Source organism: Camelus dromedarius, chromosome 7, assembly GCF_036321535.1.
Source record: "Camelus dromedarius isolate mCamDro1 chromosome 7, mCamDro1.pat, whole genome shotgun sequence".
NCBI classification, from domain to species: Eukaryota; Metazoa; Chordata; class Mammalia; order Artiodactyla; family Camelidae; genus Camelus; species Camelus dromedarius.
The window spans coordinates 83,156,329-83,271,547 of NC_087442.1; the positions used below are offsets into that span (position 1 = coordinate 83,156,329).

At 39.1% G+C, this 115,219-nt stretch overlaps 1 protein-coding gene across 5 annotated transcripts; it reads right to left on the reverse strand.

The window, feature by feature from the left end:
• Positions 1-1,224: 1,224 nt before the first annotated feature.
• LOC105092326 (cytochrome c oxidase assembly factor 1 homolog) lies at positions 1,225-91,629 on the reverse strand. Of its 5 annotated transcripts, none has more exons than XM_010983994.3 (5): positions 91,565-91,629; positions 13,690-13,789; positions 11,461-11,609; positions 2,439-2,515; positions 1,225-1,570 (listed from the first exon to the last, which is right to left on the reverse strand). In XM_010983994.3, exons 2-5 carry the CDS (start codon positions 13,772-13,774, stop codon positions 1,468-1,470), a joined length of 414 nt encoding a protein of 137 aa, XP_010982296.1. In that variant the 5' UTR covers positions 13,775-13,789; positions 91,565-91,629; the 3' UTR covers positions 1,225-1,467. The 5 variants fall into 5 exon arrangements, with proteins under 5 accessions (XP_010982296.1, XP_064343797.1, XP_031310485.1 ...); XM_064487727.1 differs by having other exon boundaries at positions 91,584-91,628; XM_031454625.2 differs by lacking the exon at positions 91,565-91,629 and adding an exon at positions 91,476-91,499.
• Between the last annotated feature and the right edge of the window lie 23,590 nt (positions 91,630-115,219).

The following is a 115,219-nucleotide window of genomic DNA, read 5'->3' on the forward strand; positions in this document are numbered from 1 at the left end:
TGTTCACAGTCAACCATGAGGGCATTAATAAGTACATACATGGAAGTATGCTTAACTGGAAGAAGCACCCGAGATGCTGACTTTTCAAATAGAAATCAAGGGCCTTCTCACTCCATAATATTATTTCCCATCAGTTGGGTTAGAAGAGCCTCTTAATCCAAATTCTCCACAAACAGAAACGGTCACTTACTTTTACTTCAGAACAGAGGGCCCACTCTGGCCCTGGTTTTCTACAGTTTGGCCATAGCAAGAAAAAAAAATCTAGCAAACAAAACACCAAAAGGAAATGAAAGCTGTAAAAAGAACAGTCAGATATGAAGCAATATATAAACTGATAACGTACACAACAGAACGGTACATAGTCGTTACATAAAGCACAAAACTGTGTACAGTGTTCTACCATTCACTGTTTTAAAAGAGTGAATAGATCGTAATATTTAACAAACACAAGAGAAAAAGTGCTCTCAGGGAAAGATATTTTCACTTTATCATCTATTCAAAGAACATACTTTTTAAAGAAACAAACTACAGAACAGAAAAAATTTCCAATGATAAAAGGCCTTGTACTCGACCAGCACGTTTAAACTTAATCTTTTTTGAGAGGCTTCTCTCCAATGAATATTCAGAATACAGGAAGAGAGCTCATAAATGTCCTTTATTACAACCATATTAAGCCTAATAATATTAAGGGGGTTAAATTGGCGTTTTCCAAGCAAAGGTACCAGATTTCTGGACTCTGTAGGCTCTGGTGCTCAGAAGGAAGATCTTTTGGCTCTGAAATACTGTCCCCTTATAAGACTAATAAAACCTACAGGTAAGATTCTCTACTACGTGGTTAAGTTGTGTGGAGAGGAGACAAAGGAGGGCCTGTCAGCTTTAAATGGACATCCTGTGTTAGTCCCACGAGTGCTTTTGTATATATAAATATTTTAAGCTTTCAAATTATTTGGATTATGGCAGTTGTTTTGTAAATCTTCGGTGACTAAAACAGAAATAAAGTAACAGTGGAGAAGAAAAAAGGCCCAGGTCTTCGAGACTGTCCACAAGCTACTTAACATGACGTCAGGGCAGAGCAATGAAACAGAAGTGGGTGCCTGTTCTGCCTTGGCTTTCTGATGTTAACAATTAAAAGCCTTCTCAGTACTAGAAAACCTTCTCACTGATGGGAGGGGTGTGAGGGGAGGAAAAGAAAGAGACGAGAAATAGCAAAAATCAGCGAACATGTTGTTATGAATAGGATTCCTTTAATTCTGTGCTTTGCTTTTGTACAGAGAACTTTCAAGTACATTCATTCTAATAAATTATAGTAAGTTTCTTTCTGATTAAATTAAAAACCACAGAAGCATTTGTTGTGGCCCAAGGAGAGTGACACAGAAACCAGCATCCCAGCAGAACGGCCACTCGCCCGGGGGCTGAATGCAGGGCACGTGGGGGTGGGGGGAGCGGCTGGGAGGGAGCTGGTCACCTTCACTCCCTTTTCACCGCATCATCACCGTTCTCCCCACCAGGCTTGAACACGGGAATCTGCTGACCATCCTTGAGCTCTAAGAAGACCTCTTGGAGGTTCCACCTGAGAGAAACCAAAAATACAGTCTCTAATCAAGGAAACACTGAGGCCAAAAAAAAAAAAAAAAAAAAGGGTCAAAAAAGAGAAAAGCAGTGGTTTGGAATAATGTCATCTTAAATTTTGAAACACTATTTTATGTTAGTGCTGTGAATAGAACATCAGCGCCTTTTATTCCAGGCGCTCACTATTTAACTGGCATCATGAACAGGGCAAGTTTAACAGGGAAGGGCTGACATCGGGGAGGAGAAGGAGCAGCTTATTCGCTTTTCCTAATTCCCCTCGACCTTCAGTTCCCGCTGGAGGCCGGCCAGCTCCTCTGCTAATCCCCGGGCTCAGGGGTCAGCGAGTTAGGGGGAGGTGGGCGGGGCTGCCGCTCCTTTTGTCCTCGGGAATTAAAACACATCCTGGCTAAATAGCAAACATCTCTGAGAGAGAGGCTTCCCGTAGGGGAAGTGAGTGAACGTAGCTACTGGCAACCAGGCAAGGAAAGCCAATTAATGGGGTGGGGAGCTTACATAAAGAATGTGATGAATAATTCTGGAACAGGAACCCCTGCCTTATTCATCTTAAGAGGGAGGACAGAGACACAGCATCGAGTTACGGCAGACCTCGACCCCTGTGACTGTGAAGTCCTGCAAATTCAGTAGCATAAGGAGAGGCCAACTCAGTAGGCTGCATGGGATAAAATGTCTGGGCGGAGCTAGAAGCCAAGGCACTGGCTTGCTGTCCAGCCCGTGAAACTTCTCAAGCTTTGAAAAGCGTATTCTTACTACCTCAATCCTATAACTACAATTGAAAATGGGAATCAAGATTGTTTCCAGCGGAAGGTTCTCCTCCCGTTCCCCGATTCCCACCCCCTTTCCCATAATACCTCTTAAAGGGGGCATCCCTGGATGAGTTGACATAGAGATGGCCCTCTGCCCTGGGTCCGGAGACAGGAATCTTCAACTGGGGGTGTAAAATGAGAGATCTAAGTGGGTATGATGTCCTCTCAAGAGATGACCCTACAAAATCCAGTGATTAGCCACAGAATCTGGTTGTTTGCTAACTTGAGCACAGTGAAGAATTCACCTGATTTTCCTTCTGGCTCCCTCCAAATGCCCTGCCCCACCTTGGATGGCTTGGTGAGGTCAATGGCAGTCCTTCTACTTGGCAAGGAGACCATCTGGGCCAAACTCAATGCCCTGAGTATTTGCAATGAGTATTTTTAAAGCCATAGTTAAAAAAGAACTACTGATATGCACAACATCATGGTTAAAGGTCCAAAACACGTGGCGTGAAAAAGCCTTACCCAAGAGTACGTAATGCATGGTTCCACGTTTTAGAACAGGCCAAACCAGGTTGGAAAAAAACATCAGAAAAGTGATTGCTGGGGCTGGAGGATGGGAGGGGACCAGCTGGGAAGAGCATGCTGGAACTCGCAGGTGATGAGAACAGAAAACACGCAGGTGGGGGCTTGAGTCACAGATGGATGCATTTATTAAAATTCATCAAATTGGACACTTAGATTTGTACCTTTCACAGAATGTGACTTTCACCGCAAAAAAAAAAAAAACCATAAAAAATACTAAATTCTAGTAAATGACATACTGCTTATGTATTTAAAGGTGAAGTGTATGGATGTGAAGAAGACAAGCTCATGGACAAAGACAGAGCTAAGTAAATAGGCACAGGATGAAGCAAACTGAGCCAAGTATTCGAGTCCAGGTGGCAGGGCAGGTATATTGGTTCCACAGCATAAATTCTTTGATCTCTTTCTGTGTGTCTGAAACTTTTCATAATAAAGTAGGAAAAAAAAAAAAAAGTCTACTGTTTAAAAGGGGGAACTGTTACCAGCAAATTGGTCCAGACTGTGACCTGGACCACAGAGCCCAGGCTTTACGGAAAGTGTGTGAAGGCCCGTGTGGGACGGACAACAAGGAGTTCTTGGTGGTTTGTCATCACCGGTCGCCGCAGCTGGGCTCACACCGTGTGGGGATGCAGCCCGGATGCTGCGCTGCCCTGAGCCTGGGGATGAGCCTGCGAGCCTCAGAGCGAGCTGGCAGGTGTTTGCTCAGGCCCCTACTTAGACAAATATCGAATGCAATGTTTTTGGCTTTTCAGTGAAAACTAAAGACTGACTGAGCCTTGTGAAGGGGCGAGATGTGGTAACCAGATCAGGGAACCCGCCCTCAGCAAAGGTGCCCACAGGGTCCCGAGCACCGAGGCCAGGCCCTGTACCCTGTGCTTCGAGACCCAGGGGACAGCAGGACCCAATCCCTGGCCTTTCTGATTTCTCATGCTTGGGAGGATCCAGCCAGGGGAAGCTGGAGCTGGGGAAACAAGGAGCCACACCCCACGGCATGAGGGACATGGTGACATGCACACATGGCACCAGGCAGGCACTCACGTCCACCCCTGACTCACTCAGGGCCACTGCTGTCTCACCAACCACCCATGTCAGATGTTATAGCATCGCCTCTGACCCACATCTGGTATAAAACTGTCACCAAGTCCTATCACCTGGCCACCACAGCAGCCTTCGTGTCCATCTCTCTTTCTCTGGGCCACAGCTCTGGTTCACACTCTCACCACGGCACCCCTGTGTGCCCACACTGCTCTCCCAAAGGTGGCTCCCCGCATCCAGTCCCTGGTCACTGCCAGTCTGCATGACTCCACCTTCTTTTAGAACCAGATCAGAGGGGGCTCAAGATGGCCAAATAGGAGGACGTAGAGCTCACCTCCCCACCATAAACACATGAAAAATACATGTACACGTGGAACAATTCTCATGGAAAATTGACTGGAATCTGGCAGAAGAACTCCTATACAACCAGAGCTGCAGGCAAGCTCTCCATGTAACCAGGTAGGACAGAACAAAGGCATAGTGTCAGGACCTGTGCCCCTGGGAGGGACCTGAAAGGAAGGGAAGGTCCAGATGGGTGGACCCTCACTCACCCTGTAGGGTGAGCAGGTCAAGCCACACACTGGGCATCCTGTCCTGGGGTCCTACGCAGAGGGCACAGCCCCCTTGGCTGCTGGGAAAGACAGACGGGCTGGAGAAGCCTAGACTCTACTCGCGAGGGTGCGCGCCTGCTGGCTTGTGGACAAGGAGGCTGGAGAGACCCCTGCACTGGTGGCTGCCACTTCACCAAGCTTCCCAGCACATATGAGACAAACAACCCCGCCCTGCTCACTCCACACCACAGCCTGGTGTGAGATCTGGGCTAACCTGGCCTCGGGAAAAGGGTCTGCACTCAGAGACAGCCTGGAGGGCCTGGGGTGTGGTCTGGGCGGGGCGGCAGTGGCCACTGCCAGGGCACCTGGGAGCACACAGCAACGCATCTCCCAGCCACAGTGCCCTGACTCCGCCCAGGCCACCTTGCAGCTCAGCCCCAGGCCTAGGGCAGACAGGTCTTCCAAAGAGGCAGCCCAGATCTCTGGCGGCAGCACAGACACCTCAGTTCCTGCAGCCACAACACCCTGACCCCCAGCCCCAGCCCGCTCCACACCACAGCCTTGCCCTAGATCTGGGATGGACACAATACGGAAAGGGACACACCCTTGGGCTCCTTCTGAGCAGAGTCCTGAAAGCCTGCCTAGGTGGCGACCTCCCAGGGCTCACCAGCTTCTGCAGTCATCTCCTTCAGGACAGGGCACGCACTCAAGGGCAACAGAGTCTCACCGAACCCGACCCTCCGGGCTTCTACTCCAGCAACTGGGGAGCAGAGCCTGCCCCTGACAGGGCAGTGACACTGAGCAGAGAGGAAGCCCAGCCTCACAATCCACACAGGCTCTAGATTTGGCAGCACCAGCCACACTCCCTGTCAACCAAGTGACAGCCAGCACGCCGAGGAAAGATGCGGCTGGTGTCTATTCCAAAACCAGCCCTCACACCAAAGACACCAGATACACACAGGATAAACAGGGATGCTCCCACATAAAAGCAGCCCCTTCGAGACCCAGTAGATAACTGTTTCTTCTAAATTCCTAGAGGCAGAGAAAGTTAAGTAAAAGGAAAAGCCAGAGGAACTGTTCCCAATTAACAGAGCAAGAGAAATCCCCCAAAAGAACAAATAATGAAACAGCGCTCACCAGTCTACCAGATCCTGAGTTCAAAAAGGTGGTAGTAAAAAGGCTAATGGAATTAAGAAAGATTATTGATAGAAACACACAGATCACTGTAAAAAGGAGCCAGAACTTATAAAGATTAACCCCCAAAATTGGTAATTCAATTGCCAAGATCAAAAGTGACCTAGAAGCAATGACTACCTGACTAATGCAGAAGAACAAGTAAGTGATTTGAAAGACAGAAAAGTGGAAATCACCCAGTCAGAACAGCAGGCAGAATGTCAAATAAAAAATAAAAGCAACATACGAGTACTATGGGATAATATAAAATGTGCTAACCTATGCATAATAGGGGTTCCAGAAGGAAGGGGTGATCAAAAATGTATTTCAAGGAATCATGGCTGAAAATGTCCCAAACCTCAAGAGGGAAACAGATATCCAGGTACAGGAAGCACAGAGGGTCCCAAATAAGATAATTAGGATGAACCCAAATAGACTCACATATAATTAAAATGGCCTAAGTTAAAGAGAGGATTCTAAAGGCACCAAGAGAAAAATAGTCATTTACAAGGGAACCCCCAAATCAGCTGACTTCTCTGCAGAAAATTTGCAGGCCAGAAGGGAGTGGCATGATATATTCAAAGTCCTGAAAGGGAAAAACCTGCAACCTAGTACTCTCTACTCAGCAAGATTATCATTGAGAATAGAAGAAGAGACAAAGAATTTCTTGGACTAGGAAAAACTAAAAGAATTCAACAATACTAAAACTACCCTAAAAGAAATATTGAAAGGTCTTCTCTAGATAGAAAAGAAGCAAGAATCTAAAAGAAAGGAAAAATCACAATAGGAAAAGCAAATTTTTAGCAAGGATTGAATATCACTTAAATAAGCCAATACGTCAATTAAAAAACAATAGAAACAATTGTAAAAGTGACTATAATTACAATAAACAGTAAAATAGGACATCAAAATCACAAAACGCATTGGGAGGGAGTATAAAAATGTAGGTCTTTTAGAATATGTTTGAACTTGAATGACTATCAGTTTAAAGCAAGTAGAATATAGTTAAGGGTAAACAATACTTGAACTCCATGGTAACCACAAATCACAACAGGTTCACAAAAACCAAAGAGAAAAGCAGCATACTACAAAAGAAAATCATCAAAGCACAAAAGGAAAGGAATAAAAAACGAAGAAAGTAGGAGTAGTAATACTCAAATCAGACAAAACAAGACTTTAAAACAGAGGTCATAAAGACAAAGAAGAGCAGTATAGTGATAAAAGGATCAACATAACAAGGGGATATTACACTCATTAACACATACACATCCAATATAGAAGCACCTAAATACATAAAGCAAATACTAGCAGACATAAAGGCAGAAACTGACAAATACAATAATAGTTGGGAGACTTTAACACCTCCACCTGTATCAATGGACAGATCGTCCGGAGAGAAAATCAATATGGCAGCAGAGGTCCTAAATGACACAACAGGCCAGTTTGGCTTACCTGATACCTACAGGACACTACACCCCCAAAAAACCCAAAATACACATTTTTTTCAAGCACACAAGGAACAATCTCTAGGATTAACCACATACTAGTCCACAAAACAAGCCTCAACAAATTTAAGAGGATAGGAAATACTTCAAGCTTTGTTTCTGATCACAATGGTATACAACAAGAAATCAACCAGAGAAAGAAAAGTGGGAAAAGAACAAAGATGTGGCCTCTGAATAACATGCTACTAAAATAATAATAATAATAATGGGTCAATGATGAAATGAAAGAAAAAATCAGAAAATAACTCAAAACAAAAGAAAAATGAAGAAACTATTTTACAAAACCTGTGAGATGCAGCAAAAGCAGTTCTAAGAGGGAAGTTCACAGCAATACAGGCCTTCCTCAAGAAATAAGAAAAACCTCAAGTTAACAACCTAACTACCACCTGAAGAATTAGAAAAACAGGAGCAAACAAAACCCAAGTCAGCAGAAGGAAGGAAATACTAAAGATCAAAGAGGGAATAAATAATATAGACATTAAAGAAAAAACAATAGGAAAGATCAATATAACCAAGAACTGGTTTTTTGAAAAGATAAACAAAATTGACAGACCTCTAGCCAGATCCACCAAGAAGAAAAGAGAGAGGACCCAAATAAACAAAATAAAAACTGAAAGAGAAGAGGTAACAACCAATATCATAGAGATGTAAAAGCATAAGCGAGTACTATGAACAGTTATATGCCAACAAATTGGACAACTGAGAAGAAATGGACAAGTTTCTAGAAATATACAGTCTGCTCAGACTGAGTCAAGAACCAGATCATTGGAACAGGCCAATCACTAGAAGTGAAACAGAATCTGTAATTTAAAAATTCCCTGCAAACAAAACTTCAGGAGCAGATGGCTTCACTGTGGAATTCTACTAAACATACAATGAACTTATACTTATCCTCAAAGTATTCCAAAAATTGAAGAGGAGGGAACACTCTCAAATTCATTGTATGAGGCCACCATGACCCTGATACCAAAAGCAGATAAAGATACCTTTTCCAAGGTCACAAAGATGGTTCAACATATGTAAATCAATCAGTGTGATACACCACACTAACAAAAACCACATTATCATCTCAATAAACACAGAGAAAGCATCTGACAAAATTCAACATCTATTCATGATAGAAAACTCTCACCAAAGTGGATATAGAGGGAACACATCTCAAAATAATAAAGGCCATTTTACAACAAACCCACAGCCAACATAATACTCAACAGCGAAAAGCTGAAGGCCATTCCATTAAATTCAGAAACGAGATAAGGATGCCCACTCTCACCTCTTTTATTCAACATAGTATTAGAAGTCTTAACCACAGCAATTAGACCAACAAAATAAGAAGAAAAAAAGAAATAAAGTATATAAATTGGCAGGGAAAAGGTAAAACTCACTATTTGCACCCAACAGGATACTCTATGCAGAGAACCCTTATTCTTCACACAAAAATTATTAGAATTAATAAATGTTACAAGGTTAATATACACAAATCTATTGCATTTCTTTACACTAATAATGAAATATCAGAAAGAGAAAGTAAAAAAAAAAAATCCCTTTTAAAATCACTTTAAAAAATTATAAAATACCTATGAATAAACTTAACCAAGGAGGTTAAACACCTATATGCCGAAAACTATAAAACACTGATAAAGGAAACTGAAGACGATTTAAAGAAATGGAAAGATATCCTGCGCTTTTGGATTGGAAAAATTAATATTGTTAAAATGCCATACTACCCAAATCAATCTACAGATTTAATCCAATCCCTATCAAAATGACATGACATTTTTCACAGAACTAGAACAAATAATCCTAAAATTGATATGGAATCACAAAAGACCCAGAACTGCCAAAGCAATCCTGAGAAAAAAGCTGGAGGAATAACTCATTCAGACTTCAGTCTATACTACAAAGCTACAGTAATCAAAACAGTGTGGTATTGTCACAAAAAGACAAATCAACAGAACAGAGAAATAAAACCACATGCCTACGGTCAATTAATCTACAACAAAGGAGGCAAGAATGTACAATGGAGAAAAGACAGTCTCTTCAGCAAGTGGTGCTGGGAAAGCTGAACAACTACATGTAAATCAATGAAACTAGAACCTTCCCTCACACTTTATACAAAAATAAAATCAAAATGGTTTAAAGACCTAAATGTAAGACATGATACCATAAAACACCTACAAAAGAACATAGGTGAAACATTCTTTGACATAAATCATAGCAATATTTTCTTAGATCTGTCTCCCAATGCAAAAGAAATAAAAGCAAAAATAAACAAATGGTATGTAATCAAACTTACTAACTTTTGCACAGCAAAGGAAACCATAAACAAAGTGAAAAGACAACCTATAGAATGGGAGAAAGTATTTCCAAATGATACAACCAACAAGGGGTTAATATGCAAAATATACAAACAGTTCATACAACTCAATAGTGAAAAAACAAACAACCCAATCAAAAAATGGGCAGAAGACCTAAACAGACATTCTTCCAAAGGAGACATATAGATGGACAACAGACACACGAAGAGATGCTCAATATCACTAATTATTAGAGAAATACAAATCAAAACCAAAATGAGGTATCAACTCACACCAGTCAGAATGGCCATCATCAAAAAGGCTACAAATAAAAAATGCTGGAGAAGGTACAGAGAAAAGGGAACATGCCCACACTATTGGTGGGAATGTAAGTTGGTGCAGCCACTATAGAAAACAATATGGAGGTTCTTCAAAAAGCTAAAAATAGAGCTGCCAGGTGATCCAGCAATGCCACTCCTGGGTAGGTATCTGGAAAACAATGAAAATTCTGATTCAAAAGGATATATGCACCCCAATGTTCATCGCAGCACTATTTACAATAGCCAAGACATGGAAGCAACCCAAGTGCCCAACAACAGACAATCAGCTGAAGAAGATGTGCTGTAGATAGACAGATAGATAGACAGAGAGAGAGAGAGAGAGAGTAGAATACTACTCAGCCATTAAAAAGAATGAAATAATGCCATTTGCAGCATGGATGGCCCTAAAGAATATTATGCTTAGTGAAATAAGTCAGACAGAGAAAGACAGATAAGCAACAAGGATTTACTGTATAACACAGAGAATTATACTCAATATCTTGTAGTAACCTATAATGGAATATAACCTGCAAAAAAACCCAAACAACTCAATCACTCTGCTGTACATCAAAACTAACAATTTTACAATATTTTAAATCAAATATACTTCGATAAAATTTTTTTAAAAACATCAAATATTTTTATCAGAATATTTGAGCACGAATTGCTTTCATAGTTGGGGGAAAAGTCTCAAAAAAACTATTTCCATTAAAATAATAATAAAAACAACAATAATAAAAATAAACTAGGTCAGATCACCTCACTCTTGTCCTCAAAACACCTGTGGGCTCCTGCTGGTCACAGAATCGAGTGCACACGCCTCACGTGATGATGTCATAGCCCTCTGTCCCTGCCCCTCCTCCCTAACCACACCCTCTCTTGGCAGCTGGACCTCCGCTGAGCTCACGCTGGCAGGGAACATAGGGCTGGGCCTTTGTGTATACGCTGCTTCTCAGCCTGGCTTCCCTGGCTTCAAAACAACCTCCTGGTTCGCTAACCACTCCCTCCTGGGCCTCTGCCACAGCATTTGCTTCATCATGTCTTATTCTGGGATTCTAAACTATAAACTCCCTGAAAGCCCGCTGTGTCTCTCTATTCCTTCCCCACACAACTCAGATTCATTCCTCTAACTCAGCATGTACTCAACACATATCTGTTAAACAGAAGAACAAGTGTATTTTATATTCAGTTGAGTTACATCAGTTGAACTACAAAAGATGAGAAGATAAAGCTGAAAAAAATGGACTGGCATTCCATGGAAGCAATGTAAATAAATAAGCTTTAGTTGAAAAGTCGTTTATATCTGAATGAGCACTGACTGGCTGTAGATGTATTTCAAGTTCAAAGCTGAAGTGGTGGCAAACCACCACTGGTCACTTCTCTACAAGCTTCAGTTTAAGATGGCGACCTGAGCCCAAACGCAGCTTTCCCTGCCACATCAATTCCCCAGAAAGGAAGAAAACCATACAAAAAGAAATTAATCCATAATGCTTTTTTGAAAGCTGCTAAGTAATACCCAGTGGCAATTTTATATTGTGGATTTTCCCATCCCAAATCTTCCTCCAGTTTCCTCCAAGACTCCTTCCAAATGTTGGCAGCCCCACCCACCCACCGCCAACTGCAGCAGGCAATTCACCTGATCCGCAGGGGGGCCGCGTTACCTTGGCATCGGCGATGTCCACGAAATTGTCCTTGTCGGTGAGTCGGAGGTGGTGCACCTGGAGAGGAGTGCCCAGCGCTTCCAGTGCCTCAGGGTGGCTGCGCAGCTGCTCCAATGCGAGCTGGTAATAGGAAGCCCTGGAAAAAGTTTCTAAGTGGGAAACAGAGTGGTTACAGTTTTTGTTTTCTCTTTATTGACTTGGTCAGGTAGACTCTGTAGAAAATTAAATGATGCAATTCATGTATCGCATGGAAACAAAAATAAATGTGAAATTTATGGGTAGAAATGTCATTAGGGACCATCTACTCTGAACTGTCCATCTTAGAGACTCCAAAACCAAAGTAAAGAAATTCAGGATCAGTGGGGATGTGCGGGTGACCTTCGGCAAGGTATCTGACCTTTCTGTGCCTCAGTTTCTTCATCTCTTATTTCCCTACTTCACTCATGGACTTGTTTGTTTCATCAGAGGGGTTTAGCCAGATCTTCTCTAACTTTCCTTTTGGTTCTAAAGTCCTATGACTCCATGACTTGCTCAAAGTGACCTGGCTGGGCTGGGGCCAGAATCTAGGCCTCGGCTTCTGAATGTTGCTCCCTCCACTAAGAGGAAGGTCCTGATAAAGCAGCATAAAATAGAAACACAGCGTCAACTACAATAAAACCTTCGGGCCAGGAAATAGGACAGGAAAATGCTAATTCATCAGGTTTGTAGATTTATGCCAACATTTCATACAGAGAAAGCTTATAAGCTGCTCTCAGCCTCAGGAAGGTCTTAGGAACTCCAAGAAGCACCTCCCTGAAAGCATACGGACAAGCTGCTCCAGAGAGAGCAAAGGTAAGCGTCCCAAGTAGGGTTCTTGACTTGGCAACAGAACGGCCTCCTTCTGCAGGCCAGATCGTGGGAATGGAAGGGAGGAGGCTTGAGCCTGGATAGGCCAAGGAGAACGCCCCTTCTGTGCGGCTCCCCAGGAGCGCAGCTGCAGGGGATGCTGCAAGCATGAACGGAGTGCAGACAGGAGGAGGAGCAGAGCTGGGTCCAGGCAGTTCACCTTCACTGAGCCATTTCTGTGGCTAGACTCTGTGTATCTCAGTTCTCAGTATCCCACAGGTTGTGAGATATCTTTTTCACGAGAACCCACGCATAGACACTAATATTACCTCTCATCATACAGATAAAATAACTGAGACCCAGGAAGGTGACAGACTCTCCCTCAAGGCCACACAGCCAGTCAAGAGCTGGAGCTGGGATTCAACCCAGGCAGGGGGCTGCAAAGCCCGCTGGACGGTCACTACCAGCTGACTCCAGCCTCCTAAGGGGGAAGGGCTGTCTGGCCCCTGACCCGAAAATGTACTCATTCCTGCCCAATCCTGCTTCCGTCCCTTTGGCAGAGGGGAGAGCAGGGTGAGCTATTTCAGTATGATTATCCCTGGGAATACTCATCTCCGGCCACCTCCGGACTCAGGGACCTCTGGGCCGGCTGTGAAGGAAGGTGGGGAGGAATGAGTGCAGGGGCCATGGCTCTGTCTGCCTGGCAGGAAGTGAGAACGCTGTGGAGTCAGGGTGGGGAGCCAAGCTGGGCGGGCAGAAAAGAGCTTCAAAGAAAGTCAGTCTAGAAAAAAAACTGCGGCTGCTTCGCAACCAGTAGCATTGAAATGCCCTTAAATGTCTCGGCTGCTCCCAATAATTGTGGCCTGTCTTTACAAATTCAAATCTGGGTGCAATGGGGCTGGAGGCCGCATCTGTCAGGATTCTGCCAGCCTGGACCCTGCTTTTATTTTTCTGCTCTGGCCAGAGTCCCCTGCTTGAGGTCCCCTCCTCCACTCAGTCAACCGTAGAGAATGGCAGGGCACACAGGCCGAGGACACTTGAGACAGAGCCAGCTTCCAACACCTGTGAACCATCTGGTACCCACCCCTCCCTCTGTTCTTTATATAATCTCAGAAATCCTGACGGATCTGCGTGCACTGGAGTGAAGGGCCACCCTGCTTTTTGCCAGGCTACTGGCGCACACGGGTCCTGTTCCTTTCACATGTTCTGCGGCTCCTGGGAAAACTGGGATCATGGGATAAGAAGGAAGCTATAGCCAATGGAATGGTGTGCTGCCTTCTAAAAATAGCCCTCTCTCCTTCTTTCTCTAATCTGCTGAAAGCATCTGAAGCATTTCCTTTGGTGGAGGATGGGGCAAGAGAACCGGGAGGAAGCCCTGCCTTGGGAGCTTCACCGGACACTCACTCTGTATCAGGTAATACAGGAGGGCGCAGGTCCCGGTACCCGCCACACCGGTGAAAAGGACCAGCTTCCCCAGAGGCACTGGCATCCTGCTTCCTGGAGACTTAAAAACAAAAGATGTGCATTTATGGTTACATTCAGGGTCATGCCGAGGGCCTCTGCCTGGATCGGGCCGCACAGGGAAAGGCAGGCTCGGAGGGAAGCCAGCGAGGAGGCGAGGCCGCCTTCCCTCATGCGCTTCCTTTCAGAACGCCAGGGCCGGTTCTGGAGCCCAAGCAAAGGGCCCTCCCGAGGGTGGCCCGCATCCAGGACCCAGGCCGTGGGGGCGATGGCTGAGCACAGAGCGAGCATTCAGCCCTGCCGCCCTGACGGACAGAACCCAGCCCGCGTGCCAAGTCCCACACAGCCAGAAGCACAACCACTTTGTCTCATCCCGGCTGGTAAACAGGAAGCTTATCCTTTTGTGGCAGTAGCTGGTCTTGTAAAGCCGACGAGGGGGCCGGAGCGGGCACTGGCTGTTTTCTTTCATATTTTGAAAAATGCCCCACCCCCTGGATGAGGAAACTGTGATCATGACTTTCAGGCTGAATGAAGAGATGGAGGGGGGCTGGCTCAGCAAATTCAGTCCACCAGACCCACCCTGGCCTTGACTCCTGCCCCCTGCAGGCCGGGAGGGGCTAGAAGCAGCAGGTGGGCCTCGCTGGCACCAGGGATCCTCCTTCCTGGGGGCCTCTTAACCACTCCTCTCCCCGGGCCTGGGCCTTTCTGGGAAGTGTTAGAGACCCAGCCATAAAACAGAGGAGGACACCGGCCTGGATCAGAGGTCACAACTGAAATGCCCTCACGGCCAGACAAGTCACATAAATGAGCACAGACACTGCACAGAGAGACAGATACGGCTCAGGAGGGGCGGCTAACTGCACCACGTGGGCCAAGTCTGGATGGATCTTCTGATTTTTCAAGTCTTTTATGTGAAATTGCCTAAATTCTAAAAGTGGACAACCAATTTTTTTTTAACAAAATGCATTTGTGAGCCAAACTGTGGGCTTCCAGTTGGCTCTGACCACCCAGAGGCATCAGGGCATCCTCACCGCAGGTGAGATTTAGTAAATTCCTCTGCCCTCTTTGCTGACATTTCTCCAAAAACAGAGATAGAGAGCGCGCGATCTTGGGCAGAGATGGAAATTCCAGGTTTAGACAAAGGAAAAGATAACCATAAATGTTTATGTCCCCGTCTGAATACTGAACCTTGGATTGTATGTGCTTCAAAGGAAATAAAGCCCGTGACATGATCTCAAGGGCTTGGAGGCACCGCAGTACAGAACTGGGGATAACGCTGGTCCCTCCACTGGCTGATCTGAGTCCAGGTAAACACATCCTCACTGTCCGCTCCTCCGCCTTCTAGAACACGGAGCGCGGTAGCAACTGCCTGCCTGTCGTTTCTGAATCCTGAAGGTCAGAAGGCCTGTTGGGTGAACTTCCTCATGTGGACACTCCTTTGGGGAACTGATCACTAAACACACCCTCGAACGGGGCTAAAGCTGACCAGTTCTACACTGAGGTATCATTGAATCCAAGGTTTTGATAAACGTACCGAATTAGAGGGTGAAGTTTTCAGATCATCCCTGTATTATTCACTTATACACTGCTTTGTTCAGCTAAGAAAAGGCTGCTGAAACCCCAAATCAATGTCCTGCAACTGCTGCGGGCGTTTCGGCTGTGCCGCAGACTAGGGAGGAATATTTCTCAAAGCTGAAGGCGAAGTCAATTACAGTAACAGGATCTGGGAAGAGCCATTTAGTCGCATAATGAAAATGGTCAGAGCATCTCTAAAGAATGCATTAGTCAGATCTTGCTTAACTTGAAGGAGAGAGCAGCAGGGTGGGACTGCGAGCGGGACTTACGCACAGCTTCCCACGTGGCTGGAATTTCTTAAGTGAGCATGAGACACCAGGGGGAGGAAATGCCCAGAAGAGCCACCCCAGCTCTCATGCGGCGTTACAGCCACAAGTGAACACTGAAGACCAGGAGAAACCCACAACTACCCGGGGAATGATGCTCATCTACCGTCTAACTTGAGGAAGCCCCAGAGGCTTCTGAGGGGGAACGCAGCCCTGCAACAGTCATCACCTTCTGCCACTTTATAGCCCAGACTCCTTGCAAATCATCAAAGGGAAGTTGCCCAGCAATCAGAAAAACATTTCACATTAAAATCGCTTTTTCAAACCCAGTTCTCTCTGGTTTCTGGTTTCACACAGCCGTGATTGATTACCAGTCCCAGCTTTACAAGATGAACAAGAAGTTTAAATTCTAAAACAAGCCTCATCTGTAAAGGGCCGTGGTTTTTCCCCTCTTTCTCTTCTGCCATATTGAGAAGAAAAAAAACAAAGCCGGCTGGTTCCCCGTCTGTGCACTGTGCACGTTTGGTTGCAGCAACCAGAAAACTGGTACTGGTGTGGGCGGGAGAGCGTGTGTGACCGCAGCGCACGCTCTCGCGGGGCCCGTCCGCAGCCACCAGCACAAGATGCTATCCATGCAGGCTGTACACAGTGGGTTAAAACATCTTTTCAGGGTGAGGAAGAAATAACAGTATGTTAAATGTACTTGTAGCCTGTAACGACAATACTGACAACAGCTAACACTTGTATCTCTTACTACCATGTGCCTGGTGCTATTCTAAGCACTGCACATATAATAATTCATTGAATTCTCACAATAACCCCATGAAGTAGGAACGACTATCATCCCATTTTACAGATGAGTAAACTGAGGCACAGACCGGTTAAGTAATGTGCCCAGAGTCACACAAATAAGTGTGTAAGTGGTAGACCTGGGGGAGTCAGACCCAGGCAGTCCAGCTCCAGGGGCTGTGCCCTCCTCACCTACCACGATACACTGTAAGATATCTGAGTTTCAGGAATACTGGGATGTGCAGAAAAAAAAAAAATCTCTGAATTACAATATATTCATAATGTTCAGTGCTAAAGGTCTTGTCAGGTACGCCTTCCCTGCTGTTTTTCCAGACAAGAGTGTGGTGTGTATTTGCACCATTGTTCTTCCTTTAGCTGAGCAAACAAAACAGTTGTGGCCGACCTGCCCTGGTGAGACAGACGGTGCTGAGGGAGTACATACAGACAACTCATGGTGATTACAACAGACAGGGCTCTGGAGCACCACTGTGCAGTGAGGACACACACCCCCGCCACCTGCCCCCAGCAGGGCACCAATCACAGGCTGAGCAGCCTAGACCCATCCATTTATTAAGACAGCTTTCCAACAGTTGGAAGTTCTATGAAGTGCCCCGGTCTAATTCAAACAAAGGCACCTATGGGCAGGCAGCCCAGACAGCGCGACCCAACGTGTGCACCAGGAGAGGAAGCAGCACCCAGGAAGTGGTCTGCCCTGCGTGGAGGGGATCAGCAGAGGTTTCACAGAGGAAACCAGCTCCGAGCAGAGAAAGATGAAGGGGCGGGAAGAGGGCTTCGGACCTGCAGAAATGACAAGCAAAGGCAGAGCAGAGCAGAGAAGCAAGAGCTGCGGGACTAGGGGAGTGGAAGGGTGGCCACAGCAAATGGGTCTAGAAATGGAGGCGGTTACTGCTCAGCAAGGCCGTGCGCCCAGAGCTGCCGGGTCTGCTCTGCCAGTGAGGGGCTGCGGACAGGGAGGACAGGTGATGCAGGAGGCCAGCCAAGGGACTTCTGCGACAGCCAGCACAGCCAAGAGCTCAGGCCGGCGTAGTGAGAGTGGATCAAATGGACAGTTTCTGAAAATATTTAGACTAGTTCTTATTTGCTAATTTTTACACCAGCTTCTTCCAAAAAGAAATGATGGGGCTAACAAGGACACATATGTTAGAAGAGGAGAAAATAAATGGATAAGGAAATGAAGACAAATGGAAAATAATTTTAAGAAGAGAAATAGGGCTGGGGTAAAGTCAGAGCCCCAAATTACACACACACTCCCATGCACTAGACATTTCCTCACAGTGGCCACAGGTTGGACACTGGGCTTCCTATCTGCTCAGCAAGATACAAGGTCCAGAGCATCCATGGAGGAATACACCTGCTAATGACATGCCAAGCCTGAGGAAGAGCTCTCTCACACGTGCTCAGACAGGAAATCTCTGAAGTGGCTGGCGTTGCAAACAACACCTCTAGAATTTTTTTTTAAGTTCATAGTTTTCAAATGACTATTTTTTACAACAGCTCATAATGAAAACCACAACCACAGTCCGAGAAAAAACATAAAAGGATTTTACAAGGGACCCAAATAGGACTCAGGAGGGAGGTCTGCTGGGCTGCCTTGACTCCGTGGTGAGCTGAGGCAGTCATGATCGGCCTGGTCTCCGGGGAGCTGCTCCACGTGTCAAAACGGGGTGAAGGGACTGAGGTGGGGGGCAGGAAAGGGGGCTCAGCCCCCACCCCTTTTTAATTTTCAGTTTACGTGCCCCATCAGCTGTCTTTGGAAGAGTAACTCAGCAGCCCTTGCAACCTCACAAAAAATTTCAGAAAGGCACTGAAGAACTAGAGAGAGATGTTACACTACCTCCAGGAATGCAGTATTTTACAACTAAGCCTTGGATAAAAATTGAAATTTTTTAAACTTGACGTGCAAATCTGCAAGAAACTCCAATTCAATTAGTCTACCTCGCAGCCAGTTAAGAAAAGTGGGGTTCTTTTTTGTTGTTTGAGGGATTTTTTTGTTTTTTTATGTTTTTTGTTTTTAGGAGTTTTTTTCTGGCTTTTTTTTTTTTTTTTTTTTTTTGCTTTGCAGTCAACCAAGAGGAAAGAGTTGCAACCCATTTTGAAAATGAAGGGGTTGGTTAGCCACAGAAATGCGGAACAAAGTGCAGGCAAGGTCCCTCCAGAAAGCAGCTCTAGTGGCTCTGCTCTGACACCAAAGGCTGGCTTTGGCCCCCAGAGGCCAATGGCTTACAAACCTTTTTCAAAGTACTGAACCCCTTTCTACAGCCAAAGGGCAATCTTTTTAACAGACAGCTGCAGGAGCTGGCACAGCACTGGAGGCCCCGCCTTCCCGCCGCCCCTCAAGCCCCCGAGCAGATGAAGGAGGTCTGTGGAAGTCCCACGAGGTGGGTGAGCAGGAGCACCCAGAGGGCTCGAGCCACAGGCAGGAGCCAACCAGGGAAGGCTGAAACAGCCCAGGGCGCAGTCCCCACCTCTGGTGCGGGTTGGCGTTATCTGAGGAGCAGCCCGTGGACAGAGCTATCACGTGTACCTGTCTGACCCCAGAGGCCATGGTCTTTCCACTGAGTGACAAAACACACGTTACAGACCACGGACTTCACAACCATCAGCTTCTCATAAAGGTGGAACGTGCTGACCAAGGGCCACTCCAAAAGCTGACATGCCCCAGAGTTATAACTTCAGGGGTCAAGACAAAACAAAGAGATATACCATCTGCTTAGAAACTACTGGGAGGAGAAACAACCCTATTTGCTGAGTGACACTGCTCACAGCTACTACCACCCTGAGGACTACACAGCCTTCTAGCCTCAGTCAAATCAAACCATGAGGGGGAGGGAGGGCAGAGGATGGGATGGAATCGTGCTTAAGAAAACAGACACTAAAAAACTGAGGCAGGAAGAGTTAAAATTAGAATGAAAGGGTAAGAAACAAATCAAACCAAAAACCCCAAAACAGAGGAAAACAAAGAATTTAAGCAAAGAAATATGAATAGCAAAAGAAGAAAGACAACAGGGCTAAATTTCAGAAGAATGAAATGGATTCTATTCGAGCAAAAGGAAACAGAAAGGCTAACAACATAAAACAAAACTGTAACAATGCAAGTAAAAACGATAAAAGTTCTTTTTTAATTAAAAGACCATAAATGTTCACGCCAAAAAAATAAACACGTGAAATGATGGATTTGTTAACTAGACAGACGGAACCCTTTCACAGTGTGTACATCTATCAACTCACTACAACGTATACTTTAAAGATCTTACAATTTTGTCAATTACACCTCAGCAGAAATGGAAAAAAAAAAAAGGTGATTATGTTGAAATGAGGTCACTAGGGTGGCGCTCTAATCCATTATGACTAGTGTCCTTCTAAGAAGAGGAGGATGCGCCAGGGATGCAGGCGCACAGAGAAAACCACGTGAAGAGGCAGCAGGAGGGAGGCCGTCAGCAAACCCAGGAGAGGCCTCAGAAGAAACCACCCTGCCAACACCACGGTCTTGAACTTCCAGCCTCCAGAACTGGGAGAAAATCATTTCCTGTTGTTTAAGGCTCTTGCCCCAGATTAGAAGACTAAGAAGGTAAGCACTTTAAAAATTAAACATAAAAACATTAGTGCTAGCTTTGCCCCAGTTTTGGCTCTGCAGTCTTAGAATAACTGAATGCTTCAAGAGGAAAACCCTCTATTCTGAACTCAGGATAATCATCAGGCAGGCACGAGTCAACTCTGCCCCTTGGTTCAGCTGAGTTAAGAATACTAATAAAAGGCTGCCGAACATTCTTCTTATCTATCAGGGACACAGGGGCTACCCAGAAAGAGGTCCTTGGTGCCAGTAAGAAGAATTCACTTTTTTAAAAAGATTAATAAAATGTAAGATTAAACAAAAGACAATATCTAGTTTCAGTGGGCACCCAGCTACATCCCATTGATAGTACCTATAAAGACACACACAAGAAAAGACAGAAAGTAGAGCTTGCTTTGAAAAATAACCACTTACTAAAATCAGGAAGAAATTTCCACTAACTACAGTGCAAATGAAGGCAGATGGAGACACACCCCAACGGCTGACTGCGCCCCTGCCTCTGAAAGGTAATAGCACAGCTGCCAGGAAGTACGTGGGGAGAGGGTTCAGCCCTTCCCCTCCCTCCACCCCAGCCCTGAGTTTCTGCGTCTGCAGCAATCAGGAAACAGGCAGCGAGTCGCAGGCTGGGTGAGTCCTGACAGCCCCTCTCCCGTCTCCATCCAGAAGTTCTTTTTCTATATCCATCAAACACTGCAACCCTAGTAAGTACCTCATAGTAAGCAGACACAGGACTGGCAGTGGCAACTATTTACTCCAGAAATAAAATAATAGGAAGAAAAGCATTGATTTGAACGCTTAATTAGTTATTAAAAGACACTGCCTGTAAGAACCAAGCACAACAGGAATAAAGAGACACTATGTTAAGAAGGAAATGGAAGAAACTCAGATGAGATTTCAAGGAAACTTGAAAATGCAACAGCAGAACTGACATTAGCACAGGAGAAAAACAGCCGAATTAACATGGCAGAATGAGGAAGTTACATTCAAGAAGTTTTCCCATAATGTGGAATGAAAGATCAAAAACATGAAAATCCAGAGTGAGAGAATGACAAAAGCCAATTTTAGAACTAAGATCAACCAAACCAATCATTATAATTACTGTTAAATGGAAGAGATATAGCAAAATTATACTATATGTGGAATCTCAGAAACATAACAAACTAGTGAAATAACAAAAAAGAAGCAGACTCACAAATATAGAGAACAAACTAGTGGTTACTCGTGCGGGGAGGGGAGGGGGCAATACAGGCAACGCTTTTTGGGATCTGTCTCCTCGAGTAATGGAAACAAAACACAAATTAACAAATAAATGGCACCTAATCAAACTTAGAAGCTTTTGCACAGCAAAGGAAACCATCACAAAACAAAAAGACAGCCTACGGAATAGGAGAAAACATTTGCAAACAATGTGACCGACAAGGGGTTAATTTTCCAAAATATACAAACAGCCCATACAGCTCAATATCAAAAAAAAAAAAAATTCAAAAAATGGGTCAAAGACCTAAATAGACATTTCTCCAAAGAAGACATACAGATCGCGAGCAGGCACATGAAAAGATGCTCAATATCACTATTAGAGAAATGCAAATCAAAACTACAATGAGACAAAACCTCTTACCAGTCAGAATGACCATCATTTAAAAGTCTACAAATAATAAATGTTCGATAGGGTGTGGAGAAAAAGAAGCCTCCTACACAGTTGGTGGGAGGGTAAACTGGTGCAGCCACTATGGAGAACAGTATAGAGATTCCCTAAAAAACTAAAATAGAGTTACCGTATGACCCAGCAATCCAACTCCTGGGCATGTATCTGGAGAAAACTCTAATTTAAAAAGATAAATGCACCCCAATGTTCACAGCAGCACTATTTACAATAGGCAAGACATGGAAGCAACCTAAATGTCCATTGACAAATGACTGGGTAAAGAAGATGTAAAATGGAATATCACTCAGCCATAAAAAAGAGATCATGCCATTTGCAGCAACATGCATGGACCTAGAGATTATCACATTAAGTGAAGTCAGACAGAGAAAGACAAATACTATATGATATCAGTGATATGTAGATTCTTTAAAAATGATACCAATGAACTTATTTAAAAACAGAAATAGACTCACAGACCTAGAAAACAAACTTATGGTTACCAAAGGGGAAGAGGAGGAGGGATAAATCTGAAATTTAGGATTAATATATACATATAACTATATATAAAATAGATAAACAACAAGGACCTACTGTATGCCACAGGGAACTATATTCAATACCTTGTAATAATCTACAATGGAAAAAAATCTGAAAAAGAATATATGTATAACTGAATCACTTTGCTGTACACCTGAAACTAACACAACATTGTAAATTAACTATACTTCAATTTTAAAAAATTGTTATTAAAAAATAGAGTGTCAAGAGAATGAGAAGACAAGCCACAGACTAGGAGAAAATATTCACAAAGGACATATCTGATAAAGGACTTTTATCCAAAATATACAAAGAACTCATAAAACTCAACAATAAGAAAACGAATAACCTGATTAAAAAATGGGCAAAAATCTGAACAAACAGTTCACTGGAAAGACATACAGATGACATAGAAGCATATGAAAAGATACACGATGTCCAATGTTACTAGAACCGCTAAAATCCAAAACACTGAAAAGACCACATGCTGGACGTGGGGCAACCACTGCTGGTGGGAGCGCACATCTCCCCTTTGCGAGACAGCTGCGCAGCTGCTTACAAAACCAACCTACCTACCTACTACATACATACCCACGTAAATGGAACATGCTAGAATATGCAAGGGGGAAAGAGAAATGTCAGCTGGGGAGGGAGGGAAGACCTCTCTACCCAAGAATTGAGTTGAGACCGAAAGGAGTAATCTGAAAGCCAGGGGAGGGCAAGTAAATCAGGCTAAGCCCTGATGCAAATAGTTCCGTATCTAACCTAACTGCGGTGGCTGCAGGAATCCACGTGTGATGCAGTGGCACAGAACTCCACACACACACACCTCACTAATGTCAGTCTCCTGGTTTTGATGTTGCCCTGTGGCTACATGAGATGTGTCTGGAATTTTATTCCAAATATAATGAGAAACTGCTGAAGGTTGCATTCAGGGGATACATACTCTGGCTTGGTTTTTCTTTTTCTTTTCTTTTCTTTTTTTTTTTTTTTTTAGATTTTCTTTAGAAGGGGCACAAAGGAAGCAGGAAGTCCAGTTAAAAGGCTTGCAGTTAGAATTTAGAAATGATAAAAGCATCTTGGTAGAATGCTTTAAATAGCAAACTAAGATTTCTAAATCTGATTACTCATGACGTCTCATCTGTTTGAACAAAATACACTGCAAGGCCGTTCTCTTATAGATCTGAAAACACAAAAGAAGATATTCAGTATTTTCTGGCATTTCTTCATACAGTAGACTCTGACTCGTAAGTATTTTACAAGCAAGCATGAGTAAGGTAAGCCCTATCAAACATTTACTTCAGCATTTCTACTAAAAGCCTCCATTTAGAAAAAGAGAATGTAGGACAATAAAACAATTAGGTATTGGTGATTAGAATTAGAATCTGGGAGGCTTACGGTTGACTCCACCATCCCTCAAACCCTCCCTTAACTTGCACAGACTCAACTCTCTATGTATTTTCCATTCACCTCTCTGGCCAGTGCTCTTAATTAAGTTCCTTACTGGGACCTACAGCCCGCTACCTGCCCTATATTACCCCTGAATTGCCCCCCTCCCCCTTCAACCACAAAATTCATGTTGAAGCCCTAATGCCCACTATCTCAGAATGTAACTGTATTTGAAAGCAATGTCTTTAAAGGGGGTACTTAAATTAAACTTTAGGCCTTTAGGGTAAGCCCTAATCAAAATTATGACTGGTGTTCTCGTAAGAGGAAATTTGAACAGAGACATGAAAGCCAACAGAGGAAAGGCCATGCGAAGACAAAGGGAGAAGGCGGCCATCTTCAAGCAAAGGAGAGAGGCCCCAGAAGAAACCAAAAGCGATGACACCTTGATCTTGGACTTCTACCCTCCAGAATTGTGAGGAAATAAATTTCTGTTGTTCAAGCCACCCAGTCTGCTGTATCTTGTTATGACAGCCCCAGCAAACGAATACACATAATGTACCCTCTTCCTCTCCCAACTTCCAACCCCATCCCAACCTTCACTTAAGGTCTTATTCAATGGTTTGAGTTGGGTCTACTAAGAAGATCCCCAAATCTCATCTAGGCCAGGCATCCTTTCTGTGCTTCAACTAAATCTATTACACACGTCCCTAAGTGAGCATCTTCCCTCACCTCCCCATCCCCCACACCACACCCACTCTCCCCTTCCTGTGTGTCCTTCTGCGGGGGATGGAAGCAGTCCAGGTGCCTAAGTAAGGCACCTGGGAGTCACCCCCATAAAAACAAAAATAGCCACCACATATTTACTAAACATGGGAGAGCTTTACATGCATGTCCTCAAAGCAACTAGAACTCACATATACTCCTGCTGGAGTGTAAGCGACTAAAAGCACCATGGACAACTGTCTGACAGTATCTATTAAAGTGTGCACGTACATACCCCGTAACTCAGAAATCCCACTCCAAGATATGTGTATAGTAGGAAAACATACACACATGCATCAAAAAGCACATACAAGAGTGTTCACAGCCATGGTATTTATAACAGGCCCCAAATAAGAATGTCCTCCAGTGATGGAACGGACAACAGCAAAACCACCATTATATGTTCGTAGAAAGACACACAATACAGCAGTGACAATGAACAGGTGGCAATAAACCTTAGAAACACAGCATTGGGCCAAACAAGTCTAGATCCCAAAATACTGCACACTGAATACTTCTCTGTACATAAAATGTTTTGCCTTCCCAAAGGGGGGTGTGTGTGTGTGTGTGTGCGTGTGCGTGTGGCGTGGTAAAGTGCACACAACCAAGAGTGGCATCACCAATGAGGCCAAGTGAGAGAGCCCAGCCTGCATCTGCCAATGAAGAGCAACAATTAGACAGATGTGCGCAGATGGAAATAGCCCCAGGAGAGCTCAGCAATGCACTTAAGAAGCATCAGCAACACAGTGGGAAAAGCCTGAGAATAACTGCACGAAAAAAAGGAAAGAAGAAAGTTTAATACTGCCTGTAGCAGCCCATCCCCCCAGGCCAGCACCGCTCGGTGCCAAGAAGGAACTCCTCCAGGGCAGAGGGCTCTCCTTGGCAGGAAGAGGAAAGCTACTCGCTTCCCCAGCCTTGCAGGGCACCGCACACAGGACCTGCCGCATTTTCGCCCCACCAGAGACCAGCAAAGCTGACCCATACAGAGAGCCTAGGAACAGGAGGAAGGCCAGGGGCTACCCATATCAGCCGTGCGGCAGGAGTAACGTAGTTCCCAGAGGATCCCAGCAGCTTTCACCTCTGAGGACAAAAACAGGCCTTGCTGACACTGCAGACCTGGCCACCTTCATCACCGACGGCCTCACTGCAAACTCCAACCGACTGCTCCATAGAGGACCCAAGAGCTTTCACCACTGACAAGACAAACAGCCAGCACGGCCGCTGTGGGCCCCCTGCAGGTTTCACTGCTGAGATTTTCACCCACAGGTTCCCACGTTCACAGCCAACAGGGCCTAAGGCCCTCCGCATTCCCTCCCCCGACTTCCAGCCTGAGCCTGGGAGCCTCACCAGCAGCCAGCTCTGGCTGCTGCAGCTGCACGTGAGCAAGCCATCAGCCCGGGCCCCGACGGCTGACCCCCGCCGCTGTGCCTGCCCCTTGCAGCCACACACGTGCGTACTGACGGCGAAGGCCCGCGTGGCTGCTCGTGGGCCTGGATGAGGCTCTGACTCCTGTCACTGGTCTGCACAGGTGCACGTGCTGGCAGCTAGCCCCTGCAGGCCACGGGCCCCGATTCCAGTCACAGGCCTCCAAAACCATGCCCGTCGCAAGCCCCTGAAGCCACACAATTACATGGCGATAGCCCAGGTCCCCACAGCTGCTCAGGCTCCCAGAGCAGGCCCCAACCCCTGCCACTGGCCTACACCTCATGTGGGCTCAAGACAGCCCTGGCAGACACACCCCTATACTCGCCGGCCTTGATTCCAGATACTGGCTCCCAAAGCTGGGCATGTCCCTGCAGTTAGCTCCTGCGGACTCACAAGTAAACCCTAACAGCCAAGTCTTCTAGAGTTGGCCCCTGACCCTGCTACTGAACCTCTGACCTTGCCACTGTGAGCTTCTTCCCTCACCGACAATCCTGCCCACACAGGCACCTGCAGCTGGCCCTCACAACCAGGTATGTGCAAACCACCAACTCCGGCCACCACCACTGCCTGTCCTGGGACCTAGCCCCTGGACCTACAGGCACCACTGAGGACCTCAAGGGCCCTTGCAGCCACTGTGGACCCCCTCCAGCTCTAGCCAAGGATCACACAGTTGTTGATGTAGTGGACTCCTGCTACATGAACTGACAGGACACCACATATCATGGGGCCTAGAGGTGCCACATGACCCTACATGTGGCACCCTGCACCTCTAGACTCAGGTTTACAGCACACTCCAGTTTGCCCCTACCTGCAAGTGAAGACCTTTCCTTAGTGAAATCAGTCCATAAAGTTTAGAAGTGACCCCTTCTTCAAATACACAGATACCTATACAAGGTTACAACTCACAAAGAAACAAGGAAAAATGACACCACAAAACAATCACAGTAAAATTCTAGTAACTGACTTCCTCAAAATGGAGATACATGAATTGCCTGACAAAGAAATTCAAAAAATTATTATAAAGATGGTCAGAGAGCTACAAGAGAACACAGATAAACAATTTAATGAAATAAGGAAATCAAGAAAACATTTCAAGAATAAAATTGGAAGTATAACAAAGAAATAGAAAGCATAAAAAAAGAACCAAATTTTGGAGCTAAAAATACAATCACTGAAGAATTTGACAGAGAACTTCAACAACAGAATAGATCAAACAGAAGAAAGACTCAGTGAAATCAAAGACAGGTCACTTGAAATTATCCGATTAGTGAGACAAAAAGATAAAAGAATGAAAAGGAATAAAGAAAGCCTATGGAACACCATTAAAAGAAAGAAATGATTCATTATGGGAGTCCCAGAAGGAGAGACAGAGAAAGGGCAGAAAATGTGTTTAAAGATGTAATGGTGGAGTGATTTGGACATCTAAGTTCTTGAAGCTCACAGATCTCTAAACAACTCAACCCAAAGATATCTTCTCCAAGACACATTATAATATATATTTCAAAATTAAGAAACAAAGAGAGAACCTTGAGAGCAACAAAAGAAGCTTGTCACTTACAATGGCATTCCCCACCCCCACCCCATAAGCTATCTGTGGCTTTCTAAGAAGAAACATTACAGGCTGGAAGAGAGTGGGATGATATATTCAAAGTGTTGAAAGAAAAAAATGAAAACCAAGAATCTTTATCTAGCAAAGTCGTCCTCAAGAAATGAGGGAGAGGGGAAAATGTTCCCAGACAAAAAAAAAAAGAAAGAAAAAGAAAAATGTGAGGGAACTCATCATTATTAGACCTGCCTTACCAAAAAAATGTTAAAAGATCTTCAAGCTAAAAAGTAAGGACACTAAATAGTAACAAGAAAATATGAAACACACTAGTAAAGTTAAGTAGTCAAATTCAGGTAACTCCAGTACTGGAATATAGTGTATGTTAATCACTTAACTCTAGGACAAAGATTAAAGGACAGAAGTATTAAAAATAACTGTCACTACAATAATTTGCTAATGGATATACAATATGATAAAAGATGTACATTGTGACAACAAAAACAAAAAATGTAGGGGGAGTAGAAGAGTAGAGTTTTTTTGTATGTGATTGAAGTTAAAATGCAGTAAGTTTAAAATAGACTGTTATAGCCATAAGATATACTATGAAAGCTTCATGGAAATCAAAGCAAAAAAAAAAAAAAAAATACACAAAAGATTTTTTTAAAGGGTTGGGGGAGCCATGAAAAATAATCAGTTGACAAAAGAAAGGAGTAAGAAAGGAAGAAAGGAACAAGAAAGCATCTAGAAAAAATTAATAAGCTGGCAGTAGTATGTAATTATCTACAAATCATTACTTTAAATGTAAATGGATTAAATTCTTCAATCAAAGAAATAGAGTGGCTATATGCATTAAAAAAAATAAAAATAAAAGAAGTCCAACTGTATGCTACCTGTAAGAGACTCACTTAAGCTTTAAGGACACACATACACTCAATGTGAAGGGATGGAAAGATATTTCACACAAATGGAAACCAAAAGAGAACAAAGAAAACTATACTTACATCACACAAAATAGACTTTATGTCAAAATCGTAACAGGAAACAAAGATCATTATATAATGATAAAGGGGTCCATTTAACCACAGGGACTTAACTGTAAACAGATACACGCACCCAACACTGGAGCACCTAATATATATAGCAAATACTAACAGATCTGAAGGAGAAAGTAGACAACAATACAATAATAATAGGGGACTTTTTATCCCCTAAATACAATGAATAGATGATCCAGATGTAAACTAATCTGGAAACATGAAACTTGATTGTACTTTTGACCAAATAGACCTAACAGACATACACAGAACATTCTATCCAACAGCTACAGAATACACTTTCTCATGTGTGCACAGAACAATCTTAAGGATAGATTGTGTTAGGTCACAAAACAAATCTTACCATATTAAAAGACTGAAATCATACCAATCTGACCACAATTCTAGGAAACTAGAAGTCAATTAAAAGAAGAAACCTAGAAAATTTACTAATATATGGAAATTAAACAACATACTCCTGCACAACAAATGGGTCAAAGGAGAAATTATCTTGAAACAATAAACAAACAAACAAGAACATACCAAATCATGGGATTCAGCAAAAGCAGTACTAAGTAGGCGGTTTATAGCAATAAATACCTGTATTTTAAAAAAGATCTCAGATAAACAACCTAACTTTAAGCTTCAAGGAATCACAAAAGGAAGAACAAACTAAGTTCAACATTAGAAGGAAGGAAAGAACAAAGATCAGATCAGAAATGAATGAAATTGAGATCAGAAGGAAAACTAAAAAGGTTCAATAAAATTATGAGGTGGTTTCTTTAAAAGATAAAATTGACAAGACTTTAGCCAGACTAACTAAAAAAAGATAGAAGACTCAACTAAAATTAGAACTGAAAGAGGAGACTTCACACTGATACTATAGAAATACACAGGATTATAAAGACTAATATGAAAAAGTAAATGCCAAAAACTTAGGTGACCTAGAAGAAACAAAATTCCTAGACACACACACCTACCAAGAATGAATCAGAAAGAGAAAATCTGAATAGACACATAATGAGTAAAGAGATTGACTTAGCAACCAAAATCCTCCCAAAACATACCCCAGGACCAATCGGCTTCACTGGCAGATTCTATCAAACACTAAGAGAAAAATTAACACCAATCCTTCTCAAATTCTTCCAAAAAGCTTAAGAAAAGGGAACATATCCAAACCCATTCTACCAGGCCAGCATCACTCTGATTCTAAAGTCTGATATGGACACACAAAAAAGAAAACTAAAGACCAATAATCCCTGATGAATACAGATGCAAAAATTTTCAAGAAAATATTAGCAAACTGAATTTAACAACACATTATAAGGATTACACACCATGATCAAGTCGGATTTACCCCTGGGATACAAAGATGGTTCACCATTCACAAATCAATAAATGTAATAAGTCACATAAATAGATAAAAGATTAAAAAATCATAGGATCATCTGAACAGACACAGAAAAAGCATTTGACAAAACACAGCACCCTTTCATGATAAAAACCCTCAGCAGACTGGGTATAGAAAGGAACACACTTCAACATAATAAAGCCATATATAACAAACCCACAGTTAACATCATACTCAACAGTGAAAACCTCAATGTTTTTCCTTTAAGATAAGGAACAAGACAAGAATGCCTGTAATTACCAGTCCTATTTCACATAGCACTGGGAGACTTAGCCAGAGCAATTAGGCAAGAAAAAGAAATAAAAGGCATCCAAATCGTAAAGCAGTAAAACTGTCATTATTTGCAGATGATACAATTTCTTACATAGAAAATCCCAAAGACTCTACTCCAAAACTGCCAGAACTAATCAGTGAATTTAGTAAAGTTGCAGGGTATAAAATCAACATATAGAATCAATTGTAATTACTAATAATGAAATACCTGAAAAAAATTTTTAAAATTATCCCATTTACAATAGCTTCACAAATAATAAAGTACCTAAGGATAAATTTAACCAAGGAAGTGAAAGATCTATAAAATGAAACTACAACACCTTGTTGAAATAAATTAAAGAAACAAATGGAAAGTTATCCCATGATCATAAACAGGAAGGATAAATATTGTTAAATGTCCATACTACTCAAAGCCATCTATACATTCAATGCAATTCCCATCAAAATCCCAATGACATTCTTCACAGAAATATAACAGACAATCCTAAAATTTGTATAGAAATACACAAGACCTCAAATAGCCAAAGTAATCCTGAGAAAAAAGAACAAAGCCAGAGGCGTCACACTTCCTGATTTCAAACTATACTACAAATCGATAGTAATTAAAACAGTATGGTTTGGCATAAAGACCGACACATAGACCAGTGGAACAGAATAGAGACCCAGAATTAAACCTCCACATATGTGGTCAATAAGGGAACCAAAAATACCCAAAGGGGATAGTATAGTGTCTTCAACAAATGGTGTTGGGGAAATTGGATAAACACATGCAGAACAATGAAAGTGGGCCTGTATCTTACACCGCTAACAAAAACTGACTTGAAATGGATCAAGACCTTAACATAAGACCTGATACCATAAAACTCCTAAAAGAAAACACAGGGAAGAAGCTCCTCAGCATGAGTCTTGGTAATGGGTTTTTAGATATGATACTAAAAGCACAGACAACAAAAACAAAAATCAACAAGTGGGACTACTTCACCCTTAAAAGCTTCAACAAAAGAAACAATCAAGAAAGTGAAATGGCAACCTACAGAATGGGAGAAACCTTTTGCAAACCACATTTCAGGTAAGAGATTAATAGCCAAGATACATTATTAAAAATTCATATAATTAAAAAAAATCCGATTAAAAAATGAGCAGAGGAACTTTCATAGACATTTTTCCAAATAAAATATGTAAATGGTGAACATGTACAGAAAAAGATGCTCGACATTACTAACAATGGGAAATGCAAATCAAAACCATGAGATACCATCTCACACCCGTTAGAACTGCTATCATCAAGACAAGAGATAACAAATGTTGGTGAGGATGTGAAGAAGAGAGAACCCCTGTACACTTTTGGTGGGAATGTAAGCTGGTTTAGTCACTACAGAAAACAATATGGAATTTCCTCAAAAAATTAAAAATAGAACTACTGTAAGATCCAACAATTCTACTTCTGGGTATAAACGCAAAGAACTGAAAACAGGTTATTGAAGAGATATATGCACTCCCATGTTTAATGCAGTTTTATTCACTACAGCCAAGAGAAGAAAACCACCAAAGTGCTTGTAACAGATGAATGGATAAAGAAGATGTGGTATATGTGTGTGTGTGTAAGTGTGTTTATATGGAATTTTATTCAGCTTGCCAATGTTACAACACGGACAGACCCTGAAGACATTATGCTAAGTGAGATAAGACAGACAGAAAAAGACAAATACTATATGACATCACTTATATAGGGAATCTAAAAAGCCAAACTCTAAAAAACAGAGAGTAAATTGGTGGTTACCAGGGGACTGGGGATTAGAGAACAGGGCAGCCCACATTGCTTACGGGCACAAACTTGGAACAAGCAGCAAACAGTACAGTGAATACAACAATATTGTATTATAATCATCAAACTTGCTAGGAGACTAGATCTTAATTATTCCAATCACTTAAAGAAATTATAATTATGTGAAGTGATAAAGGTGCTAAACATTGCTACAATGGCAAGCATAATATATAAATGCATCAACTCAACATGTTGTACACCTTAAATTTATAGAATGTTACACATCAAAAAAAAAAAAAAAGAAGACTGGTGATAACAAGTGTTTGTGAGGGTGTGGAGAAATCAAAACTCTTATACATTGCTAGTGGACATATAAAAGGGTGAAGCTGCTATGGAAAACAGTTTGGAAGCTCCTCCAAATGTTAAAACACAGAGATACCATATGATCCAGCAACTACACTCCTAGGTATGTACCCAAAAGAACTAAAAACAGGTACTCAGACAAAACTTATTCAAGTTTGAACTGGGAGAAAATAACTCTTATGCCCATAACTACCCAAGAAATAGTATCCAGAACATATACGTGTCCTACAAACCAATAAGAATAAACAATTCAAAAGAAAAAATGAGCAAGAAATATAAACAGACATTTCACAGAAGATTTATGGCAGTAAACTTATAAAAAAAAGTGTTTTATCTCATTCGTTTTCAGGGAAATATAAATTAAGACCATAGAATAAGGCTTCATATCCATTAGAATGGCAAAAATTAAGAAACATGAAAATGCCAAGTGTTATTTAGCAAGGATGAAGATCACTGGGAACACTCACATACTGCTGATGGAATGTAAACTGGTATAATCACTCTGAATCACAATTCTGGAGACCTTGTAAAACTCAGCATTCACATCTCCTAAGAATGAATAATAGCATTGCTCAAGATAGCCAAACACTGGAAACAACTCAAATGCTCTAAAAAAGCAAATAATATATGATGGTATTATTAGCAGAAAGGAATATCAGACAGTAATAAAAATGAATGAACAACCACCATTAAAGGCAGCAACATGTAGAAACATGAGTATTTTTTTTAAAACCAATACATGATAATGTTTTCATAAAATCTCAAAAATAAGCAAAACAAAATTATATATTGCTTAGGGACACACAAATTCATGATTTTTAAAAGCTAGAGAGAAATGATAAACAAAATTGAAGGTAGTAGTTTTTGTGATGGGGAGGTTAGAGAGTAGCATAGTGGTGGAGTTTCCTAAAACCCGACGTTTACCCTCTTAGGGTCTCCAGCTGAGCCTGAGAATTAAACTGACTTCAGACAGGTTAAAAGGAGAAAAGCATACACATTTTATTTGTACATGTCAGTCTCCACAAGAAAATGAAGACCCAAAGGACTGGCAAAACCTAAGTGCTTGTATATTAGGCAGACAAGGAGAGGCAACTGTGGAAAAGGCTAGAGGCAGATAGGAGTTATTTTAACAAGTCTGTCGGTACAGACCACTCCGGCTCAACTCCTGTCTCTAGCGATAAGAACGGTTCCTCCTGTGTCGAGAGGGCATCTTTCCCTTGCAAGTTTTATCTCCTGATTTCAGAAAGAATAGATGGGGCTAGAGCACCCTTCTTGCATCTGCCATTTTTCAAGTGCCTTTAGCTCAAAATAATCCCTATGCCACAGTGGAATATTTTGTCATTCTTCAATAGTATTGGTTCTCACATTGTTCTTACATTGGGTGATCAGTTACAGAAACCCACAACGTGTATACGGGACACGCAGATTCTTTCACATGTATTGAACAGTACATATTTTTAAATATAAAAATCATCCTTTTAAACTATAAAATAATTATATATTAGCTCTATGCCAAATATATAGTAAATCCTCAAGAAATAGTAACTATTTATATTGTGAGGGGAAAGTACTTACATAAAAAGTAGTATAATATAATTCAATCATGTATACGCTGCCATGATCTCAATAAAATGGGATTTATTTTTTACGGATTAAAAAAATAACTTGAGGTAAACCAAAATGTCCACCGTGACTCCTTCCAGGTGATAAGAGGCTGAGGAAATTACTTTTTTTCTGGATCTCATACTTAATTGTACTTACAAATCTTCTTTCTGCATTAAGCATGCTTAAATTACTAAAAGTGACAGCAGAAGCAAATAGAACGGTCAATGAATACACTGTCTGATGTCTATCATGTACTTACCACACATCTGTCACAATAAAGAAATGTAAATATCTCATGTCTTCAATATTATCGAACTACTAAATGGTTTGACTTCGCCGTTTTACCCTAGCAAAGCGACTCGAAGACCAACAGAGGATGCATTCCAAAGGTCCCACACAGTCCCTTGTGCCCCCTACGGAGCTGGTCTAATCCTCACTTAGCATCTCATGAAGACACTGAGGAAGCACAGGAATGGGGCTAAATACCCACTCCATTCTTCATTCAGTCTCTGCATCACCCCAGCTGTAAAGCCCCAAAAGTACTGTTACAAAGACTACTGGAGATAACAACATAAAAGCAATTTGTAATCTGTAAACGGCAACATAGTTTTGAGTTGCTCTTATCCCCCTCTACTTTGAGTATCTTGCGGGTATAATCAGATCTTTCTAACCCCAGATTCTATCAGAGTTTCTGAAATTAAAAAAGAGGTTCAGCAATGGCTTCTTAAACAGAGTTTTTAAATGCTTCTTCCTCTCCCCTCACCCAGTAACAGTTCTTACACTTCAGTTATATGGATTATAAATCTTCCAGGACTAAGATGGTCTTTGATAAACATCAAAGCTATTAAAATTCAGCTCTGGGTGAACTTTTCTCCTGTTTTATGTGTTGTGTCTTCCTAACAAGACTCTATATTTACCTGCAAGGACAAACTGTATTAACTGTCTTGGATTCAACATAATACAATGTGCGGCAAGTGGTAAGCATTTCACAGACAACAAAGACTGCTTCTTTCTTGCTCCAAAAGTGAAAGGGCTCAACGGCTTTAAGGAAGTGTTGGAATAATCACCCTAAACATATAAAACTGCTGATGATATTGCTGTGGGCAAAGTGATAATAAGCCACTCCTTGTGTTATAAAAGAATGAACATAGCAACATGCTTTGTCCGTGACTCCAGCCTGACGGAACCCTAAAATTGGAGACTGTGATTTGTGACAAATGGACCTGAGTCAAGGACAAGATTTCCTTAATGAATAGGCTTTATTGAGTTAGTCACCGAGGGAGTAAACATGCACAATTTGGTATCAGGGCTTATCGTCAGGACACGTATGGGCAGGCTTCCCGTGACCTCCCTCACTCCATCCCAGCTTGTGCTCGCTCCGTGGCTGAACCATGGCACAAATATTAGCTATGGTCAAAACTCTGGATAAACTGATAAAGCTTCTCGGTGGAAGGTAATTTAAAAGTTGAAGGTCATTAGCCAAGCTTGTTTTTCAACAAATATTACACTTTGCATTTGTCATAGATACCCTCAAACAAGAATAGCCCTTCACGATTTTTTTCTCCCCTAACACACATAATAAATGACACCTACAAGCCCAGATACTCTTCCAGGCTATAGAATAAATAAGTACATTTGCTGTAACACTCTTTCTCCCCTGTTCAGGGAAGCAAGGAGAAAACTATTATACGATTAAGTGTAAATCCACCCTAATTTGTATTGAAAATTAATGACTTTAATTCAGTTCTTAGATGTAACAAACTACCTGCTAAACACCTCGCGATCAATTACTATTCTGAATTACAGGGGGGTGACGTCACACAGAGACACCCTGCGGGGGGGGGAAAGGTACTATTGGTACACAGTTCAAGAGGATTTACATGAAAAATCTTATCAAGGGATCCTATAATGAATTTGAACAGAGCCAGATGTTTAATCAGTGGCTCACTGGTACTATCCAAATAAAATAATTAATGCACTGCTTTGCTGATTCCTTTAGTATTAGGAGACCCTCAACAGATCTCTGAAAATTACTACCCATGAATACTGACTGCTTCGAGCTCTCACTTTTGGGAATCCTATACCTGCCTACCCATGAACAAAGAAGAAATTTCAAAGAAGAAATTTCTGAAAGAAATGAAACATTAGCAGTGTGTCATTTGAAGACCATATGATTAATATTTGCTTTATTACTGAAATTTTTTAAAGAAAGGTTTTACATATCAATCTTCCTGTTGAAAATAACTTAATAATCTGTATTATTACAGATTATTAACCTTACACCATACACAAAAAATAACTCAAAATGGATCAAAGACATCAATCTAAGAGCTGAAATTATAAAATTCTGAAAGCTCTATGACACTGAACTTGGCAATGATTTCTTGGATATGACACTAAAAACATAGCAACAAAATAAAAAAATAGATAAACTGGACTACATCAGAATTTTAAACTTTTGTGCATAAAAGGGTATTTTATCAACGGAATATCAATAGAATAAACATGCAACTGTCAACAGAATAAAAAGGTAACCCACAGAATTGGAGAAAATATTTGCAAATCACATATCTGATAAGGAATTCACATCCAGAATATACAAAAAAAAAATCCTAATACTGAACAACAAAAACTGAGCAAATTCAAAACTGGGCTAAGGGCTTGAATTGACATTTCTCCAAAGAAGACATAAAACTAGCCAATAAGCACATGAAAAGATGCTGAGCATCACTACTCGTTGGGGAAATGCAAATCAAGATCACAATGAGATACTTCACACCCATTAAAGTGTTGTTTTTTTTTAAAGCAGAAAATAACAAGTGTTGCTGAGGATGTGGAGAAATTGAAACCCTCACATACTGCTGGTGGGGATGTAAGATGGTGCAACTGCTGAGGAAAACAGTACAGTGATCCCTCAAAAACTTAAAAATAGAATCACTACTATATGATCCAGCAATTCCACTCCTGGGTATATACCCAAAAGAAATGAAAGGACTCAAAAACAGATATTTGAATACCCATGTTCATAGCAGCATTATAAACAATGGCCAAAAAGGATCCAATCAATTGATGAAAGGATAAACTACACATGGGTGTGTGTGTGTGTGTGTGTGTGTACACATACATACACACACACACACAATGGAACATTATTCAGCCTTTAAAAAGAGTGAAATTCTTATACATGTTATAACATAGATGAACCTTGAAGACATTATACTAAGTCAAATGAGCCAGACACAAAAAGACAACTATTACATGATTCTACTCATATGAAGTATCTAGAAAAGTCAAGTTTGCACAGACATGACGTAGAATAGTGGTTACCAGGGGCTGGGGTGAGCAGGGTAATGAAAATACTGCGTAATGGGCACAGTTTCAGTCTGAGATGATGAAAAAGTTCTGGAGGGGGACAGTGGTGATGTTTGCACAACAATGTGAATATACTTAATGCCACTGAACTGTGTACACTTACAAAATGGTAAATTTTATGTTATGTATATTTTACTATAGTTTCTTAAAAAATGAAATGGGAATGAAAATTCAACATAGAAGGCAAATTCTGAAGCCACATTTCCTCCGAAGGGTCCTTGCTGATCCTGGAAAATTGGAACCTTTGTTTTGACTGATTCTCAGGATGACCAATACAGAAATAAAAGTGAGGACCATCTAACCTAAGACCTTCCTCACAATAAGCTGGAAACCCAAAGGGCCACATCTTTAAATGAGAATAACCTGAAGAGATTACAACCTAGGATCAAGTAGTCTAATGAATTTCCCTTCGTTAATAGCTAACATTTAATGAGCCCTTACCGTGTGCCAGGGTCTTCACCAAATGCTTTACATAATTAACTCATTTCTCTGAAAGAATGCTATTATTATCATCATCATTTCAAAGACAGGAAGCTAAGGGGCACAAAAGTCAAGTAATTTGCCACGGTTTTCATTCCAGCTACTATTGCTACATCACAAATTACACCAAATGCAGTGGCTTGAAAAATAATTTTATCATATGTGAAATCTGTAGGTGAGGAATTTGGACAGGGCACAAAGGTAACGCACAATGTCTGAGGCTACAACTAAGAAGACCAGCAACTAGGTATGTCTCAGTGGCCGGTGGCTGGAGTCATCTGGTAAAATCTTCACTTGCAAGAAGTGATCGGACTGTTGATACGACTGTCATTTAGAATCTCAGCTGGAGCTGTCAACTGGAGCACCCGCCTATGGCCTCCCTTGTGTCCTGGGCTTTCTTCACAGCATAGCAGCTCCATACAGTAGGACATCTTACATGGCAACACGGGGATCCAAGTGCAAGTGCCCCAGAAAACGAGGTGGAGGCTAAATTGCCTTTCTGACCTAGGCTCACACATCACTCAGCACTTCTGCCACATTCCATTAGTCACAAGCAAATCACAGGCCTGTGCGGACTGGAGAGGAAAAGATAGAGGCCCCTCCTCTCAGTGGAGGAGTGTCAAGGTCACAGACTATAAAGAGCAGGGGGTGGGCAGTGCAGCCGTCTTTGGAAAATATACCAGCATCTTATAGCAGAGATGCACAGTGCACGTTCTTAACTACCGTACCTCGGCTGCTAGCTCAAAAAGCGGCACTCTTCATAGTGCTTAACGGCCATGCTCTTGACCTAATCCAAAAGCTTTAGTGTACATGCAATCCCATTCAGAATCTGGAATGGGCAAAGGGACCAAGGGGAGAATGAGTTCTGAAGAAGCTTCTTTAGGCTACAATCCTTTCATGTTCATTCCCCTCTGGAAGCCAGCAGTGAAGACAGAGGATTCTCTATATTACCAAGGAAAACAAAGTGTCTCTTATCATCTCTCCACCATGACAGTTCCCAGTGGTGGCCAATTTCATCATAAAAATCAATTTAAGCGTTCCTGAAAAAAGCAAAGGGATGCCCCATCGACATCTTACTCTCATAGACTTGACTTTTGGTCCACTCACCATCATCTGGTGTCCAATATTATATACCTAACCCAAATCAGACTTTGATCTCTAAGGTCTCATTAAAACTTCCATGCAACCACTGTGAAAAACTGTATGCAGGTTCCTTAAAAAGCTAAAAATAGAGCTACCATCTGATCCAGCAATCCCACTCCTGGGCATACATCTGGAAAAGATGAAAAGTCTTAATTTGAAAAGATACATGCACCCCAATGTTTATGGCAGCATTATTTACAACAGCCAAGACATGGAAGCAACTTGTGTCCATCAACAGATGAATGGATAAAGAAAATGTAGTATTAGATAACAGAATATTACTTAGCCATAATAAAGAATGAAATCATGCCTTTTGTAGCAACATGGATGGACCTAGAGAATATCATACTAAGGGAAATGAGTCAGACAGAGAAAGACAAATATATGATATCAGTTATATGTGGAATCTAAAATATGATACAAATGAAATCTACAAAACAGAAATAGACTCAAAGACACAGAAAACAAACTTACGGTTAACAAAAGGGAAAGGATAGCGGGTATAAATTAGGAGTATGGGATTAACAGATACAAACCCTCAGGTAATAATGTATAATGGAAAATAATCTGACAAAATATACATATTACTGAACCACTTTGCTGTACATCCAAAACTAACACAATATTGTAAATCAATACTCCAATAAAAAAGAAAAAACTTCCACAATAAAAGATCCACATTGTTTACAAATAAATGAACAAGCAGTTCATACTCAGATGGAAATCTTAAGTCCAAGAGCAAGTTTCCAGAACCTTTTTGGGGGGACTGAGAAGTTAAAGGAGCCATTCAAAACAAATAATAATTTTTTATCACTTTATATCACATGTACTTAATCAAAAGTGACTGCTAATTTCTCTGACAATTTCAAGGGGTTTGGAAAGAGTGGGATGGAGAGAACTGGAGAATCAGGCTATTTAGAGACTCTCCACTGTTAAATTTTTCAGAATCAGATCCCTGGTACAAAGCCAGGCAAACGCAAGCTGCAAACTGACTCACTGGACTAAAAACCCACCCTTCGTTAGCTGCCAAGGAAGAATAATGTTTTAAGTGGTATAGTTATTATTTGGGCTGTGAATAAATACCTCCTCGTTAACAGTTCCTCAGAATACTATTCTGAAAAACCTTGGGGTTACCAAGGAATTTCATTAAATCTGGTTATTTTTCATGAAAAATAATAAAACCATTATCTTCAATAAAGTGTTGGTTGATACGAAGGGAAAAAGCAAGAATGCCTTCCCTCTATTTTGGTTTATACACTAGGTGAAGGCATGAAAACACAGTCAGCTAAATGCATCTGTGGTTTATTTACTGAGAAACACTCTGGCAAAATTCGCGTAACTGGTTAAGTGTTACTTATTTGGAAATGCGGGTGTAGCAGTAATTTTTAAAAACTGCTTTACTAGTTTTTTTATTTTAAGAATTCAAGTCAAATTTTCATTTTGAATAAAATTTCAATTAACACAAACAACTTGAGCTGGACTATTAACACAACCAAACAGCAGAGGAGACATTTAATGAAAAAACTCCCCTGTTATCACTTTGCCCATGTGGCTTTTTCCAGAGGGACTGTGTTCTGGCTACGTGCGGCTGGCTTTGTTTCCTTCAATAAACTAGAGAAGGGAAAAAGGTGGGGAGGAGAATGTGACAATCAGACTTAATCCACACCCGGCTGCCATATGTCACTTTTTGTCCTTTGCTGCTTCATTGATTATTCATGAATTCACTACCTGAAAAGTGCTATATTTATCTTTACAGCCACAAAGCTGTCAATTCAGTTCCAAGTGTGCCTGCCTTTGTCTTCAGTGAAGTGCACAGTTTGGGAGAAAAAGGACTTGTGTATACAACACTGTTCTACGCTATAAAACAGGTAAAAAAAAAAAAAATCGATATAGCATAGGTGAGTTTCAATGTTGATATTATTATTCCTTAATGACTGCTACATCGGAAGAAAAATGGAGTCCTGCCTTTTACAGCCTTTGGCCTCTAAGGATTTCCAGAAATGCCCTAAACCCTCCTCCCTCTTGTATTTTGTAATCAATGGTCTTACTGTTTCCATTTCTTTTCTTCTTTTATACATGCTTATTTCTGGTATGTATCCTCTGCTATTAAGTTACCTGCCCGAAGCTACCTGGGTTCCAATCACTGCTTCCCTGAGATGCATTACATCAGCTCTAGCTCAGAATCTGCCTGAAAGATTCCTTCTCCCACGTACAGTCACTGCCTTGAAAGATTCTACAAGTCGTTCAAATTCCAACTTGCTTGCCGGCACCAACAAAAGACATACTTTTGGAAAAGCAGAGACATTCAGCTTTCATCACTAACTACCAGATGAGAAGATCCGGAAAACAAGCTTGCCTAAAGACATTTTAAATGCTTTCCCGATGGCTTCAAGCTTAAAACCACCACCACAAATCCATCATATTTGTCCAGAGGGAGAAAGATCAGAGGGAGAGAATGATTAAAGATATACCTGCATCCTAAAAAAAAAAATCTTTGAATAGCTTGAAAGATAAAAAAAAAAGCAAAGTGAACTCTACACTCCAACATTACTCTTATTTCAAAGTTTTATGGTAACAAAGCCAAAAATGTAAATTGAAATTAATTTTCCATAAGTGTGCTCAACAGTAATTTTGACAGGAAACTTTCATGTGATATTTTTAACAGTTGGTGACTGAAGATGAAGAGAAAACAAACAGCACTTCAGGAACAGTTCTAACATATCAGGCATTCCTCCATTCTTTATTTCAATTAATCTTTTGAGGATCCCAAAACCTAAAAGTCTCTTTCTAATTCAAGAATGTGATTAAGACCTGTACCTTCATTAACAGGAAATGAAGCAGAGAGAGCCTTGATATTTCAAACTCCACTGTGATGTAAGACGAAGTCATCAAATTCCTAAAGTGATTAAGGTATGAGACCAATGTTTATGCCTAAGAAAGCAAAAGCAAAAAAAAAAAGATTCAAACGCAGCTTGAATGCTTTCATGTTTAAGAAAAAATGTAACTGCAGAGATCTATCCGTGTTAGCACCTAATTGTTCTATAGGATTATCTACCTCCAGAAGCCCCGAACCTGTTTGTTGTTTTCCAAATGCATCACCAGTTGTTCGGTCAGCCAGGATGAACACCTGGCCTCTTCAGTCACCCTGCTTTCATTAGTCAGGATTAAGTCCAACTGCACATAGCCGTGGACAACAAGAGCAAAAACAGACAATTAGACAAAGCCAATGGCTTACACAAGATGGGAAGTGATTGTATTCCCACAAAAAGAAGCCCCGATGTAGTCATCGGGTGAACAGCAGTTCACAGTGTCGGGCTCTTTCCCTTTTGATGATGTGCCCTTCTCAACAAGCGCCCCCCACCTCAAGGTCCAAGATGGCTGCCTGAGCTCCTGCTGTCACATGCCCATAATAGCCAGTAGGAAAGAGGGGAAGCAGGGCTCAATCCTTTCCATAACACTTTCTAGAAGTTGCACACAATGCTTCCTTCATCACATTAGTCTAAATTTAGTGATATATTCACATCGAGCTACAAAAAGAACTTGAAAATGCAATCTTTTCATTGAGCAATATTTCCAACTTAAAACCAGGGTTCTAGTATACAAAGGAAGAAGAAAACATTTGCCACAATTAGCACACACCCTCCAAGACACTTCACTCTTACTCCACACATCCATGGCCTCTCAGCTCTTCATCCTTATGTAGCTGAGTCAGGCCAATCAGTGTGGCTGTAATTTACCTTATCATCATCTTCGCTTGAGCTATGACATCTGAACTGAGCTCCTTGAGCCAGGTGGAAATTAGCTATTCCATTTGGACACAGAAACTAAAGAACAATACCGACTGGCATAAGCGTGGAGTCATCTGAGTGGGAGGCACCACAGCTTTTCCTTCAGGCTCACACATGCCATCCTGGCAAGGAGGAACTCTCTGCTCTTCCACGCAAATGTACTAAGGCCCCTTAGGGGAAGAGACAGTGACTGCAATCTGGTGTCTGCACATCTGTGGGGAATCTTGCTGAGGTCTAGTGGTCAGAGATGAGGGTCTGCACAGGACAGGAAATCAAGTCTGCATGTCAGGAAATACTTCTCAGTTGGCAGAATGTTGGGCCAGAATCAAAAAAATTGCCAACCCAGAATTCTATACTCAACACAAGTATTTCCCACAAAGGAAGGCAAAATAAAACTTTTCCAGACAAATAAAAGCTAACAGAATTCACTGAAAGCAGACTTGCGCTGTGAGAATTTTTTAATTGAAATATATGTGACACATACTATTGTGTAAATTTAAGGTATACAACATGTTAATTAGATATTCATATACTGTAATATGATTACCACTGTAGCAGTAATCAGCACCTCTATCATGTTACATAATTATCATTTCTTTTTAGTGGTTGGAATAACTAAGTTTCAGTCTCTTAGTAAGTTTGATGGTTATAATACAACATCATTTATATTCACTGTACTGTGCATTAAAACTCTAGGACTTATTTATTACCCATTCCAAGTTTACCCCCTTAAAAATCTGTCCTACTGGTCCAACACCCATCCTCTGGTACCCACCATTTTAGTCTTTCTTTTTACAAGTTTAATTTTTTAGATTCTTTGTATAAGTGATATCATGTAATATTTATCTTTCTCTGCCTGACTTTTCTCACAAGAAATACTAAATAAAGTTCTTTCAGCAAAAGGAAAATCTCAAATGGAAATTTGGAACTACAAAAAGGAGTAAAAGCAACAAAGAGGGCTACAATGGAAGATACATGGCTAAATGTTAAGGACAATATTTTCTCATTTTTGGTCTTTTTAAAGATTAATTGGAAGTGATGTCAGCAAGATGGCAGAATAGGAATCTTTTTACAATCTATAAGAATATCAATCATCACGTTGTATACTTTAAATATATTACAGTTTTATCAGTTATATCTCCATAAGGCTGGAAAAAAACTAACTGGCTGTTTAAAGCAAACTTAATAATAAAGTATACGGGCTTATAACATGTAACAATAAAATATATAACAAAATAGCACAAGATAAGGGTGTAGAATAGAAGTATATTTTTCTAAGGTTCTTGGGTGAAATGGTATATTACTTGAAGGCAAATTAATAGTTCAACATTTATTGTAAACCCTAAAGTAACTACTTAAAAATAAAGCAAAAGGTATGGCTAATAAGTCAATGATGGAGATAAAAATGGAATCACAAAAAAACACTCAATCAGAAAGAAAGCAGGAAAATATGAAGAAAGAGGACAAAGACAGAGGAGACACACAGAAAACAAAGAGCAAGATGGCAGATTCACACTTGGCCATATTGACAATAAACATAAACTGTCTAAACACTATGATTACAAGGCAGAGATTATCATAATGGATGAAAGAAAAAAAGCAAAACTATGATATGCCATCTTCAAGAATTAGTTGGTCAATGACAATAACTAGTGACCCCAAGGTCTACAAAAATATAGAATATCTTCTTCCCTATACCTGGGAAATTACTGGATAGTGCAGGAAGGAGGGCCCAGAAAAGTCCTCATTTCATATTGGGTCAAGAAATTTTACATCAATAAAAAATTTCCCTGCCAGGGAGTGAACAAATGCAGAAAGTCAGAATTAGGAATTCTGCCTTCCTGGTAGCCCTAACTTAGAAATGTGCTGAGAAGACAGAAGCTTTGGGTGAATTTAAGCCTCCCAGCCACACAGATATTAAGTGACCTACACTGACTCACTGAGGCTTCTGCAAAATTAAGTCCCCAACACCAATGAGCTCTACAACAGTCATTGGGCAATGAGAAAAAAAACTGGGTGCTGCATCGAGTCAAGGACTGCATCACTCGCAGGAGCTAATAGATGTGTTGGCCACATCCTGGCAAGTCAGAGTGTCAAACGTGCACTTTTTAGCCTGCTAAGCAAGCGAAATAGGTAACCAGGCAATGGCCCAGCATTTTCCTCCTCTGTCAAATAAGAAGATAAACATTTCACTCAGTCTCTTTCATAAATAGCAAGCCTCTGCAGTCATATGGATAGTTTCCCTGATAAACATCACAAGGTGACAAAAAAGTTCTTTTATTTTAACTGAAGTATGGTTAGTTTACAATGTTGTGTCAATTTCTGGTGTACAGCATAATGCTTCAGCCATACATACACATATTCCTTTTCATTATAGGTTACTATAAGATATTGAATAATTCACTGTGCTATATAATAAAAAAAAAAAACTGTTGTTTATTTTATATACAGTAGCTAGTATCTGCAAATCTCGAACTCCCAATTTATCTCCTCCCAACCCTTTTCTCCCACTGGTAACCGTAAGTTTGTTATCTGTGTCTGTGAGTCTGTTTCTGTTTTGGAAATAAGTTTGTGTCTTTTTCTTTTAGATTCCACATATAAGTGGTATCATGTGGTATTTTTCTCTCTCTTTCTGGCTTATTTCACTTAGAATGACAATCTGCAGGTCCATTCACATTGCAGCAAATGGCATTATTTTAGGCCTTTTTATGGCTGAGTAGTATTCCTTTGTATACATAAACAACAATTTTTTTATCCAGTCATGTGTGGATGGACATTTAGGTTGTTTCCATGTCTTGACTATTGTATACAGTGCTACTATGAACATTGGGGTGCATACATCTTTTTGAATTAAGAGTTCCCTCCAGATATATGCCCAGGAGTGAGACTGTTGGATCATATGGTAAGTCTATTTTTAGCTTTTTAAGGAATCTCCATACTGTTTTCCACAGTGGCTGCACCAAAGTGCATTCCCACCAGCAGTGTAGGAGGGTTTCCTTGTCTCCACACCCTCTCCAGCATTTATCATTTGTGGACTTTTGAATGATGGCCATTCTGACTGGTGTGAGGTGGTAACTCATTGTAGTTTTGATCTGTATTTCTCCAATAATTAGCAATGTTGAGTATTTTTCATGTACCTATTGGCCATTTGTACATCTTCACTGGAGAAATGCTTGTTTATGTCTTCTGCACATTTTTGGATTAGGTTGTTTTTTCGTTATTAAGTTGTATGAGCTGTTTGTATATTCTGGAGATTAAGCCCTTGTCAGTCACATCATTTGCAAATATTTCTTTCCATTTAGTAAGTGGTCTTTTTGTTTTGTTTATAGTTTCCTTTGCTGTGCAAAAGCTTATAAGTTTAATTAGGTCCCTTTTGTTTATTTTTGCTTTTATTTCTATTGCGTGAGTAGACTGCCCTAGGAGAACATTGCTAAGATTTATGTCAGAGAATGTTTTGCCTATATTTTCTTCTAGGAGGTTTGTAGTGTTTAAATTTTGTCTTATATTTAAGTCTTTACTTCAATAAAAAATACATATATATGAAAAAAATTTCTTGAAGCAAGGCAGGACTACTGGATCAGCATCTGACACTAGCAGACCCATTTCAAAATTTTATGTAGCCTCTTAACATGGGTTGTGTTTGTGGATGACTTTTTGAGGAGCAGTATAAATGCCTGTATTAGTTTTCTGTGGCTACTGTAACAGATTACCACAAACTCAGTGGCAAAAAACAGCACAGATTTATGACCTCACAGTTGTTAATCAGAAGTCTGACACAGTCTAACACTGGGCTAAGACCAAGGTGTCAGTAGCATGCATCTTTTCTGGGGGCTCTATGGAAGAATTTGTTTCTTTGCCTTTTCCACCTTGTAGATGTCATCTGCTTTCCTTGACTCGTGGTCCCTCCCTCCATTCTCAAAGCTAGCCACAGCAGGCCTAGTCCTTCTCACACTACTATCTCTCTGGGTCTCTCTTCCAATTCCCTCTTCCACTTCTAGGGAACCCTGTGATCACACTAAGATCACCAAGTTAATCCAGGATAATCTCTGTATTTTAAGGTCAGCTGAGTAGCAATCTTAATTCCCCTTTGCCATGTTACCTAACATATTCAGAGGTTGCAAGGATTAGAGCGTGAACATGGTGGGGACCGGGAGCTGGAGGGAGGTTGGGGATGGAGACATTATTCTGCCTACCACAGTGCCACGAGCAGTTTTCCATAGGGGTTTTTCCACCGATTTCCGTGGGTAAAGCAATACTGTTTAAAGGAGGGAAACAGCACAGATTGGAGGAAATACAAGTAACCATTGTGGTTCCAAGTCTATGCTTCTGCAGATCTTCAGGAAGCGGTGTGGACAAGGCTACCAAGGACTAATCGACAGTACTGCAGAATGGATTGAGTCAGAAGAAACACCAAGAAGCACAAAGACACAAAAAAAAAAAAAAAAAGTAGGGGGAGAGTCAAGGTTTGAGTCCAAGATTTGGTGCTAGCTACAAGGTCTCACTTATGCAAATCACTTAACTTCTATGTCCCACTTCCTCATCCATAAAATGAAAAAGTTGATCTAAATTATCCTCCAAGGTCTCTTCCAAGTCAGAATGCTGTGATGTAATGCAATAGGGGAGAAAGGGAAAAAAGAGACCAGAAGATTATTCTCCTTAAATTTAAAACCAGGGCTTAGCATTTCATCTTCCCATGGGGATGGAGAATAGAAAAGTAGACTTTTTTATTTGAAGGCCAAATAAATAACACCTTGAAACATCTAAGTGTGTGGAAAAATCTGACTCCATAGCATCATTTATTACTTAAATTTCCAACCCAATCCATGTAAGTTAAAAGAGCCAACAGATGACATATTCTGATGATTCTAATAATTCAAATATATAAAATGATAATATTATACTATTAGGAAAAGAGAGAAAGCTTTAGAAGGTTAACCAATCTTTTGTGTTGGGGAGAAAGGACTAAGAAATGTGGAGGAACCAGTTCCTAAGAAGTAGGAAGTGTTATTCAGGATGAATAATTTATGAGTTATGAAATTGGCAATCAACAGATTATTAAACACCTAGGACACAACCTTAAAAATTTAATCAAATGCCCACTCTACATGATTTCAGAATACTAATTTTAAAAAGACAAAGTATTGAAATATATTATGTAGTTAATCCCTATTACAAAAGAATACTGTCCACGATATGGAATGTTTATTGACAGTAGCAATTCTCAGATATTCAACGTAACTAAATCCCCAGAAACGGTACCTAGACTTTTTTCCAGAAAGAACTAATTATAATCATTAGCATCCTACACAAATGTGCCAGAAGAACACAGAAAAGTATAAAGAATTACTTTAGACTACCTAAAAGTAAAGGGATAGCTCCTCCAAAATAATAATCTGGACATCCACTTTTTGGCCTCAATTAACACTTACATAAATATTAGTAAGGTAGGCTTTGAGAATTCAGAAGTAAATTTATCTGGGTAATTTACACAGCAAGGAAGTGACAGTTTTTTGTAACTAATTGCTTTTCAAAATGGTGACTGTACAAAAGAAAACTATACGGAGCCAGCACTTTTAAGGACATAGTAGCTGGAGTCAGGAATAGAGTATTTACAGAGGGATCATGAAATAAAGGTTGTGATTTCAGTAACAAATGTTTGGAAACCTGAGCTCTAGTCCCCATAATCTCCAAAGGCCTAGGTTTGCTCGCCTCTACAATCACAAATCTTCTAATATTTGAGAGGATGACAGCTAGCTATTTTTCATACTTACTGACGACAAATATTACCAGGTGTATACTATCAAATAAAAGCCTTATAATGGATAAGGGAATAAATTTGCTAGAAAGTATTGTTAAATGCTGCAACATGCCATCAGAAAGGCCTGTAAATTACTTTTTTGTTTAATAATAAGCTTTATTTTTAGAGCAGTTTTAGGTTCAAAGGAAAACTGAGTGCAAAGTACAGAGAGCTCCCATCCATCCCCTGCCCCATCCGCACAGCCTCCCCTACTATCAATATCCGGCACCAGAGTGGGACAGTTATCACAATCCATAAACCTGCAGGGACACATCATCATCATCTAAAGTTCACAGTTTACATTTAGGGTTCACTCTTGGTGTTAACATTCCTTGGGCTTTGGCAAATGTTCCACCATTACAGAATAGTGTCACTGCCCTGAAAGGCGTCTGACTTTGCCTGTTCACCTCTCCCTCCCCACCAGCCCCTGGCAACTACTGATCTTTCTACTCAAATTACTTTTTTTTTTTTTAAGGCCAAAGGCTTACTTACTTAGGACAATGCAGCCTAGAGTTGGGAAGACTTGTTTTACGGCCATTCGACATCCTAAGCTGTCTTTGCTCACTGTCACACAACATCACAGAGCACCTGAGCTATGTCACTGTTAGGCAGTACAGAGTAAGGAAACTGGCAAGAGGATGAAGATACTGCACTCCAGAAATGTAAAATTAATAACTACTGATACATTCATTACAGCAATATTCTGATACTGTACTCAGCTAAACTTCAAAGAATTTTAGAGACTGTGATGCAATGTGACTCTGAAAGCCAGCAAGCAGTATTTTTGACCCTACCATTTTTTCCAAATAGTCTTTAATATTTACAGTGTTATATTCAATTAGCTTTATTCTTCAACAGATGCTCAAGGTATGGCTAAAATCAAAGAAGCTGGTGTGTCCTGCTCCTGATGCTAACAAGGTGGCTTCATCATGTCCTACCAGCTTCTGCTTCCCAGCTCTCTGTCAAAGGAAAAATTAAGTTCATTGCATTGTTCATTCTGTAGGTCAAAAATCCAGCTTTTATTATTTTTTTTTAATAGCAGTGGTCAAAATGCTGGAAATTAACAAGCTGTCAAAAAGCAGCACCTGGCAATTTACATTTATTCGATGTATTTCACAGTTAAGAAAAACCATGGTGACCAGTCCTCAGAGCTCTCTCTTCCATGACTCAAGCCTGGCTTATGGCTGTTTTGCAAGCCCTAACCCTAGCCTCAGAACCACAGTCAGGCAGGTACGAAGACCCGAGCTGCACTGGTTCACTGGGTGAGGCCATGTCACGGAGAGCATGTCTCCACTTGCCAAAACAGCTCATTTCTAGTCAGGATAGGATAGAGCTGATGAATGAGAAGGCAGAAAAGTCTCTTACGTGTCTCCAACTACAATGTACTGTCAGGAGACCAGTTTTCAGATAAAAAAATATGTTATCTTGGATTTTCAAGCCATTTTCTGTGTATCATGGCTGAGACTATTTCGATTTACCATATAACCTAAGGCCAGTATACTTTGCTATGAATTCTTATTCAAGGTGGATGGCAAAAGATCCTTTTAAACATCAACTCTCCCCTAGTAGAGGGGGAACAGTGACTAGAAGGGGTGGGGGGCACAAGTGTGGCTTCTGGATGCTAGTAATGTTCTGTCTCTAGATTTGAATGCTCATTACACAATGTGTGCAGGTGCGTACTTTTCAGTATTCAAGCAATACTTTGATAACAAGCTCACGCCTAAACAAAAATCAAACATTCATCCATAGGATAAAAGAGTAATGAGTATGAATAGGCAATTCACAGAAACTCCAAAGGGCAATAAACTTTGAAAAGAAGCCGCAGCTCTCTCAAACTGCGGAACCCTTTCTCTATGCCCTCAGAAACATGTCTTATCATCCCCAATTACTCAACTTTTTCTCAGACCTTCCTGCTTGGGACACAACCCTGGCTGCACATACAATCACCTGAGAGTTAAAAAGAAATTACCTAAGCCTGAGCTCCACCCCAGACTATCTGAGTCAGAATTTCTGGGGGCTGGGACACAGGAAACGGTATGTTTACAAGCCCTCCCTGGTGATTTAAATGTGCAGCCAGGGTTAAAAGCCATTGCCAACTGAAACCTGGCTCTTCCTGCATCCCTCTTCACTCCAGGTGTCTTTATTCTCACACTCCTCTTCCCATTAGGCTGGAGGTAAGATGTTCTTATTTCTCGTTGCCACTTCCAAACCACTGTCTCAACTCCTCCCTAAAATTCTAGCTTTCAGTCTCATGTTATCAGACCATACCATCCCTAATTCTCCTGTTGCAATCATCAACATGACACCGCCAACCTCACTCCTTAAAGATTTTAGCTCCTGGCTGTAATAGCCTCTCTAACACTGTTCTCATCAAAATGCACGTTAATTTAAGAAATCAAAAAACACCTTGAGACAAAAGAAAATGGAAAAACAATATACCAAAACTTAGAGGATGCAGCAAAATCAGTTCTAAGAGAGAAGTTCATCATAGGGATAAATGCCTACCTTAAGAAACAAGAAAAATCTCAAATGACCAGCCTAACATTACACCTCAAGGAACTAGAAAAAGAAAAACAAACGAAGCCCAAAGCCCAGAGTTTATAAAGGAAAGAAATACAAGATCCGAGCAGAAATAAATGAAAGAGACTAAAAAGACAAAGGGAATGCAGTTTGGTGCACCCATTGTGGCAAACAATATGGAGATTCCTCAAAAGACTAAAAATAGACTTACCATACGACCCACTTCTGGGCATATATCCAAAAGGAACCCTAATTCATAAAGACACCTGCACCCCAGTGATCACAGCAGCACCATTTACAAAGCCAAGATATGGAAACAAACTAAATGTCCATTGACAGATGACTGGATAAAGAAGTGGTGGTATATTTATACAATGGAATACTATTCAGCCATAAAAATGACAATATAATGCCATTTGCAGCAACATGGATGTCCTTGAAGAATGTCATTCTAAGTGAAGTAAGCCAGAAAGAAAAAGAAAAAGACCATATGATATCACTTGTATGTGGAATCTAATTTAAAAAAAAAATGAAGACAAATGAACATAAATATAAAACAGAAACAGACTCACAGACGTAGAATACAAACTTGTAGTTGCCAGGGGAAGGGGGGTGGGAAGGGATAGACTGGGAGTTCAAGATTTGTAAATACTGACAAGTGTATATAGAATAGATAAACAAGTTTATACTGTATAGCACAGGGACATATAGTCAAGATCTTGTAGTAGCTTATGGTGAAAATGAATCTATGTATATTCATATATGACTAAAAACTTGTGCTGTACACCAGAAATTGACACAACACTGTAAACTGATTATAACTCAAAAAAAAAAAGACAATGGAAAAGATCAATGAACTAATTTTTTCTCTGAAAAAATAAACAAAATTGACAAGCCTTTAGCTAGGCTCACCAAGAAAAAAAAAAGGACTCAAATAAATAAAATCAGAAATGAAAGAGGAAATGTTACAAGTGATACCACAGAAATACAAAAGATCATGAAAGATTATTATGAACAGTTATATGCCAACAAATCTGACAACCTAGAAGAAATGGATAAATTCCTAGAAACAAAATATATGATGATTTAAATACCCACACAGATGATCCTTGACATTCTCCTCTCCTCTCAGAATCCCATCCTTCACTTGACCACAGCTACTCATTCCCACAGTCACAACCTAGAATTTGTCATTACCAATAACTTGAGTCCTTCGCAATCTCAATTTCTAGCATCCTACTCTCCAGCCACCCTCTATTTTTACAATGCACCTCCTCAAGTATCTTTACCCCAATATTTTAAAACCCTAGCTCTATGATCCATTGACCCTACCACCTTTTCACTGTCCCTCACCCAACCTAGAGTCCATGGTTCATGATTATAACCCACCTCTTTTGAACAGACCCTCAACTCTCCTGCCCCTCTTCTTCTATCATTATCACCAGGAAAACCCTAATCCTAGATAAATCCTACCTCCACCTTATCTGCACAGGTGAATTTGGCTGGAGGAAGAAAACAAACTTAACTCTGCTGACTGGCTTCACTATACACCAGTGACTCCAGGTGGGCCATGGTGAGCCTTGTAACCACAGACAATCTCTCTTGTCTCCTGGAGGATTGGGTCACGCCTTTTCCTCTCTTCTCACTTCTGCATCTCCTTCCCCCTCCTCAGGCTCAGCAAAGGACCTTGCTTCCTAATTCACTGAGAAAATAAAAGCAATCAGAATCTATCAGTTTACCTACCTTTGTGCCAAAGTACACTTGCCTTCCCACTGCCACTATGGATGAACGGCTGTGCCCATCTAAAGCCAGTCTCTCCGCTGTTCTCCAGATCCCATCTCCTTTCATGTACTCAGCCTCATTCCAACAATCTCCTCTCTCTCTTATGCATCATCAGTTTCCCCTCACTTTATTATTCATATCAGTATCAAACATGCTAAGTAGCTCCTATCTTTGAAAAACAACACTCTTAATCCCGTATCTTCTTTCAGCAACAGTCCCACTTCTCTACTCCTCCTTGGAGAGAAATTCTTCAAAAGAGATATCTATTTTTGCTAGCTCCAATTCCTGTCTTTCCATTCTCCATCGAGGACATACCCACCTGATCTTTATCTCCTCACTACTCCATAGAAAAAGCTCCTGTGAAAGTCTTGGACGACCCACACATTGGTAAAACCAAAGGTCAAGTCTCAGCAGTCATCTTACTTGATCTATAAGAGCACATCTGATGTCACCAACCAGCCCTGTTTTGAAACAGGTCCTACAGTAGGCTTCTAGGGCACGACTTACTCAGGTTCTCCTCCTCCTTACCGAGCACTCAATTTCAGTCTCTCTTGTTGGTAAGCCTCATCCTTCGGGCCTCTAAACACTGGTCTGGCCCAGAGCTCTTCTTGGACTTCTTTCCAATTTCCACATTCACTCCTTTATCCAATCTCGGGGCTTTAAACCACTCCTCTAGGCTGACATCCTTGTGTCTAGCTCAGACATCTTTGTACTCTACACTCATGTATCTACTGCCTGGTCAACATCTTAACCTGAAGGCTGGAGCTTGCGTGTTCAAAACCAAACTCCTCAGTCCTCGCTCCTCCCCAGACCTGCTTCTCCCAGGAATCCCTTTCACTGAAAAGCTGTCCTTGCCAAAAACTTTGTACTTTTTCTCTCCCATTCCACATCTAATATACCTGCGTATCTTGTTGACTCTACTTTCAAAGATATCCAGACTGTGAACACTTTGCACCACCTTCATCTCTACCCTGGACTAAGTCACCATCATCTCTTGCATCGATTAGAACAACCCACCTCCTAATTCGTCTCCTGGCTTCCTCCTTCAGCCTCTTATACAGTGTCCTCTCAACACGGCAACACTCTATGGTCCTTTTAAAGCCTAAATAAGATGATGTCACTCCTCTATTCAAAATCCTCAAATTTCAGGTGGCAATCACACTCAAGGTAAAAGAAAAAGTTTTTATAATGCTCACTCGCCTCCTTCTACCCCGTTACTTACTCTATTCCAGCTGCCTGGCTTCCTTTTAGTTCTGTAAACATGTCACACAGAAACATGTCACCCTTCTCATTTGTTATCCCCTCTGCTAGAATATCCTTCCTCCAGTTATCCACATGGTACTTGCTCTCTTCTCTCTCTCTGCACAGCACTTACTACCATCTAGGACACTACGCATTTTCAGGTCTGTTCATTCTCCACCTCCCTTTACTAGAATGTAAGCACTCAGGACTTGGCCTGTCATTTAGCACTACTCAGTTCAACCACTGAATGAATGTATGCTCATTAATAATTAGGAAAATGCAAATTAGAGCAGTATGAAAAGCGACTACATACCCAATCATATGCTAAGAATTTAAGTCTGATGAAAACCAAGAATAATTGAGGGGAGGGTATAGTTCAGGGGTAGAGTGCATGCTTAGCATGCACGAGGTCCTGGGTTCAATCTCCAGTACCTCCATTAAAAAATAAATAAAATTAAATAAATAAGCCTAATTACCTCCCCGCCAAAAAACAAAAACATATAAAATAAAAATACCAAAAAAAAAAGTAACTGGTTATTTAAAAGAAGGAGGAGGAGGAGAAGGAGAAGAAGAGGAAGAGGAAGAAGAGGAAGAAGAAGAAGAGGAAGACGACAACGACGACGAAGACGATGAAGAACAGAAACTTTTCTACACCAGAAGCAAGGGTATAAATTAATACACGTACTTTAGAGGACAATTGGGCAATATCTAGTAAAGCTGAAGATGCATATGCCCTTCAACCCAGCACTTCTGCATATATATCCCAGAGTCTAGGGCCCACAGCAACTCTCTCATAAGTACAAGAATACTCACTTCCACATTGTCTGTAAAGGCAAAACAACCAGAAACCCAAATATCTACCAACAGGAAATATATAAAGTATAATAGATATATATAATGGAGTACTATGTAACAGCTAAAATGAATGACCAACATACAATTATCAACACACCTGTAGTTAAAAACCACAATGCTGAACGAACAAATAGCAAGTTGCAAAATGATATGTATTACAGTATGATGGTATGTGTGTGTGTATGTATATGTATATTATTGAAAACATGGAAAACAAAGCTAACTTGTATGGCAATATTTATATATAATAGTATGTGTCAGGACAATGGTTATCTCTGAAGAGGAAGGAAAGATGACAGAAAAATAGATTTAGGGAGGATGATATAGGGTACTTTGATTGTATCCACTTCATTTTATTTCTTAAAAAGAGCCTGTCAACTAAGGGAAAATACCGAGTTTGACAGAAGTAGACAACAGGAACATGGGTATTTGTTATGTTATTCTGTAAACTTCTTCTTCATGCTTAAAATATTCATAATTTTAAACCAAGCATATTACATTTTAACCAAGCATTCTAAGAAAACTTATACGATTAAAATTTCACATTTTCCAACCTTCATCAATAACATTGACCAGCTTCTTCTAATTGAAATGAATGGTAACGCTGCCAGGGCTTTTCTGAAAATGACAGAATTCCAGTTGTCCACATGGTACAAGAGGGTTAGCTGCCATCACACTGACTATTCCACCTCAGTTTTCTTCCCTTAAAAGGACCTTCAGGTAGCACTTTTCTATTTAAATATTACTCATCTGTAAACACTACTATGTAAATATGCCCCAGGGAAGGCTGCCAAGTGGAAATGCAATTTGAAGCAGACACGGTAAGAGACACCGAGACTCATCACGTGAGCTAAAATTACCAGTTGGTACAGATGAGTAACGTATCTTTCACTTAGAGCCTTAGGTTTCTGATTCCAGTAGGATCAGTGATATGGCTTCTGTTTTCTCAGACCTTCTACCAAAACTAGAAAGTGCCGGTGGAACTTGAACTCGGAAGAAAATCCTCCTTAGGATCGCTTAGAATAACAAGAGTCTAGGGACATTAAAGCATGATCTTCAGGACAATTAACGTTTGCAAGGTCAAAACAAAAGTTATGGAACCACGTGCAATATGAAAAACAGATACTCAGCCCTTAGATAAATCAGACAGGTTAGTTTCACTGACATGGGCACAATCCGCAGATACAAAAGCATAAACCCAGCTGGCTGGCATAAATGACAGGCCTCTCAGTGCTATGGTTTCCTTGCTGTAATATCCTGTAAGGATCCTGATGCTTGCCACCCATGAGTATTTATACAGAACCCTTGAGAATCACAGGACAAAAGGCAATGCAAATCCTGCCGTGTAACCTGCACAGTGAAGGTTTAAAGAGTTGATTCACCAGGCAGCCATGAGCCAAAAATGATGAGTCAACTAGCCCAAGAACAACCTTATTATGCTAATTAGCTGTGTAAACTGTGTTAGTGGCTATGTGGTATGAATCAATAGCTTGTCACACCTGTGGTTTGTACCTGGTTAGGTACGTAGTTTCCAAGGTCACTAATCTAAACTAGAATGTGCTTTTAAAAGCCCATTATCAGCAGTTAGTGATTAAATAAATAACCTTCACAATTAAATATTGCTTGGAGGGCACACCAAGAACACCATTCTACTAAACAAATGTTCCATCTGCATAAGGGTTGATATATCCATTCTGAAAAGCACCTGCACATTTGAAAGTCACAAGCCCTTACCCCCACCACCTTATATTAGCATAAACATTTTTGCAATTGTCCACCAGAAACCTGCAAATTCCCAAGGGCTTCATGTTAGCACTGAAGAGACATCTAGGGCTTGGGAGAACTCAAAACAGGGTGGATTAGGAAAGCTACAATTATATCTTGACTTCCTTCATCAAATTATAGGAGTGGGAGGTAAAGACATTAACTGAGACATTCACAAAAGAATATACCCTTAAAGGTGAATCCTGCACTCTGATACACTAGGCTCAGTGCGGAAAAAAGTCACATATACCCCTCACTTGGTAGATTTTACAGGAAGCACAGCAGGGAATGCAAACAGCCCTGAGAGGAGACATTTGTGCAACCTTCTGGCTGTAACCGAGGTAGTTATTACGATTTAATTAAAAGCTATTCACTTTATTAATTACAGAGTTAATTATGTCTGTCTAAAGCGAACCGTGGGATCTGCAGAGTCAACTTATTATTTGTTTTAAAAAAAAAAGTGAAAACTTTTTTCTTTAAGTACTAATTGGCATGGGTGTGTTATAGACTTGCTCCTAATAGTTCCCAGCCTAGAAAGACTGCTTACATTTCCACTCGAATCTTTTCACCAGACACCACCACTGTCACATAACCACAAAAAGGAAATTTTACACTATTCTGTTAGAAATGTTTTCATTGATTCAGTATGTCCTAGACAGAAGCTTATTTGATGTCTTACAAGTAATCCTACAGATATTTAGAATGCTGTTAACATCCCAACAGCTAATTAGCATATCACAGACTTTATCATGTCAGAATGAGAGTTATCTTAGAAGTCATGGCCAGAGGCATTTGAGAAATATGTTGAAAGAAAAATTATGCAGGAGGTGGGGAATTCCTGGGGCATGATTAGAGTCAGCTTAACTTTTCGAATATACAAATGCCAGGGCATGGGATTATTTCAGGTATATTTTTCCATCTGTTCTTGTGATTCTTCATCTGGTAGATCTATGTTAAGTATATAAGTATATTTATATATTTACATCATTTTGTAAGCACTTTAGGGGCAAGGGAAAACTTAACTTCTACCTCTTTAGTGTCCCACACTAAACAAAAATCAAGACTGTGCCAGCAAATCCAGGATGCTCTATGATTTTGATGGATTTTTTCCAAATTAGGCTCTAAATATTTAGCATTATCTGGTGGCAAAGTTATTCTTTAAATTGGAGAAGTAGGGACCACAGTAAGTCATGGAAAACCTCAAAATGGTAATAATATTCCAGTATCAGTACAAATGAAATCTTCTGGAATTACTACATTTGGGTCATAGATACATACATATATGTTATCCTATGCTCTCTAATTTTGTGTATGTATGAAATTTTTCATAATAAAAGAACAAGAAAGCAAGCCTCTGAAAGTAGTCTGATTTGTCTCATAAAAAAATTCTTTAGACACACATTCTAACTAATTCTGGCCTCAGATTTCAAATATAATTTCTGGTAACATCAGAAAAAAATTTTGGCAGAGAATGATCAGCCTTCCAAAAATGTAGGAAAATCCCTGTAAATATATGAAGGGAAAAAAACGTGAATTTATAGTATAATACTCAAGCTCACAGCAATCATGCTGTATTTTATTATAATAGTTCCATTTTAAAAAAGGTATCACTGAAATGCTGGAGAGGCTGTGGAGAAAAGGGAACTCTCCTACACTGCTGGTGGGAATGCAGTCTGGTGCAGCCACTGTGGAAAACAGTATGGAGATTCCTCAAAGACTAGGAATAGACTTACCATATGACCCAACAATCCCACTCTTGGGCATATATCCAGAAGGAATCCTAATTCATAAAGACCCTTGCACCCCAATGTTCAGAGCAGCACTATTTATAACAGCCAAGACATGGAACAACCTAAATGTCCATCAACAGATGACTGGATAAAAAAACTGTTGTTTATGTATACAAAGGAATACTACTCAGCCATAAAAAGGCCTAAAATAATGCCATTTGCTGCAGTATGAATGGACCTGCAGATTGTCATTCTAAGTGAAGTAAGCCAGAAAGATAAAGAAAAATATCATATGATATCACTCATATGTAGAATCTAAAAAAAATAAAGACAAATGAACTTAAATATAAAACAGAAACAGACTCACAGACATAGACTACAAACTTGTGGTTGCCAGGAGGGAGGTGGGTGGGAAGGGACAGACTGGGAGTTCGAGATTTGTAGATACTGACAGGTATATATAGAATAGATAAACAAGTGTATACTGTATAGCACAGGGAAATATATTCAAGATCTTGCAGTAGTTCATGGTGAAAAAGAATATGAAAATGAATATATGTATATTCACGTATGACTGAAAAATTGTGCTGTACACCAGAAACTGATACAGCATTGTAAACTGACTATAACTCAATAAAAACAATAAAATAACATAAAAATTAAAAAAAGGTATCACTACAATAAGGTATCACCTCACACCAGTCAGAATGGCCATCACAAAAAGTCTACAAATAATAAACATTGGAGAGCATGTGGAGGAAAGGGAACCCTCCTACACTGTGGGTGGGAATGTAAACTGGTGCAGCCACTATAGAACACAGTATGGAGGTTCCTTAAATAACTAAAAATAGAGTTATGTGATCCAGCAATCCCACTCCTGGGCATATATCCGGAGAAAACTCTTAATTCAAAAAAATACATGCACCCCAATGTTCACAGCCACACTATCTACAATAGCTAAGACATGGAAACAACCTACATGTCCATCAACAGATGACTGGACAAAGAAGATGTGCTGTGTGTATATAAATATTCAAACTAATTCTGGCCTCAGATTTCAAATATAATTTCTGGTGTGTGTGTATGTGTATATACACACACATACATACATACACACACAGTGGAATATTACTCAGCCATAAAAAAGAATGAAACCATGCCATTTGCACCAACATGATGGGCCTAAAGATTATCTTACTTAATGAAGTAAGTCAAACAGAGAAAAACAAATATCATATGATATCACTTATACATGGAATCTAAAAAATGATAACAACGAACTTTATTTACAAAACAGAAACAGACTCACAGACATAGAAAACAAACTTAGGGCTACCAAAGGAGGAAGGGAGGGAGAGATAAATTAGGAGTTTGGGATTAGCAGATATAAACTACGATATATGAAACAGATAAACAAGAAGGTCCTACTATATAGCACAGGGAACTAGATTCAGTATCTTGTAATAAACCATAAAATGGAAAAGAAAAATAATAAAAACCAAACATTTTTAAATGGGATGGCAAATGTTCTTTATAGTTTACAAATGTAGTGAATTAAGAAAACAAAGCCATAGCAACGCTAGCCTCTGCACCCAGAACACATACCTCTCTCCTAGGTGCTATGTAAAGAAGTAAGTACTTCCCAGGCTACTGGGGGCTCAGAGGGGTCCCCTGCCTCACAGAAATTATAATATGGACTAACATATCATTTTCGTCAACAGCAGTAATGAGTTTATGCCAATACATCCTGTCTATCTTATCTGTTCTCGTTTCTAGAAAAGAAAGAAAGCTACAAACAAAACCAAAAGGCTTATATAGACTTAGAGCAATATATTACTCCAAGGAATCCTTTTCATCAAAAGTTAAAACACTTCTTTACCACGAAATTATTTTTAAAAAATAACGTGTGAAAGTCCTGTTTGTAACTAACAATAAAAGTAGAGAAAATTTTTCATCTTTCCTTAAAGATTTACTGGAAAGAAAACCTCATATAAATGCACAGAGTATTTTGATACAAAAGCTTAAAAGATACGCAGTAATATTAGAATCCTCAATGACCCTTTATCATCCATGCTTTCAACCTACTTATATTCTGGCTTGAGCCCTTTATTTAGTCCATGACCCTTCCTAGGAATTCAGGGGTTAAAGCACAATCTAGAGAAAAGTGCCACTTAAATTCAGCAAAGCAAATAACAGAGAAATTTTACTTATTTAAAAAAGTATGGAGGGAGGAGGATAGGACTAAATAAAGATGACAATTCCACTGCTTTACGAATCCTGGTGTGCAATAAGATATTTTTTAAACAGAGAAGATTTTTTTCATCACCATTATTACCAGTTGATGTAAATGATATGACTGCACAGAATGATAACACAAAGAAATCACTCAAAACCATTACTATAGAATCAATGAGCTTAATCAAGTGTGATGTAAGTGATAATTATAAAACTCAACATTCTTGTAAGTACTCAACAATTAGATAGGAAAAAACTTCAAAATAATATCCTGTTTGCAATGAGAAAAATAACTACATTAAAACTTTTTAAATTTAACAGGCTTATTTGTGAGCATTTGCCTAAGTCCTCTGATTAATGATTAATTGAGAGCTTGATGTTATACTCATAAATTTGAACTGTAAAGATTAGATAGGGGCAGTTCTAGCCAGCACACATAAAGTGACTTTGCCCTTGGAAATTCAGATGCTCCAAGTTTTTGTGTGACCGACGAGCAGTGTAATATTTTTTAAAAATGACAGAAGTGTAGTGAAACTCTCTTATGACACATTTGTTGCTTCTTCCATTTTCAACTATTTTCAATTAATGCTTTTCTACAATGAAAACTAGAGCCCTCAATTAATCATTAACTAACACACACCATTTCTGTGGGATGTGGAACAGGAGGATCGTAAAGTATGCATACATTCAGCTTCTGCACTGCCAACTGCAGAAGCGGTTGTACCAATCTGTATTCCACCAACAGTGTATGAGAGTTTCTTTGCTCATGTTCCCACAAATTCTCTACTGTTGGTCCTTTTAATTTAGTGTTCTGGTAGATGCGTAGAGGTTATATGCCCCCCTGGTTTGAATTTGCATTTCTCCAATGACTTGTGGTCTTGAGCACCTTTTCTTTTTACTGGACATTTGGACATCCTTTTGGTGAAGTGCCTGTTCAAGTCTCTCACTTCTTTTTCTATTGATGTCTTTTTCTCACTGATCTGTAGTGACCCCATCCACCCACCGCTGGCAGAGCCACCGCTCACCTCCAAGGAACAATAACTCCAACAGAGATGATATAACAGGACTGGAGACCTGTGGGTAAATACTAGCCTACATCATCTCATTAATTCTAACCGTGTATGGTGGATTCTAAACTTAGCCTTATTTTTAAGAACGGGCCATTGTGAGAGAGAATACGTAGACTTCCCAAATACACACAACCAAAAAAACGAGAGACCCAGGGTTCAAGTCCAAGTCTGCTCTGGGGATCCCAAACCAGGCCCCTCCTCTCCTCACTGCTCTCCTGCCGCCCTGCCGTGTGCCCACATAGTCTCACTGGCTCACCCAGGAAGCCTCCTGGCTGCAGAGCACACCCCCAGGCCTGTCCCCCAGCATTCTAATTCCTACCAAGTCTTTATTCATTCCACAAACGCTGTGAAAGGAAAATCAAAATGAATTGAGTATTGCTAGGAAACCTCGCTAAGATGGAGCCAAGAGGCCACTGAGGAAGTGAGACACATACACGTGTCAACCCAGATGGAAGAGCTGTTTGTCAGAGTGCTGCAAATATCTTCTCCCATTCTGTGGCTTGCCTTTCGCTCTCTTAAAGGTGGCTTTTGATGAACAGAAGTTCTTAATTTTAATAAAATCTAATTTATCATTTTTCTTTTATAGTTAATGCTTTTTGGGTCCTATTTAAGAAAATTTCTCCTACTCCAAGATCACACAGATATTCTCCTATATAGCCTCCTAAAAATATGTATTATTTTGGCTTTCATAACAGATCTACAATCCACTGGGACTTTATTTTGGGTGTATGAAATAGGGGTCTTGGTTCACTTTGCTCCATATGAATATATGTGATGCTCTACGAGCATTTACTGAAATATCTTATTTTGACTGTTCTGCGTGCCACCTTTCTCATAAATCAAGTGTCTATAATACACATATGCTTGTTTCTGTATTCCTCATTCTGTTCTACTGAGCTACTGAACCAAGAGTATCATGTATCCTTGCACCAAAAGAACACTGTGTTCATTAATCTTAGCTTAATTTTCATCAGAAATCTTGAGATCTAATCAAACAAGCTGTTCCACTTTGTTCTTGAAGGGTGTCTTGGCTTTTCTCAGTCTTATGCATTTTCATATAAATTTATCTTTTAATAGTTGTCACACCCTGTATGTAACTAAATCTTACCAATCCCTTTTTAAAATGTGGCAAAGCAACACTAGAAAACGTATATAACTTGACAGAGATCACAAAACTGCAAAGCCTAGATCTGAACCCAGGAGTGTGGTTGTGCAAACTGCACATTTTACAATATCCTGCAAGCCTACAATGTTTGCACATGTGAAAGCGTTAAGCCTAAAAACACACCCAAGAAAGAGTTATAATAAAGTATTATTTTAATACCTATTCAACTTATAAGTAATGTTAAAATGCCTAATTCTGGCAATGCTGGCAAACTTATTATGAAATTGGTACTACCAGTGCCGATTTTCCCAGTGGAAGTGAAAGTTACTACAATCCTTTTAGAGTTCTAGGAAACTAACATTGATTACTACTAATAAAGGCAGAAGAGAACCAGGTGTCCTGAAGGATTGATTCAGTTACTGCCTGCTTAAAGCCCAATTGTTATAAAATGTGGGTCATGCCTCACTCCCATTCTAGGGCTGTTAAGGAGGTGAAATGGAAAGATCTTTGCTAGGTAAAAGAGAGAAAAAAAATTCATAGATGATTCCCAAATGTCTGGCTAGAGCAAAGGGTATTCATAAAACTAATACTCTATGAGCAAATATTTCTGTAGCAACTAGGCAGTGTGGTAAGAGCTTGACATAAATTATTTCATCTCATCCTCCCAACTCCAGCAGTTCGGCAGGTATTACTGCCCCAAATTACACACGAAAAAAAAAAAAAAAGGAACAGGAACGAAAGTATTGAATATCAGATCTTAACTGAAATCTTCAGTTGCTAAGTCCTTCCCACCATAGCAAACTGCTAATATCCATGTGATATTTGTTTCACAAAGAAGCTGAAAGACTAGATTTTCCACTGGGGAATACGCAAGTGACACGAAAACAACAGCCAGGCAGCTGTCAGGTTTCACTGTAACTAAATGTAGGAAGTCACATGGGAGCCTTTTGACATGAATGCCCCAAGCAAAGTCACCTTGGAAAACAATGCTACATTTGTTTGCTTGGGTTTTTCTGCCCTTCTTCCCCCTTAAATTTTGGCACTGTAAGCTTAAAAACAACAACAACTTTACATCTGTAATACATCTTAGATACCATGTAATAGCTCACCCCACACTTTTTACAAAACCCACTGCAGTGACAGCAGAAATCTTAGGATTTGCTTTTTAACATATTCTGACATAAATTAAATCTAGGTAGAATAGGGTCATGAAAAGATAAGGGATCGTATGATACACCTTGGTGTAACTGGGCAGAAGAAAATCATTTTCTCATATGCACAAGAGCAAGGGAACTACAAGTAGGGAAGAGATGGACCCACTTCATTCTGTACTCTTCAGACCACATCTGTAATACTGGGCAATACACTTAATACAACAGATCAACTAGAGTAACAATTATTAACTAAGAGTTAAGATTTATAATGCAGATTCCTAGAAATTATTTATAAAGTTTCCATTGCATTGGGTCTGAAGGTGGGGCCTATAAATCTTGATTTCTAAAAATTTTCTGCAAAACAGCCAGAAAACAATTAACAAAATGGCAATAAGCACGTACCTATTTACATACCTATCAGTAATTACTTTAAGTGTAAATGGGCTAAATTCTCCAATCAAAAGACAAAGAGTAACTGAATTGATTGAAAAAAAAAAAGAAGACCTATCTATATGCTGCCTACTACAGACTCACCTCAGATATAAGGACAGGCTAAAAGTTAAGGGATGAAAAACAAATATTCCATGCAAATAGAAACCAAAAGAAATCTAGGGTAGCCATACTGCTATCAGACAAAATAGGCATTAAGACAAAGACTGTAATAAGAGACAAAAAGGTCATTACATAATGATAAAGGAGTCAATATACCAAGAAGATATAACATTTGTAAATATTTATGAGCTCCCATTGTAGAAGCACATTATATATAAACTAAATATTAACAGATCTGAGGGAGAAATATAGATAGCAATATAGTAATAGTAGGGGATATTAATACCACACTTTTACCAACAAATACATCATTTAAACACATAATCAGAAGGAAACATTGGCCTTAAATGAGACACTGACCAGATGGACTTACAGACACATACAGAATATCTATCCAAAAGCAACAGAATATACACTCTTCTCAAGTGGACATGGAACATTCCCCAGGAAAGAAAATGTGAGGCTACAACCAAGTCCTTAAAAATTTTAAGACTGAAATCACATCAAGCACCTTTTCTGACCACAGAGCTATGAAACTACAAATCAATTACAAGAAGAAAACTGGAAAAGTCACATGTATATGGAGATTAAACAACATGCTACTGAAAAACCAATGATCAAAGAAGAAATCAAAAGAGAATTAAAAATATCTTGAGACAAATGAAAATGGAAATACAGCTTACCAAAACTTACAGGATGCAGCAAAAGTAGTTCTAAGAGAGAATTTTATAGCAATAAATGTCTTCATCAAAAAACAAGAAAAATCTCAATCTAATGATACACCTCAAGGAACTAGAAAAAGAAAAACAAATGAAGCACAAAGTTAGTAGAAGGAAGGAAATAATAAAAGATCAGAGTGGAAATAAATGAAATAGAGACTAAAAAGAAAACAAAAAAGAGCAATGAACCCAACGGCTGGTTTTGTTAACACATAAGCAAAATTGACAAATCTTAGCTAGACTCACCATGAAAAAAAGAGAGAGGACTCAAATAAATACAATCAGAAATGAAAGAAGAGATATTACAATTGATACCACAGAAATACAAAGGATCATAAAAGACTACTACAAACAAGTATATACCAACAAATTGAACAACCTATAAGGAATGGACAAATTCCAAGAAACATACAACCTACCAAGACTGAATCATGAGGAAACAGAAAACTGAACAGACTGATTACCAGTTAGGAGATTGAATCAATAATCAAAAACCTCCTCCCGCCCCCAAAAAAAGTTCAGGACCAGATAGCTTCACTGGTGAATTTAACAAAACATTTAAACAATTAATATCAATCCTTCTCAATTTACTCTCAAAAAACGAAAGAGAGCAAACTTCCAAACCGATTGTATGAGGTCATCATTACCTTGATATCAAAACCAGACAAGGACAAGAAAAGAAAATTACAGGAGAAAATTCCTGATGAATACAGATGTAAAAATCGACAAAATACTAGCAAACGAATTCAACAATCCATTAAAAGGATCATACATCATGATCAAGTGGGAGTTATTCCAGGGATGCAAGTATGCTTCAGTATCTTCAAATCAATCAATGTGATACACCACAGTAACAACGTAAAAGATAAAAATCTAATGATCATATCAATAGATGTAGAAAAAGCATTTGATAAAATTCCACATCCATTTATGATTTAAAAAAAAAACTCTCAATAAAGTGGGTATAGGAAGGAATGTACCACAATATAATAAAAGCTATATATGAAAAACCCACAGCTAATATTACACTCAAGGGTGAAATACTGAAAGCTTTTCCCCAAAGATCAGGAACAAGGCAAGGATGCCCACTCTTGCCACTTTTAGTCAAAATATTATGAGAACTCCTAGCCAGAGCCATTAGGCAAGAAAAAGAAAGAACAGGCATCCAAATCAGAAAGAAGTAAAACTGTTACTATTTGCAGTTGACATGATATTATATATAGAAAACCCTAAAGATGCCACACACACACACACACACACACACACACACACACACACACACACACACACACACACCTATTAAAACTAATAAATTCAGCAAAGTTTCAGGATATAAAATCAATATACAAAAAAGTCTGTTGGTTTCTATACACTAATAATGAATTATCAGAAAGAGAAATTAAGAAAAGAATCCCATTTACAGTTGCATCAAAAAGAATATACCTAGAAATGAAAGATCTGCAGACAGAAATTCGTAAGACACTGATGAAAGAAACTGAAGAAGACACAAATAAATGAAATAATATTCCACACTCAAGGTTTGGAAGAATACTGTTAAAATGTCCAAACTAACCAAAGCAACCTACAAATTCAATGAAATCCCTATCAAAATTCCAATGCCATTTTCACACATAAAAGAAACAATCCTAAGATTCCTATGGAACACAAAACACTGAAAAGTCAAAGCAATCTTGAGAAAGAAAAACAAAACTGGAAGCGTCAATGCTCCCTAATTTCAAACCATATTACAAAACTATAGTCATCAAAAAAGTATTTACTAGCATAAAAACAGACACATAGATGAGTAAACAGAACAGAGCCCAAAAAAATAGTTTATGACTAAGGTGCTAAGAATATACAATGGGAAAACAACAGTCTCTTCAACAGATGATGCTGAAAAAACTGGACAGCCACATGTAAAAACAACGAAACTAGAACATTATCTTACATAATAAACAAAAGTCAACTCAATATGATTAGAGTTGAATGTAAGACCTGAAACCATAAAACCCTTAAAAGAAAACATAGGTGGTAAGCTCCTTGACATCTGTCTTGGAGATGATTTTTTGGCTTTGACACCAAAATCAAAAGCAGAAAAGCCAAAACAAATAGAATTACATCAAACTAAAAGGCTTCTGCATAGCAAAAGAAACCATTAATAAAATGAAAAGGCAACCTACCAAAAAGGAAAAACTATTTCCAAATCATATATCTGATAAGAGGTTACTATCCAAAATACATAAAGAATTCATAATTCAGTAACAAAAAAACACAATCTAATAAAAAAAAAATGGGCAGAGAATCTGAATAGGCATTTTCCCGAAGACATATGGATGGCCAACAGGCATGTGAAAAGATGCTCAACATCACTTAATCATCAGGCAAATGCAAATCAAAACCATGATGAGATATCTCCACACACCTGTCAGAATGGCGATTATTAAAGAGACAAGAGAGAAGAGGATGTGGAGAAAAGGGAACCCTGGTGCACAGTTGGTGGGAATGTAAACTGGTGCAGCCACCATGGAAAACAGTAGGCAGGTTCCTCAAAAAAATTAAAAATAGAATCACCATATGATCTAGCAATTCCACTTCTGGTGTTTATCCAAAGAAAATGAAAACACTAATTCAAAAAGATATATGCATCCCCATGTTCATTGCTGCAATATTTACAATATTCAAGATATGGAAACAACCTAAGTGTTCATCAAAAGGATGAATGAATAAAGAAAATTCTCTCTCTCCCCCCCCCGCCCCTCATACACTCTCATACACACATACACACACACACACACACACACACACACAATGGAATATTATTCAATCACATAAAAGAAGGAAATCTTGCCATGTGCAACAACATAATGAACTCTGAGGACATTAAATAAGTCAGACAAATACTATATGATCTGATTTATACATGGAATCTTAAAAAAAAAAAGCTCATAGATACAGAGAACAGATTGATGGTTGCCAGAGGCAGGGGGTAGGGGGTGGGCAAAATAGGTCAAGAGGGTCAATAGGCACACACTTCCACTTATAAAATAAATAAGTCATGCGGATGTAATGTACAGCATGGTAACTATAGTTAATAATACTGTATTACATATTTGAAAGTTGCTAAGAGTAGATTTTAAAAGTTCTCTTCACAAGGAAAAATAAAACAATGTAATGGTGATAAATGTTAACTAGACTTATTGTGGTGATCATTTTGCAATTTATATAAATATCAAATCGTTATGTTGTACACCTCTAATAGCAATGTAACATTTTATGTCAATTAAAAAAGGAAAAATTTCTATTTCATATGCATCAAACACATGTAAGAATATACATAAGAGTTTATATATAAATACACATATGAAGAGAAATTAATGAGATTAACTTCCATGCAGCCACTGGCACTGCTTTAAATACAGATCTTTACCAGGTCTTTACGAGACCCCTGATCCCATCTGCTTTCCCCTCCCCGAGGTAACGATTATCTTGACTTCTGTGTTAATCATTCCCTTGTTTTCTGATTAGTTTTACTTTTAATATATTAATAAATAAATATATATATAATCACTAAACAATGTATTTCTAGTTTTGAAAAAATTAATGGAAATCACAAACCTAGATACACGAGGGCATAGTACCCTTATAAATGAAGGTAGTTAAGGGAAGATAGCGAAAGATAAACTAAACAATCTCTATGTCACTGTCCAGTTTCAGCTTTCCACAAAGTTAACAGAATTCCTCCACTTTGAAAAAGTTAGCAGGCAAAGACATGAATCCTGGAAAACACATAGGTCAACCACAGCCAGGGCCTCTAGTTATCACTGAACTTAGCAGGAATACAGATGAGAGAGCCAGCTCTGTTCATCTTTTGTTTCTAAGCTCACTATGGTTACACCAGGATTTGGGAGTAGGTCAAAGTAGAATATATCGGAGATGTGCAACAAGTGTCTTCAGCTGAGTCAGATAGCAGGGCATGGAGGCGGAGCCAGAAGTTCTGTAGTACATGGTCAAGACAAGCTGAGAACAGATAAAATCTGAGTCAAGCTCACCAGGGTATTCTGTCCTCGGGTTAAAGATGCAGAACTGTGATGTAACAGGGAAGAACAAATCTGACTCCATATTAGACCTGTTCCTTTAGCTCTAATCCTGTGCTCTGTTTCCTGTGCTTAGTCCTGCTGGTTCTGCACCTTCTGTAAAAGAATGCTGCCTACAGCCTGAAATACACAAGACAACCCATTCTCAAGGCTCTGACCTTTAAGGGTATAACACTGTTCCATTCGTATAGAGATAAAAAGTTGCAGAAGAGAGAATAACATTTGTCTTGTCAGAGGTTACAGGGATATCATGACCTGATTACTTGGACAGCTGCAAGAACAAAGGATTCCGACACCAAAAAGTTTGCAACAACCAACCACACATCCTCCCCTTCACATTATAAAGAGCCTGAATTCTGACTTGGAGAATAAGGTCCTTTAGGACATTAGTCCCCCATCTTCTTGATCTGCTGGCTTTCCAAATAAAGTCATTATCCCTTGCCCAACATCTCGTCTCCTGATTTATGTGGCCTGTCGTGTGGTGAGCAGGATGAGTTTGGACTCATAACAGCAAGCAAGCATCTTGGTAGTTATTCCCTATGTCTTACTTCACAGCCCTCCACCTAGAGTGGTTGCCTTCTACATACGATACACAGCCAGCACCTTGGAATCTCCTAGTGTAATTCTGGGGATTCCCCTCATCTCTCTCCTTTTTGGGTCTCTTGTTTCCTATATCCCATGTCTTTCTTTTTCTTAGTTTACTCTCAATTGGTGTTTCTCACCCTACAATAGCTTCTAATAAAGGAGACAGGGGAAGTAAAAATTTTCAGACCTTGTATGTCTGAAAACATCTTTATTCTAGCTGGCCATAATTTAGCTAAATATATACTTCTAAGTTCAAAATAATTTTCCTTGAGAATTTTAAAGGCATTGCTCTGCTCTTTTTGCATTCCTAGGTTACTGCAGAGAAATCCAAAGCCATTCTGATCCCTGATCCTTTATACATAACCTGTCTTTTGCACTCAAGAATCATCTCTTTGCCTCCCAGTGTTTTGAAATTTCCTAATGATGCGCCTTAGCATGGGTATATTTTCATTTATTAGGTTGGGCACTCATTGGGCACATTCAATCTGAGAACTCTAACCTTCAATTTGAATTATTTATTATTTTCCCCTTTTCATTTCCCCCTATTTTCCCTATCTGATCTTAATCGTATGGGTATTGAAATTCAAAAATAGTCTGCTAAATGTTCTCTTTTATTTTCTATGTGTCTTTTCATTCTGCTTCTAGGGAGATTTCCTGAACGCTATCTTACAATGCTCCTAAAATTTCATTTTTACTATCATATTTTGAACTGTTTGTTTTCTGACTATGCTTTTTATAGAATCCTTTTTTATTTCATCTTCATCTCTTATCTCTCCTAATATATTAATAATTTGGGAGATTTGTTCTTTCCTCTTTGCAAAGTCTCTTCCAAGTTGCTTTTCTCTGTTTGTTTTAGTTCCCATCTTCCACCTTCAGTGTAAAAGGTCTTCCTCAAATAACTGGAAATCCTTGGGTGTTTGCTTATGATTAAGACCAGGGACCAAAAAGCTTATAGATAAACTTTTAAGTGGGGCTTGGTGACTTACATCTTCAAGGAAATTCATATCCAGTCTTTTGTCTAGGGCTATTCAGAATCCCCTTAGAACAATATTTCAGTCTCCTACTTGGCTACCAGAATTATGTGAACCTAGAGAAAAAAAAAATGGGAGGAACGAGAATGGGAGCAGGGCAACAATCCTCTCAGATTCAGCATGCATACAATCATTTATTCTTCTATTTTTATCACAATTATAATGTATTTCCCAATATTATTTCCAAATTCTGAACAGACATTAATGTTTGGGACTTGGAAACAAGAAACAAATTTCCCAAATTACAAGCTATTCTGTATTTTTCTTAAGACTTCACTTACTTGTTTTTAAATAATGAGTGACTATAAAAAATACACAGTGAGTTGTTTTTCTGCAATAAGGTTATAATAAAAGTTTCCAAGGCTTTATGTTTAAAAAAAATCCAATAATAAATCCATGCAGGCTTGTTATGAACCAATACACTGTGATAAGATTATGTATTCCATAAACATATAAAAATGACTTGTATCTGAATTAGTCATGGGATGACAAAAGACTTCAGGAGAGAGTGATATCATCAAAATAGCAGAATAGGGAGTTTTCTACTGTCATCTCCCCAAAGAACACCAGTTAGGACTTAACTACCCACAGACAAGAGAGCCTTGGTAGGAATCCAGGAGTCCAGCAGAGAAGTTCCAGCACACACTGAAACAAAAAGTCCAAGACTGTACCCACTGAAGAGGGTAAGAGGAAATGTTTGACTTAATGTGCCATCCCTCCCACAAAGGGGCACAGCTCAGTGCCAAGAGAGCCCTTCTTGGCCAGTGATTTCTCCTGCATGAGAATGTGAGGGCTTGGCTTTCCTAGCTGTGTAGGATGCTGCCAACAAGGCCCATTTCTCTGGCTCCATCAGAGTACTGAGTTGTGAGCTGCACAACTCAGGGCGGTGGGAGGCTTAGAGAAAAACAGCCAGGGGTCAGAAGGGAACATATCAAAGGGACAAAGATTGTATTAATGACTTTGTGGACTCTATCATAGGCCTGCCCACAAGCCACTGGGAACACCTTCCCAGCAGATCTCCACAACTGGCTCATGGGCAGCCTCAGCACTCCTTGTGCCTCACCCACATAGCCTCCCACCCATGGATAGCTCCCTGCATGCTGTCCATGGCAGCAAGAGCAAGCTTTTGCAGATAACTAGTGAGCATGCCTAGGAAGACAGTCCAGGAGAAACCAGAAACTTGAATATTCAGCTCCACCCTAGGGAAAGCAAAAAGGAGGCTATCAGCACCCACTCTAGCTTTGTAGGATGAAAAGAAGGCATACAAACTTAAGAATTCTGCCACAAGAGAGCAAGAAGTGTGCATCAAGGGTACCACAGAAGAGGTCCGAGAAAACCTCAGAATCCCTTACAGGGGTGACAGAAGATATTTCTCTCCCAAAGCCGATCAGTACAGACTGGAGGAGGTGAGTGCTTCTTCAAATGTGAAGCCAATGATGCAAGATGTCAAGGAACATGAAAAATCAAGGAAACACGGAATACAAAAGAAACACAATAATTTCCCAGTAGCCAAACCTAAAGAAATGGAGATCAGCAATTTACCCAGTAAGAATTCAAAACAGTTTTTTAAGAAAGTCATGAGCTACAGGAATACAAAGATCATTCAATAAAATCGGGAACCAAATAGAAAAAAATAAAGATAAGTTTAGCAGAGAGATCGAAATGAAAAAGAACCAAATGGAAATTGTGGAGCTGAAGAATACAATGAGTGAAATGAAAAATACAATAGAGAACATCAACAGGAGAATGGATCAAGCAGAAGAAAGAATATGTGAAGTAGAAGGCAAGACTTTTAAAATTATCCTTTCAGAGAAGAAAAAGAAAAAAGAATGAAAAAAGGTGAGGAAAGCCTATATGAACTATGGGATACCATTAAGAGAAATCATCTATATACTACTGCAGTCTCAGAAGGAGAAGAAAGGGAGAAAGGGCAGAAAACGTATTTAAAGAAATAATGGCTGAGAATTTCCCAAATATGGGAAGAGATTTGGATGTCCAAGTTCATGAAAATCATCGTTCCCCAAAAAGATTTAGTCCTAAATGATCTTCTCCAAAACACATTAAAATAAAACTGTCTAAAACCTAAAAGGCAAAGAGAGAATTTTAAAAGCACTAAGAGAAAAACATCCTCACTGACAAGGGAACCCCCATAAAGCCAGCAGTGAATTTCTCAATACAAACCTTATAGGCCAGGAGAAGGGGTATGATATATCCAATGTACTGAAGGAAAAAAAACTCCAGGTTAAAACGTTACCTGGCAAAGTTGTCCTTCAGAAATCAGACCTAAAGATGTTCCCAGACAAACAAAAGCTGAGGGAGTTCTACCTCTGCCTCTACCACTACCTCACCTGCCTCACAAGAAATGGTGAAAGGAGTTCTACAAGGGGAAATGAAAGGATGCTAAATAGTAACATGAAAACATACAACAGACTGTAAAGGTAGGTATATAGTCAAATTCATAATATTTTAATACTGTAATATATTGGTGTGTTAACCGCTTAACTCCCACATAAAGGATAAAGGGCGAAAGTATGAAAAATAACCACAGCTATAATTAGTTATTTGCAAATTAGTCATAAATTGTGACATTAAAAACATAAAAGGTGGGGGTTTAAAATGGTAGGTTTTGCATGCAATCAAAGTTAAATTATTAACAGAGTAAAACAGATTGTTATATCTATAAGATGTTTTATGTATGTAAGCCTAATGGTAACAAAGAAACAAAAACCTGCAGAAGACAAACAAAAAAATAGAAGGGAATCAAAGCTATAGAAAATCATCAATTCACAAAGGAAGACAGAAGAAGACAGGGAAAAGGAAACTATAAAACAGCAGAAAACAATTAATAAAATGGCATTAATAAGATCTTACCTATTAGTAATTACTTTAAATATAAATGGATTAAATTCTTCAATCAAAAGACACAGAGTGACAGCACAAGTGAAAAACAAGACCCAACTATGTGATACATATAAGAGACAAATTTCAGCTTTAGGTACACACGTAGGCTCAAAACAAAAGGATAGAAAAGGTATGTTCCATGCAAATGGAAACCAAAAGAGAGCACAAGCAGCTATATTTATTTCAGAAAAGATATACTTTAATTCAAAAGTTGAAATAGTCAAAGAAGATTATTATAAAATGACAAAGGGATCAATTCATCAAGAGGATATATCAATCTCATCTATGTATGTGTGTGTGTGTGTGTACACCTAACAAGGGAGCATCTACATATCTTAAGCAAATATGAAAGGAGAAACAGACAACAACGCAATGATATTAGGGGACTTTGATGCCCCACTTTCAACAATGGATAAATCACTTGGACAGAAAGCCAATGAGGAAATCTTGTACTTGAATTATGTCAGACCAAATGGATCTAAAAGACATATATAGAACATCCCATCCCAAAGCAGCAGAATACACATCCTTCTCAAGCACACACAAAACATACTCCAAGATAGATCATATGTGTAGTCACAAAACATGTCTTAGCAAATTTAAGAAACTAAGATGACACCAAGTATCTTTTCTGAACAAGATGGTATGGAACTAGACATCAATAATAGGAGGAAAACTGGAAAATGCAAAAATGTATGAAAATTAAACAACACATTCCTGAACAACCAATGGATTAAAGAAGAAATTAAAAAGGAAATATCTTGAAATACATGAAAAAGGAAACACAACATACCAAAATTCATAGGATGCTACAAATGCACTTTTAAGAGGGAATCTTATAGCTCTAAATGTCTACATTAAGAAAAAGCTCTCAAATAAACAACCTAAACTCGCACCTCAGGGAACTAGAAAGGGAAAATCAAATTATGCCTAAAGTTAGCAGAAGGAAAGAAATAACAATGATGACAACAGAAATAAACAAAATTGAGACTAGAAAAACAGTAAAAAAAAAAAAAATCAACAAAACTAAGAGCTGGTTTTTGATAAAGTTCACAATCCTTTACCCAGACTAAGAAAAATAAAAAAGACTCAAGTAAACAAAATCAGAAGTGAAAGAGGAGATGTTATATCTGATATCACATAAATACAAAGGATCAGAAGAGACTACTATAAATAATTATACACCAACAAATTGGATAACCCAGATGAAATGCAGAAATTCCTACAAGCATAAACCCTATGAAGACTGAATTATGAAGTAACAGGAAATCTGAACAGATTAGTAAGGAGTAAGGAGATTGATTCAGTAATCCAAAAACTCCTCACAACAACAACAAAAACCAGGAATAGCTAGTTTCACTAGTAAACTCTACCAAACACTTGAAAAAAATTAACATTAATCTTTCTTAAACTCTTGCAAACGACCGAAGAGAAAAAAACATTCAAAAACTTATTTCACCAGGTCAGCATTATCCTGATACTAAAGCCAGGTATGGACACTACAAGGAAAAAAAAAAAAAAAAACTGTTAGCCAACATACCTGGTGAATATGGATGTAAAAATTCTTAACACAATATTGGCAGGCTCAATTCAATAGTACATTAGAAGGTCACCATGATAAACTGAAATTTGTCCCTAGGATGAAAGTATGGTTCAATATCTGCAAATCAATAAATCTGATCCAACAGAATAAAGGTATAAAATCATATTATCACCTTAAAAAAATTGGAACTGATAAAAATTCCACATCCTTTCATGATAAAAACTCTGAACAAAGAGGCTATAGAAAGAAATGTATATCAACATAATAAAGTCCAGACAATAGCTAATAACATACTAAATAATAAAATGCTAAAAGTTTTTCCTCTAAGATCAGGAACAAGACACAAATGTCCATTGTTATGATTCCTATTCAACATAGTACTGGAAGTGTTAGCCAAAGCAATTAGGCAAGAAAAGGAAATAAAGGCACCAAATGAGAAAGGAAGAAGAAAAGTTTCTCTGTTTGCAGATGACATGACCTTATATATAGAAAATCCTAAAGACTATACCAAAAATCTGTTAAAACTAATCAACAAATTCAATAAAGTTACAGGATACAAAATCAACATACAAAAATACAACATATTAAAAAAAAACTGCATTTCTATTCACTCACAGTGAAATATCTGAAAAAGAAATAATGAAAACAATCCCCTTTATAATAGTACTGAAAACAATAAGCTACTTAGGAATATATTTAACCAAAGAGGTGAAAGATCTGTATTCTAAAACTGTAAGACACTAATGGAAGAAACTGAAGAAGACACAAACAAATGGAAATATATCCCATGTCCATAAATTAAAAGATAATATTGTTAAAATGATCATACTACCCAAAACCATCTATAGATTTAATTAGTCCCTATGAAAATTCCAATGGCATTCTTTACAGAAACAGAGAAAACAATTCTGAAATCTGTATAACACCACGAAAGATTCAAATAGCCAAAGCAATCCTGAGAAGGAAAGGAAAAACAATCACACTTCCTGATTTTAACTATATTACAAAGCTACAGTAATCAAAACAGTATGATACTGGCATTAAAAACTAACACATAGATCAATGAAACAGAATAGAGAGCCCCCAAAACAAACCCACACACATGTGGTGAACCAGTATTTGACTAGGGAGCCAAGAATACTTAATGAGGAAAGGATAGTCTCTTTAATAACTGTTGTTTGGAAAACTTGATATTCACAAGCAAAAAAAAAAAAATCAAAATCAGAACCCTCTCTTACACCATTCACAAAACTTAACTCAGAAATGGATTATAAAAAACTTAAATGTAGATACCAAAACCAGGCAAAGACACTACAAAAAAAGAGAATTATAGGCCAATATCACTGATGAACATAGACGCCAAAATCCTCACCAAAATTTTAGCAAATAGAATCCAACAACACATAAAAAAGATTATACATCATGACCAAGTGGGGTTCATCCCAGGGACACAAGGCTGGTTCAACATACGCAAATCAATCAATGTAATACATCACATCAACAAGAGAAAGGACAAAAACCACATGATCATCTCAATCGATGCAGAAAAAGCATTTGATAAAATTCAACACCCATTTATGATAAAAACTCTCGCCAAAGTGGGTATAGAGGGAACATATCTCAACATAATAAAAGCTATATATGACAAACCTACAGCCAGCATAGTACTCAATGGTGAAAAACTCAAAAGCTTCCCACTAAAATCTGGGACAAGACAAGGATCCCCACTATCACCACTCCTATTCAACATAGTCCTGGAAGTCCTAGCCACAGCAGTCAGGCAAGAAAAAGAAATAAAAGGGATCCAAATTGGAAAAGAAGAGGTAAAAGTGTCATTATATGCTGATGACATGTTACTATATATAGAAAACCCTAAAAGGTCCACACAAAAGCTACTAGAGCTGATTGAAGAATTCAGCAAGGTAGGTTACAAAATTAACATTCAAAAATTAGTTGCATTTCTTTACACTAACGATAAATCAACAGAAAAAGAAAGTAAAGAAACAATCCCCTTTAAAATAGCACCCAAAGTAATAAAATATCTGGGAATAAATCTAACCAAGGAGGTGAAAGAATTATACACAGAAAACTATAAACCATTGATGAAGGAAATTAAATAAGACTTTAAAAAATGGAAAGATATTCCATGCTCTTGGATTGGAAGAATGAATATTGTTAAAATGGTCACACTGCCCAAGGCAATCTACAGATTTAATGCAATCCCTATCAAATTACCCAGGACATATTTCACAGAACTGGAACAAATCATAATAAAATTCATATGGAACCATCAAAGACCTAGAATTGCCAAAGCATTACTGAAGAGAAAGAAAGAGGCTGGAGGAATAACTCTCCCAGACTTCAGACAATACTACAGAGCTACAGTCATCAAGACAGCACGGTATTGGTACCAAAACAGACATATAGACCAATGGAACAGAATAGAGAGCCCAAAAATGAACCCACAAACTTTTGGTCAACTCATCTTCGACAAAGGAGGCAAGAATATACAATGGAATAAAGACAGTCTCTTCAGCAAACGGTGTTGGGAAAACTGGACAGCAACATGTAAAACAATGAAGCTAGAACACTCCCTTACACCATATACAAAAATCAACTCAAAATGGATTAAAGACTTAAACATAAGACAAGATACAATAAACCTCCTAGAGGAAAACATAGGCAAAACATTATCTGACGTACATTTCGAAAATTTTCTCCTAGAAGAAATAAAAGCAAGAATAAACAAATGGGACCTATTGAAACTTACAAGCTTCTGCACAGCAAAGGAAACCAGAAGTAAAACAAGAAGAAAACCTACGGAATGGGAGAAAATTTTTGCAAGTGAAACCGACAAAGGCTTGATCTCCAGAATATATAAGCAGCTCATACGACTCAATAAGAAAAAAATAAACAACCCAATCCAAAAATGGGCAGAAGACCTAAACAAGCAATTCTCCAAGGAAGACATACAAATGATCAAAAAGCACATGAAAAAATGCTCAATATCACTAATTATCAGAGAAATGCAAATCAAAACTACAATGAGGTATCACCTCACACCAGTCAGAATGGCCGTCATTCAAAAATCCACAAATGACAAATGCTGGAGAGGCTGTGGAGAAAGGGGAACCCTCCTACACTGCTGGTGGGAATGCAGTTTGGTGCAGCCACTATGGAAAACAGTGTGGAGATTCCTCAAAAGACTAGGAATAGACTTACCATATGACCCAGGAATCCCACTCCTGGGCTTGTATCCAGAAGGAAATCTACTTGAGGATGACACCTGCACCCCAATGTTCATAGCAGCACTATTTACAATAGCCAAAACATGGAAACAGCCTAAATGTCCATCAGCAGATGACTGGAAAAAGAAGATGTGGTATATTTATACAATGGAATACTACTCAGCCATAAAAACCGACAACATAATGCCATTTGCAGCAACATGGATGCTCCTGGAGAATGTCATTCTAAGTGAAGTAAGCGAGAAAGAGAAAGAAAAATACCATATGAGATCGCTCACATGTGGAATCTAAAAAACAAAAACAAAAACAAAAAACAAACAAACAAAAACAAAGCGTAAATACAGGACAGAAATAGACTCACAGACAGAGAATACAGACTTGTGGTTACCAGGGGGGTGGAGGGTGGGAAGGGATAGACTGGGATTTCAAAATTGTAGAATAGATAAACAAGATTACACTGTGTAGCACAGGGAGATATACACAAAATGTTATGATAACTCACAGAGAAAAAAATGTGACAATGAGTGTGTATATGTCCATGAATGACTGAAAAATTGTGCTGAACACTGGAATTTGACACAACATTGTAAAATGATTATAAATCAATAAAAAATGTTAAAATAAAATAAAATAAAATAAAATGCAGTCCAGTCTATAACCAAAAAAAAAAAAAAAAAAAACTTAAATGTAAAACCTTAAACCATAAAACTCCTAGAAGAAAATAAGATTAAAAGATCTTTGACAATGATCTTCTTGGTAGTGATTTTTTTAGCTGTGACACAAAAAGCGTAAACAACAGAAGGAAAAACCAGGGTAGTGGAGGGTATAGCTCAGTGGTAGAGTGCGTGCTTAGCATGCACAAGGTGCTGGGTTCAACCCCCAGTATCGCCATTTTAAAAATTCAATCAATCAATCAATCAATCAAACCTAATACCCTCCCAAAAAAGGGAAAAATCAACAAGTGGGACTACATCAAACTAAAAAGCTTTTGTACAGCAAAAGAAACAATCAACAAGGCTATCTACAGAACAGGAGAAAGTATTTGCAAATCATGTATCTCATAAGGGTTAATATCCAAAATATATAAGGAGCTCATACAACTCAATAGCAAAAAGCAAATAATCTGACTGAAAAATGAGCAGAGGATGTGAACAGACATTTTTCCAAAGAAGACACACAAATGGCCAACAGGTACATGAAAAGATACTCATCATTAATCATCAAGGAAATGAAAATCAAAACCACAATAAAATATCACCTCATATCTGTTAGAATAATGGCTATTATCAAAAAAAAAAAAAAAAAACCCCAAGAGATAAATGTTCATAAGGATACAGAAAAAAAGAACCCTTGTGTATTTTTGGTGGAAATATAAATTGGTACAGCACTATGGAAAAGTGTTGAGATTCCTCAAAAAATTAAAAATAAAACTGCCACATGATCCAGGAATCCCACTTCTGGATATACAGCCAAAGGAAACGAAATCACTATGTCAAAGGGATAGCCACACTCCCATGTTCATTACAGGACTATTTAGAATATTGAAAACATGGAAATAACCTAAGTGTCCAGTGGTAGATGAAAGGATAAAAAAAATGGATACAAACACAAACACTCATATATTACTGTCATTAAAAAAATGAAGGAAATCCTGCTATTTGGGACAACATCAGTGGACCCTGAAAACATTATGAATTGAAACAATTTAGAGAAAAACGTTTACTATAAGATATCCCTCATATGTGCAATCTATAAAGTCAAACCCATAGAAACAGAGAATAGAATGGTGTTTGCCAGGGGTTGAAGACTGGGGAAATGGGAAGATGTTGGTCAAGAGATACAACTTCCAGTTATAAGATAAATAAATTCTGGGGATCTCATGTATAGCATAGTGACTATAGCTAACACTGTGTCATATACTTGAAAGTTGCTAAGAGAATCAATCTGAAATGTTCTCACCATACACCCAACAAACAAATAATAATTACGTGAGGTAACAAAGGTGTGAACTAACCTTACTGTAGCAATCATTTCTAAATATATACGTGTACCAAATCATCACGTTGTGTATCTCAAACTTACACAATGTATAATGTGTACCACAAACTTACTCATCAGGTGTATCTCAAGAAACCTGAGGGGAAAGAAAAAGACTTTTAAAAAGAAACATTAATATAAAATGCCAAATAAAAATTCTTGCAATAGTTGAAGGATAATACTATAAATATCCAGGACTTACCATTCTCAAAATAAAATTTTAAAATACACCATGTATTATTACATGTTCTGTTCAATAGTCTTTCATGACAAATATTCCAGATGTAGAAAATTTTCACTCCTTTTGTGTTGACGTTGGTCAAATTCAGAGCGTATCAAAAAGCATCTTCAAGTTGAGTGTTAGGGTAAATGTCTATGAAATAAGCTCTTTCCTTTTTTAACGATAAAACTATTTTGTCTTTATTCTGATTTTGGTTTTGCTTTGAACTCAATATTGCTTTCACTAATTCAGACTTTAGATTAAGTTTTCATTTTATATTGGTGTATTCCACCAAAAGATTCATACCCTCTTCTATTCAGTTCCTCTGATTTACAAAACTACAGTCTATCAGTGAATATTCTGAACTTGAAAACAGCAGCAAATATTAGTGGGTAATATTTATATAAACAACGTTAAATTATAATCTCATAGCAAGGTTAACAGTACTACACAGAATACTATGTTGTAACTGCCAATTTACAGATCCATTTTGCTCCCAAACCTGTTATTTCTTGGGGACCACTTATAGGATTTATATGAAGTATACTATGCATAGAAACTTATTTTATTTGTAAGAATACTTGTTAGCATCAGACAGAGCATGAAACATTTACTTATAAGATGGCAACAACGAGTAAGACCAGCTGATTAAATCATGATGCTTGTCTCCAAGATGCTCCTGTCTCAGTTCCCAGAAATGTACACCTTTACTTTCTACTCAGCGTTGACCTTTAATTCTCAGGAAATTTTAAATTCTTTTTTTCAGTTTTCCTGACTTTTTAATGACTTTCCTCAGGATTTGGGGTTTGACTAAACATAAAATTTCCTGAGAAATGCTAGGAATGCCCTCCCATATGGAAATAAATACCACCTTATCCAGAGATCATCTGTTCTGAGCCTCCAGAATTTGTCCCAAGGTGAACAGAATCCACGGGAGTTACTTCTCAGCAATATTCACCCCATCTTCCTTATTTTATCTCCCTTGTACCCCAATTTCCAGAGATACCTGGCATTGCCCAGTTCTTGCTTTTTGAGGATTTACCGGGTAAATGCGATCAGTATCGCTTTTTCCTTCTGCCAATTTAGGGTTCATGAGTCTTACGTGTCTAGATAAATCTCCACTCATTCTTGGGCTTTTCAGTTTTTCAACTTGTATTGCTGTTGTCCCCTTTCCGGATGTTCCTGTCCTTTGGGTCTTTACTGTAGTTTTAGTGGGGCTGCATGAGGGAGCAAGATCAGAAGTCAATCTACCATCTTAACACAACAGGAATCTTCACTTTTAATGAGTATCTTAACTGACCGTGTTGCAGGAAGTCCCAAATCACACTCTCAAATACTGAATGGGAGGATAGTCTGTAGAAGGTGCCCAGAATAGTGAACACACTGAGAAACAGCTGAAGAAGCTGAGGAAATTTATCAAGGAGAATGTGCTGGGAGCTACAACAGCTACTTCAATAGTTAAAGGGCTAATGGGAGAAGAGAAGGTAGGGTGTTCTCTGTGGCTCCGAGGAAAGCTAGAACCAGTGTGGGAAAACCGCAGGCCAGCGGTCTGGTTCAAGACAGAGAAGAACTTCTCAACAGACAAAACTAACCCAAAAAGGAATGAGCTGCCTGGGGAAGCGAGAAAACTCAAGCACAGGCTGCAAAACTACCACTTCTTCAGGATGCCACCGACATCGAAGCCCCAGATGGCTGCGTGCTCCAAATCGTTGCTGAGGCAAGACTGACACATGTGAAAAAGTTAATGCATAATTAAGTGCTAGAATGATGAAATTACAAAAATAGAGTCATTTTAGGCACATTGAGTGAAAGCTCTCAAATGCAAAGATTGTCCACACTTGGTACATAGCAGGCAAGGACTGTCTGGTCCTAAATTTCCTTTTCTCTGGTGTTATATAATTTTCTTTCCTCGTAGAATCTGAACTCAGATGTGCATTTATCCCTCAATCTAACTTGAGGAGTTGAAAAGTGACAAAGCAATGAGTTCCTGATTGCTACGAAAATGTCCCTTTGAGCCACAAACTTTAATATATTACTAAGCCATTATTTCTTTACCCAAATTGCATGTTGGTCTCCCTGCTTCTATTCCTCTCCCCTCCTCCAATCAGGGAACAAAGAGGACATCAGAGAGGACAGAGGACAGTGAACAAGGGGAAGTGGCATGATAAGGGGAAGTGGCATGATAAAGGAAAGTGACATGATACACAGCTGAAGCAATACGCAGAGAGGCCAGGTCATGGGGTGGGGCTGGAAGGGAACAATGCTGTGGGTCAAGTTAAACATTTCAAGTTTATTCTAAGTATAACGGTAAAAGATAGAAGAGTTTCAAGCAGGAGACTGACATGATCAAATTTTGTATTTCTTTAAATAGCTTTTGTGTGGAAAATAGAGGTATTAACACCAATTAGGAAGCAGTATCCAGGTGAGAGATCAAGGTAGTTTGGACTAGGATGATAGAGGTAGAGTCGTAACTACATTTGAGAAATTCTATCTAACAAGTAGAATTAAGAGAATGTTGAGAGGTCTTAAAGATGATCCCAGATATCTTGCATGGGCATCTAGGTAAATGGTGGTCTCAGTTCCCAGGGAAGTACACGGTCAGATGTCAGTGGCTGGAAGTATCAGACAGGGAACCCCCTTTCAAGTGGCTAAGGTTTGAAAACCTATGAGTCACCGAATTGTGAATGTCTCATAAGCTCCACTTGATAATTTCTCACCGAACGTCTCTGTTAAAGTTTCAAACCCGGAGTGCTGGCAATCAAAATCTGTATTTTTCTTCTGCATCTGCTCCATTTTCTAATTAATTAATGCTACCAATTGTGAGGGATATTATAGATGGGGATCCTCCACGTGATAAAGAGAGTTGGCATATAAAACACCTGAAGTCTTGCTGATAAGATTCTAGAGCTCATGGATTCATCCAGAACACTGGAGTTATTCTGGCCACAAAGGTGAACCTTAAACAAAGTGTGAACTCCTAACCCTGGAAACATTTAAAACTATTTGAAAACAAATATAAAAGAGGGATGCTTTTTTCCACAGATTGCTTTGCTAGGAGTAAGATTTTGGAACAGATTCAAGAAAATAAATTCTAGAGTTAAATGTTAAATCTTAATTAACCGTCCTGTTTTCCTAAAGTAAAACCTTATTTTCTAGCAGTTTTTATTATGTCCTGTTACAGCACAACACTGCCGCCTGTTGGAAGGCATCACGAGCGAGATATTTTTATTTCTAATCAAGTTTGCAAGAAAGTTTGTTGAGCTTCTGAGAGAAAATGAAAAGAGATTAAGTCTATTTCAATCCTTTTTAGCCTATCACGCTTGGATTAAAACCACTAGGAAAGGAAAGGGAAGGGTTACAGCTGTACTGCTTCCCACCATAAAAAGCACAAAATGACAATTCACTTTTTGGATTTGGTTACTTGGGTGATGGAAAAGTGACCATTAGGAGAAAACACAAGGGACTTTCTGAGGTGCATGCAGTACACCCTGATTACAGTAGCAGTTACACAAAGCTATACATGTAGTAAAATTCACAGAACTAAGCCAAAAGGTAAAATAGTCAACTTTACTGCATGACAATTATTTAAATGACAGATAACAAGTAAGAGGACAAAAATAGTGCCATAAATTTATAGAAAAGAGGAAAAATCATAAAAAGTTTGAATGCAAAAGGATTCACATAGAATTCAAGTTTTGCCATTTACCGCCCAAAGACCTGAGGCCCAAATAAAATTAGAAAGGTCCTAATCTGACACAAGCGCATCTAAATATTTAAATATGGACCTGGAAGTGTTTCTAAAGGCTACCGATGTTTGCTAGAAGTAAATCATTCTGTCCCTAGGATGGGCTAGTCTGATGAACAGTAACAATCTATTACCAAAAACTGGGAATATTCACCTATCTTAAAAAGGCATTTTTATGTAATTGTGTTTTGTCTTCCTCAAAAAGCTGAGGCATAAACCCCAAGTTGGGTACTCAGCATCTATGTAATCTTGGTATTTGCCGGATGCCAGGGAAATCGCAAACAAGTCTAAGTTATATTCAAGTTCCAAGAGTCTAGAGCATCCAGAGCCATCTGGGGACCTTTCCAGTGCACCTGAAGATGCCAAAGGCCATTAGGGGCCAGAAGCCCACCAGATGGATTACCAGCTGAGAGCCCAGATGACGAATGCGCCCAAACTGAAGAGTAAAAGTCACATTAACACTTCCTTCCGTGGCTCCTGATAATATGCTCGATGTTTACCATGGGTATGGGCTGTCACAATGATGAGGAAATATTCACAGGGAGCTTACGAAAGACGCTGCAATTGGAGGGGAAGAGGGAGGGTCTGGCAGGCATGAGAACTTAGTTTTCTAAGATTTGGTTGAGACATGCTGACGTCTGCTTATCTACACTTCCCCATTTATCCCAGGGAGGCCAGTACCCACAACTTACACTTCCAACATCAGGGGAATAGTTGAAAAAATAATGGTACAGTAATAAAAAAAAATAATAGTGGCCATTTCACATTCTTCACTGAGTAATGACATGGTTATCTTTATACTGGGGAAGGTTTAACTTTGCCTGTATTCACAGCATACCAGAGTAATTGCCGAAGTATCCAGCTAGAGCAGCAAATGATAACAGAGCAATCCAGAGTTTTGCAATGACACAAGTATGCAAAATCACCTCCATTTTAGCAGCTGACATGATGAGTAATTTGCTCAAACAGACTGAATGTAGAGAGAATGAAGAAAAACAAAAAACAAGGAGCTTGGATCATAAAGAAGTTTAGGATTTGGGACTCCATCCAGGTAAACCTGTTATTCTAGAACATCATTTTAAAACTCAAAGATCTCCAAGTCCTAAGACAAAAACTTCTACATCTCTTCAAATAGGAGATGGCTCTTTACATTTATATTTTTAGAAAGGTAAGTATGATCATTAATACATGCCTAAACTGCAAGGTTCTTTTACATCTCATATTTTATGTGAGTGACAAAAAACACTGAAGCCTATGGACAGTTCCCCCAAAACTTAACAGAGAATTACCCTATAATCCAGCAATTCCACTTATGGTAAGTAAGACATGCAGAACTCAAACAGGTAACTGTGTGCCAATGTTCATAGAAGCAGTATTCACAATAGCTAAAAGATGGAAACTCAAATGCCTGTCAACTAATGAATGTATAAACAAAATGTGATATATGCATATAATAGAATATTATTCAGCCTTAAAAAGGAAGGAAATTCTACAATATGCTACAACATGGATGAACCTTAAAGACGTTATGCAAAGTGAAGTAAGTCAGACAAAAAGGGACAAATATTGTATGATTCCAGGGACAAAACGTGGAATGGTGATTGCAAGGGGCTAAACAGAGGGGAGAATGGAGAGCTATTATTTAACAGGTACAGAGTTTCAGTTTGGGAACATGAAAATCCGGCAGAAGATGGTGGTAACAGTTGCACAATGAAACGAATGTACTTTATGTCACTGAATTGTACACTTAGAATGCTAAATGTCATGTTATGTACATTTTACCACTATTTTAAAAACACTAAAGCAATAAACAGAGTCCTCTTAACAAATCATAGGGAAGCCTCAGACACCGTATATAAAATAGAAATGCAACCTTTACTAAGGAGCTATGATATATAGCTTTCCCCAAACACTCAAAATGTTCAGAGACCCCCAAAAATATCTGAATTACCACTACCTTTAAACCAATGAAATGAGAAAAACAAACACCAAATAACATGAATAGGATTTTATAAAACTACTAGTCCCAGCATGCCCCAATCCACACAGAATCAGCAAAGTTACATTCAAGTTCTGCACACAGAAAATCTTCAAACTTCTGCTGGCATGCAATAAGTACCTAATATTTGATGACCAACTGTCCAATATAGCTCTCACCAATTGAATGAAGTGTATTAAACATGAAGATGAGAATAAGGAAAAACTTCTAGAAATGTTTGAAATAGAAAACTAAATGAACCAACAAAGCTTAAGTAGATGTTAGTATATTTTTCAAGGCAGAGAAATAGGGAGGCACAAGTCTGAAACAATGAACGCTATACAGGCATACCTCTCAGATATTGTGGGTTCAGCCCCAGGCCACCACAATAAAGTGAATATTGCAATAAAGTGAGTCACACAAATCTTTTGGTTTCCCAGTGCGTTATATCTATATTTTATTAAGTGTGCAGTAGCATTATATCTAAAAATAAATTTCAATACTTTATTGCTAAAAAAAATGCTAACCATCATATGAGCTTTCAGAGAAAAATAATCTTTTTGCTGGTGGAGGGTCTTGCCTTGATGTTGATGGTGGCTGACTGATCCTGGTGGTGGTTGCTGAAAGTTGGGGTGGCTGTGGCAATTTCTTAAAATAAGACAACAGTGACGTTTGCCTCATCGACTGACTCTTCCTTTCCCAAATGATTTCTCTGTAGCCTGTAATGCTGTCTGACAGCATTTTACCCACAGCAGAACTTCTTTCAAAGTTGGAGTCACTCTTCTCAAACCCTGCCACTGATTCATCAACTAGATTTACGTAATATTCTAAATCCTTTGTTGTCATTTCAACAATCTTCACGGCATCTTCACCAGAAGTAGATTTCCGTCTCAAGAAACCACTTTCTTTGCTCATCCATAAGAAGCAACTCCTAATCCTTTGAAGCTTTATCATGAGGCTCCACTTCTAGTTCTCTTGCTATTTCCACCACATCTGCAGTATGTCCTCCACTGAAGTCTTGAATCCCTCAAAATTACCCATGTGGGTTGGAATCAGCTTCTTCCAAACTCCTGTTAATATTTTACCTCTTGCCATGAATCATGAATGTTTCTTAATGGCATCTAGAATGGTGAATCCTTTCCAGGTTTTCAACTGACTTTGCCTAGATCCATCAGAGGAATCACCATCTATGGCAGCTATGCCCTTAGGAAATGTATTTCTTAAATAATAAGACTTAAGAGTTGAAATTACCTCTTGATCCATGGGCTGCAGAATAAATGGTGTGTTAGCAGGTTTGAAAACAACATTAATCTCTTTGTACATCTCCGTCAGAGCGCTTGGTTGACCAGGTGCATTGTCAATGAGCAATAGCATTCTGAAAGGAATCTTTTTCTGAGAAGCAGGTCTCAACAGTGGGCTTTCAATAGTCAGTAAAGTATATTGTAAACAGGTATGATGTCATCCAGGCTTTGATCCATCTAAAGAGCACAGGCAGAGCAGATACTTCTTAAGGGCCCTGGGATTTTCGCAATGGTAAATGAGAATTGACTTTAATTGAAACTCATCAGCTGCCTTAGCCCCTAACAAGAGAGTCAGCCTGTCCTTTGAAGCCAGGCATTGACTTCTCTAGGGAAGTCCTAGATGGCATCTTCTTTCAACAGAAGGCTATTTCATCTACATTAACTACCTCATTAATTCTCTGCGCTGGATCTTCCGGAGAACTTGCTGTAGCTTCTTGTAGAACTTGCTACACCTTGCACTTTTATGTTACAGAGATGGCTTCTTTCCTTAAACCTCATCAATCAATCTCTGCTGGCTTCAAACTTTTCCTCTGCAACTTCCTCACCTCTCTCGACTTTCACAGAACCGAAGACAGTGAAGGCCTTGTTCTGGATTAGGCTTTGGCCTAAGGGAGTGTTGTGGCTGGTTGATCTTCTAGCCAGGCCACTAACACTTCCTCCGTATCAACAATAAGGCTGTTTCGCTTTCTTTTCCTTTGTATGTTCACTGGAGTGGCACTTTTAATCTCCTCCTAGAACTTCGCTTTTGCATTTGCAACTTGGCTAACTATTCCGGTGCAGGAAGCCTAGCTTTCAGCTTATCTTGGCTTTTGACATCCCTTCCTCACCAAGCTTGTCTTTTCTAGCTTTTGACTTAAAGTGAGAGAAATGCAACACTTAGTCTCACCTAACACCTGAAGGCCATTGTAGGGTTATTAATGAGCCTAGTTTCAATATCTTTGTGTCTCAGGCACTAGGGAGGCCCAAGGAGACGGAGAGAAATGGGGTTGGTGGCACAGTCAGAACACACACGTTCATCAATTAAGTTCACCGTCTTATATGGGCCCAGTTAAGGGCATCCCAAAACAATTACAATGGTAACATCAAGAATCACTGATGACAAATCACCATAACAAATATAATCATGAAAAGTCTGAAATACCGTGAGAATTACTGCAATGGGACACAGAGACATGAAGTGAGCCAACACTGTTGGAAAAATGACAGACTTGCTCCATGCAAGTTTGCCACGGACCTTCAATTTGTGAAATACACAGAAGCTATGAAGGACAATACAATGAAGTCCTGCCCATAAAGTTAAATACAGTACCAGGGACGCAGATGTCACACTAACAGGGGAACTACTGTGTCAGTTTCCGTAATTCCCATCATTTAAGAACAGCCATCCCAAACCGCCACCCAGAAGCCCTTTAAAGGAAGACTGGCAATCCTGACTACACAAAAATGTAAATTAAAGCGTTAGTATATTTAAAGATATAAAACAAAGTTAACAGGCAAACAGACTGATAATAAATCAATACCTCTATACAAAGAAGTCCTACAAATCAATAAGAAAAAGACAAAAACTCAATAGGGAATGGAAAAATCAGATAAACTGTTTCCCCGTGCTTTACATCTCAAATCTTAAAGTGCTACTCACAGGGTTTTCACATCATTTTTCCTAGGCCTAGTCTTTCACACGTGGAAGTTGTTCAACTCACTCTGAATTACTCCCACAGATCCATAACATGGTCTTCAGGAAGAGCAAAAATTAACCTCATGTGCTTTTCATTTAAAGGAACGACAGAATAATCTACAAGATTGTCATATATCTGATAAGCGACTTGTATCTAGAATATAGAAAGAACTCTTACAACTCAATGATAAAGAGCAAATATCCTCATTTTTAAATGGGCGAAGGATATGAACAGACGTTTCTCCAAAGAAAATATACAAATGGCCACCAGCACATGAAAACATGCTCAACGTCAATAGTCATCAGGGAAATACATATCAAAACCACAATGAGATACCACTTCATACCCACCAGGATAGCTAAAATTAAAAAAAAAAAAAAAAAAAAAAACAGAAAATGGCAAGTGTTGACAAAAATGTGAAGAAATCAGAACCTGCATACACTGTTTATAGGAATAGAAAATGGTGAAGCTGCTTTAAGGAAACAGTCAGGCAGTTTCTCAAAATGTTAAATGTAGAGTTAGCATATGATCCAGCAATTCTACTCTTAGGTATATAACCAAGAGGCATGAAATCATAATGTTCACACAAAAACTTGTACACGAATGCTCACAGCAGCGTTATTCGTAACAGCCACACAACCCAAAATGTCCATCAACTGACCAACGGATAAATAAATAGTGGTCTGGCCATACTACAAAATAAAAAGCTATAAAAAGAAGTGAAGTACTGATACATGCTACACAGATGAACAAGAATGTTCAGTGAAAGAAGACAAGAAAGACCCCACAGTTTATTATTTCCTGTACATGAATAGTCCAGAGTAGGCAAATATATAAACAGTAGATTAGTAATTGCTTAGGGCTAGGAGTAGGGTGAGGGGAGGAAATCAGGAGAGACTGTTAATTGGTTCAGGGCTTCTTTTGGGGGTGATGAAAACTGTGGTGTGGGTTGTACAACTCTATAAATGCACTAAAAACCAATGTATATTTTAAAACTCCATGGTATGTGACTATATCTCAATTAAGCTGTTATTTTTCAAAAGGACTGGAGGGGTTTTTTTCCTCCCATTATATCGCCAGCTCCTAAAACAGTTCCTAGCAATATCAGGAATTCAATAAATTCTAATTGAATGGAGAAGTAACTTTCTAAACGTGGGTAAACCATTTACAAAACTCTGTCATATCCAGAGATGAAATTACTGCAGGTTGGCATGAGGAGGGCATACGAGTGTTTATAGGTGTGTTTTCCATAAAAGGAACAAAAAATTCAGCAGAAGCAAGAAGGAGGCAGTCTAAGGGATTTGTATTATCCTGCATCAATGGAAAGGTCTGTAACATTAGGTTTTAACACAGTCAGATCTGGCGGGGGGGGGGGGGTGTATGTGGAGGGAGGAAGGTAGTTTTGGGGTTTTTAATGGAGGTACTGGGGATTGAACCCAGGACCTCATGCACGCTAAGCATGCGCTCTACCACTGAGCTATACCTTACCCCCTAGATCTGTGTTTTAAATGTGTAAAGTCTAAGTAGAGAGTTGCTACTTCTATCCAAAGGTGAAGCAGGGCAAGACTCCTCAGGCAAGAATGGAGAGTTGGGAAAATACAGCAGAATCAAGTATCAAATTATAAGCCTATTTACGGATTTTTTAAATTACACAAAGCCCTCCTCTCACAGACACACACACACAGGTTGGTTGATTGACAGACATTCACACAGACATATACAAACACCTGAAAATCAGTTACACTGACAATCACTTCTGTAGTCAGCCCTGGGAAAGGAGCTCAAATGTGACGGGTACATAAACTACTGTGACCAATAAGCCAGAAAATTCTTTTCTACACTCATCAGGGCAGGGTCCTCCTCAGCCTGTGGGGACCACCGAGAAAGTGCCCAGTTCCACCTCTTCACAAATGTGCCCCTGGGACGCTCGGCAAGGACCACAGGCAAGGCCACTCCGTTAGCTACCCGGGAGGGGGCACCTGGTAGCACCCCGAGGGCTGAGCCCACCACGGGACCCCAGGCGCCACACAAGCAGCCGAGGGCCGGTAGGTGGCCCCTGAGGGAACTCCCCTCGCAGCAGCCCACCTGGCCCGCAAACGCGGCCTCCGGGACTGCGGCAACAAACGCACCCGCGGCAGCAGAGACCCTACTCTTTCTCCCGCGGGGCCCCTAACCTGTCAGGCGTAGACGCACCACGCCGGGGAGCGCGCGCGGTTCCTTCCGGACGCGGGGCGTGGGGAGCGGGTGGGCGGGACGCCGGCGGGAGGACACGCCCCGCGGGGAGCAGTCGAGACTTCCGGCGTCTCCTCCTCGCGCGGCTAGAGCGTCGGCACGCGCGAGCCGCCGGCTGAATGCGGCCCCGCGGCGCCCCAGAGGCTGATCCTGTGGAAGTTTCTTGCGCAAGCGGACTTCGCCGAACCTCCTACCCGCGCCGGGAGACGATTTATCTCCTTAAATCCCCGCTTGTTTTCTGCGCCCCGTTGGCCCCCTGTGCACATTCAGTCCCGCAGCGGTTGCCGAGGAAATTTAAACCAGTGGTTCGTTTTGCTCCTGGCCTGGCGCTTGGGCTCACCTCCGAGCATGCAAAACCACGGGCCATCTGAGCCCCGTCTGACACTGAAGTCCAACTTGCCTTCCTCGGCTGAGAAATTTGACAACACTAACTTTTGTTACTCACTAAATATTTATTAAATGCTTACTGTGCTTCAGGGAATGTAGTGCTAAGAAAGCCTGTAGTGGTCTCTGTTCTCAAGCAGTTAAGTAGTAAAATGGATAATAGTATTTACTTTATAGATTTATTGTGAGGATGTAAAGCACTCCGAATAATCTGGCACTTTGTAAGTGCTCAATAAACGCCAGTTATTATTTTCATCTTGATCATTCCGTTGCCCTCATTGCTACTGTTAACGTCATCTTTTACTTTTTTAATGTTATGTTTGAAGTCCAGGTGTTACCGACGCAGGCTCCTGGACTCTTTAATCAATAGAAATTGGTGGAGGCCAGAGGAGAATCCCAGGCAAGGCTTTCTTGAGGGTTGTGCTACAGCAGGAGGGAGTGAAAACAAGAAACAGTTGCCGCTGAAGGCAACTGCTTTGGCCCTTAAATGGAGTTAAAAATGGGGGTGGGTCCTTAGCTTAGGTGGTCTGCCCACCACCTTTGTGGTGCCATGTGCAGGGGTCATGTACCCTGTTTCTGCTCATGGCACCTTGGAAGTGGCAGTTGGTTTGTAGCCTTTTTGTACCTTATTGTTCATAATTGCCCCAAGTGCAAATGTGTGCAGTTATTCTTAGTCCCTTACAGTTTCTTTGTATTCTGTTGCTCAAGAACATGAGATGTGTGTCCAGGTGCAAGCACTCCAGTAAAGGGTTCCGGGTCCCAGCCTACCTCACAAGTACCTTTCTTCCACAAAGCAATGAGTCTTCACAATGGGTGGGTCACCTAAATTTGATAGGTTCTATTATCAGACTAATCAAGTTTAGTCTAAGGCAGTGGTCTTCAAAACCATCACACATCTCCCATCAGAAAAGAAAATTAGATTATGTATGTGTACTATGTATGGTATTGATACATACACATACTATAAAACTTTCACAAGAAATAAAACTTTCAAAAAGTGAGATAAAAAATATTAATACTTCTGTTTTCTTCCCATAAAACAGACAGGTTCCCATACATACATCCCATGTCTTTGATGCCCACTGGCTAAATGAGCGCATTATCAAAGCAGCCTGTTATTAGATTATGAATCCCCAGAATAGATCTTTTGTGAGGAATTAATAGAAACTAATCAGATTTTGAGGTGCTTGAACTATAAGGGCTATTTGAATGGTTTCATACATCAGAGGAAATGAAGAAATAAAATATGCATCCATCAAGTAATCACTGACTATTGACTTGTTAAACATCCAAAGAAGATTGCAATGCCCCATTTCAGGCTTGGAACAAATCAACTAACAAAACACTTTGAGGTTTTAGATAGACAGATAGACAGACAGACAGACAGACAGGTGAATTTTATACAATGTTCATGAAAATAAACCCTGAATCAATTAATTCTCTTGCCATACCAGAAAGAGAAATGTGTTGATTTAATCTGTGAATAAGAAAGCGTAAAATAGGCTTCTCTGATCATTTGCTTAAAAATTCAGAATTTATGTTTCTAGGTCTGGACTGACATCATCTGCTAAACTTTTGATATTAACTTTATTATGGTTTTAAAAAATACCCTATAGTGAATAATATTGGTAGATATCTACCAGATATTTGTTGCTCTCTTACTCCTTTGTAACAAAATCTCTATTTTGTTCAGATAGCCCCCTGTTCCCAGCACTAGAAAATGGTACTGACCACATCTAAACCAATTGCCTACAGAATTCCTCCAGGAATGGTTATTGATCAAGGGATGAACAAGTGACACAAGTTGGCGCAATCAGACTGAAGGGAAAGGACTTTCATGTCGTGCTTAGAGGAAAGTTTCTAACACATCCTCCTCTCAGCATGGACGTTTGCCAACCCCTAGAGAATAAAGCTGATGCTGAAGACAGCTTCATCAAGTGATACAAACATTATTCCAAACCCAGAACTCATCCCCTTTTCTGAACTTCTTGTAGCAATATCTCATGCATTTTTCTTATTTTCTGATAAGACAGTATGAAAATTAAATGAATTTAAATGGTGGTGGTAATGTTGTAAGTGCTCGAAAATGTTAGTTACATTATTATCATTAAGTCAACTTGAGACAAGGATTCTATTTCTTACAGTCAAATGTATCCCATCTGATACGTATGTCTGTCTTTCCTATATATTTAAGGAAGGGATCTGTTTTGCTGCCTCCTAACTTCTAAGGAGCCGGGGCAAGGGTAGACGATGGAGAGAGGTGAGGGGTTGACTATAATGCTTTCCATGAAGAGTATTATTAATTGCTGAAATGGTCACTTTGAGAAATGCACTCAGTAGCAGCAGGGTCCAATCCAGCATATCCAGTCTATCTTTCAGCAGCAGCCTAGAATTATCAAATCTGAATGGAGATACTATACATGGTCGTTATTTATACATGTGGAAGTATTGTTTTCTGCATATTAATATTTTTCTACCTTATTAAGTTACCTTATTGTTTGCAAGTGATTCTTTTATTTTCTAGGATTACAGCCATATTGAAATAGTGATAGTTTTACCTAATCATTTCCAAATTTTATTCCTCTTATTTTTCATATCTAATTGCATTAGCTAGTATTTCCATTTAAAAAAAAAAAAGTTTAATAATACTGAAGACAGAAGGCTTCCTTGTCTTATTCGTGTATTTAATGGAATGTTGCTAGAATTTCCCCACTAAGCATGCTGGTAGTTTTGGGGTTGGAGGTAGATAATCTCTTATGATAAAGAAGTATCCAGCTATTGAGAAAACAGGGAAATTTTTGACACAGATGCTTTGAGAAAACAATTGAGCAGACCATTACATCTTGCCATAAAAGTAAGTGTAAACTAGATAATATTTGCCTTAAAGACACTAATAAAATGAGCATTAGCTAGATTGGGATGAATGTCTTTTCTTACTGATCCTACATACTATCATCATGAAATTGAGTCCTGACTAGTTTATTTACATGAAATTCCACGGCAATACCCTCAGTTTTAAACCTGGGAAAGCTCTTTGTAATCTCTAACAAACTGTCACCTCTAATCCAAAGTCTATGCCTGCTCTGTATGTTTATATGGGGAATTGCATGGATCTGCTATGGGTGGGTAATTACAGTGGGTAATTTTAACATTCATCTCTCAGTAATCCACAGAACAACCAGATAAAAACCTCCGTAAGTGTGTAGAAGACTGAAACAACATTATCAACCAACTTGACCTGTTGATATTCAGAGAACACTTCACAAAAAACCAAAATGTACCATTTAAGTGTGCAGAATATTCACTTTTATGCTGGCTAATAAAACAGATCTCAATCAATTGAAATTATGCACCATATGTTACCTTGCCATAATATAATTAAATTAGAAATCAATGGGAGAAAGCTTTCTGGGAAAACTCCAAATATTTTCAAAATTAAACAACACATTTGTAAATAACCTATGGGTCAAAGAAGAAATCACAAGGGAAATTGAAAAATATCTTGAACTGAATAAAAATTTTAAAACAGAGGGGAAAATTATAGCTTTGCGTATTTGCATTAGAAAAGAACAAAAGTCTCAATTAAATTATTTAAGCTTCCATTTTTAAAAAAAATCAGGAAAAAACCAAAAATAGTAGGAAAGGAAGTAAAGATAATTTTGGAAATCAATTTAATGTAAAAGGTGGTTCTTTAAAAGATTTATAGAATTGGTAAACCTCTAGCTTAGCTGATAAGTCAAAAAGAAAGGGGAAGGGACACAAATTACCGATACCAGGAATGAGAGAAGAAAAATCAGTACAGGTCTTACAGACCTTAGTAGGAAGATCAGGGTTTCTGCCTCCAGTAACAGTCAAGTACTTCCTATTGGACCAATGCTCCTACAGGTAAAAACTGCAAACTCTGAACGTAATAGAAAAAATAAATCCCTGAAGATACAGGAGAATCCCAAAAGAAGGCATATACTGGACAGGAGTTTATGCTTGTAAGAAAGAAATGGGACTCAGTGAGTTTTGCCATTTTTATAGCTTTTTATTTGAGGGCTGGTCCCGGTTGTTACTCTCACTCTTACTGACTTGAAAAACCAGAAGGCAGAATTTGGGGGAAATTAGCACAGTTAGAAAGTGAGGGGAAATCCAAGACAGGAAATACCCAAAAGGAGAGAAGGCAGGAGGAAGACCAAATGCAGTATATAAACTGCCCATATTTCTGGCTGACACCTGAAATACATGCGTGGAGAAGACTTTTGAACTATTTAAGGCTCAAAAACTGAATACAGAAATCACCTAAAGTCCGGTAAGACTGACAACTGAAAATAGAAATAGACAAATTCGAAATGCAAGTTGGAGCTTTCAGCACTCTTAGTATTTAGCAGAAGCTCTAAATTGAAGTTTAGTAATGACATAGAAGATCTGAATAGCGTTATCAACCACTTTGAACTAATTGATATTTTATAGGACACTGCACTCAGTAACTATAGAACACAAATTCTTTTCAAATGTATGTGGTTTTTGTTCACCAAGATAAACCACATGCCAGGGTATGAAACGTCTCAATAAACTTTAAAAGATTGAAAACATGCATTGTGTTATCTAACAATAATGGAATTAAACTAGGAATAAGTAACGGGAAAATATCTGGAAAACCGCTAATCAATTGGAGATATTTAGGGGGTAATTTAGAGCATTAAATGTTTGTTTTAAAATAGAAGAAAAGTGAAAAGCATGATCTGAGTTTCCACCTGAAGAAGCTAGAAAAAGTGGTCAGCATCATGGCAGTATGAGACGCTCCCTTTGCATCTCCCATTCAATCTACAACCTGTAAAACATCCATAATTCAACAAAGGTGCCTCTGCCCAACACACCAGGATGCCAGAGAATTCCACACATCTGTGCATCTAAAGGTGGGTGGACTAGGACACATAGAAGAGGTGGAACCAGGGAAACAAAAAGAGTGATGTCTGTGACCCCAGTAGCATAAGAGGTAGTGCACGCAAAACTAGCCTCCCAGCTGTACCCGTGACTTCAGCCACAGGGAACCAGACGGCAGCAACAGAAGCGCCTGCAACCATGTCCCTAGGGCCATGAAGGTGCCTGCAACTCGGACCCCAACCCCCGACATCCTGCCTGCACTGCAGTGGCAGTGCCCACAAATCCAACCACCCTGATCACGGTAGACACCTGAGACACAGGTTCCATCCCCACCCCTCCACCTCCTTTCACGGCCACAGGAGACCCCAGATACCGCAGAGGCACTGCCATCTTGGTGCCCCTAAGTGGCTATGCCAGTGACACTAGCAGCAAAGGCACCGATGACCCCAGGTGCACAATGAGAGCACCAAGCAACAGCCCTGACAGAGGTGTTAGAGGGCCGAACTTGCAGACTCGCAAATATAACCAGAGGCAGCTGGGTAAGAGAAACCAAAAACTTGTGCTATCGCGCCACCTACTGGGAAACAAAAGAAAAACCCCTAATGCTAACCTGTTGAATTACTAGGATCATGTGAAAACACACAAAACCTCACCTAAAGAAGAAAAGCATTCATTACTTCAAAAACACTGGCAGAGGAACAACTCATCAAGCACCATGAAGAACCATGGTAACATGGTATTAAAAAAGAAAATGAGAATTCTCCAGAAACCAAATTTAAAGTCATGGAATATTATGGGCTAATTAATAAGAGAATTCAAAGTAGCTGTCATAAAGAAACTCAAGCTACAGGAAAACTCAGAAAGGCAATTCAATGAGCTGAGGAATAAAATTCATGAACCGAAGGAATACTTTACCAAAGAGATTGAAACTCAAAAAAAAAAAAAAAAAAGCACCAAACAGAAATTCTGGAGCTGAAGAACTCAATAAATAAGATGGAATAAAAACCACAGAAAGCATTGGAAATAGAGCAGATCGTATGGGAGAATTAGCAAGCTCAAAGACTGAAACCTAGAAATGATACAGATAGAAGAAAAGAGAAAATCAAGACATAAAAAAATGAAGAAAGTCTACTAGGACTATCCAACTCTGTTAGGAAGGGGAACATTAGGGTAATGGGTATCCCAGAAGGAGAAGGGAGCAGAGAGTTTATTTAAAGAAATGATAACTGAAGGGGGAGGGTGTAGCTCAGTGGTTAGAGTGCATTCTTAGCATGCATGAGGTCCTGGGTTCAATCCCCAGTACCTCCATTAAAATAACTAAATAAATAAACTTAATTACCACCCCTTCTAAAAAAGAGGAAATGATAACTGAGAATTTCTCAAGCCTGCAGAAGGGACTGGATATTTGAGTCCACAAAATTACCTCAACACAAAAAGACCTTCTCCAAGACACATTATATTAAAACTTTCAAATGTCAGTAACAAACAAAGAATTTTAAAGGCAGCCAGGGGAAAAGGGATGGTAACCTACAAAGGAACCCCCATGAGGTTATCTGCAGATTGCTCAGCAGAAATTCCTCAGGCCAGAAGAGAGTGGAATGACATACTCAAAATATTGAAAAATAAAAAATCGTGTCAGCCAAAAATACTCTACCCAGCAAAGTTATCATTCAGATATGAAGACTAAATAAGGGCTTTCCCAGAAAGAAAAAAAAAAACAATCTGGGACATCAACATTAGACCTGCCTTATGAGGAATGTTGAAAGGAGCTCTTCTTGCTGAAACAAAAAGGCAAAAGTATACAAAACTTTGAACAAGGTGATAAATACACAGAAGGAATCAGAAAATGGCAGCTCTATTTAAGAATGGATTGTTAAACAGTTATAGCATAAAAGTTAAAAGGGGGGAAGTAGTGAAAAAAAAACTATAGCTACTTTAATTGGGTAACTAACTCACAACGTAAAAAGGGAAAATTTGAGACAATAAAAACACAAAAGGGGAAGAGGAAAAGAACAGAACTCATATAGGGAAAGAAAGGCTATTTATGAGATGTTTCATACAAACCTCATGGCAACCACAGAATATAAACCTAGAGCAAAGATGTGATGCAATTTAAAAAGAGAAAACAGAAAAGCATCCTAGGAAAACCACCAACTAAAATGGCAGACAGAATCACAAGGAGAAGGAACCAGTGGAGAAAGTGAGAGGAACCAGAGAACAAAGGATAAAATGGCAGTACTGAGCCCCAATTATCAGTCATCACCCTAAGAGCAAACGGGTGGAATTTACCAATGAAAAGGGACAGAGCAGCTGGATGGAGTAAAACGCAAGACCACGCATAATGACAATCTCCAGGTCTCACCCCTTTAGCTGTGAGTGGTTTTCACCATTGTTTGAAAAACTTGCTTCAGGGCATCTTCACTGAGCCTTTCTGCCCCATGTAAAGCACAGGTGTTTTTACTCATCTCTATTTACTGAGGACGCTTTCTCTGAAAGTATTTCTCCCTCTCCAAAATCATTATCCACGCACACCCTGCCCCCTTCTGCCTGCTTGTTTTATGTGCATGCATGTTTTTAACCCAACTGCAAACAAAAATTGATTGAGCATCCAGGTCACAATAAGTTCCCGGCCACAAAGGAGTTGCAAGCTAGCAAGGAGGACGCAATCTATGCTAAGAGCTTGAATTCATCCAGGACACACCGGTGCGATCCTATTGGTTGCCAGATATCGAAATACTTCTACACTGATAGCTGATGCCATAGACCGTGCCCCGCACCCCGCAACCACCACCGTAGGCACAACCAGGTCCCATCTCTGAGATCCACCAGACATCCCTATGATCCAGCCACCAAAGGCCTGGGATTCCAGAAAGCTTCTGAAATGCTAATTTGAATATCACTCTATCCGCTACCACTAAATACAATAAAGTGTTGATAAAATGCTATGTTGGTGATTTAAACACAGTGTTATGAAAACTCGGAGAATAGAGTATTCACTGAGGTGGGATTAAACGAGACAAGAGAGCATCCAGGGAAAGTGTACAAACTTTCCAACTTTTGATTAATAGTAGGAATAATTAATATCATTTATTAAGTGCTCACTATGTCATAGGCTCTGTGCCAGATACCTTTTATAAACATTTATTGCATTTATTCCTTGTAAATCCGCAAGACATATATAATTACAATTCCACTTTACAGATGAGCACGGTCGATCTTCAGCCGGTTCACACTGGTACTTCCAAACCAGTTACTCAAAGGCATCTGTTTTGATGGGTCACACTGCTCGTTGTGATCAGCCAGCACCTGGGCTCCACCAGTTGTTAAGAATTTTGAATCATCCCTACAAGTAAGAAAACTGACACTAAGAGTAAATCAGCTGCACAAGATCACATAATAAACAGCAGAACTGGGATTTCGATCCAGGAATGAGGAACTCAGAAGTTCATGCTCTCTTAGCTACAGTTCAAATATGAAGATGACATTAGAAAAAAAATTCATAATACATTTCCTTTCTTTGTATCTCCTGGGAAAATGATGGTGATATTGTATGTTTTTAAGCTCCATAAAGCTCCCCATAAAAACAGAGGAAGTGGGGTAGGAACATCAAAAACCTACAGACAACATTAGCAACAGAACAGATGACCAGATATTCCCACAAGCTCTCAAATCTGAGTAGGTAGGAATCTACCTCCCACAGTAACAAAACTCACATGGTCTCAGCAGGAGTGCGGGAGGGTCTTCTGAGGGCTGGGGAGCCCCCCAATTTTCAAGATATTCTTGAAAACGCTCGCAAGGCCAATCTGAGAGCAGCCAAAACTCAGTGGAGCTTTGCATACTGTAGGTCGCAGGTAAGGGCAGGAGGACTGGCTTCGTCTGAGCCCTTTGAACTCAACTCTAAGTGACCACAGTTTTCTCACAGGGCAAAGCCCACATTGAGAGCGAGCTGAGCTGGTCAGGACCAGAAGAGCAAAGGCAGCAGAAGGTACAATCACTGGGGGAGGAGGAGGGCTTTATGAAAACAATTGAAGAGGGAGCTCTAAACCTGAGAGGCTAGGAGAGCTCACCTTTCCTTACCTCCTCCGCTCGTATGGAAATCTCCCTTAAATATGGAGCAAGCAAACAGATCACACAGTTGAATCTCATAAAACTTCTACGAGAAAAAAAAGGCATGAGCAGAATAATATCCCTAAGGACAATGAAGGCACGCTAAAAAAAAAATACCCGCAAATGGATGAAAACACAATCTTATATTCCAAAACATGCAAAAAGTGAAATATACAAATATACAACATATCTGTATACAAAATATACAAATATACAATATATCTGTATACAAAATATACAAAAATATAATACAATACAAAATACACAAAAAATACAAAAGTGAAATATTAGCTAAAACTTTCTGAATGTGGTTTAAAGCAGTAGCTACAGCAGTAGTCTACAGAGTCAGGGAGTGTAGCAATCCCCCAGGACTTTCAAAAACCCACATGTCGGCATGTCATAATCAAAGTTAAAAACCAAAGGAGGAGAGAAAATCCTAAAAGTAGGGAGAGGGAAAAAAGGATACAAGCATAAGACGAATGGCTAGTTTCTATTCAGAAACAGTGGAGGCCAGAATGAAGTGAAGCGTCTCCAGTGTGGTGGAATGGAAGAAATTGTCAACCTAGAAGTCTAGGTTCGTATTTTAAAACCTCTTGCACTCTTGGTGAAAGGACATTCAGACTGAATTTACAAAATTAAAAAGAATGACAGTGAAATCACTGCATATTGAAATCTATGGGATGCATGTAAAGCAGTGATCAGAGGAAAATTCATTGCACTAAACACTGTTAATCAAAATCTTTAATTAAAATAATGAATTAAACATCCAGATCCAAAATAAGGGGGAAAATATAAGGGGGAAAAAAACCAATAAGTAAACCAGAAAAAAAAAAAGCAATAGAAGGAACTAATAAAGATAAAAGCAGAAGTTAGATGAGGAAGAGAATAGAGAAGCAGCAGACATAAATCAAAATCCTATTTAATAGCTTTATTGAAATGTAATTAACTATATAATTGACTCATTTAAAGTGTACTAATCAATGGCTTTTATACATTCAGAGTTGTGCAATCATGACCACAGTCGATTTTAGAACATTTCATTACCCCAAAAGAAATTCCACATCTTTTTACTGTCACCACCCCATATCCCCAGCTACTCTCCCAGTCCTGGGAAACTCGTCATCTGCTTTCTGTTTCTATAAATGTGCCTATTTGTGCCAATTCATATCAGAACCATATAGTATGTGGTCTTAGTGACTAGCTTCTTCTACTTAGCATAATATTTTCAGTGCTCATTGTTATAATAAAACGGTTGATATAATCTATAGATTAAGAGAAAAATAATTAGAGAGGATGAAATAAAATTTTGCATATGGACGCTGTGGCATTCTTTATAATAAAAATTAGAAAATTGACAAAATGTCTTAACAGTAAGAAAATGAATAAATTGATCTAGCATACCCTTAAGACAGAATATTACACTGCCATTAAAATTTGTTACAAACATGAAATATGCACGAAGCCATTTATTTTGGCATTCTTTGTATCAGTAAAGACTGGGTTTTACTGAAAGGTCTTATTAACTGGAGACTAGTCAAATAAATTGTGATACATCTATTTAACGGAGTTCTGCGCAGCTAAAAGAAGAAAGAATGAAGATCTCTTCACAGGTCCATAGAGTGATCTCCAGGTTGCAGTGTTAAAAAAAAATAAAACAAAACACCAAAAATTAGAGTCAGAAGAATATGGATAATATACTATATTTTGTATAGGAGATGGGGGGGCAAGGAGAGAGGTGAATATTTTTTGCTAATATTTTTAGAAAAAAATAGATAAAATTAATCATTTTATAGGAAGTGAGGGAGGAACAGAGGAAAGGAGACAGGGAAGGAAGCCAGACCTCTACCAGATTTTATAGTTTTAATTTCGGAAACAAGTATCATTTCACATAATTAAAAGCAGAAATTACATTTAAAAATATTTTTAAACCCATTTAAAGCCAAAAATTAGACAAATGAAACTAACTGTATAAAGTTAGTGGCATAACCACTTTAAGAAAAGTTATTATGACTTTAAAGCTCTGTATTTTCACTGCATAACTAAAGGAAAAAAACACCTGCAAAGATGCCTCAAATTGAATTTAGTAGGCTTATATTTGTACTAAAATTGTTATTTTGAAGCTATTACAATAGCTTATATATGTAACAATTAATGTCTATGTGTGTATCAGGATAAAATCAAGTAAGTTAATTAGTATTGTTGGGAACTAATTTTTTCACAATAAGAAAGTGAGGTGTCAAAATCAAAGCAGTAAAAACTTGAAAACTTTTATTTTGAATTGAAATACTGCTATTAGTACAGAATTTATTTATTTTTCTTTTCTTAAATGAATACGTGTTTCCTAGCCCTGTTCACTAAAAAGGCCTAGATATAATGACAGTCCACTAAAAGTAAATACTTCAAGGGCTAGAAACTTTGGGGGGAAGAGGAGATAACTAAGTTTATTCATTTATTACTAATTTATTTTAATGGCAGTACTGGGGATTGAACCCAGGGCCTCATGCATGCTAGGCACACATTCTACCACTGAGCTATACCCTCCACTGCTTTAAATGCTTAGAATGGAGTTATGAGATACTATTTCTTCTTAAAAGAAAGCAGGCTTTTTGAAGAAACCAGTTGGCATCAGATATAGGGCAGGGAATATGACAAACGTACCTGGGGTATTTTCTGATGTTTGAAAACAAGGGAGCTATCAAAGACTCCTGCAGTCATGTTAAAAGGACACAGACGTCATTCTGACCTGGCCAAAGATGAGACAAATTTGAAAAGTAATGACTACATTAAAAAAAAAATGTAATGACTACACTGAATCTAAATGCATTAAGTATATTAAAGTCTGAGTTCATAATGATACTTTAAATTCTTTTCCAGTTGTATTAAGATATAATTGACTTATGACATTGGGTAAATTTAAAGTGTACAACATGGTGATTTGATGTACCTAAATCTTGGGAAATGATTGCCATAATAAGGTTAGTTAACACTTCCATCACCTCGCATAATTATCTTTCGTGTATGTGTGGTGAGATTTAAGATCTGTTCTCCTAGCAACTTCCAAGTTTATAATAAAGTATTATTAATTATAGTCATATGCTGAACATTAGCTCCCCAGAACTTTTTCATCTTGTAACTGGAAGTTTGTACCCTTTGACCAACATCACCTCATTTTCCCCACTGGCAACCCCTGGCAACCACCATTCTACAATTTCTGTGAGTTCAGCTTTTTCAGTTTCCACATACAAGCGATAACATGTAATATTTGTTTTTCTGTGACTGACTTATTTCACTTAGCATGACGCCTTTAAGATCCATCTATGCTGTCACAAACAGCAAGATTTCCATCTTTTTTATGGCTGAATAATATTCATATACATAATAATTATATATGTAATAAATATTTTCTTTATCCTTTCATCCATCAGTAGACACTTAGGTTGTTTCCATGTCTTGGCTACTGTGAGTAATACTGCAATGAATTATATTGTAGTTCTATTTTTAATTTTTTGAGGAACCGCCATCCTGTTTTCTATGATGGCTCTACCAGTTTGCATTTCCATCAAGAGTGCACAAGAGTTCCCTTTTCTCCACATCCTCACCAACACTTGTTATCTCTTATCTTTCTGAAAACAGCAATTTAGCAGGAGTGACTGATCTCTCACGGTGGGTTTGATTTCCACTTCCTGATGGCTAGTGATGCTGAGTACCTTTTCATGTATTTATTGGCCATTTGTGTGTTTTCTTTGGAAAAGCGTCTGTGTCCTTTGCCCATTTTTGATTGGATTATTTCTGTCTCTCTCTCTTTCTTTTTTTTTTTTTTTTTTTTTTTTGCTATCAAGTTGCACGAGTTCCTTGTATATTTCAGATATTAACCTCTTATCAGATACACAGTTTAAAAATATTTTCTCCCATTCTGAAGGTGGCTTTTTCATTGCTTGACTGGTGTTTTTTTGCTGTACACAGTGGTACTTAAGAAAACAAACTCACTGGTCCCTTTTGGTGGTTGTTAGGGACCCATACAGTATTCTGAAAATAGAATAGTAATAAATAAATAAGAATTCACCTGCCTTTTCTGTACATACAATATTTCACGGTAACCAAAGAACTGACAAGGGGAAATTCTTCTGAATAGAATTCCAACTAATATACACAAGGAGAATGGTAGGTCTAGAAAATCACCGGGAACAAGACAGACAGCTGGGCATAGAGGGTTGGAGCCCAGGAGAGCAGTCAAGCCGGGAGGTACACACTTGGAAGTCATTAGGATGTGGTGCATGAAGTATTTTTCCTTGCCTCTTCCTAGCTTCATACAGTCTGCTGGAAATCATTGGTGTTCCTTGGCTTGCAGGTGTAATATTCCAATACTCTCTGTATTTACAGACATCTTCTTTCTGTGGTATCTGTCCAAATTTCCCCCTTTTCATAAAAGCACCAGTGATTTTGGATTACAGCCTACCCTAACAACCTCATTTTCACTTGAATACCTCTGTTTGGACCCTACCTCCAAATAAGGTCACATCCTGAGGTCCTGGGAGTTAAGGTGTCAACAGATCTTTTTCAAGGGACACAATTCAAGCCGTAACAGTCCACCCACCCCACTGATGCTTGGTAAGTTTATTGCCCAGCAGGTGGGAACAAAAGTGGGTGTGCCATGCCAGAGCTGCGAGTGTTTAGCGTTGGTCAGGATATTTTTCAAGGAGAAAGGAAAATGTGGGTCAGTAAAAGGAGTCAGTCAAGAAACCCTAATGTAGGTTACGGAGGAAGATGAAGGAGGTGGAGAGGTAAATTGTTGAAGGAGCAGTTGAACCATTTTTCTGGGTAGGCGATTAAATAGCACGTCAGACCGCCGCTTCCTTTTACAAAAAGAAGGTAGGTTTTCCTCAGCTGGACCCCTTGGCAAGGGAGGAGTCCCTCCAAATCTTAAAGGGGATCCAGATGCCTCTCTCTCAAGGACACAGGGTTTTGGTTTTTTTTTTTTTTTTTGATATCACAGAAAATACGATAATCGCTTCCAAGGTGTGTGTTCCCCACATTCAAAATATTAGAATATGCAGATGTAATTCTGATATCCTCAAACTCCCCCTGCCTATGTCTACAACTAAGGTCCCATTTGCCTTACTCTCCATTTTTGTTCTGGCTGACCACTCCTACCTACATATGCAGTGACCCCACCCGCCTCAACTGACATCTCAGAGGGGTTCATAAACAGGACAATGCATGCTGGATGCTGCACTCTCCTGCCTCTGTCTGAGATTCTTCCAAAACTACGATTTCCTGCAGGCACTGCCATCTAGAACTGTTTCTTTAACGTATGTTCCCATTACACAAAATACCAACTCTCACTTAGCACGTGCTCAAGAAATATCTGTAGAATGACGGACTCCATTATGCCCTTAGGTGGCCGAGATAGTAAGACTCACCAAAGATTCCATTCAGTCCCTCATGTTTCCAGTCCTGCAGTTAGATGGAGCCGTGAGACCAATTCTAACCAACGGGCTGTATAAAGCCTTAAAATTGCACTTAGATGTCCCTGAAGGGAGGGAACTGGGGCTTGGAGTCAATGTGTTTTGATCTGCTCTAAAATGAACTTATCATATAAGCTGGACTAAGTTTACAGGAACCTTTGTATTGGGAGAGGCATTAGAGAAACATAAAACTGAGTGGTTTAAACAGGGTTCCCCCCTCCCAAACTTTAACCACCCCAATTATCCCAGTGATTCTGCACTTCTAGTGAGGGATCAGAAGGAGAAGTCAGAATCTCTGAGTCTTAATTAAATCAAATAGGTCTTGACATTTAAGATGGAACAAAACACGGGGGGGGGGGTAGTACCTCTCTCTTGCGAACTTTCTGCAAGAGAACAAAATGAATTTATAAGCAATTTGCTGAGTCTGTGAAAGAGGGAGATACTGAAAAGGTTCTGCCTGGCAAGGAACAATAAGCAGAACCTAACTGAACAGTTCCTGTTATGAGATTTTTGAGATGTACATACACGATCTTAATTTTGGACTGGGATTTTTACAAACTTTTTGGAGATGACCCTCACTGAGGACCTTGCTCCAGCAATTCTCCTGCCCTTAGGTAGACGACCATAAAATTCCTTCCTCAGCCTCTAAAAATCTGATGTTTACTTCCATCTTCTTCCTGAGAGTACCCTCTGCCCCACTCAGTGGCTTTATTGGACTGGACCCAAGAGGACCGTCTCTTCTGCATGTCCCACCCCTGATCCACGGGAAACGCAAATGCATCCTGTGCACCCACCCTCTGTGGGTGCTGACAACCCCAGCAGAGCAGCCCCCTGCTGCCTGCAGCCTGTCTTCCCCAGGTGAGGAGATGACAGTCCAGAGGGTCCCCCAAGTATACTGACACATTTGCCAAATTCCCCGGGTGGCCTTCTGGGAACCTGCAGGCATGATGAGAGGGAAATAGTCTGACCGCAGCTTCCCTCAGAAGGGGAGGAGGGGAAATCATAGCACAGCAAGGACTGAACAGAGATTTCATCTCCAAATCGTCCCTTCCCTTTGATTCCTTCTTATATGCTTGGCGATCTGATCCTAGAATTTCACATCTAGTGTATTCTGCTGTCTTAATCAAAATCCATACAAATCTATACAAAATGTGTTACTTGTGGGAGGAAAAAAGAGCAAAAAGGGTGGCAGAGAAGTGGAGCTGGAGCCCTAACATGGCTCCTCATGGTTAAATGCTGTTCAAGTGGGGCTTTCTGTTCCTTGTCACCTGAGGCCACCTGTTACTGTCCCCACAAACCTACCAGAAAGCCCTCCAGGTTAGAGAGGGTTACTACTCGGTCCTCATAAAAGGAATAAACATAAAATCAGACTTCACAAGGATTAAGAAAAATAAACTAACAAATTCATAACATATCATGACAAGAAAGTTACGATGTTGGCCGTCTCATCTTCCACTCCACACCTGAGGACACGTGTGGCCCCTCTCACAGGATTCCCCAAAGTTCCTCTGGGTGTTTCTCGTCTGACTCATCAAGTGAACATCTATGAGTTTTGCCTACCCGGCATCTCCTCTAGCAACAGAGCCCAGCAGTTCCTCCTGGGGAACCATCTCTTCTCCATGTGGTTTATTTTAAACGATCTCACATTCAGAGCCCAGAGTTTCACTTTCTATCCAAGCCTTGCCCGTGAAAATACTGCAACCTTCTTGTGGCAGCTGCTTGTTTCAAGAAAGGGCAATATTGTGGACCGAGAGGCGGGAGTAGGGGTAGATAGATGGAAGAGACAAATAATAAACAATAAGCAGAGTAAATAAATAAATAACGGAGCATATTAGAAGGTAACAAGAGCAATGAGCTGATCATGTAGGGCCTTGAAGGGCCTTGTAAGGGTTTTGGCTTTTACTCTGAATTAAATGGGCAACCACCGGAAGGTTTGAGCCAAGAAGGGACATGATCTTTTCATCTTTTCTTTTTTTCAAGGTCACTCTGGCTGCTTTGTGGGGATAAACTGCAAGGCAGCCAGGAAGGAAGAGACTTCAATGACTCAGGTGGGAGATGAAGGAGGTTTGGAAAGAAGTAATCAGACTGTATTTGCTTGGAGGGTCCATCCAACAGTCTCCTGACCTGTGGATATGGGATGTGAGAGAAAGATGAGTTAAGGATAGCACCAAGTTTTGGGGGCTGAACAACTGGAAGAATGGAGTTGGCAATAACATGGGGAAAGTACATTTTGGGGAGAAGGTCAGGGGCACAGATGTGGACATGTTAAGACTGAGATGTATTTTGGGTATCAAGAAGAGACATTACGTAGATAGCTGAACAGAGGAGTATGGATTTCAGGAAATAGGTATGGGGATTAAAAACTTAAAGGCAAGATAAAAAGAATTACCTCCAGTAGGGGGAGGGCATAGCTTAGTGGTAGAGCACATGCTTAGCATGCACAAGGTCCTGGGTTCAATCCCCAGTACCTCCATTTTAAAAAATAAATAAATATATAATCCTAATTACCCTCCCCTGCCAAAAAAAACAAACAAAAATTTTTTAAAGACTTACCTTCTCTCTCCACACCAAACAAAACCTCACTTAGTTAAGCAGGTCATAGAATAAAGAATTCTTTATTTACGGGAAATTTCAGTCAACCTAACAGGTGAGAGTCCTGAGCCTAAGAAGATGGTGGAGGAGGATGCACCATGAATCTGTCTCTCTACCCAAACAATAATTGCACTCTCAGGATCTGTCTGAGGTAAGTATTTTGGAACTCTGGAGTCTCAAGAAGGATTTCACCTTCCAGGAAAAGACTTGGACAGTAAATTGAGGTTAATTTCAGTCAATTTCAGCTTCTAGCACAGTAGCAGCTACCCATTCCCCCATCCCCAGCCACATGGCAGACAGCTGTGCACAAGGTCCCGGAGCAGCTATATACAGCTTGCAGGAGTCAGGAGTCTGTCCTCCAAATATATGTGCTCTGATCACTGATTGCTGCTAATGATCACAGAAATGGAGTCAAAGAGGGGGGCGACCATTGTCAGTATACCCACCTCTCAGCGTTGCAAGCCCTTCCTCTCCAACTGAAGTGACATCTAGGGGATTAAAAGGGTCAATCCTATTCCCCCTCCCGCCAGCCTTCCTTTTTGGCTTTTGATTTTTCTGCTTTTGGGAGCCAGACCTTTAAAAGTAGGACATAAAAACGACTGCTTATAAGGAGAAAATTGGAAAGTGACCACACATGCCCAGGGAAAGGCTCACAAAAGACGTGAGAAGACCTTAAGTTTACACCTCAGGCTAAGCGTCACCACACAGACAACCAAAACAAAAACAATAAATAAAAACAATGACAAAAACGGAAAACTGTAAACCCGGAGAAAGGGGGAAGATCTGGTCTTCAGCATTATCTCATTATTAGATTCAAATTATCAATGCTCCACAAAAAAGAAAAAAAAATCATAAGGCACAGAGAGAAACAAAAAAGCATAGCCCATTCAAAGCAAAGAAATAAACAGAAATTGTTCCTGAAAAAAACCTAATGGCTGCTATACTAGACAAATCTTTAAAATAATTGTCTTAAAGATGCTTAAAGAACTAAAGGAAGATGTCACGAAAGTCAAGAAAACAACGTGTGAGCCACATGGAAATGCCAATAAAGAGATAGAAAACCTAAAAATGAAGCAAAAAGAAATTTTAGAACTGAAAATTACAATACGGTAGATGAAAATTTCAGAAGAAGGATTCAAAAGCAGATTTGAGCAGGCAGACGAATCAGTGAACTTGACAGGACAATGAAAATTATGGGGTATGGGGAACAGGAAAAAAAAAAAACTGAAGAAAAGTTAACAGAGCTTACTGGACCTATAGGATAACATCAAGCAGAACAACATATGCATTGTGAGAGTCCAAGAAGAAGAATAGAGAGAGAAAGGGGCTGAGACTATATTTGAAAAAACAATGGCTGAAAGCATCCCAAACTTGATGAAAGACATGTATATAAAGATCCAAGAAACTCACTGAACTCCGAGTAAGATGAACTCAAAGAGATCCGTACCAAGATACATATAATCAAGTTCACAAAAGCCAAAGAGATCATCTTGAAAGCAGCAAGAGAGAAGTAAATATCACATACAAGGTGTTCTCAAAAAGATTACCAGCAAATTTCTCTTCCGAAACCTTGGAGATCAGAAGATAGTGGGGTAATATACTTAAAGTGCTAAAAGGTAAAAAGATATCAATAAAAATTCTATTTGGGGGAAAACTGTCCGTCAATAGTGAAGGAGAAATAAGACATTACCAAATAAACAAAAAACTGAGGGAGTTTGTAACCATTAGATCTGCCCTGCAAGAAATGCTCAAGGGGAGTCCTGCAAAGTGAAATGAGGACACTAGATGGTAACTCAAAGCTGTGTGAAGAAATAAACATCTCAGTAAAGGCAATAACTACACTGGAAATCATAAAAGCTGTAGCATTGTAACAATGATTTGTAATTGCACCTTTTGTTTTCTATGTGATTTAAGAAACATTTAAAGAAAAAACAATTATTGGTGTAAAAGCTAGCATTATTGTTTAAAAAAAGATTTTAAGGCCAGTATTATTTTATCTTGATTTGTTACTCCAAATCTCATTTTCTATATAATTTAAGAGATTAATGAATTTGAAATAACTATTAGTTTATGTTTTGGGGCACACAATGTAATTTTGTGATACCAACAACTGAAAGCAGGGAGGACGGAACTGTAAAGGAGCAGTTTTTGTACGTTATTGAAGTTAAGCTGGTATAAATTAAAATTAGAGTGTTATAAGTTTAGGATGTTAACTGTCATCCCCATGATAGCCACAAACAGCTGTCGAATATTCACAAAAGGAAATGAGAAAGGAATTTCAACATTTCACTATCAACTAAACACAAAAGGAGACAGTAATGCAGAAAATGAGAGACAAGAAAGCTACAAGGCATAGAGAGAACAGCTAACATGACAGGAGAGCCTCATTATTAGTAATTACTTTAAATGTAAATAGATTAAACTCTCCAATCAAAAGACTCAGATTGGTAGAATGGATTCTTTAAAAACATGATCCAACTATATGCTGTCTACAAGAGACTCACTTGAGATCCAAAGACACAAACATGTTGAAAGTGAAAGGGTGGGAAAAGATAGTTCATGAAAAAAGTAACCAAAAGAGAGTTTATAATAATATCAGACAAAATAGTCTTTAAAACAAAAAAAGATTATGAGTGACAAAGAAGGACATTGTACATTAATAAAATGTTCAAGCAAGAAGATTTAACAATTATAAACACTTACACACCTAGTTTACAAAACATCAAAATATATGAAGAAAAAATTGTCAAAATTGAAGTGACAAATAGACCATTCTACAATAATAGTTAAAGACTTCAATACCTCACTTACAAGAATGGCTAAAAAAAAACCCAGACAAAATATAAGTAAGGAAATGGAGGACTTAAGACAATAAACCAACTGATCTAGTAGACATAACACAGATCATTCTACTCAAAAACAGACTACACATTCTTCTCAAGGGCACTTTTGACATTTTTCAGGTTAAACCATATGTTAGGGCACAAATTAAGTCTCATAAGTTCAAAAAGATAGACACCATCCAAAGTATCCCCTCTGACCACAATAGATAGAGTTGGAAATCGATCACAAAAAGAAAACTGGAAAGTTTACAAAATTGTGGAAATTAAACAATATGCATTTAAACATCCAACGGGTCAAAGAAGAAAATACAAGGGGAATTAGCAAATACTTAGGGATGAATAAAAATGAAAACATAACATACTATAACTTATGGGATGCAACAAAAGCAGTGCTAAGGGGGAAGTTTATAGGTATGAATGCTTACATTAAAAAACAAGAAAGATTTCAGATCATCAACCTAACTTTACAACCTAAGGAACTGGAAAAAGAACAAACTCAAAGGTAGCAGAGAAGAAGAAATAATAAAGATTAGAGCAGATATGAATGAAATAGGGAATAGAAAAACAACAGAAAGTCAATTACACCAAAAGTTGGTTCTTCAAAAAGATCAGCAAAATTGGCAAACCTTTAGCTAGATGGACTAAGAAAAAGAGAAGATTCATATTGGAAATGAAAGTAGTGACATTACTACTGATTCTATAGAAATAAAAAGGATTATAAGAGAATACTATGAACAATTGTACACCAATATATTGGGTAACTTAAATGGACAAATTTCTAGAAACACAAAACCTACCAAGACTAAATCATGAAGAAGTAGAAAATCTGAATAGACCTGTAACTAGCAAAAAGATTGAATTAGTAATTTAAACAACTCTCCCCACAAAGAAAAATTTCACTGGTGAATTCCACCATTTAAAGAAGAATATTAATCCTTCTCAAATTAAAAAAAAAAAAAAAAAAAAAAGAGGAGGGAACACTCCCTAACTCATTCTGTGAGGCCATCATTACCCTGATACCAAAGACAGACAAAGGCACCAAAGTCACCATAAAAAAGGAAAACTACAGATCAGTATCTCACATTAGTAGGTCAATGTTTATTGAAGCAGAAATTCTCACCAGAATACTAGGAAACAGAATTCAGCAGCATATTAAAAGCATTATATACCATAACCCTAAGTGGGATGGTTCAACATTTGAAAATATATCAATGTAATGCATCACACCAACAGAATGAAGGCAAAAGCTGCAGGATCACTTCAATTGATGCAGAAAAAGCATTTGACAAAATTCAACACCGTTTTATGATAAAAATAGTTAACAAACTAGGAATAGATGGAAATGACCTCACCATACTAAAAGCCATTTATGAAAACTTGCCATTGACTCTCATACTCAATAGTGAGAGACCAAAATCTCTAAGATCAGGAACAAGGCAAGGATGCCTACTTTCAGTACTTCTATTCAATATAATACTGGAATTCTAGCTAGTGCAATTAAGCAAGAGAAAGAAATAAAAGTCATCCAAATTGGTAAGGAAGAAGTAAATTATTTCTGTTCATGGATGCTATGATCTAATATGTAGAAAACAAATCCACCAAAAAAAAAAAAAAAACAACACCAAAACTGTTAGAACTAATCAATTTTCTGCAAGGTAGCAGTATATAAAGCCAACACACAGAAACAAGTTGCATTTCTCTACACTGACAATGAACTACCTCAAAATAAATTAGAAAAACAATTTCATATATAACAGCATTGAAAAGAATAAACTACTTAGGAATTAACTTAACCAAGGAGGTGAAAGACTTGTACAATGAAAACTACAAAATATTGCTGAAAGAAATTTCAGAAGCCATAAATAAATGGAAATACATCCCATGTTCATGGAGTGGAAGACTTAATAGTAAATGTTAAATGTTATTATGTTAAATGTTAATATGTTAAATGTCAATAATACCCGAATGTTAAAATGTCAGTAATACCCAAAGCAATCTATAGATTCAAAGCAATCCATATGAAAATTCCAATGATTTTTTTTTGCAGAAATAGAAAAACTCACCCTTGGAATTTCAAGGGACCTCAAATTGCCCACCAAAAAATTCCTGAAAAAGAGCTAAAGTGGAGGACTTATCCTTGATTTCCTGATTTCAAAACTTACTACAAATCTAGATTAATCAAAATAGTGTGGTACCTGGCATAAAGACAGAGATATTGACCAATGGAATAGAATAGGGAACCCAAAAATAAACCCTCAAATGTGGTCAAATGACTTTTGACAAGGGTGCCAAGGCCGTTCAATGGGGAAAGGACAGTGTGTTCAACAAATGTTGATGGAAAAACGATATTCACAAAGAAAAAGACACTAACCTAACATCATATATAAAAATTAACTCAAAACGCATCAAGGACCTAAAGACCTAAAACAATAAAACTAGAAGAAAACATTTCATGACATTGGATTTGGCAATGATTTGCTGAATATGACACCAAAGGATCAGGTAACAAAAGGAAAACTAGACAGATTGGACTTAATGAAAATTAAAAAATTTTGTTCATCAGAAAGCTTCATCAACCCACAGAATGGGAGAAAATATTTGTAAATCATATATCTGATAAAAGATTAATATCCAGGATATATAGAGAACTCCTAAAACTCAGCACCAAAAAGCCAAACAACCTAATTCAAAATGGGCAAAAAATTTGAATGGATAGTGTTCCAAAGAAGAGATATAAATGGCCAGTAAGCACCAGAAAAGATACTCAACATCACCAGTTATTAGGGAAATGCAAATCAAAACTCAAATGAGTTACCACCTCACACCCATTAGGCTGGCTACCATCAAGAAAACAGATTATGAGTATTTTAAAGGACGTGGAGAAATTGGGACCCTTGTGGTGGGAATGTAAAATGGTGAACTCACTATGGAAAACAGCATGCTGTTTCCTCAAATAACTAAAAATAGAATTACCATATGATCCAGCAATTCCTCTCCTGGGCGTATATCCAAAAGAATTGAAAGTAGAATCTCAAAGAGATATTTTACACCCATGTTCATAGCAGCATCATTCATAGTAACTAACCCCGTGGAAGCAACTCAAGTGTCCATCAGTAGATGAACCCATAATCAAAAATGTGGATATACATACAATGGAATATTATTCCGTCTTAAAAAGTAAGGGCATTCTGCAATATGTTACAATATGCGAGGACCTTGGGGACATTATGCTAAATGAAATAAGCCAATCAGAAAAAGGCATGTACTGTATGATCCCACTGAGATGAGGTACTTACAGTAGTCAAAATCATAAAGACAGAAAATAGAATCGTTGTTA

Coding starts and splice junctions, on each gene's coding strand:
- LOC105092326 (XM_031454623.1), bottom strand. Junction 2,516..11,460: donor TGGACATCGCCGATGCCAAG/GTAACGCGGCCC, acceptor TTACACCCCCAG/TTGAAGATTCCTGTCTCCGG. Junction 1,571..2,438: donor AGGGATGCCCCCTTTAAGAG/GTATTATGGGAA, acceptor GGTTTCTCTCAG/GTGGAACCTCCAAGAGGTCT.